At 43.1% G+C, this 144,179-nt stretch overlaps 5 protein-coding genes and 1 long non-coding RNA gene across 8 annotated transcripts in view; 3 read left to right on the top strand and 3 right to left on the bottom strand.

The window, feature by feature from the left end:
* cnpy1 (canopy FGF signaling regulator 1) overlaps positions 1-8,615 on the bottom strand; it is a 12,945-nt gene extending 4,330 nt beyond the window's left edge. Inside the window, exons 1-3 of the mRNA XM_085254610.1 lie at positions 8,252-8,615; positions 7,583-7,685; positions 6,596-6,711 (exon numbers count right to left, since the gene is read on the bottom strand). Of these exons, the coding sequence (XP_085110736.1) occupies positions 6,596-6,711; positions 7,583-7,676 (210 nt within the window). The 5' untranslated portion in view covers positions 7,677-7,685; positions 8,252-8,615. The remainder of the gene's footprint in view (positions 1-6,595; positions 6,712-7,582; positions 7,686-8,251) is intronic.
* Positions 8,616-43,050: 34,435 nt separating this feature from the next.
* LOC146554260 (uncharacterized) lies at positions 43,051-44,972 on the top strand. Its single transcript, XR_014889514.1, has 3 exons — positions 43,051-43,276; positions 43,368-43,546; positions 44,824-44,972. It is a non-coding gene; the product is annotated as an uncharacterized LOC146554260 (long non-coding RNA).
* A 15,085-nt stretch (positions 44,973-60,057) lies between these two features.
* Positions 60,058-66,609, bottom strand: atg10 (ATG10 autophagy related 10 homolog (S. cerevisiae)). 2 transcript variants are annotated; one of them, XM_085253244.1, is made up of 7 exons: positions 66,532-66,609; positions 62,955-63,059; positions 62,732-62,878; positions 62,482-62,656; positions 61,974-62,071; positions 61,803-61,900; positions 60,058-60,627 (listed from the first exon to the last, which is right to left on the bottom strand). In XM_085253244.1, the coding sequence occupies exons 1-7, from the start codon at positions 66,607-66,609 to the stop codon at positions 60,507-60,509; spliced, it is 822 nt and encodes a 273-aa protein (XP_085109370.1). In that variant the 3' UTR covers positions 60,058-60,506. The 2 variants fall into 2 exon arrangements, with proteins under 2 accessions (XP_085109370.1, XP_085109368.1); XM_085253242.1 differs by having other exon boundaries at positions 66,443-66,578.
* Positions 65,841-69,758, top strand: LOC146554258 (THAP domain-containing protein 6-like). Of its 2 annotated transcripts, XM_085253246.1 has the most exons (4): positions 65,865-66,258; positions 68,526-68,718; positions 68,798-68,884; positions 68,966-69,758. In XM_085253246.1, the coding sequence occupies exons 1-4, from the start codon at positions 66,179-66,181 to the stop codon at positions 69,176-69,178; spliced, it is 573 nt and encodes a 190-aa protein (XP_085109372.1). In that variant the 5' UTR covers positions 65,865-66,178; the 3' UTR covers positions 69,179-69,758. The 2 variants fall into 2 exon arrangements, with proteins under 2 accessions (XP_085109371.1, XP_085109372.1); XM_085253245.1 differs by having other exon boundaries at positions 65,841-66,258; positions 68,798-69,758.
* A 1,834-nt stretch (positions 69,759-71,592) lies between these two features.
* Positions 71,593-129,557, bottom strand: fam110b (family with sequence similarity 110 member B). Its single transcript, XM_085253241.1, has 5 exons — positions 129,373-129,557; positions 97,762-97,877; positions 81,358-81,940; positions 78,963-79,366; positions 71,593-76,037 (listed from the first exon to the last, which is right to left on the bottom strand). Exons 3-5 carry the CDS (start codon positions 81,478-81,480, stop codon positions 75,128-75,130), a joined length of 1,437 nt encoding a protein of 478 aa, XP_085109367.1. The 5' UTR covers positions 81,481-81,940; positions 97,762-97,877; positions 129,373-129,557; the 3' UTR covers positions 71,593-75,127.
* On the top strand, positions 98,976-101,933 carry LOC146554257 (E3 SUMO-protein ligase ZBED1-like). Its single transcript, XM_085254663.1, has 3 exons — positions 98,976-99,890; positions 100,359-100,987; positions 101,077-101,933. The coding sequence occupies exons 1-3, from the start codon at positions 99,041-99,043 to the stop codon at positions 101,395-101,397; spliced, it is 1,800 nt and encodes a 599-aa protein (XP_085110789.1). The 5' UTR covers positions 98,976-99,040; the 3' UTR covers positions 101,398-101,933.
* Positions 129,558-144,179: the final 14,622 nt, after the last annotated feature.

The raw sequence follows: 144,179 nt of genomic DNA, 5'->3' as shown, positions 1-144,179 counted from the left end.
TAATACTTTGGAGTTTGACTTAAAAACAGTACATGTTTGACAATGCAACATTCACAGGTTTAATTAACTGATTCATTGCAGAAATAATTGATAATACATGTTCCTGTATTGTCATCATGTCAGTCATATCTTTCTTTTTATATATATGATTATATGAGAATGAAACTGAATATAAAACTAAATCCTCAATCTCATCCAAACAGCATGAAAAAAGAGAAGAAAAGGGCTGCTCTCCCCGGCCCTACAATAAAACCATGTCAATCCATGGGCTTGGGTCTAAGTCATTATCATGCCATGCTACAAAATGGTTTGGAATTAAAGCCCTTCCTTGCCAGTTGCAGCCGTGTGAAAGGGAGCTGTCAGTCACAGTGTTGTTTGAAGAATGGGGTGGGGGGTGGTGGCTGAGGTGGTAGTGGGGTGTGACTGGTTGGCCCAGAGAATAGGCTTCTCAGGGAAGCTATCCTCCATTCAATTCCCATTGGACAGGGAGCCATTATTGCACCACTGTGGACAGGGGCCTTTCAATGTCATTGTTCTGGCCAATGAAGACCCATAAATTAACAATAATAATAATGATAATAAACAATAAAATAACAATAATAATGTCACATTGGCAGCAAGTGGAAGGAGAACCTAAAATGTATTTTTGACCTTTATATATCATTTAAATCCCAAATTTTCTAATAGCAGTCGTTGATAAAGGTCTAACAGTAATAATATTACTTCATTATGATAGAGTAGTAAAGCTAATAGTAACCAGCTGGTCATTCTGAATGGAAATGCTATGCGTCTTTATAGGAGCTCTAAATCATAAACCAGGGCTTCTTGATGTCAGCAGTTTGGAAGATAGTGGCGAGCAGAGTCAGCACAAGGACTGAAACACTGTTTGGCGGTAAAGCTTCTTCACTCTTGTCAGAAGTCAGGTGAGAAGACTTTCTCAACAGTACGCTAAGCTCCACAAGCTCCTTCTTTTTCTGTGGTGTAAAGGACCATATTATAGGCCAAACCGGAGATACTACAAGAGTAAGACATGGCACTGATGAACATAAACAAAACTGGCAAAAGCAAAGAATATGACAGAAGCACCTAGTGAGTGTTTAAATCTGATGGGCGGATTGATACTTAATATCATTGTTCTTGTGCCACAACTTTGCTTAGAGTTTAGCCCGTGGAGAAAAGCTTCATCCCACGGTTCTGCTTACATCCACAAGAGGTCCTTTTTCCTCCTCGTCCCTATCATGTGTTTGTGCACACGCCGGGAAAGCCTTGGTCACATTACTTTAGCATCTAGCTAGCTCTACTGAGGAGTAAGCATAACTAGAGTTATTGTTTTAACAGTTGAAAACTGCAGATTTAAAGCTTCCTTGTATCATTTTACTTCATGCCAGACTGTTTTTAACTGGATGTGTCGCACGATATTTTGCTCAAGTTATCTGGGTACTTCATATTGTATTGAAAATAAGTGGTAAAAAATCTTTTGTCTTTGAAATATTTAAATCCAGAATAAAATAATATTCTATGTATTTTAACAGAGGAGTGGAGGCATTTTACAGGCTGTTGTGTTCATGGTCAGGTAAGTTTAGTCATTCCTTAGTTTGTTACAGTGGTAAATGTGAGTATTTCAAAGCACTCAAATGGTCCTTTCTCACTGTAATTGTGCTCTCATAGTGCTTTTAAATTTAGGCTGATAATGCTGTTTATTCTCATTAGCCAGATTTTAAAAAAACTAGCCAGAGGTTAGAAAACTTGGTTAGAAAGTCTCGTGATGCTCCAGTTTCTGTGATTTATTTCTAAGTGATTCTTAGAAATCAGAAAGAAGTCCAGTGTATTTAACCTTTCAGCATCTGATCAGATCTGGTTTATCATATTTCATCTCTAGTGACAGCTGACTTTTGATATGCCACGATGAAATACATCAAATGCTGGCCTAGTGATGATCTCATAAAATCCACTAAAGCCATCATGAAGACTTGAACTAGGGAAAATCTGGCTGTTCACATGTTGTGTTTTTGACCTTCTACACTGTCCAAACGTCAAACATACATCTACGAGCACCTCTAAACAGGGTCAGCACCTCAGAAGATGGACTAGACAGGCAATCAACTCTGACAGGAGGGAATTAGACTCACTAACTTTACTATTTCATTGTAGATGCTCTAAATTGCTATTGACCAAATTATTAATATGGGCTTGGTTGTTACTACAATAACAATTATTATTGTACAACGATTAATTTTACCTATAGTTGTAAAAGTAAGTCAGTAGAATTCAGCTGAGGGGGCACAGTCATCCTTTTGGATGGGCCTGGGCCCCAAAGGCCGTTCACAATGCTAACGCTGCCTCTGGAGCTCACAGAAGAACATGTCCTGTCCACAGACTGATGAATGTAGCCACCACAGTGTTCCCCACTGGCTTTAGAATTCACGTTAAGGCTTCAACATTCGCCATGTTGTCGCTGTTGTTGTGTTTTTAAGAGCCAAAAGATACCATATTTATATAATAAGCAGGAGCGCCAAGTTAGCTACTAATGTTGCCAAGTTAGAAGGTGTATTATGTGCTGCACAGGTGCAACAGCGGTTGGGGTGAGGGGAGGAAGACAAAAGAGACCTGAGACATGACAAGTTGAATAATGAAATACTAGTCTCATACATCAATAACGGTGTGAAGTGGGAAACTTCAAACATGCTTTTTATGCTGTTTAGCAGGTCAAGTTAACGTGGAATTTTATTGGGACTGACTGACTTTTGGAAGTCCCAAAACTTGGCACTCCAACAATGGGTTCATTTTGTTGCCCTGAGGGTTGTCGCTGTTTTTTTTAATGCCGTGTGCAGTAAGAGTCTCAGACATGAGACTGATATCAACCAAATCAAACAGTAAGCAAAGAAAGGAAATTTGTTTGGAAGTTAGACTATTCCTTTAAGAAACCTCCAAGGAAAAATAAAAGATCCTTGTTGGATTAAAAAAAAAAAATGACTGTCACCTCACTGAGTCACATTTCTAGACCATGATATTATGTGTCATTGTGTCAGCATGCTATTGTGCATCCTCTCATTCTCAATGCATGACTTCCCACCGTTCACTATGAGATCAACCCGCTCCAACTAAGTTCAATGTCTTTGGAAGCCTTAAATGTGGCATTGTTGTGGCAGGCAGGTTTAACTTTTGTGGCACAGAGCAGCCCCATACTCCCAGGAAGTCCTACTGTGACAAGGCCAAAGAGCAGAGACTTAAAACCTGCAAATCCTCCTCACTGATGGCATCTAAGCTGTGACATCCCTCCCTCTCTGATTCACACTAGGTCAAAAGCTGCTGAAAAGAAGGGAGCCGGGAGGGCATGGGATCAAGGTTTGGCTTCTTATGTGGCTCAATAACATCTGATTGACCAGATAATACAACAGGTAGAGGAAAGTGTCAGCTCAGAGTAGAGCAGGAGCTCACTGCTGGAGGAAGCTCATTCTCCCTGCTGGGTGACTGGAATGCTGTTTTCTAACTCTAATCAGGATACATGTAAATGCTTAGAGGATAGTTTGGACTTTGTTTTGAGGAAAATTATGCAGTAAAACTTGATGACTTATGTCGTCACACAGAACATCTAATGGCTACACTGAGCTAGTAATATCAGTGTTGAAAACAGTTGTCATAAGGCAAGATCTGTGATTCTGAATTTGCCTGTAGGTGTCGACGCCTACGTGCACACACTGATCGGTGCAGTTATCGTGATAGTGATAGTCACAACAAACGCTAAAGCTCCAGAAATCAATAGTATAGCTGTAAACCTCATGATTTTCTGGCCTCTGAGCAACAGGAAATGTCATAGTTCCAGGGGGGGGGGGGGGGGGGGTTGACCTCATTACAGCAGGACAATAGCCTGGATCAATCTTCTGCGCTCACACAGTGTCATGCACACAGCCACAGTAACAACAAAGATCAATCGACTCCTCCATGAAAAGACCGCATCTGTTAATCACAGCATCTATGTAGAAATGGCTCCTTGTACCCCGATTGCACCGTTAAAATGTACATGATGTTCAGTCAGTCTTTGAAAAAAATCAAAGGCAAATAAGAGCCTCGGGTCGGATGGGATTACAGGAAGACTGCTGAAGAATGCATAGCAACTTGGTCATGTGTTTTATGACACATTTATCATGTCTTGTGTGCAGAAATGAGTCCCTAAACTGTGGAAGTAGTCTATTGTGTTCCCTATGGCTACATACAGTATACCCAAACTGTTTAATACACTCAAACCAGCAGCTCTGATTTCACTGGCTAAACAGGAAGGACAAATGGACTAGGCGGGGTGATCGAGATGGAAAGGATGTGCAGCAGCTTAGAGTGCTTAACGTGGAGATGTGCTAGCAAGTGCAGAGAGTTTGGTGAGAGTGTGTTGAGAATTAACTGATCTCTCCGAGTTAACTTCAGCAACTACCAAACCATCAACGTGTCTTTAGGACCCATTCCTACAAAACTGTTCAAAGAAGTCCAACTATTTATTTATGCTTCAATTTCTATTTTAATCAACTCTCTCTATTAATGGGCAATGTACCACAGACCTTCTAGCTCGCAGTAATTAAACTGCTACTTGAAAAGCCATCAGTTAAACCAAGGGGTCTTAGTCTAAGGAGCTTGGAAAGAAAAGCGTCTGGACTTACTTAAGTTACTTCTTAACTTAAGAAGTAACTTAAGTTAAGAAGTAACTTAAGTAACTTAAAAAGTCCAGACGCTTTTCTTTCCAAGCTCCTTAAACTACGATGACCTGGATGACCGAGAACCTTCACAGACAAGGGGTCTTAGCTAATTATAGACCAATCCCCAGCCTTCCTTTTATCCCAAGATTTCCCGAGATTTCTTGATGCTTACTCTGAACTAGGGCTGCTCGATTATGGCAAAAATGATGATCACGATTATTTTCACTGAAATTGAGATCTCGATTCTTTGGCGATATTTATTTAACAATAACAATGTATTGAATAATGACTTTAAAGATTGTCAAAAAATAATATAAAATAGTGCAAATACTGATAACAGTGCAAATGTTTGCAATATAAAAAATAAATGAAAAATGTAAACATCTATGTTTAGTGAACTTTGCAGTGTTGCTCTGTGGTGCAGCTACGACACTGTAGCAAAGTTTACACACTGTGTCCACTTGATCCACGTCTGACTGAACCCATAATGTTTCCACACCACTGAAGGTTTTTTACCTCTTTTCAACCAACAGCAGTCACTCTCCTCTCCTCGGGTCCTCTTAATCAGCGGTCCCCAACCCCTGGGCCTCAGACCGGTACCGGTGCGTGAGTCGTTTGGTTCGTTGAGGCTCAGGTGTGAAATGTATAGTTTTCAGGGTTTTTATCGGTTTTCAGCGTTATTTTGTTATCGTTTTTATCGTTTACTCTGTTTTCCTGGGTCTTTCCACGTGTGTTATGAATAAATTTTCTTTTTTCGGTACCGGTACTAGTTTTATTTTGTTGTATTTATCCGCGACACCTTAAAGGCCGGTCCGTGAAAATATTGTCGGGCATAAACCGGTCCGTGGCGCAAAAAAAGGTTGGAGACCGCTGCTCTTAATTGTTGTGACACGTGTTCGAAATGCAGAGAGGTGCGCTCGATTTGCCACACAGAGCAGCGCGAGAGTAAAGCACGAGGGAGGGGCTAATAATCGGCTCAGTCATTTTTAATGATCGTTGAAAGCCCAGATTGTAATCGTGATTAAAATTTGATTAATTGAGCAGCCCTACTCTGAACTGCATTGCCTTGGCCTCCAGTAACACTGTGAGGAACCTTAGAGTTTTTTAAACAAATGTGTAGGAAATTCAAAACATTTTGTCTTAGAGTGACGCTAAAAAACTAGTTTATGCATCTATTCGAGGGTGAACTATTGTAACTCAATGTTATCAGGCTGTCCTAAAAACTCCTTGAAAAGCCTTCAGTTGATCCAAAATGCTCCACTTAGAGCTGGAAAACGTCATTCCTAGAAAAAGAAAGCAAATTTCACCGGTAATGGCTTCCCTTCATTGGCCTGTTAAACCCAGAACTTTAAAATTCTTCTCGCATACAAGGTCTTGAATAATGAAGACGAGAGAGAACACTTCACTCTCAGACATGTGGTTCATAGGATATTTAGAAATAGAATGGAAGGCAGAGCCTTAAGACCCCTTTTTGGTGGATTCGGGAGACAGACACTGATTAAGCTTCAAACTTTAACTTTTTAAGAATATAGTCAGGGATGGATCAGGTGACCCAGAGTCCTCCCTCAGTTATGCTGCAATAGACCCAGGCTGCTGAGGGCCTGCCATGATGCACTGTGATTCACCTGCACTCACTGTGTGTTTACACACCACTCTGTATTTAATCTTTAGTTGTTACTGGTTTCTGCAACTCTTAAAAAGTGTATCTTTGTCCTGTCGTCCCCCATCAACCCCAATCAGTCATGACAGATGGCTGCCCCTCCCTGAGCCTGGTTCTCCTGGAGGTTTCTTCCTGTTAAAACTTTGATCCTCCTTCCCACTTTTTACTCATAGGGGGGTCACCGATGAGGAAGCATCTGTTGGGGCTTTGGCAAGTGAGTGGTGTGTGTGTAAACACTGGCGTAAAGTACCTTTTTGTCTTTCATGGTTCCATCAGGGTTGAGTCTAAAGCTGCCGACATTGATGGTTTTCTTTGGGTCCACCTGACTGATTGAGTGGTTCAGTTCATCCACGATTGCCTTGCATGCTGGGAAACAGAGGTAAACCTCAGTGATGGAAACAATACAAGCAACAGCTCACAGCCTGGAATTTAGTGAACATCAGTACGTAAGTAACATGAAAAATCATCCAGAATTCAGTCTCATACTGATGTTTGTGGAAGTGCTACAAGGTCAAAATGCTATGGATGGGAATTGATTCCCGATTTGATTCCCTTATCGATTATCACTGGCTCCACCAGCATCTCTAAGCAGCATATCAACAACATTACATTCATGCAAATTAATTACATGCTGTGGGTCATATGTTTGTGCATGTTGTAAGTATTTCTCCTCATTTTTGCATTTATTGTGCACAACACACTGTGCAAGATAAGAAAGACGGGACAGGAGAGGAAGAAGAGAGGTTAGATTAAAAGATGAGGATTGATGAGGTTTTTAAATCAGATATTGGGTCTGTACATGTGGAATCGCACCGTCCCTTTTCTTTAGATTCAAGCTGAGTATAATACGAATTTTTAAAAAAGTTTTACAGTTTGTATTCCCATCTACTGATATTATTTTATCATATAAATATTGCATGAGGTTCAGTTAGCTTTGCAGGAAAATAGAAATATCCTCCAAAGAGCTACTTTTCACTTTATTACTTTGAGTACATTTCTGAGCCTGCAGTTTTTATGTTTACTTTAGTAAAGAAGTTGAATCAGCACTTCAACTTTACTGAAGTATTTTTTAACAGTAGTATTTGTACTTGTACTTAAGCACAGAATGTCTGTACTTTTGCCAACTCTGGAGTTACTTGGTGAGATGCTTTTGCATTGCAGTTCAGTTGTGGTTTTCCTTAAAATAGCAGCAATATTCTTTGAGACAGAAAGCTTCTGTCAGATCTGCATGACTTACCAGAACAGTAGAGCACCTTGTCCCTCTTCCCCTGGCTGCTGCCAGTAAAGACAGAGAGCACCATCACCATCATCTGAATAACCCATGCAGTCATCTTGATAGCCTAATAGTACAGAAAGGCATATACAGTAAAAACTAAAATCTAATTTCAGTATACTACACCTAAGTAACAGAGTCTTAAAGTGTGAAGACATTTCAAAAAACACAACATATTGTGTATTAAAAAAAAAACCAAACCACATACAATTTAAATGCAAATCATATTTTCAGTAAGTTTAGTGTGCTTATACATTATTGAAGTGTTATTTTACCTCCACGTGTACACAACTGAAACTGAGACCTGAAACCTTAAAGAGGGGAGCACTTTGGGAACTTTACGGAGGGATCAACAAGTGCTTTTCCTAAAACGTCACCTGTAGTTGTTCAGTATGGTCACTTGCGGAAAAGGCAAGCATAAATCCGATCAAACTGTACTTGAAACGAACTATTTATGGACTTAGCGAATGCCGAATTGTAGGCTCATACAAGTAAAATATTAACAATATTTTCAACGCGTTCTCACCGCTGGGATTTTGATCGCCATACGAGACTTGTCTTAAGATTTCACATTTGTTTACGAGGTACGGTCCACGTCGGGAATAGTGAGGGAGCGCTGGTAGCTTGTCTTACCTTGCGAGGAAAGCGAGCTATAGCAGCTAACAGCGGACGTGGAGCCGACTGGACTCGGTGCAGCAGCGCTGTTACTACAATAATGACATGTCCTCAGCTCATTTGTCTGTACATGCCTATCTCTGCTTCACTTACTGACAGGTAACAGCACTGACACATACAGTACAACAGTTAGCTTTCCGGGTGTGCTTTTCAAAGTAAAAGGGCATTGCCCTAAAAATATTCGATATTTAACTATTGTGCGGGAATTGCGGTAGTAAAGTTCACACACAAAATAATAATAATAAAAAATAAGTCGGAATCTTTGTCTCGAAATAATTATTCAGTATATCTTTATCATAACAAAAATCATGCGTCAATCTTAAAAGCACACTCGGCCTACTTCTCTTAGTACACCTAGTTCCGGCTCGCTTGTCGTCTTGACGTGCTCGGCTCTGGTGTAGCCACGTTCAGTCGGGCATAGAGGTGGACAGCCAATCATATTCCAAACTCAAAGAGCATGGACCAATCAAACTGACGCAGCGTCTACAGGCGCTGACTCCTGGACGCTTTGGTAGAATGTGGAAATCGGACTTCAGTGTGCTGATGACTTTAGACCACAGTGGTGACTTGTGAATTCATACAAAAATAAATAAACAGTACTGCAATAAATTCAACTACATTCATTTACGCCAAACATAAACCATCTCCTGTTACAGTCAGTTAAAACTAAATGTAATTTAAATAGAATATATTCAACTGTTCAGAAGATATTTACGTGCATGTGACTTTCGAGCTTTCGACTGCAGTGCTATAGAAAATATACCACCACAGTGATATGCTGTGGCCGTAAATACTAATGGATCTGACTGAAGAGCTCCTTCTCCTTCTCTAAACATAACAGCTCAGCTCCATGCTGAGGTTAATCAAGCAACGCATTGTAATTCACTTCCCACCTGTGCATGCGTGAGAGAGCGAGACTAAGAGCCAGGTGGTGTCTTTACGGGGGGATCTGACCTGGTTTTCCTGCTGCTAATTGAATCTTATCTTTAACATCAAAGTCTCGATTGGACAGGTAGATGTAAATGTTCACAATACAGTATGGCGTGCAGTGGTGATTAAAAGCTGTCTGCCATTGCTAAAAAGGTCAAATATAGTCAAGATATTTGTCAGTGTGCTGCTTAGTATGCTTGCAGAGGCATCGTGTTCTCAGATTGTACAGCCATACATCCGTCTGCACATCTTAATGTTTTAATTTTTAATGTTTAAATGCCGAAAAGATGCTTCAAATAATGTTTCTGCAAGGTTAAAAGTTTAGCACTGGAGGTGCCAAATGTGTCATTTTGACTCCTTTGGCATTTTAACATTAGCAAGCAGTAACTTTTACATATAGGCAAGGAGAAACAACAGCACTGTTTAAGAGGAAAGGACAAAGATCGCTTTTTAGTACATTTTAATTAATTGGGTTTTTTTTGTGTGTTTTCAAGGCAAGCGCTGCTTGCCTTTCTTGTCCATCATTGCATTTTAAAGTATCTAACTGTGAAATGGAAATGCCATAACTTTAAATTCCATTACTTTTCCTAAAATAAGTTTATCAATAGTGACCTTTGGGGTTTGTGGCATAAAGAGAAAGATATACAAACCTTTACACCTTGAATCTCCAAAGGAGTTATTATGACACCACAGAACGTGTAAAACAACACTCTAGTTACCTGGCAACATGTTATTTACATGTTTTGGCTGCTGCGTGTGTGTGTGTGTTTCAATGATAATTTCTCTATAACTATAACAATAGTTTATAAAATTGTATACAATAAGTGATTTTTCTCATGCAAGCACAGGCTTAGCTGCATTCCATATGAAAAAGTTGAAGTAATCCTCTGGCATGAAGTTCACACTCCCCGTATGTCCTCTTAAAGATGGTCATGCCTTCTCTTCTTCAGTCTCTCTTGAGGTCATTGAGCTTGAGACATAAGGTGTTTTTTCAAATTCAAAATTCAAATTCAAATTTTATTTGTCACGTACACAGTCATACACAGTACGATATGTAGTGAAATGCTTGGACAACTGCTCGTGACCTAAAGAAAACAAAAAAGGAAAAGGCTATGAATAAGATAGGAAATAAATATGAAAAATTAAAAAGGGTAAATTTAACTAGGAAGGAATAAAATATAAATTAAGGTTAAAAATGAAATAACTGTACAACACAAATTAGAATGAAGGGTAAATTTAACTGGGAAGAATAAGATAAAATATATAAATTAAAGTTGAAAATAAAATAACTGTACAACAAAATACACAATATAGAACTATATAAGAATGTATGAAGAAATCTAAATATAAATAAATATATACACAATAACAGCAGCTGTACAAGTATTAACCGGAAATGAAGAATATAGTGACCAGTGTTGTGCAAAACCAAAGTCCAGAAAGTCCAGTGTGTGTGTAAGAACTGTATGTGTGGGTCAGTACTGTGTGGTGGTGTGATTGAGAGACCGTATCGCCTGCGGGAAGAAGCTCCTCCTCAGTCTCTCTGTGTTGGTCTTCAGGGAGCGGAATCGCTTTCCTGACCTCAGCAGAGAGAACAGTCTGTTGTTGGGATGGCTGAGGTCCTTCACGATCTTCCTGGCCTTGGTCCAGCACCGTCTGCTGTAGATTGAGTGCAGGTCAGGGAGCTCGGAGCGGATGGTGCGCTCAGCTGACCGCACAACCCTCTGTAGAGCTCGTCTGTCCTGCATGGTGCTGTTCCCGAACCAGGTTAAGATGTTTCCCGTCAGGATGCTCTCTATGGTGCACGAGTAAAAGTTCCTGAGCACCTTGGAGGGCAGTTGGAAGTCTCTCAAGCGTCTGAGGTGGTAGAGACGCTGACGGGCCTTTTTCACCACGGTGTTGATGTGACAGGACCATGACAGGTCCTGCGTGATGTGAACTCCGAGGTATTTGAAGCTGTCCAACAGGTCTTCAATACACACCATTGAAGTCATGATTCTTGCATCTTATCTGCAACTGCGAGCCTTTAGACACCAGAATGACTGCAGGTGTCCATAAGTTACGTTTGCGTTACTTCCACATCTACCTAGCAGTACAGAAGATGAGCGAGGATAAAGGCAATAACATGTTGTGGCAGGCAATTTTAAATGCAACATACAAACAACATACTCAACAAACATCAGCAAACAAACAAAGTGTTTGTGTGCAGTCGGTCTCACAGTGTGTTGCTGGCTAAAGGTCCAGTTGCTGTATTTCACAGGGAGAGAAAAGAAAGAGAATTAACTTCACTCAGAGATGGAGAAAGATCAGAAAAACAGGACAGGAGACGGACAACAGAGGTTAGATTTAAAGGTAAGAACTGAGGTAGACTTACTGTGTTATTTATTTATTTCATGCAACATTAATTAATTTTAAAGGTTGCATGAAAATACTCTGATAAACAGGATAATTTGCTGTACTGTGTTGGATTTAAAGTGTGTGTGACTGGTTTCAGCAGCTGTGGTTTCATGGTCAGAGTTAGCTTAAATGAAGTGTTGCAGAGATTAATTTAAAGTTAAGCTGATGGTACTGAGATTCATTTACTGAATTCCACCTTCATAACAACTTTATAGAAAAAAAAGGACAACTCATCAAACATCAGCTGACATTTGGTTGAATCCAGTTGTTGACTTCGGTTGTGTATATCCAAAAAGAGCAGCAGGTTAGCTCAAGGTTCAAGGTTCTTTATTCGTCACATGCATAGTTATACAAGTATAACACACAGTGAAATGTAACCTGACACGCTCCTCAACTTGTGCAAAAACTAAAAAGGTGCACAATCGGAACGGAGCGGTCAGGAAGGCGTCTGGATGTGGCCGCGTCATCTTAAAATCGCCATCTTAAAGTAGCTGAATCACAGCCTGTATACTAGGAAAATCTACAATAGAAATTATTGTGAGTTGTGATTCTTTTCTCTACACTGAGCCATTACAGGTGATTTTAGGGATCCTCCACCTGCTGAAACCCACTCTAACCTCTTCCCCACTCATTTTCCTCTTTAGTGCAGTGTAGGCAAAATAGAGCTACTGTTTTGCTTTTGTTTGTTTTTTTAATTTTCCTTCTTTTTCTCTGCTCATGGTCTACTTTACAGATTCAAGTTGAGAGACTGAAATAAAGTTTGTATTTCCATCTACTAACATTATTTTATTATTACCTTAATATAGGAAGAAGTTCAGTTAGCTTTGCTGGTAGAAACATTTTCCAAAGAGTTATTTTTTACTTTTACTCAAGTAAAGAAGTTGAATCAGTACTGTACTTTTTACTGGAGTATTTTTAACACTAGTATCTGTACTTCTACTTAAGTACAGATATGCTGTACATTTGCCACCTCTGGCCATCACTGGAAATGATGGAGCCAAGTATTTGAACACTTATTCAGGGTTAAACCATTGACAACCATTGCCCCATCTGCCTGTGGCTCCCGCTGCATGTCTTTAAATTTAGCTGCATGGCATCACATCCAGCCAATCCTTCCACTAATGTGTGTGATGTTGAAGGCTGGATTTAAAGCCATGGATTTGACCAATTATTAGGAGACCTGGAGAGAGAGACTCAGAGATAAAGAAGAAGGGTCATACTAATGCACAAAACAGCACACAGAAGAAATACTAAACTGTAATGAATATGGCCAGGGCCATAACAGGTATACAGCAGGTTCCAGGGAAGCTAAAAATCGGCTGTTGCTTTGTCTATATAGAGGAAAAAGAGCTTTGGTAGGTTTGATCCCAACACTGACATTGAAAAGCAGCAAAGTTACTGCTGGGCATTGTACAGTCTAGTTACATTCTGGCAGAGCAATTAGACACATTGGACATGTCATGTGTCCCAAAAGCATGCCAGATGAGCCTGGTGAGACTTTTTCATTTACCAGAAATTCTATAAGAACGGGCTTGTTTTTCCTGCCGGGGTCTTTCCAAATGCAGCTGGGCTCTATGGATGCTGTCAGTCATCCTACACCTTTTGCCAAATCGGCATTGATTGGGAGAGATGGTGGCTCATTTGAAGATCATTGTGGGGTAACACAGAAGCTGATTGGCTGATAATTTGTACACTCCAGGTCTTGTAGTCCTGGCCATCCAAACCCAAGATGCATCACTGATAATGTGATTGAACAAGCTGGCAGAGGTGTAAGGGGTCAGCATGGCGGTGTAGTGGTTAACACTGTTGCCTCACAGCAAGGAGGCTCTGGGTTTCACCATTTGGGTGGGGTCTTTCTGTTTGGTTCTCTCTAGCTAGTCCAATTTCCTCCCACATGTCTTGTTTGTGGGGATAGGTTAATTGGTAATTCCAAATTGCCCATAGGTGTGAATGGTTGTCTGTCTGTGTGTGTTAGCCCAGCGACAGACTAGCAACCTGTCCAGGGTGTAAATGGGGAGCCTATCGCTATGGCAGCTGGGATAGGCTCCATCCCACCTGCAACCCTGGACTGGATGAGTAGAAGACAAAGGATGGATGGAGGCTGGCAAAGCTTGAGATACCTCAGCAGCTTAAGAGGTTCCACACTTCTTGTCCTTAAGGCAGTTGGTTTGTATCTAGAGGAAACCCATTCTTACCATCTGATAAAACTACTACTAATCACTGTACCACCTTATTGTGCTCTGTTATTTCCTTGTCATCCTGTTTGAACCCTGTTTTCTTTCTGCCCAACTTTGCTGTGTGGCTGTGCTGAGAGCAATAAACAGATTCAAACACAATGATTTACGGTATAATTGTTTTCTAACCAGCAAAGAAATTTGTGCACAGTGCATCACACTGTGGCTCCACCACAGTTTCAAAGACTAGTGATCATTAGCTTGGCTTGAAGGTGGACACACTTATCTGGGGAAGTGAGTAAAATGCTCCCGTTGGCCTCAGATGTAGTAATGATTATGGTATAACAGGAGCCAGATCTACGGCTGGCGTCAAAATGTAAATTGTTGATGCCTCCATAGTGTTTCTAGTGGCATTTACACCACACCACATATAGCAGCAGATAATAAAATGAAGGAAAAGAAAGAAAGAATACCCCCCCCCCCCCCCCCGCCCAAGGGAAAAAAAACCCAAAACAAAACAAAAAAACAACAACAACCAGGCACGTTATGCCTCTGTAACACCTAAATTACTGAGTTAATTTACACTCAGTCTTCTCTTTTGCATATCTATCAGTTCATGGTGTATGGCTTTGTCCCAGAGGAGGGAATGGTGAGGGGAAGCAGGACCATTACAAGGGACTACCTTCATTATCTCCTACAGGGAGTGCATTTCACTGCATAACAAAGTTTGTACTGTCAATTTGTTCAGCCTCAGTTCATTCACTGCCCCAGCTATGTTTTCTTGTTTTCAGTGCTAAACAAAAAAGTCAGAGGATAGATACATATGTACATCGAATATTTGTTTCTACAAATCAAGTGCACGCAGCTAGTCGAGAGCAACCTTAATTATCAATTATCAGTGCAGTCCAGCTGGATCGAGTGAAAATTTATTTTTCATTATTTTATCAGCGTCATAATTAAGTATTGGGATAGGATTGTTAACATTTGCAGCTATTACTCTGATGATGATTCACTGGGCTTCTGTTAAAAAAACACCCTAGCAAGCGTTATTTCAGCAAGTGCTTTAAAAAAGATTTGCAATCAGTGCAGACAGACCCACAGTTCTCTTTGTCTCTTAGAAAATCACTCTCAGTGGTTCCAGGTTTTCTGCACAGAGAAGAACAAACAGATAAGCTGAGATTCAGAAATGGAGCAAAAGGCGTGGTTAACACACACGCACACATGCGCGCGCACACACACACACACACATGTTTGTACACCTGTATGTAAAATGTGCTCTGGTGTTATCACCTTTCAATCCGGTCGTTAAGTCTGACGTGACTAGCCGTGTCTGGGTCTAAACTCCGCTGCAGGTCCATATATCAAACGATCACTATGGCATTACTGAGAGTTGAAAAACTGTCTAAAGTCTTTCATCTTTAATAAAATGATCAGCGTTCTGCTCTACCAGGTGTAACAATTGAGTTTAACATCCAGGCATCCATGAAAACGGAATTTATGACATTTAACAGAGAAGTTAGCAGGAAGTTAGCTCGCTAGCTTCTATCTAAATACAATATAGCATGTCCTGACTGCAGGGTTTTGGAAACAAATTCAAACGTACAGCTCTGTTATCACTTCCAGCATAAATGAAGACAGAAAACTAAACAGCAGTGACGTTTGTAGGGTTACTGAAGTTTGGCTAGCTGGTATATAATGATGTGCTACGTGACCGCTAGCGACACAGCTATGTTAGCATAATATAAACAAGCTAACTTTTTTCCACTGGATAAAAGTTAACGTGAGTGTTCTCGGTGGTCAGGAACAAATGTAATCGCATGGCAGGATGCTGTAAAAGGACCAAACTTCAGCCAGGAGAACAACTGAGATAATCCATCCACAATACGAGGTTAGTCATTCATATACTGCTGCATGGGCTGGGCTGTAGTTACATCCTAAGGTTTTAAAAACTGAGCTTAAATAAATGATTAGCGGTAATAAAAGCCGAGGGAGGTCAACAGTGATCACTGACTGTTTTCAGGAGCTTTTTGAGATCAAATAGAAGAAAATACAAAACATTAAACATGTTAACAACACAAAAGCCATATTAAACGCAGACTACTTTAGACCCGGAAGTAGGATTCGTCACGTCATCACTTAACGATCGGATTACGGAAATCAAGGATTGTGGGATATCAGATCATTTCCCAGTTATGTTTAATGTTGCAGTGTGTAATGTGGAGTTGGACAGCGAGCGACCTGTGCGTCAGATGCGAACAATTCAGTGACCACTGCTCACTTTCCCCCCACTTTTACTAACTCGCTCCTCTATGATGCCAACCCTAGTGCGGAACTATCAGTTGAACTAGCTAACCTTTTTAACTCAATATGCTCCAACATCCTTGACTCTGTTGCTCCACTAAGGACTAAACGCAGTAGGATTCGTCACGTCATCACTTAACGACCGGATAGAGTGGAGCTCATTACTCTCATATTGCAGAAAATTATTTTTTTCATGTCTGCACCATGCCTTTATAAAGTCAGATATTAAACCTGTTAAATAGTTGGTGTGTGTGTTTTAGTGTAGTTTTATTTTTCTGCAGCATAATTATTTTGGGGTTTGCACTTTGCCACTAAAACAGTTTTATGTGTTGTGAGGTGTTTTGAGAGTGTTTTCGTGCTCTTATGCTAAATAAATTCTTCTTAAAAGAAAAAAAGAATTTAAACACCTGTCATTGTTGTGAACCAACAGAATAATGAACCTACTCGTAAGACAGTGAGGAAAGGTTTAGCAGTTAATTTGGTTTTGTTGTGAATTTTCATATACTGAGGTAATCTGAGATGGAATGACAGAATTATTTATTGACAGAATCAGAATCGTGTTTATTGGCCAAGTATATGTGCAGACACATACAGGATCTCAAACAAGCCACCAAAACTTGGAGATCGGCTTTTGGATTCACTGTAAAGTTGGATATTTTTTGCTGACAACAAGACTTTCTGACTAGGGATGTTTCTATGCGCTGGAAAGCAATGTCAGTCTGCACGCTGTTTATTCTGCGATTCTTTAGCAAAGTGGCCAAGTGGCTCTCCAGACTCTCTGGCAGCAACAGAGGTGATGGTGGATGGATGGGACATTTAACTTGGCCTCCTTAGACGGAAAGAGGAAAGGTTGGTATCCCAAGCTCACCTCAAAGGGAGACAGCTCTGTGGCAGCAGACGTTAGGGTGTTGTGGTCCACACTAGGTGGGAGCTTAGGTGGTTCCCTTGGAGGACGCTACACAATGCAGAGCTGCCTCTAGCTCCTGGTTGAGCCTCCTTGTCTGGTCATTACTATGAGGATGAAAACCTTATGACAGGCTGACCTGAGCGCAGAATTTCTTCCAGACTCTAAACGTGAATTGCAGACCTCAGTCCAAAATATGGAATAGCACGAAGACAGAAAACATGCTCAGTGAGGAGCTGAGCCACTTCCAAGGCAGTGGAAGGCACAATCTAAAGTTTATGGCTTACCCTGATAAACTCTGATTTACTGAAAGGATTATTGACCTCCACATTATGCATAATCAGATGATAGAGTGACATAATAATTGTTTTGCCACTCTTTTGTGATTTGTGATTATAGGCAGGGCAGTGAATCCATTGCAGATGAAAAAGAGCTCTTTTTTTAAATTAAATTAAATCAAATGCAGCTTCAGAGTAACTGTGCATAAGAGATTTGTGATGTTTTTGTCATGAAGGGTAAGTCAAGAGGTGGTGAAGTATAGATTCAGTTCAATTATATATTATATGTGTAAAATAATATAATTACAGTGGGGCAAAAAAGTATTTAGTCAGCCACCGATTGTGCAAGTTCCCCCACCTAAAATGATGACAGAGGTCAGTAATTTGCACCAGAGGTACACTTCAACTGTGAGAGACAGAATGTGAAAAAAAAATCCATGAATCCACATGGTAGGATTTGTAAAGAATTTATTCGTAAACCAGGGTGGAAAATAAGTATTTGGTCAATAACAAAAATACAACTCAATACTTTGTAACATAACCTTTGTTGGCAATAACAGAGGTCAAACGTTTACTATAGGTCTTTACCAGGTTTGCACACACAGTAGCTGGTATTTTGGCCCATTCCTCCATGCAGATCTTCTCGAGAGCAGTGATTTTGGGGGTGTCGCCGAGCAACACGGACTTTCAACTCCCGCCACAGATTTTCTATGGGGTTGAGGTCTGGAGACTGGCTAGGCCACTCCAGGACTTTCAAATGCTTCTTACGGAGCCACTCCTTTGTTGCCCGGGCGGTGTGTTTTGGATCATTGTCATGTTGGAAGACCCAGCCTCGTTTCATCTTCAAAGTTCTCACTGATGGAAGGAGGTTTTGGCTCAAAATCTCACGATACATGGCCCCGTTCATTCTGTCCTTAACACGGATCAGTCGTCCTGTCCCCTTGGCAGAAAAACAGCCCCATAGCATGATGTTTCCACCCCCATGCTTCACAGTAGGTATGGTGTTCTTGGGATGCAACTCAGTATTCTTCTTCCTCCAAACACGACGAGTTGAGTTTATACCAAAAAGTTCTACTTTGGTTTCATCTGACCACATGACATTCTCCCAATCCTCTGCTGTATCATCCATGTGCTCTCTGGCAAACTTCAGACGGGCCTGGACATGCACTGGCTTCAGCAGCGGAACACGTCTGGCACTGCGGGATTTGATTCCCTGCCGTTGTAGTGTGTTACTGATGGTGACCTTTGTTACTTTGGTCCCAGCTCTCTGCAGGTCATTCACCAGGTCCCCCCGTGTGGTTCTGGGATCTTTGCTCACCGTTCTCATGATCATTTTGACCCCACGGGATGAGATCTTGCGTGGAGCCCCAGATCGAGGGAGATTATCAGTGGTCTTGTATGTCTTCCATTTTCTGATGATTGCGCCCACAGTTGATTTTTTCACACCAAGCTGCTTGCCTATTGTAGATTCACTCTTCCCAGTCTGGTGCAGGTCTACAATACTTTTCCTGGTGTCCTTCGAAAGCTCTTTGGTCTTGGCCATGGCGGAGTTTGGAGTCTGACTGTTTGAGGCTGTGGACAGGTGTCTTTTATACAGATGATGAGTTCAAACAGGTGCCATTCATACAGGTAACGAGTGGGGGACAGAAAAGCGTCTTACAGAAGACGTTACAGGTCTGTGAGAGCCAGAGATTTTCCTTGTTTGAGGTGACCAAATACTTATTTTCCACCCTAATTTACGAATAAATTCTTTACAAATCCTACCATGTGAATTCATGGATTTTTTTTTCACATTCTGTCTCTCACAGTTGAAGTGTACCTCTGGTGCAAATTACTGACCTCTGTCATCATTTTAAGTGGGGGAACTTGCACAATCGGTGGCTGACTAAATACTTTTTTACCCCACTGTACATTACACAAGTTACTCTGTGGACATACTCCGACCAGAGTCGTTGAGTAAGTCAGAGTTGTGTCAGCAGGGGTCCAGAATTTGGGTTGTCACATGATACACGGCGACTACAAATAATTAGCTTACCAGCAAATTTAAATCAACTTCCAGGGAGACAGACTGTCAATTTTTGGTAATTAATTATCTATAAATGCACTGATTTACAATATTTACATAAAACATACAATTGTGTATGTGGTTCAATCAATATATATGCATTCTAACAGTAACATCTTCAAGGATTAGTCTGAACAGTTACTGTTACTCACAGGGTTAACAGTTTGGGCTGTTAGCTCAATGGTTTTGGTTGTTGGTTTAAACTGTTTTCAGAATCAGCCTTTCGGCAGTTTTGGCTGCCAGCTAAAGAGTAAGTTAACATTGTTTATTGCACTCATCTTTTTAATACAGTTTCTAAACTTGTATGCCAGTCAAGCTCAGTCACATCTTTTATCATATTTATAGATTATGGAGAAGTGAAAGGGACTGAAAGCTTAAGAATTCATATTTCAGTTACAAGTTTCTTGACGTAATTATAGTTTCATTAAACAGAGTACAACAGCACAGTTATGTTTTTTGTAAATCAAAAACACTTGATTTAAATAACTGTGTGTACGATGACTAACCCCATGATAAAGTATACATAAATACATAATTTGCCCTGATCGCCCGACTGAGGCCACGGAGCCATCCAGCCGAACTTACCCCCAAGCCGGTGTGCAAGACCACACAGCGCACCGGCCTCTGGTGGAAGCAAGGCTGGTCTAGATAGCACGCTGACCTCGGGCTTGGCAGGTCCCTTGCACACCCCGACATCCGCTACATCTGTTTCAAGCTGGTGGGTCATGATTGCGGATGCCGCTCAGGTGCGTCCGCTTCCCCCATTGCCGTACCGCAGACCACGGCCTGCCACAGTAATGTTTCCACCTCCATGTTTGCCGGTGGGCATGATGTTCTTGGCAGCATTCCTCCTCCAAACACTACAAGTTGATGCCAAAGAGCTCGATTTTGGTATCATCTGACTACAACACTTTCACCCCGTCCTCCTCTGAATCATTGAGATGTTCCGTGGCAAACTTCAAATGGACCTGTACATGTGCTTTCTGTGCAGGGGGATCTTGCGGGCAGTGCAGGATTCCAGTCCTTCACGTAATGTGTTACCAACTGTTTTCTTGGTGACTATTGTCCCAGCTGCCTTGAGATCACTGACAAGTTCCTCCTGAGTACTTCTGGGCTGGTTCCACACCGTTCTCATTATCATTGAAACTCCACGAGGTGAGATCTTGTGTGGCGCTCCAGACCGTGGGAGATTAGCAGTTATTTTATGGTTCCTCCATTTGCGAATAATCAGACCAACTCGTCTCGCCTTCTCACCCAGCTGCTTGGAGATGGTCTTGTAGCCCATTCTAGCCTTGTTTAGATCCACACTCTTGTCCCTGATATCCTTGGAAAGTTCTTTGGTCTTGGCCATGGTGCAGAGTTTGGAATCTAGATGGAGTGGTTGCATCTATGGACACCTGTCTTTTATACATGTAATGAGTTGAGAAGGCTCCTGTATAAAATACACCTGGGAGAAAGAAATCTTGGTGATTGCAGGGGAGGAAATACTGATTTCCATCATGAAAATGCAAATTAATTTATAACTTTTTTGAAATGCATTTTTCTGGATTTTTTTTATGTTTCTGTTTGTCCAAATAAACCTACCATAGAAATTATAGACTGATCATTTCTTTGTTAGTGGGCAAACTTACAAAATCAGCAGTAGTTCAACTAATGTTTCCTCTGATCCTTTATATCAGCTATAAAGACTGAGGGAAGAAAAAGTGAGGGTGACAGAGAAGAGGCTAGAGATCAGAGACAGGAAGAGCTTACACCTCCCAGTCAGCCAGCAGTCTGCCAGTATACCAGTGAGGCAGGACACAGACAGTATGCCAGGGACAGTCAATTATCCTGAAAATAAAATAAAATAATTAAGAGACAAGAACAAACTATCCAAAACGCAAAGGCTAAGGAAAACAAGGAAAGAAAATAGAGCTCTAAAGAAAACAAAATTTTCTGTGACCAAAAAATATCTACAAAAACCAATAGCTCAAAAATGCAGCAAGAAAACTGCCCTCTCTGCTATATTACTACTGCATGGTTTGTAGAGTAGATAGATCATTGGTTTGTTCTCATGTCATCTCATCATCCAAATTACAGCCCTGAGAAAGCTCAAAATGTAGTAGTATGAAAAGGCCATCTCCTTCCTCCAGAATATTGTTCATCTATTCCATGGCATGAAGACGGGTCAAAGGGGAGCTAGCGGCAATCTTCGGTCCTTCTTTGCCGCTTCTGTAGGACGTAAAGTCTCTGACTCGTGCTTTTCTTGGATCACTTGTATGCCTTTCGGTAGGAAAAAAATGAGGCAAATGTAAAAAAGGAAAACATTTATTTACTCCGCACAAAACCAAAAACTACAAAACAAATGCCTCCAGTTGGAGCTGAGTTTACATTTCTATGATATTATATCTAAAACAATTATCACAGCGACGGTCAGAAAACTATTGCTCCACATCCTGCTTACTTGCTTAATCTTCCATCACCACATGGCTGCCTTAAAAACACTTTCCGCTGTGTGAGGTCTAAAATTCCTGTCCCAACTCAAGTTGAATTCCAATGTGCACTCAGTAATATATGATAATGATAGTATCTGTTGGGCAGTTCCTTGCCACCTTCAGGTCTGGGAGTTACCAGGAAGATGACAGTAGCTTTCTGCACAGTGGACACAGTGGAGCAACCCCCAGTGCATCTGTCAGAGTGGAACTCATAAAAGCCGAGAAATGTATTCTGTTCCATCTCACGGGAAGCATCATCCACAAAGTTACCAAGTCTGCCAGCATCTGTGAAAAATGGAAAAACTGCAATCTAAAACAGTAATGGCAGTCTTGCTGGAGAAGACTGGACCTTAAAAGACTTCAAGGCAGGTGCTCTATGTCCCATGAAGTGTATAAAGTGAAGTGTTTGGTGCATACACCAAATTGAAAAGTGTTGGTTCTTCCCTCATGGAGCTCCCAAATGCAGTAGGTATCTCAAAGAATGCCCAACAGGCTGCTGTCTTGCTGCAGAGTAAAAGAAATAATCATTAACAGATTCATTAAGTTAAAAATCAGCAAAATAAATTAGAAATTACAACTTGGAAGAAAATGCCAGTCCAAAAAAAAGGTACCAGACTGAACTGAACATAATTTCCCAAACAGGTCCCAAAGTTCGTTCAAGTCTATTAGCTTAAATAAAAAACAAACAACCTTTGTTTGAGCTTCATTTGGGTTAGAAATGACTGGTCAACCAAGGAAATCATATAGACAGTCCAATCAGAATGATATTTGAGCTCAAATTTGGAAAGAAGAGCTTTTAAAAAGGGGACAGTAGCCGGATCAGGCAATATAGTATAGTACTCATCATGTTACGGCTGTGTGCAGGCAGGGATTGGACACAAGCAATAAACTCAAAAAGCCACAGCTGTATTGGCTGGCAGGGCAGAAAGCATACAAAACTAAACTAAACTGGGAAACTCTAATACAGGGGTCTCCAACTCTGGCCTCGAGGGCCGGTGTCCTGCAGGGTTTAGATATAACTGTGGGTCAACACACCTGAGTCACATGATTAGTTCGTTACCAGGCCTCTGGAGAACTTCAGGACATGTTGAGGAGGTCATTTAGCCGTTTGAATCAGCTGTGTTGGACCAAGGACACATCTAAAACCTGCAGGACACCGGCCCTCGAGGCCTGGAGTTGGAGACCCCTGCTCTAATAGATGCACACGAGGAGACACTGGGAAACACACAGCATGAGGGACGATGTGACATGGAACAGAGGGAGACTCGGACATAAATACCCAGAAGGTAACGAGGAAAGTGGAAGCACACAGGGAACACAGGTGAGGATAATTACACGTGACAGGACGGGAAAGACATGGAAACTGAAAATGCTGACACCAGACACAAACTTTCAACGCAACACAAGACATACACAGAGGCAACCTGGAGGGAGAGAGAGAACAAGTAGCAGCACATGACGAGGTGAGGAAAACATGGAATAAAAGGCACCAGAACTAACATCACAATATAAACACAGTTACACAAAGGGAGACGCAGAGGGCAACTACACGAGGGAACCCTATTAAATACACAGGGAACCAAAAAGAATACAAGAAGCTCAAACTAGGACACTAGGCTCTGAATAAACTAGGGCAACAAAGAAAACTTAGAACATAAATTTATAATACAAACACACTGAGGCACAAGAAACTGAAAACACTGGGTCCAGAGACCCAGGACCCTGACAGTACTGGACCATTTCAGGATTGTCAGATATTTGTTGACCCTTAGCTTGCAAACTTCACTTGGAGGAGAGGGAATAATGACATCCGGGACACAGTGATGTCTTCGAGGTGAGAGACCACATTAAAATCCAAAGCCTATGTAAGACTCTAGTAAAAGCCGGTTTGTTTTTTTACTATTGGGTACTCATTGTTCAACGCTAGCTAAACAAGTAAAAAACCATCCATCCATCTTCACCCGCTTTATCCGAGGCCGGGTCGCGGGGGCCTAAGCAGAGAGGCCCAGACCTCCCTCTCCCCAGCCACCTCCTCCAGCTTATCCGGGGGAACACCAAGGCGTTCCCAGGCCAGCCGAGAGATATAATCTCTCCAGCGTGTCCTGGGTCTGCCCCGATGCCTCCTCTCGGTGGGACATGCCCGGAACACCTCACCCAGGAGGCGCCCAGGAGGCATCCTTGTCAGATGCCCGAACCACCTCAGCTGGCTCCTTTCGATGTGGAGCATCAGTGGCTGTACTCTGAGCCCCTCCCAGATGGCCTAACTTCTCACCCTATCTCTAAGAGAGAGTCCAGCCACCCTTGGGAGGAAGCTCATTTCTGCTGCTTGTATCCGCGATCTCGTTCTTTCGGTCACTACCCACAGCTCGTGGCCATAGGTGAGGGTGGGACGTAGATCGACCGGTAAATTGAGAGCTTCGCTTTTACACTCAGCTCCCTCTTCACCACGACGGACCGGTGCAGCGTCCGCATTACTGCAGCTGCAGCCCCAATCCGTCTGTCGATTTCCGGCTCCCTTCTCCCATCACTCACGAACAAGACCCCGAGATACTTGAACTCCTCCACTTGGGGCAGGAACTCATCCCCAACCTGGAGTGGGCACTCCACCCTTTTCCGGCTGAGAACCATGGCCTCAGATTTGGAGGTGCTGATCCTCATTCCCTCTGCTTCACACTCGGCTGCGAATCGTTCCAGTGCGAGCTGGAGGCCCCCACCCGATGAAGCCAACAGAACCACATCATCCGCAAAAAGCAGAGATGAGATTCTGAGGCCACCAAAGTGAAAGCCCTCCGCCACTTGGCTGCGCCTAGAAATCCTGTCCATAAAAATTATGAACAGAACCGGTGACAAAGGGCAGCCCTGGTGGAGCCCATCACCCACCGGGAACGAGTCCGACTTATTGCCGGCAATGCGAACCAAGCTCTTGCAACGGTTGTATAGGGATCGACTGGCCCGTAGCAATGGGCCAGACACCCCATACTCCCGCAACACCTCCCACAGGACACCCCGAGGGACACGGTCGAATGCCTTCTCCAAGTCCAACTCCCATGCACCTTCAAGTATCCTCGAGAGGATAAAGAGCTGGTCCAGTGTTCCGCGACCAGGACGAAAACCGCATTGTTCCAACCGCAGTGTATCCGAGGTTCGACTAGCGGACGAACTCTCCTTTCCAGCACCCTGGCATAGACTTTCCCAGGGAGGCTGAGGAGTGTGATCCCCCTGTAGTTGGAACACACCCTCCGGTCCCCCCTCTTAAAGATGGGGACCACCACCCCGGTCTGCCAGTCCAGGGGTACTGCCCCTGATCTCCATGCAACATTGTAGAGGCGTGTCAACCAGGACAGCCCTACAACATCCAGAGCCTTCAGGAACTCGGGGTGGACCTCATCAACACCAGGGGCTCTGCCACCAAGGAGTTGTTTAACTGCCTCAGTGACCTCGCCCCCAGAAATTGGTGGGTCATTCCCCTCATCCCCAGACTCTGCTTCCTCCTCGGAAGACGTGTCAGTGGGATTAAGGAGGTCCTCGAAGTATTCCTTCCACCGCCTGACAATTTTCTCAGTCGACGTCAGCAGCGCTCCGCCAACACTATACACAGTATTTAGTATTTAGTATTTATTTATTTATTGTCATTGTCAAGAACAATGAAATTGCGTTTGGGGCTTCCATACAACCCAAAAAAAAAAAAAAAAAAAAATACCCCTTAAAACCCAAGTGTACATATTTAACCCAGTGTGACTCCAATGCAATAAGACAATCCTTAGCAATAATGTTCGTAGAAATTCAGACAAAGACCTGAGAAACATGACAAAATACAACAATGCAACCCATTCAATATTATTGTACTGTGAGATATGATATCAGATATGATAGTTATCTATTTAAGAAAGAGGGGGGGGGGCAGGAGGGGGAAGAGAATAAAGATATGATGCACCAATGCAGACCAGTTCATTGCTATTAAGAAGTTGGATATGGTTATTGTCCGTGAGAGGGGGGCAGAGAGTTCAGGAGCCTCACAGCCTGTGGATACAGGCTGTTGGCCAGTCTGGATGTTCTGGCCTGTATAGACCTGTACCTTCTCCCTGAGGGCAGCAGATGGAAAAGGTGGCGCGCAGGGTGATGTTGGTCCCACAGGATACTGTGCACCCTCCTCAGACAGCGAGTGGGGAAGATATTACTGATCTCTGGCAGACTTGTTCCAATAATTCTGCCAGCTTCTTTCACCACCCGCTGGAGTGCTTGCTGATCGGCCTTGGTGCAGCTGGGGAACCACACTAGAAATCCATACGTCAGAACGCTGCTGATGGCACAGTTGTAGAAGTTCAACATCAGAGATCTGAGAATGTGTGCGCTCCGCAGTCTCCTCAGGTAGTAGAGGCGCTGTTGGGCCTTCCGTACAACTGAGGTGATATGGTTGCCCCAGGACAGGTCCTCGGTCACAGTTACCCCCAAGAATTTAAAACTGCTCACCCTCTCCACCGCCTCACTGCCAATGAAGAGAGGCAGATGGTTGTTATGACCCCTCTTCCGGAAATCTACAATGATCTCCTTGGTCTTTTGGTGTTTAAGACCAAGTTATTGTCGTGGCACCATGACTCTAGTTGTTGCACCTTTGTCCTATAGTTTGTCTCATCATTGTTGAGCACCGCTTTCCCCTCCTGAGACGCCTGACGTTTTGCCAGAATCTCTTCGAGGCAGTACGAAAGTCTTTTTCCATGGCCTCTCCGAACTCCTCCCACACCCGAGTTTTTGCTTCAGCCACTGCCCGAGCCGCATTCCGCTTGGCCTGTCGATACCTGTCGGCTGCCTCCAGAGTCCCACAGGCTAACCAAGCCCGATAGGACTCCTTCTTCAGCCTGGTGGCTCCCTTCACCTCTGGTGTCCACCATTTGGTTCGGGGATCACCACCACGGCAGGCACCAACCACCTTGCGGCCGCAGCTCAATGCAGCAGCTTCGGCAATGGAGACGCTGAACATGGTCCATTCGGACTCAATGTCCCCAGTCTCCCTCGGAATGCTGTTGAAGCTCTGCCGGAGGTGTGCGTTGAAGATCTCGCGGACTGGGGCCTCTGCTAGATGTTCCCAGCACACCCTCACTACGCGTTTAGGTGCACCGGGTCTGTCCAGCGTCCTCCCCCGCCACCTGATCCAACTCACCACCAGGTGGTGATCAGTTGACAGCTCAGCCCCTCTCTTTACCCGAGTGTCCAGAACATATGGTCGCAGGTCTGGTGATACGATTACAAAATCAATCATCGACCTACGGCCTAGAGCGTTCTGGTGCCACGTGCACTTATGGACACTCTTATGTTCGAACAAGGTGTTCGTTATGGCCAAACTGTGATTTGCACAGAAGTCCAATAACAAAACGCCCCTCGGGTTCAGATCAGGGAGTCCGTTCCTCCCAATCACGCCCCTCCAGGTCTCGCTGTCGTTACCCACGTGAGCATTGAAGTCTCCCAGGAGGGCAACAGAGTCTCCAGGTGGAGCACCTTCCAGCACACCCCCCCCCCCCCCCCCAGGGACTCTAAGAAGGCTGGGTACTCTGAACTGCCACTTGGTGCATAAGCGCAGATGACAGTCAGGACCCATTCCCCGACCCTAAGGCGCAGGTAACAAACCCTCTCATCCACTGGGAAAAACCCCAACGTACCGGCAGCAAGCCGAGGGGATATTAGAATACCCAACCCAGCCCGCCGCCCACCAAGGGCAACTCCAGACTGAGACAGAGTCCAGCCCCTCTCCAGGAGACTGGTTCCAGAGCCCAAGCCATGCGTAGAGGCAAGCCCGACTATATCTAGCCGGTACCTCTCAACCTCACGCACTAACTCAGGCTCCTTCCCCACCAGAGAGGTGACATTCCATGTCCCTATTGCCAGTCTTGGCAGCTGGGGATCAGTCCGCCAGGGCCTCGGCTCCTGGCCGCCACCCGGCACATAATGCACCCGACCCCTATGGTGCCTCCTGCGGGTGGTGGGCCTGCGGGAGGATGGGCCCATGTCTCCTCTTCGGGCTGTGCCCGGCCGGGCCCCATGGACTAAGGCCCGGCCACCAGACGCTCGCCCTCGGGCACCCTCCCCGGGCCTGGCTCCGCTCCAGGGCGGGGCCCCAGTAACCCTATCCCGGGCAGGGTAAACTGTTCCCTCGATGTTCTCTTCATAAGGGTCTTCTGAATCGCTCTTTGTCTGGTCCCTCACCCAGGACAAATTTGCCATGGGAGACCCTACCAGGGGGCAAAAGCCCCCAGACAACATAGCCCCTGGGATCCCTGGGATACACAAACCCCTCCACCACGATAAGGTAGCGATTCACGGAGAGGAAGTAAAAAATTATGCTAATTTTACATGCCTCTTCAAACACTAGAGAATTGTAATGTAACCTTATCAGATGGAGCCATTTCGTCAAAACAGTAAAATGACTAATTAGTGTGTTTTTAAAAAAAATTCAGATCCCTGTTAAGGCAATGAGGAACACAGCATTGCGGCATATTGAATCAGGAGAGTTTTGACCCAGAAACTGAATTCTACGTCATTACTTCCCCAGATTACACTACTTTGGAATTAATAAAAAGACATTGAAAGCCATGATTGTTTAATTCTGGAGAGATCACTACTGAATAACAGGATTGTGTACTTGTTTAGATCACTAGATTGATGGTAGCCCCAGATTACAGGGAGTGCAGAATTATTAGGCAAATGAGTATTTTGTCCACATCATCCTCTTAATGCATGTTGTCTTACTCCAAGCTGTATAGGCTCGAAAGCCTACTACCAATTACGCATATTAGGTGATGTGCATCTCTGTAATGAGAAGGGGTGTGGTCTAATGACGTCAACACCCTATATCAGGTGTGCATAATTATTAGGCAACGTCCTTTCCCTTGGCAAAAAGGGTCAAAAGAAGGACTTGACAGGCTCAGAAAAGTCAAAAATAGTGAGATATCTTGCAGAGGGATGCAGCAGTCTCAAAATTGCAAAGCTTCTGAAGCGTGATCATTGAACAATCAAGCGTTTCATTCAAAATAGTCAACAGGGTCGCAAGAAGCGTGTGGAAAAACCAAGGCGCAAAATAACTGCCCATGAACTGAGAAAAGTCAAGCGTGCAGCTGCCAAGATGCCACTTGCCAACAGTTTGGCCATATTTCAGAGCTGCAACATCACTGGAGTGCCCAAAAGCACAAGGTGTGCAATACTCAGAGACATGGCCAAGGTAAGAAAAACTGAAAGACGACCACCACTGAACAAGACACACAAGCTGAAACGTCAAGACTGGGCCAAGAAATATCTCAAGACTGGTTTTTCTAAGGTTTTATGGACTGATGAAATGAGAGTGAGTCTTGATGGGCCAGATGGATGGGCCCGTGGCTGGATTGGTAAAGGGCAGAGAGCTCCAGTCCCACTCAGACGCCAGCAAGGTGGAGGTGGAGTACTGGTTTGGGCTGGTATCATCAAAAATGAGCTTGTGGGGCCTTTTCGGGTTGAGGATGGAGTCAAGCTCAACTCCCAGTCCTACTGCCAGTTTCTGGAAGACACCTTCTTCAAGCAGTGGTACAGGAAGAAGTCTGCATCCTTCAAGAAAAACATGATTTTCATGCAGGACAATGCTCCATCACACGCGTCCAAGTACTCCACAGCGTGGCTGGCAAGAAAGGGTATAAAAGAAGAAAAACTAATGACATGGCCTCCTTGTTCACCTGATCTGAATCCCATTGAGAACCTGTGGTCCATCATCAAATGTGAGATTTACAAGGAGGGAAAACAGTACACCTCTCTGAACAGTGTCTGGGAGGCTGTGGTTGCTGCTGCACGCAATGTTGATGGTGAACAGATCAAAACACTGACAGAATCCATGGATGGCAGGCTTTTGAGTGTCCTTGCAAAGAAAGGTGGCTATATTGGTCGCTGATTTGTTTTTGTTTTGTTTTTGAATGTCAGAAATGTATATTTGTGAATGTGGAGATGTTATATTGGTGTCACTGGTAAAAATAAATAATTGAAATGGGTATATATTTGTTTTTTGTTAAGTTGCCTAATAATTATGCACAGTAATAGTCACCTGCACACACAGATATCCCCCTAAAATAGCTAAAACTAAAAACAAACTAAAAACTACTTCCAAAAACATTCAGCTTTGATATTAATGAGTTTTTTGGGTTCATTGAGAACATGGTTGTTGTTCAATAATAAAATTATTCCTCAAAAATACAACTTGCCTAATAATTCTGCACTCCCTGTAGGAAGTAAGGTCACTCTGTGCTTGCTCAGAGTCACTCAGAGTTATTGAATCCACATGATTTTCAGAAAACGTGACCTCTGACCTTGTGGGTCAAGGTCACCAGGAGATTTTTAGTAGATGTACAATGGATGACAATACACCATCAGCTTTTTGCGGCAAAAAAGCCTCAAATGCAAAACAGGAATCAATGTTGCTGAACAGACCAATTACAGGAGTTGTGTGCTGCGTTAACCCGACTCACATTTTCAGGGAGGTGAATAGATGACAGCGTAGGGATCGTAGAGATTCAAAGTTACACCACAGGTTACAATGTAGATTTTCTGCTGAAGCTTAAATCCCCAGTTAAGTTACGTTCAGGCAATGTACACTGATTATGGCATGTGAAACAAACACAAAAGGAGAATTCAACATTTCATTCACATGGGGATGATCCATCCATCCATTCGCTTCCGCTTATCCTTTTCAGGGTCGCGGGGGGCGCTGGAGCCTATCCCAGCTGTCATAGGGCGAAAGGCGGGGTACACCCTGGACAGGTCGCCAGTCTGTCGCAGGGCTAACACATAGGGACAGACAACCATTCACACTCACATTCACTCGCACATTCACACCTAGTGGCAATTTGGATTATCCAATTAACCTATCCCCACAAGCTGCATGTCTTTGGACGGTGGGAGGAGACGGTGGGAGGATGACATGAAAATAATACATACAAAAATCTAAAATAAAAAAAACAATTAATTAATTAATTAATCAGTAATAAATAAATGTATACCCCTGGATTGCCAGGGGTACAAAGTCTGTGAGATCAATTTTGGCAGACAACAGACCATAGACGCCATACTTCCTTGGGTTGACTGTTTATGTATGGCTCAACACAAACTGTTCAGCCAACAAATAAACAAAAAAATATTAATACCTTAATATGCCTAGCAGCAAAAATACTTCTCATACTCTGGGGCTCAACCCCAGGACTAGTGAGATAATAACACCCAACTGGCCTCTTTATAAATATTTCAACCTTTCTACCATATGGCTTTAGCTTGCTCGCGAAAAACTGATTCAAATCAAAGTTATTACCTTCAGCTTTTGTGTGATGTTTTAATATATATAAAACACAAAAAATATGCTGATTAGTGAAAATTACAGAATAATTCTCCCTCAAAGTTTTGTTTGTTTTCCTCAAACTGACAATTGCAAAATGGACAGATTGCTAGGTTAAATGTGTAATTATTGACAGAATTTCACGGTGCCCTCTAATGTGACAGTAACAAGCAATTTTTTAGAAAGAGAAAAAAGTCCATTAGCTGTAGCAATGGAATCATTTGGACTCATTTAAATGTTTCAGCTCCCAGCCAGCTTCAGTCAACACTGCTTCTCCTCCATCAGCCAACATCACTGCTCGTCCAACCACCAGCACCCGGCCTGCACCACGTCTTCCACCTTTCAGCACCCATCCATTATCACTGTTTTCCCAACTATGAGGTCTGAGTCAACAGTGCTAATCTTTTATCTAACATCACTCAAATAACACTGTTGGGTCCAGACTGTTATCTGTGCCAATGTGCTGAACCACAGCACCCAGCTTTCTTGGAGTCTTGGAGTGGCCATATGTTCTGGACACTCTGGAAGTGAAGAGAGGTGCTAAGCTGTCAAATGATCACCACCTGGTGGTGAGTTGGATCAGGTGGCTAGGGAGGATGCTGGACAGACCTGGGGTGCCTAAATGTATAATTGGGGTGTGCTGGGAACATTTGGCAGAGACCCCGGTCCACAAAATTTTCAACTTCTCCTCTGGCAGAGCTTCAGCAGTATCCTGAAGGAGAATGGGGACATTGAGTTCAAATGGACCATGTTCAGCATCTGCATTGCTGAAGCTGCTGAGTTGCAGCCACCAGGTTGGTGCCTGCCATGCCTGATATAGGAAGAACAATGTGGTTTTCGTCCCGGTTGTGGAACACTGGACAAGCTCTTTACCCTCTCAAGGATACTTAGGGGTCATGGGAATTTGACCAACCAGTCTACATGTGTTTTGTGGATTTGGAGAAGGCATTCCACATACTTGGGAGGGAGTATGTGGTTTCTGGCCCATTGCTACTGGCCATTCGATCCTTATGCAACCATTGCAAGAGTCTTTTTCACATAGACAGCAATAAGTCAGACCTGTTCCCGGTGTGCAGTGGACTCCACCAGGGCTGCCCTTTGTCACCGATTCTGTTCATAATTTTTATGAACAGAATTTCTAGCTATAACCAAGTGGTGGAAGGCTTCCAGTTCCAGAATCCTGTCTCTGCTTTTTGTAGATGATGTGGTTCTGTTGGCTTCATCTTCACCGTGGTGCAGAGAGAGCTGAGCATAAGAGCGAAGTTCTCGATTTACCAGTAGATCTATGTACTCACCCTCACCTATGGTCATGAGCTTTGGGGAGTGACCGAAAGAATGAGAGTATAAGTACAAGCAGTGGAAATAAGCCTTCTCCGAAGGGTGGCTGGCTTCTCCCTTAAGGTGAGGTGTTCAGCTATTCAGGAGGGGCTCAGAGTAGAGCCGCTACTCCACAACCTTGAAAGGAGAAGGTTGGGGTAGTTCATCTGACAAGGAATTCTCCTGTGTGAGGTGTTCCGGGCATGTCCCACAGGGAGGAGGCCCTGAGGCAGAACCAGGACAACGCCTTGGTGTTCCCCAAGACAAGCTGGAGGAAGTGGCTGGGGAGAGGGAGGCAAGTGGATTGATTCTTTTATAGCACTTTTCTACTTTCCCAACGCAGGCACTCAAGCACTTACAGTGCATCATACAACATGCCAGATTCAGCCATTCACACAAGAACTGTCATGATCCGGAGTCTGCGACTCCGTGTTTGTTTAGTTTATTAGTATTCTGTGGTTTTGGTTACCTTGGGTGTTTATACTCTTCTGTTTCATGGTTCATGTTCCTATGTTCTGTGTCCCCCAGTCTGTGTTAAGTTGGTGTGTTATGTCATTGCGTGTATGTGTTTCCTGTTTTATTGTGAAGGTCTGCGTCTTATGTGAGTGTTTCAGTTTGTCTCCCTACTCTCGTCACGTGATCACTCCCAGCTGTGTTCCCACCTGTATGTAATCTCCCTGTGTTCTCTGAGTGTATTTAAGTTGTGTCTTCTGTCATAGTAATTGCTGGTTCGTCTGTGTTGTTTCCCCTCGGTCTCCCTGCGTCTTCCCGTATGTATTTCTCCGGACCTCCCTGCATCCTCGTTTCTGGTTTGTCTTATTAGTTTACCCAGTTTAGGTTTCCAGTTTCATGTTTTGTCGCCACCGTTGTTTGTACTTACCCACCTCTGTGAATAAACACTCACCTGCACCAGAGCTGCCGCCTTTTGGTCCCTTTCTACAATTCCACACGGCTTGCCCCGGCAATCCGTGACAGTACGAACCAGCCACCATGGACCCAGCGGCAGTAAATCCGTCCGAGGAGCTCCGGGACGACGTTACATATAACGTGGAGATTCTCCTCGGGCTGTGGCTTGAGGACCCTCCAGAGGAGCTTCGCCGCGCCGTGGAAAGTCGGCTACAACGGCTCTTTTCCGGCCTGCCATGGCTTCTAACTTCGCTTCCTCCGACCGTGCAGGCTTTTCTCCGGCACACACCCCACCTTCTCTCAGCCACTCCTGCCTCGCTGCCCGACTCGCCGGATGTGATCTTGCCCGGCCCGTCGGAGCCGTCTGCGGGGAGGAAACGCAGATCGCGCCGCAAGCGCGCCACCCCACAGCCGGACGTTCGGGCTTCTAAATCGCCGGCTGTGGTGAGTGAGGACTCTTTTTCATTTTCGGACTGCATGACTGTTCATTCAGGGGCTGCGTTTTGTGTGGCGGATGTCAACGCGAGCTGCTTATCGCCTGTGCAGCTACTGGCAGCTCAGTTAGCTCCCCCGCAGCCATTCTCAGCTCAGTTAGCTTCCCCGCAGCCAGTGCTCCTCTCAGCTCAGTCTCCTGTGCCTCCTTCAGTTCAGTCTCCTGTGCCTCCTTCAGTTCAGTCTCCTGTGCCTCCTTCAGTTCAGTCTCCGGTGCCCCCCTCAGTTCAGTCTCCGGTGCCCCCCTCAGTTCAGTCTCCGGTGTCCCCCTCAGTTCAGTCTCCGGTAGCTCCAGTGCCGCCTGTAGCGCAGGCCCCAGTAGCTCCAGTGCCCCCGCTACCCGTAGCTCTGGCTCCAGTATTACCAGTTTCACTCATTCACTCCATGCAGGGAGAAAGTCTAATTTCAACTCAAGGTGCTTTTCATAGTTTAGCCGCCATTGGCACAGTTTGCCGCTCCGGGGCTTCCCCAGAGGCTAGGTCTCAGTCCCCAGCTAATTCTGGACCCCTGAAGTTTAAGCAGCCACCTGAGAACTGCACCATGTCAGTGTTGCCTGGGCAGAGCCAGTGCTCAGTGCATTGCCAGTCGCCGTTGTGTCAGCTAGTGGCCTCCATGACTGCTGGCTTAGTGATGACTTCTGCTGGAGGGTCCGTAGGACCGCTCCGGTCTTCGTCTCTAGTCTCCGCTGGAGGGTCCGAGGGACCGCTCCGGCCTTCGTCTCCTGCCTCCGCTGGAGGGTCCGAGGGGCCCGTTCAGCCCCCTGCCTCCGCTGGAGGGTCCGAGGGGCCCGTTCAGCCTCCTGCCTCCGCTGGAGGGCCCGAGGAGCCCGTCCAGCCTCATGCCTCGTCCGCTGGAGGGCCCGAGGAGCCCGTCCAGCAGCCTTCCTCGTCGGCTGGAGGGTCCGAGGAGCCCGTTCAGCCACCTGCTGCAACATCATCATCATCCTCGCCTGCTGCAGCATCATCATCATCAGCCTCGTCTGGTCCAGCCTCAGAGCCTTCAGCCTCGTCTGGTCCAGCCTCAGAGCCTTCGTCCTCGTCTGGTCCGGCTTCATCCAAGCCTTCGTCCTCGTCTGGTCCGGCTTCATCCGAGTCTTCGTCCTCGTCTGGTCCGGCTTCATCCGAGTCTTCGTCCTCGCCTGGTCCGGCCCCGGCCTGTGCTTCGCCTGGTCCGGCCTCTGCCTGTGCTTCGCCTGGTGCGGCCTCTGCCTGTGCTTCGCCTGGTCCGGCCTCTGCCTGTGCTTCGCCTGGTCCGGATCGCCATCGCCTGAGTCGCCGCCGTTGCCTTCCGCGCGGTCGGCCCCCTGAACTGCTCCGTCGTCTCCCTCGTCGCCGCCGTTGCCTTCCGCGCGGTTGGCCCCCTGAACTGCTCCGTCGTCTCCCTCGTCGCCGCCGTTGCCTTCCGCACGGCCGGCCCCCGGACCCTCTTCGCCTGAGTGGCCGCCGTTGCCTTCCGCACGGCCGGCCCCCGGACCGCCATCGCCTGAGTGGCCGCCGTTGCCGTCCGCACGGCCGGCCCCCCGAACTGTGTCCACGTCACCGCCGTTGCCGTCCGCACGGCCGGCCCCCCGAACTGTGTCCACGTCGCCGCCGTTGCCGTCCGCACGGCCGGCCCCCTGAACTGTTTGGACTCCTGTGCTGTCGGCCCCCTGAACTTTTCTGTTTTGGACTCCGTTTTTCTTGGGCTGTGGTGTGTTTCGTTTCATTGGTTTTCTTGGGTTGGGTCTCGTGTTTTGTTTGGAGCCAGCCTTTGAGGGGGGGGTCCTGTCATGATCCGGAGTCTGCGACTCCATGTTTGTTTAGTTTATTAGTAGGGGAGAGCGGGGTAAGTTGTCACACTCTTCACACTGACTAACTTTTACTGAGCACCATACATCACAACGTAATAAATGTTTCACCAAATGAAAGACGGAAGTCTCGGGCACATATGATGTATTCATTACATTTTCATATCTTATCTCATTACGGAGTTGTAGACTGTTGAATGGAGAATGTGCACTTGTGACAATTTGCCCCATCGGCAGGTAAGTTGTCACACTAGATTATCTTAAAATATGAACACAAATACTTAATTATGATTATTGATTTTAATTGTTAAATTCAAACCAAAACTGGAAATTTGAACAATTATGCCAAGAGAATTTGGAAAAAAACAATTATTTCAATCCAATACACATTTTAATCAAAACATTAAGTAGAAAGAAAACTTTAGTTTGAACTTTAAACTCAAATGTTCTCTGGCTTGCACATAAATCCATCATAACTGAATGGAATGCTGCAAATAACTTGCTTTACTTAACATGTTTATCCTCTGAACAAAACAGACTCAACTTCATAGTCACAATTCTGGCACACATAAATTGCCTGGCCTGAGGTGCAAGCATCATGGGCCCATTTGTTGCATTTCACGCATTTTACCCAGGTCTCTTTTGGACGACTGTTTGAAAATGGCTCCACACAGACAAGGCAGAAGCACTCTTCATCATCTGATGATGACTCTTGAATTATTTTTCTTCTTTTAGCTGCGTTGTTCTTCATAGGTCCAGATGTTTTCCCCCCTCGCGTCCCTCTTTTGAAACAGCTTTTTGCTAGATTCAGCCTTATTCTTTTCTTTTTCTAGTTGCTGCTTCACTGGCGTGTCGGTTAGAATTGCTGATTTGCATCGTTTTCTTCCTTTGCTGGATGGTTTTCGGCGGCCAGCTTTTGGATATGGCTGGATGTCCTCTGGAGTTGGTAGTCCGCTGTCAGTAATTGCAGTGCGGTAATTTATGTCAAAATCCTTTGCTGTACTTGTGATTGATTTGTTCTGCATCTTTACCTGCCTGACTGCCTTTAACATAATGTCAGGTGGTGTTCTGCCACGCTCTGTCTTTCGTTGATAATTTCGAACCATCTTACTTTCTTCCTTCCTTCCTTAATTCCTGCCTCTCCTTCCTTTCTTCAAAAACCTTATTACAAATACAAATGAATTACAATATCACAATTTTTTGGAGCATTTATTTGTACTGGGGCAAGTTGTCACATGTGACGACTTGCCCCAAAGTTAATGAGACAACTTGCCCCAAACTGACATTTATGCTAATTTTGGCTAAATGTCAGGGTTAGCTCAACATAGCACATCAGCTGAAGTATCAAAAGACACGTTAATGTCTCCTCTATTTTGTGTAAAATAATAATCTGTAACATCTATACCTAACAAAGTTGTACTGAAGAAAATTTAAAGTGATTTATTTTTCCTTTTAGGTCAAAAAAATAAAAAAGATGTGCTCACCTCAGATTAGAGCAGTCTTGACCACATGTGAACAGGAGGTTGACTATAGAAGAAGAAGTCACACAAAGTGGCTATTTCATTTTTGAGATAGAGCCTCTAGTGTTGGAGTTATGAACAGTGTGACAACTTACCCGTGTGACAACTTACCCCGCTCTCCCCTATTCTGTGGTTTTGGTTACCTTGGGTGTTTATACTCTTCTGTTTCATGGTTCATGTTCCTATGTTCTGTGTCCCCCAGTCTGTGTTAAGTTGGTGTGTTATGTCATTGCGTGTATGTGTTTCCTGTTTTATTGTGAAGGTCTGCGTCTTATGTGAGTGTTTCAGTTTATCTCCCTACTCTCGTCACGTGATCACTCCCAGCTGTGTTCCCACCTGTGTGTAATCTCCCTGTGTTCTCTGAGTGTATTTAAGTTGTGTCTTCTGTCATAGTAATTGCTGGTTCATCTGTGTTGTTTCCCCTCGGTCTCCCTGCGTCTTCCCGCATGTATTTCTCCGGACCTCCCTGCATCCTCGTTTCTGGTTTGTCTTATTAGTTTACCCAGTTTAGGTTTCCAGTTTCATGTTTTGTTGCCACCGTTGTTTGTACTTACCCACCTCTGTGAATAAACACTCACCTGCACCAGAGCTGCCGCCTTTTGGTCCCTTTCTACAATTCCACACGGCTTGCCCCGGCAATCCGTGACAAGAACTTTCTTCTATGCTTTAAGTGCTTTCTATCTAAGCATTCAAACACATTCATACTCTGATGAATGTGTTTGAGCATGCCGTAGAGCATGCCCAAAGATACTTGGCATGCAGAATGGGGCAGCCAGGGATCAAACCACCAGGTAGAGCAGGTCACCAGCTCTACCTCCTGAGCTACAGGCAGGTCCATGCTTCTCTGCTTAGGTTACTGCCTCAGATAGGTGGAAGAAGATGAATGGATGGACTTTCAACAGGGCTGAGTTACATCATTATGTAAAAATCCATTACACAAAGCAAAGGTCAAAATCAAGGTGTTCATAAAGTGCTGGGTTTCTCCATCTTCTGGGACAGGCCTCAGTGGGTCTCTCTATCCGTGAGTCAGCAGAACATCTGGCACAGGCAGTAGTGATGAAAGCCAGCTTGGTCCTGATTGTTTCCCTCACTTGTTTTCCCCCAGGATTAATGTAGCTGTTGATAATAATCTGGATGTTGGATCATGTTATCAAAGTCAAAGTCAAAGTCAACTTTATTTGTCAATTCTGCCACATGTACAGGACATACAGAGAATAGAAATTTCGTTACTCTCAAACCCTAGATGAAATAGCAAATGAACATTTAAATAAAGAGAGTGATTAAAAAATGCAAATAAAATAATTAAAAAGTAAAAATTTAAATAAATAAATACAATACAAATTAACAAGAAAGCTATGCAATATACAATATACAATATTCAGGTAAGGGTAAATGACATTGAGTGTAAACCAGGCAGAGTAGTGCAAATAGGCAAATAGTGCAAATGGAGATTTAGTAATGTACGGTAAGAGATAGTATAACAACAAAGTCGTATGAGGTAATGGCAGTCCAATGCTCCACAAAGTGACTGGTAACTGGTGCAGGCCAGTGAGTGAGTCAGAGTGTGTGTGTGTGTGTGTGTGTGTGTGTGTGTGTGTGTGTGTGTGTGTGTGTGTGTGTGTGTGTGTGACAGAGTTCAGTGAGACCGTGGAGGAGAGAGGGGAGAGGGGGCAGAATCGGGAGGGAGTTAAGCTTCCTGACAGCCTGATGGATGAAGCTGTCCTTCAGCCTGCTGGTCCTGGCCTGGAGACTCCGCAGTCTCCTCCCTGACGGCAGCAGCTTGAAGAAGCTTTGCATTGGGTGCGTGGGATCAGCCGCTATGCAAAGGGCTTTTTTAGTGAGACGGGTGCTGTAAATGTCCTGGAGGGAGGGGAGAGAGACACCAATGATCCTCTCTGCAGCTCTCACCATGCGTTGGAGGGTTCCATGACAGGACGCATTGCAGGCTCCAAACCACACAGTGATGCAGCTCGACAGGATGCTCTCGATGGTGCCTCTGTAGAAAGTGTACATGATGGGGGCTGGTGCTCCTGCTCTTCTTAGTTTGCGGAGAAAGAAGAGACGCTGCTGTGATTTCTTGGCCAGTGCTGTGGTGTTGTACGTCCAGGAGAGATCCTCTGTGATGTGCACACCCAAGAACTTGGTGCTGCTCACTCTCTCCACAGACGCTCCGTCAATGGTCAGAGGAGCATGTTGGGTGTGCATTCTCCTGAAGTCCACAACAATCTCCTTTGTCTTCTCCACATTCAGAGAGAGATTGTTGTCAACACACCACGTGGCCAGGCGTCTCACCTCACTTCTGTAGTCGGTCTCATCCCTGTTGCTAATGAGACCCACCACCGTTGTGTTGTCCGCAAACTTGATGAAGAGGTTGGAGCTATATGATGGAGTGCAGTCATGGGTCAGCAGAGTGAAGAGGAGGGGGCTCAGCACACATCCCTGCGGGGCCCCCGTGTTTAAAATGATGGTGCTGGATGTATTACTGCCGACCCGTACTGCTTGAGGTCTTCCGGTGAGGAAATCCAACAGCCAGTTGCACAGTGAGGTGTTGAGCCCCAGCTGGACCAGTTTTTGAGTGAGCTGTTGGGGGATTATAGTGTTGAATGCTGAACTGAAATCTATGAACAGCATTCGAACATACGAGTCTTTTTTGTCCAGGTGTGTGAGTGCTGAGTGGAGTGCAGTGGAGATGGCATCATCGGTTGAGCGGTTGGGCCGATACGCAAACTGGAAGGGATCCAGGGAGGGGGGCAGGACAGACTTGATGTGTTGCATGACTAGTCGTTCGAAGCACTTCATCAGGATGGGAGTAAGTGCAACAGGACGGTAGTCATTAAAGCAGGAGGGAGATGACTTTTTTGGAACCGGAATGATTGTGGTGGCTTTAAAACATGTGGGGACGACAGCCTGGATGAGTGATATGTTGAAGATGTCTGTGAAGACATCAGTGAGTTCCACTGCACAGTCTCTCAGAGCACGACCAGGAATGTTGTCAGGACCCGGAGCTTTACGTGCATTGATCCTGCTGAGGGATCTCCTCACGCTGTCCGGTGACAGAGTCATCACCTGGTCACCAGGAGGGGGTGGGGTCTTCTGTGCAGTGGTGCTGTTTTGGACTTCAAAGCGAGCAAAGAAAGTATTCAGCTCGTTCAGCAGGGGGATAGTGCTATCACAGGTCTGTGGTGGGGGCTTGTAATCTGTGATGGTCTGAATGCCCCGCCACAGGCTCTGTGAGTCTCTGCTGTCTTTGAAGTGATGAGATATTTTCCTGGAGTACTGTCTCTTAGCCTCTCTGATGCCACGGGAAAGGTTGGCCCTAGCTGTCCTCAGGCTCGCCTCGTCTCCATCTCTGAAGGCAACATTCCGAGCTTTCAGCAGCCTGTAGACCTCTCCTGTCATCCATGGTTTTTGATTGGCCCGGACAGTTATGGTTTTCGTGACTGTTACATCCTCAATACACTTGTTGATGTAGGCTGTAACAGTCTCTGCGTACTCCTGGAGGTCAGTGGTGTTGTTATAGGTGGCAGCCTGCTTAAACATGTTCCAGTCTGTGGTGTTAAAGCAGTCCTGTAAAGCCTCTGAAGACCCTTCTGGCCACACTTGTATCCGCTTACGAACCGGTTTGGTGGTTTTAACGAGCGGTCTGTAAGCAGGCATTAGCATGACAGTGATATGGTCTGAGGCGCCGAGGTGGGGGAGGGGAAAAGCTTTGTAGGCTCCTCTCTGGGTGGTGTAAACAAAGTCCAGTGTGTTATTTCCCCTTGTTGGAAAGTCTATGTGTTGTTGTATTTTTGGAAACACGCACTTTAAGTCTGCATGATTGAAATCCCCAGCCAGGATGAGAAAAGCATCAGGATGGGCTGTCTGCTGCTCACTGATGTGCTGGTACAGTTCATTCAGTGCCTCACTCCTGTTGTTGACATTGGAGGAGGGAGGGATGTACACATCGCACAGTAGTATGGCTGTATATTCCCTCGGTAGATAGAATGGCCGGCACTTAATAACCATACACTCCAGCACTGGTGAGCAGTGTTTGCAGACCGCAGCAGCATCGCGACACCAGGCATCATTGATGTAAACACAAAGTCCTCCCCCGCGGGTCTTACCTCCCGCGACGATGACTCTGTCAGCACGGTAGCATGTTAGCTGGTCGAGCTGAATGGCGCGGTCCGGGACACTGTCGCTAAGCCATGTTTCCGTGAACACAAAAGCACAGCAGTCCTTTACATTCCTTTGAGATGAACGTAGCAGTCGGATGTCGTCCAGTTTATTTTCTAGCGAGCGTACGTTGGCCAGAACGATAGAGGGGATGGCGGGTTTGTGTGGGCTAGCCGCTAGCCTAGCTCAGATGCCACCGCGCTTACCCCTCTTCTGCTTCCTCTCACACCGCTTGAGGCGCATCCATTGTGGGCGAAGTGCAGGAGTGGGGGTCGGTGATTGAGTAGGCCTTCGGAGCAGACCCAGATCTTTCAGCTTCTCGATGTCCACAGAGTTTAACTTAAAAAGTTTGTCTCTGCCGATGTCGAGAAGAAGTGTTCGGGCATATCCTCGCTTGCACACAGATAGACGCGACAAAGACTTACAAAAACACTGCAACTTACAGGACGAAAAACACGAAAAAGTAGTTTGTTTGGGAGAGAGAGAAGCCGCTGCGTGTGCACGCGCCTTATTAAGATAAGATAAGATAACCTTTATTAGTCCCACACGTGGGAAATTTGTTTTGTCACAGCAGGAAGTGGACAGTGCAAAAGTTATGAGGCAAAAATTAGAATACAATAAGAATAAATACAGTACACAACTGTACAGAATAGAATAAAATACTATATACAGTAGAATAAAATAAAATAAATATACAATAAGATAAAAATAGAATACAAATACAAATACTATATACAACTGAGTAAAAATACAACTAAATAGAACAAATTACACTTCTATGAAACCTTTAAGCTTTATTTTTGTACAATGGAAGGAAGTGGGGCCACATCGTCCATCTTTTATAAAGTCCTTTCTTGAACATAAACAACTTAAACAACTCAAGATTGATGAGGCACAACACAAATGCTATGGCAAGGAGGAGCGTGGTGTGTTGAAGGTGTTGTCTGTGAATGTTCACAGTCATCTAGGTCATCGTCATCTAAGGAGCTTAAACACAATAAAAACGAAAACAAGGCCCTCACATCCCCGAGCAAACACCAAAACATCACCATATTACCAAGGGAAGGTACACTGTTGTTCTAAACACAATGGACTATGACACAAAAATTACTTCACTGCTCAGTGACAACAATACCAATGAAGCCTTAAAACGGGGATGCTATACCCTGTATTTACAGACTTCCAAAGATCCACAAAGAAGGAATCCCACTCAGACCCATTGTTAGCAGTATAAACTCAGCCACCTAGAACATTTCCAAACACCTTGTCACTATCCTAGCACCCCTTGTGGGGAACACCCCCAGTCACATCAAAAACTCCACCGACTTCACAAAAGATGTCCAGAAACCTACACTTTATCCAGGTGAAACCATAGCGTTCTTTGATGTGGTTTCTCTCTTCATTTGCATACCTACAATTGAGGCAGTGGAAACCATCAGAAAATGACTATAAGACAGCTCCTTAGAAAACACAACCAGCTTCACCCCCAGATTTTCACAGTGTAAGACCTCTGCCGTTACAAGAAAGGCTTAGAAAGTGTCATGGCTGATGCTCTATCTAGGTGATGAATCCAGCATTTCGTTAAGGGCGAAATGTTCAATTTTTGGGTGGGGGGGGAAATGTTATGATTCCATGAAATGTTGTGGTTTGTGATCACATGCTGCCTGTTTTGATGTGTGGCTCCTCCCATTGGAGTGTGTGTGGGTGTGTGTATTTTTTATCTCCTCCCTCCAGGCTGGGTGTATGGGTGTGGCTGTGATTGGCTGACTCAAGAAAGCTCTTGAAGTCCGGATTGGATGATTGAATGGACAGCAGCTTCTTAATCTCCAGCTGACAGCCACCTTGCCTCTCTCCTTGTCTCCTCTACAACCAACAAAGCAGCTAGTTGTTTGTAGTTCTGATCATTTCTGTGAGAATCCTGAGCGATGGTCTTTTTCGTAACACGTGAGCCATTTGTAATTAATATATGTTGTTTTGAGCTAAGAGTATTTGTAAATAGTTGTTGTAAATGTTTCTTGTAATTTCTTATTCACAGTATATATTGAGCACTGCAGCAGTTTTGTCACGAGTAATGGGGAAATATGGACTCAGTCGCGGAGCTCTGGATGCAAAGCAGACAGTGCTTTTATTTACAGTGCTCAAAAACAGTCTCAAACATGAAAGAAGTGTAATAGTCCAACAGTGGTTTTCTCCAAGTTCCCAGTAGTGGTGCAGGTGAGTCTCCCCAGTAGTAATCCGAATGTGCTTCTCCTCCCGAGTGATAATCCTAGGGAGCCCTTCTCTCCAACCCTCCGCTCCGTACTTCTTGCTCCTAATGGACGGGTGACAACAATAGATGAGAAGGCTAGCCGGCTAAAGCTACGTCACCAATAACGAGCACACTTTACTACCGAGCTTCGAGTACAATCCAGCGTCGACTGCCGTCTGGACACACCGTTAAATACCTCAGCCCAAACGGGGATGATTAGTGGCAGCTGAGTGGAAGATTAGGTGCAGGTGTGTCAGCAGCTGAGCGGAGACACTTCCGGGTCAGGGGTCGCCACACTCTCACTCTCCCGAAAGCACGGCTCCTAAACATAGACGGACCCGGAGGGAGGGGCGAAGGAAAAAAGGAGACACACACACACACACACAACAAGCAGGTCGTCCAGGGAGGACCGTCCGACCGTGACAAGTTTAGTAAGAGTGAGAAGCCCTTTTTGTTAAAACCCATTTTTTTCTTTTTCCTTCCCTCTGTCGCCAAAGCGCTTACTCATAGGGAGTTCATATGACTGTTGGGGTTTTCTTTGTCTTTACCTTACAATATAAAGCAATTAAAAACAACTTTACACTCAGGTTGCTGTACAACAAAGGGAGTGGGGAAAAGAACCCACCACCATCCAGATTCCACAGCTACTGGCTTATTCTCAGCCAATAAAATAAGCAAAACAACAAGAATGTTAATGTTATACTTGGTACCAGGCTAGTTGCTTACAGTCATACATTAGCAAAAATTACTAAAATCTATTCCAGGCATACATACAATGTTAACAATGTCTCTCTTTCTCAATCTCTCTCTCTCTCTCTCTCTCTCTCACACACACACACACACACACACACACACACACACACACACACACACACACACACTCATACACAATTTGAAAAAAACAAACAAAAACAAAACAATAAAAGAAAATTGCCACGTCATCGTACCCCAGTCCTCCCTGACTTCCTACCAGAGTTTGTTGTTGTCTCTCTCTCTCCCCCTCTGTCTCCTTCTCTCACCTCTTTTGTTTACCTGTGGTCCTCCCTGCTGGTTCCCTGCCCTTGGCCAACTCACCTGCTGACATTCAGACACCTGCAAATCATCATCATCTTCAAAGCCATTGCTTAATTGTCTCTGGATCATTGTGCTTAATCTACTCAGTGTACCCTTGGCTCTCGTACCATCTCTATTTATCTTTCTCATGTTCACGTGTTCTAACGTGTACTTCCTTCTCCTGGCACAGACCTACCTGGATTATTCCCTGTGGCCTTGGACTGTGATGAGCGTGTATTTCTGTAAATGACTGTCAAGTGAAGAGTGTGAAGTCTGGACTTGTGTGCCTTCCTCTGTATTCCCTGGAGCCCTTTCCTCCCACTGTTGTATATAGCACCTGGTGACCACGTTGTAAATAAACACACGTCTGATTGTAAACCTTTGAGTCCTGCATTTGAGTTATGTCTGACTACCATGACAGAATGATCCAGCCATGCCATGGACCTTGTCCACCATGCCCAATTCTAGAGGAGAAAAGGAGATTTTGTGCTACTTGTTTGCCACAAAACATTCAGTGATGGTATGAATTTAAAGTTCATATTCATATTTGGGAGTTAAAAAACCACACCACTCTTGTAGACTTGCTATTGTTGTTTTTTATGTGTTCCAAACATTTGGGCACAGAAACAAAACACACTGGGTAGCAGGAGGGAGGTGAGAGAAGAAAGGGTAGGTAAGAGGAGGGATGGTAGTGTGAGGATGGTGAGTGTTAAGAAGGGCATTTGAACCAGTGGTGCTGATTGGTACTTAATCTTGACAGATGGCTATGTACCAGACTTATTATGTATCTGCAGCAAAAATCATAGCTTGGCTGTGCAAACTCTATACATATTTTCATTGTCTCGATGAAGAATTTTGAATGTTCTGAGAGACAGAAAGAAGAGTTTTATCATTTTTACTTTGTTCAATGTCTATTTCTCAGTCACCACCAAAAAGAATAATTATTAACAAAAGAAGGCAGTGCTGCAGTGAATTATACAAGAATGAAGTCATTTTCATGGTTACTATTGTCATGCCACTTTCGTTTTCCTTTATGTCCTTTATTAAAAGCCTGTGTGACAGGGATCTCCTCTGGTGGGCAGGCCTCCAAAAGCATCAATTGAAGGTGTCATGTGGAATCATTTCATCACACTGGGTGAGGGAATTAACCTTGACGTTCAGTAGCAGGGCTGTAATTTATGATTCGCAGCATTAGAGAAGACTGCCTGTCAATTTTGATCCAGTGCCAGCTTTTTTACTCCATTTGCTCGAGGAGGGAATGGCGTTAGGGTTTGATCTACCATGAAGTGCTTGAGAGTTATTTAAGACAACATTTAATTCATTAACAGTGTTTCTTTGATGTTAAGAAATGTTCTAACATAGAACCAGGCTTTAGCTTTTACTGCTGGTTGAAGCACTGCATTAATCCAGTGCCCTGGAATACTGCACCAAGAAAGGTTCTCAAAGTTCTCTGTTTTTAGATGAATTGTGATCAATGGGCAGAGCGCCTATCCCAACTATCACTGAGCAAGAGGCGGGGTACACTTTGGCAGTTCAGTGTCGTTCTAATGATGTGACAAAGATAATAAAAAAAAGTCAAACATTGTGGCACAATCATTCGTGAAACAGACAAAATGGGCTGTGGGCTTGATAATGCCACGATAACACCAGCTAGTTAGGAAGCATAACTGTGTGTTAACACCAGCAAGGCCTCCTCGCCCTCCTCCTTTGCTAGATTTAAGAACGGTAAAAACTGATGTAGAATAAAGGAAAAATAACTTGAGACCCAGAGAGGACATGTCTGCTGTTTTTCAGTTTAAAAGACTAAAGCTTGGTTTGCTGTTATTTCCATGTGGGAGCTTTGTTTGTAGGTTTATTTGAAATGACTGATAACTTTATAGCTGTGGAAGAAATGAGTAAATGTATGGGCATTATTATTATAGCTAATATTATTAGCTTTATTAGAAAGTGTGAAACCATTGTCTTTGAGCAGTGTCTTTTTATATTTAAATGCTTGTCAATTCACATATATCAGTAAGGATGAAGGCAGTTATCTTTGCATTTTGAGAGATTGGTTCTATTGACTCTCTAATTATAAAACACCTGGCACCTTACTTAAAGCTGCCTTTTAAACAGAGGACAGTTGCTCTTCCACCTCAGCGTATTCACACTAATGCGGCACCCACCGTTCTGTGTTAATTGTTATTCACTGCAGACTATGCATGTAGTAGTTGGGTTTAACAAGAACTTATTCTCCTGTCTACAGTGTGTGCTCAGTGATGCTATAAGTGTTTGTTTTCTGCAAAATACCAATTAACTCTGCGAAATAATCCTATGTGTACTGTGTGTATAGAGGATTACATAGCAGATGACTTGGCCCGGCTGCTGTTGTCAGATTTTACAGCATAACATTTCAAATATGCACCATTGATATGCAGCTGGTTTCATTTCTTCTGATAGGAATGTAACATACTGGACTCCAGCCCTGAATGCAAACATTTAATCAGTATGTTCTTCTCATGAATCATGTTGATGCCACTGTTAGATTCCATTAAGGGGTTAAATGCTGTTTCCAAAGCCTTCACATTTGCGGACTAACTCCCTGCACTATTTTGAAAATGGAAAAATATAAAAATTTCAAGAATTGCCACCAAATTTCATGGATCAGTTCTCAGGTACTGTGCTATATAAAGTCAGTATCCTTGTGAATTCAGAAAGCTGACCTAGCATGACGATGTGTAGACAATACAGCTTGTTTACATTGGTAAATATGTCCTGAATTTAGAGGACACATCTGCTTTACTGTTCACTTTCAAGTCTTACATTCAAAATTCAAAAGTAATCAAATATTAAAAGTTAATTTAAATATTTTTATGGGGTGGTATACTATGACCTGTTACATTTTTAAAGCAGGCTTCACAACACTACTTGTTTATGCAATGTGCTCTACATCTCCAAAAGTTGATTCTGTTCATCTGGACGAAGCGTTTTGTGGGAGAAACGTTTCGTCATCATCAGGTGACGTCTTCAGTCTCAGCTGACTGCAGGTTTCAATCTTATAAACAGGACATTTGCATAATGACTGAAACCAGCCCACTGAAGGAACGATGGGCTGGGAGGTCAGTTCCTTAATCATAATTATGCAAATTCTCATGACCATTGATCAACAACCACTGATCAATGGCCATGAGTCCCATTCACAGAGAGCTGGGGAATGGCTGCAATCACAGCGTTGTAAAAACGTGCTCCACAGTTTCATGCATGTTGGCTTCTCTGTGGCATGTTTTCTCCTTGGCTAATTGCTGGTGTTTCTTATTCTTTTTTTTTCCAAGTCCTGTTATCTTCCCTGTCTTTACCTATGTCCCTCTCTTTGTTGTTACTTCCAGTCTTATTTTATAAGTGGCTTGTGTAACCAGCACAATAGTGCACCTATGTGGAGTTTGCAAGTTCTCCCTGTGGCTCTGTGGATGACCTCTGCATTCTCTGGCTATTTCCCATAGTCCAAAGACAAGTTAGGCCATTCTAAATTGGCTATGGATGTGAGGTAGAAAAAATACCTAGAAAGTATAAAACAAAACACTGTATGTTTGCACGGTTAAATGTGGCCTTGGTGCTCACTTTTCAGTAGGACTAGAAAAGTGCTAAGCAAATCGTTTCTTATGTTTTTTACTCGTCTCCCTGCCTTTATTCTTTCCCATGTCCCATTTCCACTTGTGTTTTTCTTTGGTTCCTGTTTTGTTTGCATAGACTTTTGGACATTTGTGTTCTTGTAAGTTTGAACAAGTTTAGTTAAAACTAACCTTTTATTAGACCATTTGCATTGGGCTTCTCCTTTTGATAATCAACCATGCAGTACATCAACCAGATTATGATGAAATGCTAATATTCTCTGTGCTTTCATTGATCGGGTGAAAAAACAGCCACAACTTCTCTATGATCAACTGATCTGACCACTCAAACAATCACAGTTACTTTCAGCCTTATCTGGCATTAATCTGAGTATGGTTATCACAATACTATTATCCAGTCTTAGACATGTTAAAGAGACATCTGTCTGTTGGCTGGAGATACTGGAGTCGACTGCAAGCACTGTGTTTGAGTCAATAATCACATTTCTGGGTTTCTGTGTTGTTGCTCTGGCATTGGATCCCTGAGAGCACAGCAGGTCATGATAGTCTCACCATCTGCATCTCTGAGCTTCTAACCAACTATATGTGTGTGTGTGTGTGTGTGTGTGTGTGTGTGTGTGTGTGTGTGTGTGTGTGTGTGTGTGTGAAAGTTCACCATGGCTGAACAGCCCAACATCTTCATTCACTGCCTGTCGCAATAATCTGATACACTCCTTCACCTTTCACTGAAGCCTGCACACATGTGTGCGTGTGGATGTGTGTATGAGTGAGTATAGTGTGCGCAGCTTGTGGCATATGGACAGTATCCTGTCACGGTCATCAGCATGCTTTCAATCCTGCAGGTGCTCAAAACTCCTGCTAATCTTTTCATGAACAGCTTTGCCACAGCAAAAATCTGTAGAGATGTGTGTGTGTGTGTGTGTGTGTGTGTGTGTGTGTGTGTGTGTGTGTGTGTGTGTGTGTGTGTATTCATAACTACATCTTTGTGTGAACAGAACAGAACTGAGCTTTAGATGATGAGAGTGAGCACAGAGGCAGGTTTGGGGAGTGAAGTATGCCACTGAGGGTAGAACAAATGTATGTTTCCATTTGCTACATTTGAGGAGACAACGTGGAAACACTGCAGACATCACTGAATAAAACTGTGTGGGCATTGAGTTGGTATGCTTTATTTTTCATAATATGGTTTCTGCTGCTGCTGGGCCGTCTGTTAGACAACAAGGAAAACATAATATTAATATTACATAGGATATTACGTGCTGTGCATTTGTCTAGAACATTGCTCAACAATACATAAATAAAGAAGAAGGACCATAGTTTATAAAAGATAAAGATGTCACTGTGACATCATCACAGGTTTACAAAGGCTTGAGGTGTTCTCGCCATCACCTTTTCAACTCTTTCATAACTCAGGCCTCACCGCTGAACTCAAGGACAACACATGCTTATCAGTCAGCAGGTAGTCCTTCAGTATCCTGTTTTTCCTCTAATGTGGAACATAATTTACTAAGTGGACATCACTTAGTGATGTTAATGAGACATGTCTTAGAATAAGACTATTTTCAGTCTCATTAGTTAATAAGACATAAAACTATGAAAGAAGGGAGATTTAACACGCATCCCCACTGGCTTTATCTTCCGTCATCTCAGGTACATATAAGACAGTACTACAATATTAGCTAGTTGGTTGTGTCACAGTCTGCAGAAGCAGACACAGTCTGGACGGCGCGTTAACGAGCTAACCTCGCGTCAATCCGCGCTAAGACCCGAACTCTTTCACGGCATTTTTAATTTCTCTTTGATATTTGGGCATATTGGGACTCGATGAATTTAAAAACAAAGAATTACCACTTTTTTTTTTTTTTTTTTTTTTAAATTTTACCTAATTTTTGTTTCTAAGAAACATCAGAGCCACATATGAGGATATTCGTTTAAACTTTCGATAGAACAGTAGCAGGATAATGTCCTCGTAAGTAGATATCTGGCCCTTATAGAGCAAAATTGAGTATTTTGGTCTAAATAACCCAAAATGTGATGTCCACATGTGGACGCCAGGTCCTAGGAGTATATGTATATAACTGAAGCTTCCAATGAGACAAAACGGAGGACAAGGCTCCCAGGGGGCGGACCTTCAGGAGACAGCATGACTTTTGAATATCCTAAGAATATGTGAAAAGCACAAGAACAGAATGTGGTTAGGTGAGAAATACAAACTAGAGGATATAAGATATACATGCAGTGATTTTCCAAATGCAGTAACCTTCCAAATGCCATTTGTTTTTCAGAGCAAAGATGTGCATGTATCCATTCATTTTATTTATCCTTTCCTAATGATGTCCATTCATCTATTTCCTTATTAAACCTATTTCTAGTTTCTTTTTATTATCTCTCTCTTAGCTTTTCAGCTCCACCTCAAAGTGCTTTTCAGCGCTTTGAGTGCTCAGAAGAGTAGAAAGGCGCTATATAAGAACCAGTCCATTCCAACCAGTCCACCTTTTTACATTTGCCTGCCCAACTTTATCAACCACTTCTTCCACACACTTTAGGGTGGGTGCACAGTAGCTCATAACCTGTCATATTACCAGTCCAGCTCTGCTTGTAGTGTGGAGTCTGTCTCACAAGAGCTAGTTACCAGTCTCTTCCCACTTTGCTGGGTGACCTTTTTAACATTGAGGTAGTGGGCACTGTCAGCCCCAGTGGCGAGCTTTCTAAGGCTGCCAGTTTCCATCAAGCTCTGTTGCTGTCAGGAGCCTAGCACAGAGTGAGTGGTCCACAGAGTGCTTTTCTTTGGTAGCCATATCTGTAATCTACATATGTGGGGGTGGGGGAGGGGGGCATCTGCAGGTTGCTCATTAAGCCTGTGTACTGAGGGCTTACCATATAAAAATATCAGGCCATATGCAGCTCATCGAGGTTACAGACATACACCGAGCACACACGCACACATTTAAGCTCAGTGTGGTGCTTCAGCCACAGAGTGCCTTAGCTAATGAGATCTAACCAGCAGAAGTGGGAATGAAAAGCACTCTGTGTATTCTGTGATTAGATCATCCATCATCAGGAAAATGTCATTTCCTTTTGTCTATTTTACTGATTTTATGTTTAAGTTTTGTAATACTTGTTTGCCACGCCACTACAGTCACTACAGTCACTTTTAACCTAATGTCTAAGCATTACTCAAGCTCATTTACAGCTTTTTTCTGTTGATCGCTATCACTGGTCCTGAATGCATCATAAATTAATCAGATAAAATATTTGCGGTTTTAAAACTGTTCATAGCTTTGAAACATATGTGTTCAGGGAACAAAAGGAGACCTATATCTGGCCTTGGTTCCAGAGGTCTGTCAGCAGTTCTGCATCTCGTATACATACATGCTTTCTCCCCCAGTCCAAGGACGAGCTTTTCAAATGGTCTGGAGACTAAACAGCTCATGTGATCATGTGAAACCACCTTCCCAGACTATTGCAGCTTATGGGTGCTGTGCTGGGAGAGGTTACAGTGGGAATGAATGACAGTGAGACTTTTATGGAATACCAACAAAAATGAGGCTGTATCCTTCTGCTCATGCCCTGAAAAAGGCCTTTATTGTGGGAGCTGGCTTAATGCACTGTGCCATGATCATAGGGCATAGACTGCTGACCAAAAAAATCATTTCAGTCCAATTAGTGTTATACTGAACACTTGAGTATAATTAGTTGTTTGTTTCTTTTCTCTAGCCGCTAATCTCCTTATTCACCTTATATTCACCTCTGCACTGCTGTTCATGACAGGGAACAGAGCCAAACAGCTGAGGAAGTAGAAGAAGAAAGTCAGCGAAGGTGATGATCTGGGGCCATAAGGGAGAGTGAAGAGTGCTGAGATGGGATCTGGACACTGCGCTATTCCATGTCAGCTGAAGGGCTTTTTCCATCATCTGTCAGTTTCCTGTAGAGAGAAACCTGCTGATGGCTGGAAGATCCTCTCAGCTGGGTCAGTCTCCTCCATATGTTTCTTGCAGGCTGTGTCAGAGTCTGTTAAAGACTGCGAGGAGCCCTGATGGCTGACAATATCCAGAGTTAACACAGGGCTCTTAAGGCTCTCTACTGTAAAGATGGGATCCCACCACCACAATTCAATTCATTTAATTCAGTTTTACTCATACAGCACCAAATCACAACAACAGCTGCCTCAAATCACGTTATATTGTAAGGTAAAAACCCTGCAATAACACAGAAAACACAAACAGTCTATGAGCAAGCACAAAAAAGTTCCCTTTTAACAGGAAAAAGCAGAACCAGGCTCAGGGAGGGGCAGTCATTTGCTGCAACCATTTCGGGGTGAAGTGAGGGAGACAGGACAAAGACTTACTGTGGAACAGAGCCAAAGATTAATAATAACTCGTGATTAAATGCAGGGTGGTGTGTAAACACCTATTAAGTGAAAAAGGTGTGGAAAAGAATCATGAGAGGCCTCCAGCAGTCTACACCAAGGATTCATATAGTCCTAACTATATGTTCTGTCAAAAAGGAAACCACTAATGGCATGAAAGCATGGATAAGTCTAGAAGTGGTATGTAACTGTGTACATTCACTCAGTACATTTATATTTAAGAACTTTACTGAAGCAGAGTTTTAGTGTATTTCTGTTTCTGCATTTTGGTACTTTCTACTTCAACCTCATATTTTGGATGCAATATTTGACTTTGTACTCATACAACGACCAAGGAGGAGAGGAGGCTGCAGTGGAAGCGGGTCACGAGAGCACCCCGACTGTCACAAAACGGCCGGAGGCCGAGCACCAAAAATCAAACCCACGTGCAGAAAACCCAAAGCGGAGGCTGAAGAAAGGGTTTAGCAAAGGTTTATTAACTAGCACAGAAATGACGTTTACGATAGTCCTTGATTTAAAGCTTGACACATGGGGCATGAGGGTCTTGGCCAGGGGAGAGGGATAAGCAAGGGGACAGGTCCAAGAAAGCATCGGGAGCTGCTGGTGATTAGGTACGTACTGGAAGAGAGGAGAGCAGTGTTAGAGCGGTAGCCAATGAGGAGTTCTGGAGAGGGTGGAAGCTATGAAAATCTTCGTCTTACTGTGCAGGTGGGAGATGGAAGTGTCGAAGGAGAGGTGGTGCGGTTCAGGTGGGTTTGGTGGTGTGTGGCAGCTGTCCTGAGCGGTGAAGGTCCAGAGGTGGTGTAAGGGCAGGAGGGCAGGCAGGTGAGGCAAGGAGATGATTCTGAAAGCAGGCGGGTTAACCAGATTTCCAAGACGAGAGGTTCAGTGTGATGGAATTTCCAGGAGTAACTAGAACACAAGATGCAAGCTAAGTAGAGCACTTGAGATTCATAGACATGAAGCATGAGGCCTGGTTACCAACATAGGGTAGTTGACGAACTGGCGAGGAAGCAGCGTCAGCAAGCAGCTTAAATCTCCAACCTGATTGCCTCAATCAGCTTCAGGTGAGGGAGGCAGTAGGCCCTGCCCATGGGTGGATACCAGGGAGGGCCAGACCTTCAGTGGAATTTTACAGCCACACACCCAGACCATGACACCGACCTCCTCGAGCACCGGAGCTGCCTTCAGCTGTTCAGCGCCAACTTTAAAAAGAATGAAGAAATTAAGAGATATTGGAGAGCAACAAGGAACCATTTACACTGAAGAGAATTCTCGGTCTCACTGCCAAGGAGGGTCTCCAAGTTGTTTTCTGCTGTGGTAAAGAATGTTGCGAGTGAAAATATTGAACTCAAGAAGCTGGTGTACGTGTACCTGATGAGGTATGCCGAGGAGAAACAGGACTTGGCATTGCTGTTTATTAGTATATTCCAGCGGACCCTTAAGGACCCAAACCAGTTCATTAATGTCATGTATATGATTCTGAAAAGCATCTTTCTATATTATTATTATTATTATGTGGCCTTGCAGCAAGAAGATCCCCAGTTCAAATCTGCTGGTCAGCAGGACCTTGGTCTGTGAAGTTCGCATGTGGCTTCCCTCTGTTCATCGTGGTCTATGGACCACCATGAACTTAAAAGGCTGCAGAGACAGATATCACCGTGTGATCCAGGTGATGGCATCCTTCATGCATCCTTTCATCAGGTCCAGCATCCCCCACAGCTTTCTGCCAAACACTAATTCAAAGGGAGAAAATCCTGTGGAGGCCTGGGGCACCTCCAGCACTGCAAACAACAAATCCCAGATACTGACCGGTTCTGGGTCCCCAGACCCCCAATAGCGCAAAAAACTGCACATTCCAGGGTGGCCTTTTGTTGTGGGCAGTCTGAGGTACACCTGTGCACTACTCATGATGTCAGATCAGCATCCTGATGTGGCACACCTGTGAGGTGGGATGGATTATCTCAATATAGCAGATGTGCCCACTACCACACATTTGGACTGATTTGTGACCACTGTTTGGGAGGGATGGTTATATTGTGTATCTGGAATGGATTTTAGGTCTCTACGTCCATCCCATGGGGAATGGGAGCAGTAACAAAGGTGTTGCGTTTATATTTTTGTTGAGTGTAGAACCCAATACGTCTCTCTGGGGGAGGGTGTCAGAGGGCCAGCAACGCAGAACACTAGTCCCACCTCCATCAGACACTGATGCGATCGCCAGCCTCAGCTGTGAGCCTTCCAGCCACACTGACAGGTGGTCCTCGGCCAATTTTACAGCAATTTCCAGGATAACCAGCCGATGAAAGTGGACCCACTCCACCGTTCCAGCCCGAAGCCACTCGTTCCACATCCCTGAAGGTCCTCTCCATGACAGGGAGGCTCATGGTGTAGTCGGGCCTCTCCCCACAGGAGCGGCAACAAGCGGTAGGGCCCACTCCTCCTCCGGCCACCAGCACACCTCCACCATGGGCGCAGAGATCGCCTTCTCCTAGGCGTCATCTCCCTCCACCATCCGGTGAAACATCACAGGGAGTTTTCCAATACCTCTGTCTGTCGCTCGGCTTGGCCCTGCACTGCCTTCAGTCATTTAGGATGACTGTTACATTACCGCAACTCAAATCACCATTTGCGCCAGTGACTCAGGCGGCTGCGCGGGACGAGGCTCCGACATGCCGGCCAGGTTTTGGCACCATTTAAAAGGGCCGGCACAACTCAGTACTAAGCCTGTGTTCTTTGTGCTTCTTTCACACATGCCTGCTTTTCCCAAGACCTCGCACCCAGAGGTGGAGTGCCTGCTTGGTGCTCCGTTCCAGTCGTTGCTCCATCAGCTTCTTCGCACTCTCTCCTCTTCCCAGTGGCTACTAAAATGTGGAAGGCATGATTAGATGACGTTCACCATCTGTGACAATCAGCCTCCCCCTGACACCATGCCCTAAACCCACTGCTCCACCCGTCCTCTGCAGTTGAGCCACCAACCACACCCCACGACAAATTCATTCATTTCTCATTACTATGCATTACTCTCATATACTGGATCATGTATAACATGCCTACAGTCTCACACACTTACCTAAATCCCTATCTAATGAGGACACGCTCCCTTTGAGTGTTTATGTTTTTAACACAAGCTAACAGCATAGCTGAAAATGACGATGCGTGCACTTCAGGTGTTCATTGTCAGCCAAGGTTTTTCTGTCTTGTGCGTAGTTTGCACTTTAAAATCACATTCATGTGATTAAAAATAAAATCAGTCCAATGGCTACTCCTCAGATGTTGCAGACCTCTCTTCCATATCCTCCTCCTTCCACATGAAATGAGCTAGGATGACTTTATGTACTTTAAATATTCTTTAAAGATAAAATTTTGTTACTGTGTCAGGTGTGTATGTGAATTACGTGCACATACAGTGTGTTGGTAAACTTAAAAGCATAAAAATGCGGTAATTTTATTTTTCTGTTTTTGTTGGCCATGGCACCTAAACTATGTAGCATTATCTGTCTGCACTGACATGAGAGTCAGAGAAGTATTAGCACACAACTTCTGAGGCCAGTAAACAGCCCCCTCTGCTGGGTATCCTAGCAAACTACATGGAGCCGGTCTCTGGTACCTCTGCAGCCTCTTGATTTTCCAGGTAATTTCCAACCGCCTCAAAAGTTTGAAAAAAAAAATCTCACCTATACAATCTAAAACTATACAATCCATTTTTTTCTATCCATCCATCCATTTTCTTTTCTTTGTCTGTGGCTGGGTCGCAGGGGCAGCAACCTAAACTTATCTGAGGGAGCACGAGGCATATCGAGGCCAGTCGAGAGCTGGGGCCTTCTTCTGGTAGGTAATGCCTGAAACACCTCACTCAGGAGGCATCTTAGTCAGATGCCCAAACCACCTCCTCTCTCAGGTTGCTGAACGCCTCACCCTATTTCTAAGGCAGAGCCCAGCTACCCTTGGAAGAAAGCTTTTTTTCAGCTGCTTGTATCTACAATCTCATTCATTACACTAAACACATAAGTGATTGTGGTGTCGTCCAAATCCAGCATAACATTCTGCCTACTGACAGGTAAATTGAATAACAGTGATTATCTCTTCATCATGGCAGCTGTGAGTGGGTGGAATATATTAGTGAGTAGTGAACATTTAGTCCTCAAATGATGTGTTGGAAGCAAGAAAATGTGCAAGTAGAGGGGTTTAAGAAAACAAAGCCCAGATGACTGGATCAGAGTATCTCCAAAACTGCAACTCTCGTGGGGTTTTCCTGGTCTGCAGTGGTCTGTCTAACAAAAGTAGTCCAAGGATGGAAGGGTGGTGAACCAGAGACGGGGTCATGTAGGGCCAAGCACCACTTAAGCCCACGTGGTCCAATCCAATAGATGAGCTACTGTAGCTCAGACTGGGAAAAAGGTTCATGTTGGTTCTGATAGAAAGATGTTAGAATACACAGTGCATTGCAGTTTCTCAACTTACAACTTAAAGGACTTAAAGGTTACGGTTGTCACTTAATTGTCCAGGCTTTCTTCTAGTTCGTTTTTGTAGTTCATGTGTTAAATCAGCTTGCCTTGTGTTTGATATCATTCACCTACCTGCTTTCACAGACCAGTGGATATGGGCTTTGGACTCATAGTAGACACAGTAGAAGCCTGCCTCCACATCAAGCCTGCACAGCATGTCATACATGCTCTTATTCCGGTCTGAGGTGGTGATATCCACCGCTCAGCCGTGATAGTGCAAAGACTCTTCAGAAAAATAGCCATCCTGATATTTCTTTCCATTAGCTTCAAAAATAATTTTAAGTTAAGCTACACCTCATGATATAATAGTTTTCTGTATTTTTGTATTTCCACTTAGTTTTTTTTAACTAAACAATGACCTGGTTTAATATGTCTTGTTGTTGATCTGACTTTGCATTTAAATCATTTTAGAAACTGTTTCGGACCAGCTGATTCTTTTAAATAGCATCCTCATATGCAAACCATTAAAGGTGGTTGGGTGTCATCAAGGGGTGTAGACTAGATCTCCTGAAAGCTGCACGCTCAGTCCTGTCTAAGTTTACATCCACAGTCACAGTTTGTATTTGTGAACATTGCAGCATCTAACCTTTGGATGAATTAACTGGGATATGTGCATTACCCGTAGATTAAACAGAATATAAAAGAATTTAAAATGAGCTTTAAACCTTCCCCAAAGGTTGATTCGGTTCATCTGGACGCAGCGTTTTGTGGGAGAAACGCTTCGTCACTCATCCAGTGACGTCTTCAGTCTCAGCTGACTGCAGGTTTCAATCTTATAAACAATATATTTGCATAATGACTGAAACCAGCCCACTGAAGGAGCAATGGACTGGGAGGTCATTTCCTTTAACTGACCTCCCAGCCCATAATAATGAAAACACAGATGACATCTGACCAGGATTTTTACATTTAGTCTTCAGTATGAGGTCCATTTTGATTTGTTTGAGTTTAGGTACCAGAACTACATCATTCGGCTTTGGAAAATATTTAGAACTGGGTTCAGACACAGCCATTTAAACCCGTCAATACATTCAAGAAAAGTCCATTCTCTTTGATCCGTGTCGGTTCTTAGCCATCCAAGTCATTGTAGAATAAGAAGCTTGGAAAGAACGCAGCTGGACTTGTTTAAGTTTCGTGGAGAAGTTTCACTTCTCATGCAAGAGGACTCTTCAGTTCTGAGAGTACTCTGAGCAGGTCATCTTGAATACATCTGGATGCCTAAATACACTTCCTGCAATTTAACTATCCAATTAGTATAACCGCACAGTAATAAACGGGTATACCTAATGAAGTGATTGTTGAGTATTAGTACACTGTCTAAAAATACCTTAAGCTCAAGTATAAATCTTAGGGGTTTTTGTTTGTTTTTTAAAATAAGGATTCCAATTCCTTCATGTTCAAATGACATCCACCTATACAGTGTGTAGTGTTACTTTCCTAAACACTTAAGTCACCCTCGCCAAACTCCCGGTGGCGCCATCTTACCTAAGGTGTCCTTCTGTTCAACTTCCCTGTCAGACATGCACCATACACACAATGCAGTTAACTGATAGCATTATTTAAAAGCTTTATTCAACTGAAGCTGGATATCTTAGTTTAATATCTTAAGTGACCTAGCCTACCTACTTCCAGAGGCGCAATATCCACAGACTCAGTCAATACAGGCTGATGGACATCTCAGCCTGCACGCGTGCGATTGTGACTTTATGACGACACTTACCTTTGGTTTCAGACGTGGAGCACCTGAACTGGCTGCTTTCCAAAGCAATGCTGAATGGTCTGTGACAGACAGGGTAAGGCTGTAGCTCAGGAGGCTGAGCATCTACTGATCGGCAGGTTAATGGATCAATCACAGGCTGTTCTGGTGAAGCGCTTTGAGTGCTCAGAGTAGAAAAGCACTATATAAGAACTGTTCTAAATATATTCAAATTTTGATAATTATCAATACAAATTTATATACTATGCCATCCAGAGACCTGAAAGCGGCACTGTTTAGTGCACAATGAGATGGAAATGTCCAGTGAGATCCCATTTGTGGTCGTCTGTCCTTTCACAGTGGCCTGACATCTAATTATGACACCTTATTTATTCATCATTATCTGTTTCTTATGTCATGAACTGGCTCAAAGAAAGCAGGAGATTGCAGGGTTTACTTTAATATCGAGTCAGCAAATCAGTGTATGCTACTCGCTTCAAAGTCCGACACATTTTAAAAATGCTTTTTATGCTTTACACTTCAGTGTACACCATTTTAACCTGCCTGTCACTCAAAGTACTTGAGTTTGCTTTACAGTAAAAAAAAATGCAGCATTATCATTGGCAGTGTTCCAGTCATCCTTCAAGTCAAGACCGTAAGCAGAACTACTGCCTACCACCTACGTCATCAGCAAGATTTACTGTATACGGTCCACGTTGACTGTGCATCTGAGAAAACCGTGATGATGGCTTGATAGTATTCTTACTTTCCGGAACACTAAGCAGCAAACAAAAAACCTTAAATTAAATAGAACTTGAATAGTTACATAATTATCATTAAAATACAAACTATTTATTCAGAAAGGTGTTCTGCACTTGCACCGATGGATTAAACATTTCCCGTGAAACGCTAATTACATCTATAATAAAAATATCTCACAGGCTACACTGATGTGGCTCCGTTGAAAACTCACCACCATCAGCTGACCATATTACTGTATTGACTATATTTAAAAGAATCAAATGTTGAACTGTTTTCCCACTCAGAAAGATTCTGTGGAATACTCGGCCACGCACAGTTGGAGATTTCCCACCAGGTGTTTCTTTCAGCATTATACAACTTCTCTTAACTCTCCTCCAACTTCTTTTGAAATGTTTTGCTGGTATAAAATGTACAAATGCATTTCAAAAAGGTCGTGATTGGTTTCGTTTTGTTTTTGTATCATTTCAATGAGGTCTGCAAATCCCAGGATTATATTTTTATTACATTTTGCACAGTTGAGTCTAAATTCTAGCACAATATGTATTGTATACATTACATCAACACAAATATTAAATGTATTAATAGCACAGGGCATCTCTCCAAAGCACGGAGTTGGTATCTAATCAAAACGCTGATTTTGACAGTGGTCAAATTAAAGGAAAAAGAGCATCTCACTACGAGTTCAAGCCGCCATGTGCCACTGATTCTCCATGTCTATGGATCTGTAGTGGAGAGATGGGCCGCGATTCTTCTGTAAGATATTCCATGTTTTGATGATGAAAGTGGAGAGCGTTATCTAACACTGGTCCAAACTCTCCCCGGACGGGGGAGATGTCACTCATTTGCAAGTCTTCCTTGCAAAATGTCGCACAGGGCCGCCTCCCGTCTCCACGGTGCTGCTCATCAAATCTGAAGCAGAGCGCTGTAGCTCTAGTCAGGCTCACTGCTGCTGGGAGAGGACGGATGGAGCTGGGTGCAGTACTTCAGAGGGACGTCCAGACCCACCACAGGACCCACCACACTGAGCCACAACAACACATAGTTCACTGGCCTGCCCACACACACACAGACACACACACACATATGTATGAATCCAGCTTTTCAAAAAACAGAGGAAGCAACAACTGCATCAAAAAGAAAACTGCAAAGAGTCACGATGTACAGAGTCGACACCCTCTGTCAGCTCAAACTTTTATATACTGGGACAACAAAGGAACCAGATCTTTACCAGGTTTTAAAATGATTTAAATACAGACTCGGATAAACAACAGAACATGAGGTATTATACCACGCTGTTACTTATTGAACAAAAACTAATCCAAAACGCAGAAGCAGAGATGTCGACAGCAGGACTGTATTTCATGTTACTGTTCTCAGACTGGTTTGATGTTTCAACGCACGATCGTAGTGATGTTAAACTCGTGTTGCAAATGACTCTGAAAAGCAACGAGACTGAAAATGTAACGAGTTGAAATCACAGATATTCGTATAAAAATGAAGGAAGATGTTAGAAAAATAAAGAAAAAAGTACCTGAAAATTCTACTTAAGTACAAAATCAAAGTACTTGTGCACACACACACACACACACACACACACACACACACACACACACACACACACACACACCTGTATTTCTGCTTCGTTTTGTTAGTTCCAATATGTCTTGTTGTTGATCTGACTTTGTATTTAAATCATTTTAGAAACTTTTTAGGATCAGCTGATTTTCTTAAACAGCATCTTCATATGTCACCATCAGAGGTGACAGAGGGTGTAGACTAGATCTCCTGAAAGCTGCACCTTCAATCCTGTTTAAGTTTACACCCACAGTCACAGAGTAACAACCAGAGCTACGAGTGGACAGCTGCAGAGTCCTACGGTTCCCGAGTTAATACTTTGAACCAAACTGACATTCAGTTAGTGAAAGCAACAACACGGTGTATGCGTCAGTGTGACACCATGTGTGTTGATGTGATCTGATTTTGCAACAGCAGAGTTGGTCCTGAAAAAGCGTCCAGTTTTCACTAATGTGGACCTAAAAATAAGTTTGTTTTTTGAAATGCAATCCAAATCCAACCAGGCTAAAAATACAAAATCAGAAACATGCCACAAAAGCCTGAGAAATATTTTAATACAGGAGTCAATGTTCCCGAGCTGCCTGATCAACAGAGCAACACTGAGCTACCTCAGAGTTTTACATCAACAGCGCTGTGGTTCGGCGACCCTACCTGGGCTGTTCCTGAGCCTCCTGCAGCACAGGCCTCATGAACTCCTCCGTTCTACAGGGGTGGAGCATAAAGAAAGGCTGACCCAGCAGAGGATGCTCCTGGCACACAGACACAAGAGTAAGTGGACTGTCAGGAGAAAAGTAGAGATAATGATGCCGAGACTTCCTTTACCTGTTGAGTGATTGCAGTCAAAGGACTGTTCTGAAGGCAGTGTCTGAAGTTTGGATGAACAGAGCTCCACACGTCCTCTAACATCAGACTCCGACCCTCTGACAAAGAGCAGTGCAAAACGGGTGAGTTTATACCACAGGGACCTGCTGAGGGACGACCTCCTGCCACAGGTTAGTGCATCATCACCAACATTAAGTCTGAGTCGCCTTCATACTGATGAGTTTAGTTTTCATTCTTCTGCCCTTTGTTCTGCTGTTTATGTTTCGTGGTTGTGTTACTCGAGTTTAACCAAACATCATCACTTCCACCTGTGTACTTGATTTACACAAAATACCGAGTCCCTTGAAAGAGCTACACAGCAGTTGTGGAGAAAGCTGCTGCGGTGAAACACAGCTAACATCATGTTGGTGGCGAGTGGCAGCAAAGGCAAACGCTGCGGTATCCTGCTCAAACAGGAGGACACGGGGGTAGGTGTGTGTGTGCCGTGGCTGCCGTATGTGTGACTAACCCAGGGTGAAAGCTCTGAAATACAGCACAGGAGCGCTGTAGCTGCAAGAGTACAGGATGTGATACTCGTACTGAAGCACGTGGCTGCTGCCTTCAGACAGCACGCAGACTGCATCGTCCTCATCACCGCCGTCGCCTCTGATGCCATCAGAATGAAAACGGGTAGCAACAACAGGCTGTGGAGGAAGAGACACATTTAGTGATATTTACTGGAGAGACAGCTGGAAAATGAAGCGCTGTTCAAGTTTCACCTGCGTCCTTTCCTGCTGCTGCAGTTCTTGGATGGGGTGAGCGAAAATAGGGGAAACTGAAGCAGCTTCCTTCTGTTTCTGTGCATCACAGCAGTCAGCTACGACTGACCTGAGAACAGTCTTCCTGAGGTAGCCCTCTTCTGAACCCTGTACCAAAATCAGACTGCCTTTAAAGCACAGCTCCAGGCTGCTCATCAAGATCAAGATTGAGAGGCCTCCTCACCTGGACTGCCTCCCAGCTCCAGCCATCTCTCAGATGCTCAGACTGCTGCAGGAGGAGCTGACAGCAGGAAAAGAACTCCTTTTCATTCAGCGCACACCCACTCATCTATGCAGAGGACACACAAAAACAAAACAGTATTTCATGTATAGTCAGACTGTGGATGCACGTGTGCCGATATAAGTTGGGTGCATAAATATCAGGACCAAGACAACTCAGATGCAGGTGAAGTGCAGCCTTTCAGCTTTCATTCAGCAAGTTGAACTAAAAGTTTGCATAAAAATATAAGTAACTAAAGCATTTATTTAACACAATCCCATCATTTCAGGGGCTCAAAAGTAATTGGACAAATCAAATAACTGAAAATAAAATGTTCATTTCTAATACTTGGTTGAAAATCCTTTGCCGGCGATGACAGTCTGAAGTCTTGAACTCATGGACATCACTAGATGTCCTCCTGACTCTCCCAGGCCTTTACCGCAGCAGCTTTCAGTTGCTGTTTGTTTGTGGGCCGTCTGTCTTCTACATGTGAAATGCTCAGTTGGGTTAAGATCAGGTGACTGACTTGGTCATTCAAGGATATTCCACTTCTTTGCTTTAATAAACTCTTGCAGTGCAAGCTGTCCAGCGTTCTTCATGGAACACTGGATATGGACACGCCTTACTCATGGAGAGTGTTGTTCACGTGATTGGCTGTTGTGAAGTCTTTTCTCATCACCATGGTAATGATTCTGCAGTCATCTGTAGACGTCCAGGTCTTTTTGTGTTTCTGACTTCACCAGTGCTTGCTTTCTTTCTCAGGATGTACCAAACTGTAGATTTTCCATATTGTGAAGACATTTCTCGGATGGGTTTGTTTTTGCAGCTTCAGGATGGCTTGTTTCCCCTGCATGGACAGCTCCTTTGACCACATGTTGTCTGTTCACAGCAAAATCTCCAAATGCAAGCACCGCACCTCAAATCAGCTCCAGGCACAAGGAAGGAACTGCCCACACCTGCCTGTGAAACAGCCTTTGAGTCAACTGTCCAATTACATTGGTCCCTTTAAAAACAGGGTGGCACAAACTCTTCATCCAATTTGAATGTAGATAGTCTACACATCATGTCCACGTCCATTATAGAACTATAACTGGAATATGTTTCAGTAAACAGGTTAAAAAACTAAACTTGTGTCAGTGTTCAAATATATATGGACCTGATTGTCTTTGAGCTCATTTTACGTACAGATGCACTGACCTCATATTTAGATGGAATATTGCTTAAAGGCAAGATGACTCGTGTATTTCACCCTTGCTGTGACAGCGTTTTTCCTACGTTTGCATAAGTGTTTAAGTTGACTGCTAACTGTGAGTTACCAAACCTAAATGCGCTCACGCTAGAGATGCTCTTCTGCTTCTTCACTCCCTCTTGCTCATTATGGTTGATGTAACAGTTGTTGGGACACTTTTGTTACACTTACAGTAACGTAAAGCATAGTCTTAATTGATATTATCCCTTATTGTCAGGGATTCCACATGGGAGGTGAAGAACCACAAATTGTTCATAGTCAAAGCAAAGTTACGTGCTACATATCTTTATGCATGCTCAAACAACTGGGTAAGTACATCCCAGAAAGTTGATTCTTTTCATCTGGATGCAGCGTTTTTGGTGGGAGAAACGTAATGCAAGCTCTTCAATGCAACCACAGCATTGTAAGAGCTTGAAAGTACCCTTAGTGCACAACCAGCCAAAGCGCCACAAAGACTGCGGGCACGACACGTGATGGGACACAATCAGTCTCCTCAGACCGTGACCTGTCCTGATGATAAGAGGTTAAAAACAGAGCCAAAGGGTCCGACTGTCCAAGGTGGACGGCTGTGCAGGTCTTGGAGGATCCTCTGATGTTGGTGTAAACCTGATCCAGTGGTTTTCCATTCCATGTTCCAATGGGAACGTTTTTGTGGCACTTTGGTAACACAGACTTCAGGTTTGTGTGGTTAAAGTCCCCCGCCATAATAAAGGAACTAGCCGGAAGTCTTGTTGTTTACTGATGGCATTATGCGGTCTACTCACAGCTAATTTTGCACTGGTCCATAGATGACTGTACACAGCAAAGACAAACAGTGTGCTACGTTCAATGCTGAGATGAAAAGGTGTCCATTTTAGCAATGTGAACTCCGAGTCTATGGAAAATGTTTTTCTCCAACAGCAACATCAGTCCAGAAGTTGTCTTTCAACAAATGCACACACCTCTTCCTTTGTTCTTCTCAGCCTCTGGTGTGCAGTCCACTCTGTAGACACTGTGTCCCTGTGTTTCCACAGCTGCATCTGGCATGTTCTTAATACAGCCATGTCTCGGAAATTATTGTTCCACACCTGTCACTGACAAACTAGAGCCTCAAATCATCCGTTTTGTTGAAAAGTGAGCGAGAACTAAACTGTGCCGAGACTAACGTAGCCCGGCTCTAATCAGAGAGTGTGCAGGTCCAGTCGGTTTTGATTCCAGGGCCGAATTTCTAAAAAAGAGATTTAGCTTTGAGGTGGATCAGTGTTCTTTTTGTACTGACGAAAATGAAACCCTAAAACATTTCTTCCATGCCCTATCACACAATGCTTTTGGTGTGACATAAAAAATTGGATTTCTCTAAAAATGAATGATGTGCCACCATTTGAACTATATCATGTTTTTTTATATGGATCATCTAGCTTTGGATGTCTCTGTCAGAGATATTTACCCAACATGGTATTGAGTAAATATCATATCCATTGTGCTAGATGGGGGAACTCTAAGCCTTATTTCCCTGATTTTAAGTTTTTTTTTCTTCGCTTAAAAAGACAAAGAGCAAATATGCCAAACATTTTTACCAGGGTATTGCCCATCTCCTGCTATTCTAAATTTTGACTTATTTTATGTTTTTTGTTTCACTGCTCCCTTTTATGCACAATTTAAATGCCTGCCATGTATCTTTTGTTTTTTTAATTGTACTTTTTTATTCATTTACTTTTTTATTATTCCCCTAATTCTGTATTTCTTGTACTGTTTCTAATTTTCATTTGCATTATTATCCGTGTTCCTCTTTGAGAGTTTGTATTTTGCAATTGCTCAATAAAAAAACAGTTTGTTTTCCGGATCACGTGACCACTGCGTTCATGATTCATACGTGGGTTCCTCATCCGGCTCCTGAGACGTGTTTATACCGCCGCCATATTGCAACGGGGTTCCTCGGGTCAGCCCAAAATAACAGAACATGCCAGACTTCTGTGCCGCTCTCGGGTGCTCTAATCAAAGGAACGCCAACACCAAGCAGCAGGGAATAACTTTCCACAGGTGAGCCGCTACAATACTACTGCTGTACGAGCATAGCATCTAGTTTACGACTATTAGCGTTTCTTCACACAGCAGAGTGTCAACAGCTTTAACACAGTTATTTAACTTTAAGCTGCCAAACCATTAAAGCGTCAGTGAGGCTGAACATGGAAGCTGTGAGTCAGCTGGGTGCTGTAGTACTGACCCACGGCACGCGACGGATGCGTTGTCTGTGGTAATGTTGCTCCTGTGTGCGGGTAGAAAACGGCTCCAGTTTATTTCATCTGCACTCACCAAGCACAGCACTGCGCGACGGGTCCCGTACGAAACTGCCACATCCGTTTTACGACAGTTCCTACCGCTTTCTGTCATGGCACCGAGTGACGTTGCAGCAAACGTATTTATTATTTATGCCACAGTGATGTGCGACACCACTGATTTCCTTTCCGATCCTTTGTACAGAAACTTAATGTGTGATTTAAACTTCTAGCTTCATAACGATCACAGGACATCAGACAACTTGTCCTTGTTGTTTAATTATGAAGGATTATCATGTAGAAATAAAAGCCTGAAGTTGTGCGTTAACTGACGTTATGTGAACACGTATATCGTGTCATTTAACATGTATGTACTTGCCTGGACATTTCAACAAAAATACTCTATTCACACTTTCCCTCATCCACGGTAGTGCAGCGCCACACTACAAATTTTGGTATCAATCCAATACCAAGTAAACACAGGGCCACTATTGCCGATATCCGTACCAATAATTGTAAGTTATTCAGGCAGCTGATTGGGGGAGAGTAGTGTGCCATCACTTACCAGATTAAGTCTCAATTTGCAAATTCTGAGCACATTTTGTTCACCACTATATCACTGTCATTGTTACTTTGCAGAATAATTAGTTAACACAACAAAACACACCTTTCAGCTTGTCATGTGTTTTGAAACTGGGTTTTTGGGGACCTGGAATGTAAATGTTTCTGTCTCTAAAGCACACAAAAAGGTTTGGAAATTTTTTGTAGTGCATGTTTGAGGTTTATTTTTTCAAAGAAATAATTAACACAGTTCAGCGGGCTACATACTGAATTTGAAGGATGAAAGCGAAGTTGGACCGATCCACCCGCCTCTAACGTTTACGTTGTAAAGTGGGACTCCAGTTATTGTTCAGACAACAAGAACAATGAATTGCATGGCCTTCTAAAAGTGATATTGGAAAAAAAATAATAGCTGATTTTTGAATCCAGTAAGTTCAGGTAACAGATGTCTTCATGTACCTGTATGGAGATATTTCCCCATTCAAACAGCAGTGCCCACTTTGTCCCAATGCGCCTAAACAAGAGGAAAATGCTGCTCGTTTGTTTCAGGCAATCCAGCACACCCAGATCTTTGGAGAGTCTCAGCTGCTGGAATAGTTTTTGATCATTTCAGTTTCTTCAGATGTTAACTGTAATTATTAGAGAGATTATTATATTTTTGTCACCACTCTTCCTTGAATACTTGAGATAAAAAAAATCTAACTTTAGTGCTTTGTATGTTAGAACTTTACTCTTCTCATTGACTGAAGCACCAACAACAGCACAAGCAAGCTTGGGCCGGGGGCTAGTTACGTGGTGCAGACGGGGGGGCCTGTGACTGCCCCTGCCATGCTTTGTGTTCCCCTGCTGAAGCATGAAAGAGGCTGGGGGTTTATGAGTCGTGGTTCAGTAGAGCACGCCTGTCCTTGCAGTGGTTTGTAGCCTCTTGGATGTTGATGTGACTCATAGCCACAGGTTCAGATTCAATGGGGGAAAACAAGAGACAGTTCATCACGAGAATGTGCTGAATTTCAGATCTTATCTTTCAGATATCAAAGTGAACATGAAGCTCATTTTCCACATTATGGTCATTCTAGGAGCCAGAAAAGAGAATTCTCCTGGGTATGCCCACTGGGTAATGACTTGCAGCCAATCAGTGCACAGTGTCCTTTGTTTCTCAGTCAGAACCAGCACTTCCACACGGTCAAGGGAAAAACGGCTTAAGGCTCCATAATGGGATATGGTGAACACAAAAACAGGCAGCTGTGTTGAATCAGCAGTGCTAACATGAAATGAGAAAAGCTGAGAATAGTTCATTAAAAGGAGGACAGGGTGCATCAACATGTGGTTGTGTGTATACAGCGTTGACTTTGAAGCTCAGAGGGGGGAAACCTCTGAGTTCTGAGGGACCACAGTAGTGTACTGTGTACCTTGTTGCTACAGACAACAGGACTACATGCTGTTCTCCTCATAAGGCTCTTATCTCTGTAGGTTCCCGAAGGACAAAGTTAAAAGGCAGTTATGGAAAATGGCCCTGAAGAGAAGAGACTTTGAGCCAAATGACCGCTCGGTTGTCTGCAGCTGTCATTTTAAAGCAGAAGACTTTGACAGGACTGGACAGACAACTCGTATAAGAGAAGGAGTGATCCCATCAGTTTTTTTATTTACAAGACATCTTGGCAAGGTGAGTATCACATATCACAGGCTGTGTTGAACCGAGTGATAACTGTGAGGAAAACCTTTTGCACTCTGAACCTTCCCAGGCACATACTGCAACCAGAACAAGCAGGACCTCTCAGAAAGCTGCAGAAGAACCCCCACAGGTGCAGGATGTGGAGCAAACAGCATCTGTGAGTGACAGCTGCCGTTTACACATTCTGGACCGTCATCAGTTAGAAAGCCACTTTTCATTCAGTCGTAATATTTTTCAGGATCATCAGTATGCGCTAGACCCAGTGCAAGTAAAAAAGCGGTTAAATGAGGCCCGGGAGAAGTTGGAAGAATTGCGTCGGGACTTAAGAAATGCTAAGGATCGGGAAAGAAGGCACAAAAAGACAGTAAAAAGCTTGCTGGAGGATTTGAAACACAAACACATGCTCTCAGAAGAACTGCAGCAAAGACTGGATGATATTCTGCTTGGCTAAACTGTGGCCTCTCTTTGTCGCTCCACTGGCCTGCGATGTTCCCAAAAAAACGTTGCTCAGATTTGATATTAAAGTTCTTAAAAAAACAGTGTTTCCGTGACAACATGTGGGTTATATTAGTGTGATCCTTTGTAAATGTTCAAAATAAAATCTATAACACTTTTTTAAAAACCATAACAAGTGAAGTGATAAACAGTGATAGAAGTTTATCAAACATAACATTCATACTGGAAGCAAAGGAACCTCTCACTCATGTCTCATTAAGTGCTCGTCAGCAAGCAGTAGACAAACGTAGCAGCACAGGTCGCTGTGTGCTGCTGTTCCAGGCTTTAGAGCAATTTAATGGAATAATCTGACAAATAATCTGACCTGCTGTGTTGTGGTTTCAAGGCCTGATATTGCACATAACCTAAGTAGTCTTGCAGACACAGCATGCTAACGATGTCTTAGTCAGGAGCGTCTAAGATCCACTCCAGAAGGCTCGGCTTGTATCTCAGGGCAGATCCCGCAGCTTTTTACTTTCACATTAGATTTTATGTGACTATTATCAATTCTTTCCCGTTTTGTTGAACTATTCCATTGTCTGCTACACAAACCCAGATTCTTAAGCATTAACAAGCTGTTCTTTTAAGCTTGGTTCATGCGTGTTATAGAGCTCAACCTTTGTGCAGCTCCTCTGCAGTAACATTAAGCACACCTTTGATCTCACGAGTATCCAATCAGATCTCGAGACATATTTTTGTACTTACAATAAATCATTTCATCTCTTATAGTCACTCCCATTTATATTTATTTAAAAGCCCAGCTCTATCATTTAGAGTTGCTAGTATTGAACCGATCATTGTAATACTTGAAGTTAACAACCTTCACCTTGAACGAGTTCAGTTTATTTCTGTAGCACCAGATCACAGCAGTCGTCTGTGCCAGCCCAGCTTCACGTTTGGACTGAAGAGAGCAGCCGCTGCTCAGGTTCCACCATCTTAGTTTAACAGGTCAACACTTACAAACATGAGCGGCAAGACATGGGAAAAGAAGACATTTATTGAAATAATGCAAAAGAAACTAAACACGAAGACATTTTTGTAATTTTTTTCTCCCAATCAAGCAAAATGTAACAGTTTCCACATCAAAAAACATGATCAACACTGAAACAGTCATGCCCGGCTCAATCCGACAGTTCTGTTTGAGGGCAACAGCAAAACAGCAGAGCTTTGTTCCCGGTCTTTTATAACACAGAAAAAACTGAAACACAACACACCGTCCTTTGAAAATCAAATATACATTTTCTTACAATATTTACACTTTGAATGAAAAGTAAAACAATTACCACTCTACATCCTTCTGTCCCGGAGTCAAAGGAAAAGCACATCATGTCGACAAAAGTGAAAATGGCACACAATGTCGCTGCTGCCGTACCATGCTGTCAGGGAGAAGCAGCAGGGTTTGCTTGATTCCACAAAGGATGCTGGGAAGACGTGAGACAAATGAAGGGTCAGGAACATGCTCAGCCTCAGGACAGGGCCAGTCCTCCAGCTGGCTTCACTTCACATCCACTGTCTTAGGAACATTAAACATCCCGCAACTCATGACAACTGTGTCCACACACTTTAGGATCACTTGGTTGGTGTTTTGTCTAATAACTCTGAGCTAGGGGTGGGGTTGTTGCTATTGTGAATGGGTGTATGTTAACCTAAATCATCAGAAGCCCCTCGGACACTGCACGACTATGGTAACGAGTGTCCTGCTTTACTGTTAATTATCTTTTACACAGGAAGCATCGCATTGTGTTCACTAAAACATCAAACTAGTGACTAAGACCAAAAACATAGTAAAAAAAGGGTTTAGGAGAAGTGGGCTAATTGTGTCACACATTTGCATACATGCAGTTGGAGGGCTCCCCCTGCTTGTCATTAAAAACAATGCTTTGACTTATTAAACATTTTAACCCAAACCACATAACCTGCAGCTGATATTGTCGCTGCATGTTCCTAACCAAACAGAGTAGAAAAGCGCGATATAAGAATCAGAGTTTAACAATGAATTTCATGACTTTTTTTTAATGTTTTCAGAGCACTAGTTTGACATTTTTAGAGGTCATATTTATATTCAGTATGCTGACAGTATCACTGTTCAGCATCATCTAATTATATCCTCTCCAATGTTAAGTGGGTATCTTCAGTTGCTTTCATGTTTACTACCATTTTCACTTGTGCTGGCAGTGTGTGCTCGCTGACTGAAGAATCAAGCGCTGGTTCGGGATCTGACGAGAGCCTTTTATACTGACACTTGGACTCAAGACACAACTCATTGCGTCTCCTCTAAGGTGCAGAGGCTGCTGGGAGAATGATGAGTCCTCAGAGAAAACCACTGCTTTCCTGGTACTTGTTTCCTTGTTTCCTTGCAGCTGAACTGAGTTTTTGTGTTTCACGAGGCACGTGTTATTTTCAAGAATTTGATGTTTGGAGGGTTTTTGAGATTATTACAGCTGTACACTTTGTTCATAATTACTCAGAAGAACAAGCATTATACTGTGACCCTAACTGCTCCAGCTCAGCAAAGACACGTCCCTGTGCATCATTTCAGGAAACAAGAACTTGTTCCTGTACCTGAGAGCACTATGTGAACAGCTAACCAGTGATGTACATTTAGAAATGTTTCATATGTTACATTCACTTATGACTGCATCTACGCTGCACCTGGAGTTCTGCAAGTATGAAACATTCAAAGCTGTAAGACATCTGGCAGCAGCTGTGTCCATTAGGTGAAGCTTTTCCATTCTGACACTGATTGTAAGCACGAAGGTGCTTTGAGCAAGCACCTTGTTTTTGGTTGCATTTGAAAGTGGACGGCTTTATAGGGAGCTTAACTAACATGTGAGTCATCTTACCCCCAACCCAAATTCAGTTTAACGTGGCAGAGCAGACTCCAGCTGTTTCAGACGTTTATGCTTCCACAGCACCAACACTATCTGCAGTGCAGGATGAGGGGCAGTGAAGTGAAGCCAGCAGGGTGCTTGGACCTTTGCAGACCTGTAAGTGAGCTAAAAGGAGGTGGTGGTGGGGTAGATGGAACTGCTGGCTGAGGCACTGCATTCACACCCATATGGCTTCAGGCCTTCAGACATGTCAGCGGCTTGCAGACAGATGTGAAGGGTGGTGTGGAACTCAGTAATCCGGCCACCGTCATTATTAGGAGCAAACAAAGGCAGAACGAAAGACTTTGCTCCTGTGATGGACTGACTGAGGGTTTGGATACAGTAGAGAGATGGAGTCAGCGCAGGGTGGCAGACGCACTGCTGGAGCTGTGTGTGGCTGCAGCGTGCAATCAGCGTGAGCAACACTTCAGTCTGACACCTTCATACACTGTTCTGCACTGCAATACGGTATGCATAATATTGCTTTCAGTGTAGGTGTTTGCACGTGGTGACACATGATGATTTGTACCAACACTGTTTCGACAGGAGAGTCTTGGTGTCCTGCAGCTTCACTCACGTTCTCAATAAAGGTTTGGACCGTCTGTGGATACATCTACAGGTCTGATTGTTTCAGCTTCTTCAACACCGGGCGTTTGGTTTATTTGGCTGCCACCAAAGAAAAGTCCGTAGTTGTGGTCTGTTTAATAGTCCCACTGACATCGGCGGCATGAAGTCAAGGTTTGGTACTTTAGCACTTCTGTTGATGTCACCCTACGTCATGAAAGCAGCCTCACGGAAGAAATCTGTTCATTACCACAGTTAATTTTGACTTGAGTGGTACAATGGCTGTCTGAATGGGGAAAGGCTCCAACCCTCTGTGACCTTAAGATGGAGAAGTAGTTGGGAAATTCCCATTAAAACCACGGCTCTAATATCAAAAGCTTTCAAATTGAAACTAGAGGTCATGGTTTTCTCTAGAATACTGTAGACTCTTCACTTTACAGTGTAAAGTGCTTTGAGGTGACTGCTGTTGTGATCTGGTGCTAAATAAATACACCTGAATTGAATATGTCGTCTACAGATATCCCACCACAGGACACCTAAACTCTCCGCTGAAATGTTCTGTTGGCTGACACGGCAGCGTAATGAGACATTTGGCGATAAAGGCCAAAGAGTGCAATGATTTGATGGTGTAACCACATAAATATGCTCAGAGTTTGTGACATTAGTTTTTGTTTCATGTTCCTTGCTTTCCTTCTTGTCTCACTCACCACCCGCTCCGATGTCTTTATTTCGCAACTCTAACACCGTCTGTATTTCAGAGTTTTTCAACAATTTGCAGCAGCTTCATTGAGGCAAGTGACGAAGTCATCAATCCATCCTTTAACAGTCACTTTACGCAAATATCAAGTGATTTTACCGAGTTTGCTCTGACAGTTCAGTCGTGTTTGCAGCGGCGTCTTTCACAAGGTGTGTTTAGCAGCCTCATCAGCACTGCGTGCGGGCTGTTCTCACAGTGGACATTTGGACTTGTTACTGTAGGAAAGCACAGACGATGACTCCGTTCCACCAACTTATGAACAGTGACAAGTTATGGAAACAGGTGCTACTTGATAAGGATTTTCACTTTTTATTTAAAATTCATGTGCTGTTTAACCGTGGGTTATAGCAACAGGCATTTTATTGGGGCCATTTGTTAACTGCACTGTTACCCAAACCTCACAGTGTTGCTGTCTGGGGTTGCCAATTGCCCCGTTTTAGCTGTATAATGAGCAAACACTGGTTTGCCCCTTAGTCCACTTTAAATGTCCCATTTATTGACCATTACCTGCAATGTCACATACAGTGCATATGTGCACTACACCCAGCTGGTTGTGTATTGTGCTTCTGGCATGCCAGAGTGTCCCGTATTTGTTAGCTAAAAAGTTGGCAACCCTATTACTGTAAGTGAATGATGCTACTGATGTTTCTGATAAGGCAAAAAGCTGGAAACTGGGGAGCTGATCACCTCAAACAATCAGAAAAGTACTGTGAGGAAGAACTTCTGTGAGGTGCTAGACAAACCACAACGAGTGTGACGTCATTCACCAATGGTTTAGCAATAAGCTACATGCGCTGCATTGAGTGCAAATTTAGGCAGATTGTGTGAAAGACAGCTGCCTCCGTCCAAGAAATGTGCTGATTTAACGGGTCTTTGTTGTTTAAGCTTTCAGTTTATCACATGTATACATTTACTATGCAAACTTAGTCACAGGGTCAGAGGTTAGGTTTTTTTTGTTTCTTAGTGTCCCAAAGGGAGAACATATCCAAAGTATCTGTAATGAGCGATAAATGTAAGCAAGACTGAGGCCTGTATAAAATATTTCTGTGCTAGCTAAAGACAGTTAACCTGTAGCTTTATTTTTCTAACAGACAGCATTTGTGAGGTAAGATGATGTTCAACCACTTACAACTGGCCGACTGTTTCCTACTGAGGATGTGACCATGAAAGAGCACAAAAGTGGACTGAGGAACATTTCAAAGACGATGAGTGCAGGTGTCAAAGGCTACATTCAACAGAGTGTCAGTCGTACTGATGTCTGACAAGTCCAAATGTCCTCTGTGAGAAACGTCTTCAATCCTTTCTACTGCGATGGCCACATTATGGATCCTTGGACAAATGTAGTGCATTTCACTTTTGTTCCTGTTGCTTACACAACAGTTCATACAGTGTCCACAGAGAAGCAGTTAACGGCCACTCTAGAGTAAGCACTGAATTTGCTTTTCCTCTTCCTGTTCTTGGTGTTTTTCTTGTTCTAAACTTTGGAGGACTGCAGTCTTTGTCTTTTCTATAATCTTCAGACACTATTTTGTCTCTTTCCTTACCTGGCTTGGGTTATACCTGTGCACTCCTCCCTCTTTCATTCAGCTACACACAGTTGAAAAAGTTTTCGTTCAGCAATAAGACAACAGCCTCTTTATCTGTGAGAAATGCCGCTGCAGTGATTCCTTCAGAGATTAGGACAGTTTGTCTTTAGCCTAAAGAACCTCCACTTCTAAACATGGGACACTTTGTGTGACTCTCTCGCCTGCTTAATGCTATATAGCCATTTAATGACCCTTGCATTTCGCTCCACAGCCGAAATGCCATATGGCACACGCTCCCCAGCCTCCTCCTCTTCGTCCTCACCCTCATCCCCATCTGACAGACCATCATTGGAAGATCGCCGAGAACGGTCGCAGTCAGAGGAAATCATAGAAGCTGATCGGAAATTCAAACTGACGATATCCGAGTTGGCCCGTGCAAAGTTCTCCGGACCAACCGCCTCCAGCTCCTCAGGGTCGAGTCCGCAGTAGTTAAAAAAGCGTTCCACATCAGCTCCGGCCCGGGCGTAACGGTCTGACAGGTCTGATTTAGATCTGTGCAGCGAGGAGCGACGTGCCACTGACGAACCAGGTTCTAGCTCGAGGTTAGGATCAGCTAACATTTTTGAAGGATCTCCAAGATCACAAGGTAGCGACTGAGGGGTGGTGTTGTCACAAGGTGAGGGGGATGGGGCAGGACGAGGGGGAGGCAGTGACAAAGAAAGTGCAGGAGGAGGGAGGGAAGCAGGTTTGGGTTTTGGAGGGAGGGGCGGAGCTGAGGAGCTACTGGATCGTGCAGTACGGAGCGGCTTGCCATTGCACAGTCGCAGGAGGTCGGAGGATGAGTGGGAAGTAAGCAGAGGTGGCAGCGGGGACCGAGAACGATCCATAACGCCTCCTTCGCCGCTTCTCTCATCTTGGACTCGTCTGCTGAGATTCAGGTTTCCTCCCTGTTGCGGACTGCGACGCCCCCCGCTGTTGATCGGGGGAACCTTCAGTGAATGGGAGAAGGATCGGAGGGAGTGTGAGGTGCTGGGACTGGGAGTCGAGTCGGGTGGTTGTTCGTTAAGAGTCATGGTAGACCGATAGGTTAACGGCATCCTAGGAGCAGAAAACAGAAAGCTAAAATCCAAGGAGTCCAGCACAAACTAAATAAAGACACAGACACAAGTATTTGGATGGTAGGTTAGCTTTTGAAAACTTGCCTTTATAAACCACCACCATCAGCAGCCAAGTTAATGAACACCAGCCAACTGAGCGGTTGCTATAAGCACAGAGCTAGATTTACTTTTGATGTGCACCAGAGCAAGCCCCGATTTTGATGTTGGAACCTCCTGGTACTAAAGAGAATCCGTGACCGCACAGCTGAATGTTAGCACCGCCCACAGCTCTTACAGTATTTGGCTACGTTAAATAGGTACCATCTGTGGACAGCCGAGTCAGTCTGGGCTGATGTCACCACGTGGATTAGCATTCACAGCGGAGTATGGAACTATATTTATTTCAAAAGTTCAGAGTGAGAAAAAACATTATCTAAAGTCCTGTCACGTAATTTCAAAGTGCGTGCTGTGTGCATGCTTCTGCCGTTTAGCACACGCATGCCGCTGAACGCGCTCAAAGCCAAATCCTGCTCGCCAAATTACTTTTCACAGTTTGGAGGCCAAAGAAAGAGACGCCCTGATGTGACAATGTAAAGTTTGTGAGTTGCATCATGGCAGCAACACGAGCACCGTTTTACATCGGATTTGTTTACAATTTGGAAAATAAGTTATTATCAGCAACTATTGTTTACTGTGTAGCAGTAGAAATGCTGACGACTGTCACTAGATCACTTAAATACTGAAGAAACACTTCAAACCAGAAGATTTTAAAGTGTTGAAACCATTATTCTGGTGTACAATATAACATACCTTTAAAAAAACAAAACAAACAATCGTCATATCAAGGAGCAATAAAAAGGAAAAATATTTTTTGTAGTCAGTTGAGTAAACTTCCTTTTTCAGCAGCAGTCCTGTGAAAACTAAACTGAACCACCCTGAGCAGCCATAGCTGGAGGAGTCGTTTTCTTTATGGTTTTATCAGACTCTCACATTGCTGTGGAGAACTTCTGTCTCCCTCTTCTTTACAAGTCATCGAGGTTTTTGGATCTTTGTTTGTGCTCGGCTAGCTTAAGGTCTGTCCACAGCTTTTCAGTCAGGTTGAGGAAAAGAATCAAGCCTCTGCAGTGGCCCAGTCATTCTGATAGAGTTGTTTCTGTGATTGGGATAACTGGGCCTTATCACTAATACGTCCCAAGAAATATCAGGATTCTTGAAACGTGCCCACCAACCTATTTTGTTCTTACAACTAAACTAAACCAACAGCCAAAGTGGAGAAAGAGGTAATGATGCTGTAAGACAGAAGCCTGCACCGCTGAGGGAAAAAGAAGGACAAAGTTTGACTGAACCTGAAACTATCAGAGGAGGAAGCCAGAAAGTTGTAGTGATGACTGCAGTGACGAGACAGGAAACAAAAGTAATTCACCAAGAAAGCAGCAAAGCTCGAGCTAATAAAAACAGAAACCAGGTACATTTCTATCAGAACAAAAAAACTCACAAAATTGAGATTCTCCAGCATCTCTGGGAAATGAAACTGTAAGACATTCAGCAACAACGGAAATCATTTCATTCTTATTATCATCAGTAATAGCAAAAGCAGTTTTCAGTGTCAAGGCTTGTCTATGACAGCCTGGTCTAAATCGTACTTCATCGTCTTCATCTGTGGGTCTCAGTGAGTGTGAGGCGCTCAGATCATCATCCCACCGCCGCCATGCTGACAGTTGGTGTGAGAGGTTTGTGCCGTTTGGTTTTTCTCTTAAAGTAGAGATGCTGCTGTCTCCACTTTGGTCTCGTCTGTTCATAGGACATTAAACCTAATTGAATCGCGAGTACACAAAAATCTGTACGTAAATTGTGTATACAAACGTTACACGTACAAATGTTGGTTATTTATCATCTAGCTGACTTTGTTTGTGCTTCATGAACACATATTTAAAGTGCAAACAAACAAGTTATGACGGCCCGGCTGTCTTTTGGTCATTATCTATAGGTTTCGAATACACCAGAAGCCACATTTGTCTTCACTGCAGCTCATCTCAGGCTGACACTTCACTTCCTGCTTTCTTATTTTGCTTGTCATATTTTTGTCTTTTGCATATCAACATTGACCTCCAGACTTTTTGTTTAACTTAGTCACAGTGAGCATCTTAGCAGAAACTATTTTCAGAAGCTTTTCCGAGCTGGAGCTTTGATTTTTCATTATTAATATTTTTTAAAACTGTCCTCACAACAGTGGAAACATTTTGGGAAGCTGTGCCTTTTCAGGCTTCCTCTTTGGACACAACTTTTACTTCTTTCAGTCAGAGCTTCTCCAGTTTTGCTGGAGGCGGTCGTGTCTCAGGTGGTAGAGCACGCCATCTACCAATCAGAAAGATGGTAGATCTGTCCCTATCAGCACTTTCTCTGCTTCACCTGGAGGTAAACACTACACGTCTTTGGAACTTCATGTCAGGGGTTTGATTCCTGACCAGGGCATCTGTATCCAGTAAGGGTCCCTAGGCTAGACCCCCTTTCAGACTCTGCAGGCCTGCTAACTGAGGCCTGCAGAGTCTGGCGTGTAGCTCGTGGGCTTTTTGCAGTTTCTCTGAAGGCTGCATGGTCTGAGCTGGGGGGAATTTGCTGGAACGTGCACTCCTGGGAAGACTGTGGCATTGTGTTAACACACCTGACTGCTGCAGACTAGCAAACTGCCAAAACCTCTGATTTTACAGCTGCGGTCACACTTGATGATCAGTTAATCAAATGCTTTTGATTAACTGGACAGCAGTGAGGTTGTATATAGCTTTTCACAGGACTGTACCAAATATAACATATATTACCAAGTTACACTCAAAGTAACACGTTTAGAGAAACTTTCTGAATGGAGATATTTGAGCGCCACATAATTATTGATTACATATGTACACAAGATAAAAGTATATTATTTTACCCCGATGGTGTCCAACTCCTGGGCATTCCACCTGTTGACCTCATATGCACAGCACTCTTAGCTCCACCTCCAGATCCTGCTGCTGAAGAAGACGATGAGTTTAGCAGATTTTTTAGGATCTCTAGGTTTAAATTCTCCCGTTTGATGCTGCCACAGCTTGTTGCGCACGTGTCTGACTTGGCATTGTTATTGGATGCTTTGAAAGGTAACCCGCCTCCACTGCCTCCTCCACCGATGCCAGGACCTCTCTTGGATAGCAGGGGATGGCCAGCAGGTGGTTTAACGAGCACAGGTGGTTTGATTGGCTCCTGCTTGGCATTGATGACTTCCTGGCTCTTGACATACTTGGCCTTATCAGCTTCTAGTCTTTCAACAGCACTGAGGCGCTTAGGGTTTGGTTCCACCTGAGACACAGGTTAAAAAAGAGAGATGGCATTGAATCAGTCCCTTACCTTATTCTATATGCGTGCAGCAGGGGTAGGAATCGAGTTGTTTTGGGTTATTTCTGTGTGTTTTTTAAAAATCTGTTATTGTGTTCTTCTCACTCCTTGTCTGAAACAAGCGATAGGAGACAAACATGATACAACCCCGTTCATTTGGTGATGCAGCTGCAGATCATCTCGGAAGAGATTCACGAGTTCATAAAGTCAGGAAGTGTTACACTGCCTAATGTTGGGATACAACGAGTGAGCATTGGAAATTTATCCACTCATCTTTTTTCCCTTTTGCATCACATAACGTTTGGACACTATAGAAACAGACACTGATACATCCTGATTTTTACCAAAGTCTTTCTACAAGCACGTCTCACCTATGCAGCACTGATGTACAGAATCAGCAAATGTTATTAAAAATGCTTTAAAATTTGGCAGCTTTGCCTTAGAAAAAGCTTTAAAACGCTTTTTCCCCAGCACGTTATATTTGTACTATACAGGCACAGCTTCGCATCTGTACGAATTCTCTGGCTCGCCTCAGCGTTTTAAAGGAAGAGTGCAGAGGTGATGAGCATTACAGGAACAAGAAAAACGACAGCACGCAGCTCCACCTCTGATGTGCATTTGGAACTGAAACAAGATAATGGCTCTGTGGTGATCGGGGCAGGTTAACTGCCATCTTTGCCATTACACAATTCTATTTTATGCTTATTTATATTTAGGACTTTCTGAGTTTCTCACAGCCCTAAATTTGCAACAAGCTTCCACACTTTAAACATTTACAGCTAAGTGCATATCTACAAGGTCATGTAAAAGTTGTTGCAATTGTGTCTACGAGCAACTTGACGGCAACAGTGACAGCCTACATGATCAGCAACAGACGATGGAGCCCCGTCAGCAGAGCACAGCAATACTTCATACAACTCTAACTGTGACGTGGATTAAGACCAGTCAAAGGAGCTTGCAAAGAAAAGCGTCTGGACTTGTTTAAGTTGCTTGAAGACGTTTCACCTCTCATCCGAGAAGCTTCTTCAGTTCTAAGATCAAATGGTGGAGAGTCCCAGATATAAACCTAGTGGGAGTTTCCCCCCACAGAGGGACAAAAGGACCCCCTGATGATCCTCTAATCGCCTGAGCCAAGGTGGGAAACTGGGCGTGGGTCCCAATCAGCCAGAGTTTCGGGTGTGTTCATTGTGAAACCTGGCCCCACCTTATCATGCGAATTCCTGAGGTCAGATGGCCCAGGATGTGAGTGGGCATTAAGGCGTCTGGGAAGGATCTCAAAACTGGATTATAGATGGCAGAGAGTTGGTGTCGTAAACCCCGCCTCTGTTCAAAGATGGTCGCTCACAGTGGACATAGATGCTTCTTTCACTCCTCTTTCAAACCATCTGTCCTCTCTGTCCAAAATGTGAACATTGGCATCCCCGAAAGAATGACCTTTGACCTTTAGATGCAGATGGACAGCTGAGTCTTGACCTTAGAACTGAAGAAGCTTCTCGGATGAGAGGTGAAACGTCTTCAAGCAACTTAAAGAAGTCCAGACGCTTTTCTCTGCAAGCTCCTTTGACTACAATGACCTGGATGACTGAGAACCTTCACAGACAGATTAAGACCAGTGTTAGTTCCAAATGGATGGACACCTTTTTCTGACAGTGGTACAGTGGGTGTTACTACAACAGGATATTAATTGCATTGTAAAGCGCTAACTAGTTCTTTTTAAGACAAGTTTCACTGTACAATACAGTCACAAATGGTGCAGGCATTTTGATCAGCGCTTATTAAAACACGGTATTATACGACTCACAAATGACCAATTATTATGGAATTATATTGGTTATACAAATGAGCTCGACCCTGGAATTTTGTGGCCAAAACACTTAAAGTTATGACCTCTGATGCTTCAGTTCAATCCCACATTTACCTGAACAGATCTCTGTACATCCTAACACACACAGTACCTGTCTCCTGAAGTACTCGGGGCCCTTGTTGAGGATGCGGAGGGGTACAGTGGAACTGAAGGGCGTTGCAGGGCCAGCAGCCTTGCTATCTGGCAGGGCTGGAGTCAGTGTCTCTGTCGGCATGGCAACAAGGCGATTGGGGTGGTCTGCCGTGGTGGCAACGGGTGTGGGGGGGTCGACACGGGGTGGGGGCACCTGAGGACCCCCAAAGCATGAAGACAGAAGGTGTAGAAGAAAGTGTCTAGAGAAAGATGAAGCTCCTGGCTCGTCTCATCGCCCGTGGGACTGAACCGAACTCTGTGGGTGGGGGCAGTTACATCCACTTGTGTTCTTTCTATTAGCAGTGCTTCTACAGAAACAGCTGAGATGGTCTCCTAGTCTTTGGCGCTTGGATTCTGTTGACCTATTTGTCGAGCAAGATGGGCAGATAGATGATAGGAGAGTGAACGAACAGGAAGAACAGTAGGAGTGTACTGGGCAGTGAGAGAAGTGGAGTTTCCAGCAAAAACACGGGACAGCAGGAGACCAAAGTCCTGCTGCTCTCCACCTTTGCTTCAGCGTTCTTTTCAGTTCACCACACGATCTGAAAGAGGTTAAAAAAACAGAAAGAAAGACAAAAGCCAATCAGATTAGGGTAACACACTGACATGCACCTAGCAACAATAGCAGGAATAGCCAGGACCACAGAGGAAGTCCCTGCAAGGTGTCATGAATGGTTTGTCATCACACCAACAACAAGCTACACAACATTAAAAAGTGACAACAGTTATATAAACATCTTAAAACGTTGTTGCCTTCATCCAATCTGGAAAATACATTTGTTCAAACACAAGACGCTTATTTTGGGCATTTCATCAGTCACACAAACTGATGGCTGCACCAGGGACAGTTTAGGATTCAATATCTTGGTCAAGGACACCTTGTCATGCTGTGAGCCACAGTGGGCCCACTGTCCACGCACAGTTCAAAGCTAGCATTTTGCACAGCACGAGTAGCTTAGAAGATCTTTGGGGGTGTTAAAGCAACACATGTTGGTACCCAGATGTCTTCTTCTGGAAAAGTCTTGATTACTTCAGAAATTCAGTATCAGACCACACTCCTGATGTACAGCAGCATGGCTCCATATCACAGACTGCTGGTTTACCTGTCACCCACTGAAAACACTGGGACCACTGTAACACAACAACAGTCCTGGATGACTGAGCAGCTGAAATCCTCTATCAAGCACCGATGGGAAAACCTTTGCCTTCCAAAGAGCTTTCTGTTTTCAGAATTTCTTCTCTTTTTATTTTCATTGAATTGCTAGTTGTGCCTTTCTGTTTAGCTAATATCCTGAAACCAAACGCTGTTCTTTGACCATGATTATGCAGCAGAGATTATTCAAAACGTAGAGACTGCAACGGGATAAAGAAGGCACTAAAGGAGAAAGGCATTCGTTTACAGACACTAATAAGAGAATCGACTGTGACAACGGAATCCGAACCTACAGCAACGCACACGAAGCAGCGCTGGAACTAAAGAGACGCAGCTTCAGCGTAGTGGTATCCGCTCTGAGAGAGGAGGATGCCTCAGCTGCAACCAGACGGAAGGAGCAACTAAAATGGCAACGCCTGGAAAAGAGCCAGAAGGAAGGCTGATCTACAGCTGCAGGGAGAGCCAAAGAAAAACTCTGGATATTCAAAAGGAGCACCCCGGAATGACTACGATGGTGTGGTGTGGGAACAACAACGGGTCAGATGTAAATTTGCTTCAGATGCTTATAGCTGGGAGCAGCTTTCGAAATTAAGAGCGCTGGACAAATAGGATGGTGCTTGTTTCATCACTAGCCCCCAGCGTAGGGCCTTGTCTTTACGACAGGCCTTTCCCATGACCCACCAGCAGGGTTATGGAGCAGGACAGTTATCTGCCCCACCATTGGAGTTCACAGTATTATTTGGTCTTCTTCCATGTTAGATGTTCCATTACAGTTCTGGACTCTTATAGAGTATCATTTTTGTTTATAGGGCTGACTGTTGGAATGTTAATGGTCTTGGCAATCCTATAAAAAGGAGTAAAGTCACTGCAAAAATGAAAAAGGCAAGAGCAGCTTCTCCCAGAAACACACATGAAAACGAACATGAGAAGATGAAAAGCTAGGCTATATAAACTCTTTCTGCAGTTCATGTAAGAACAGCAGAAGGAGGGGGGTTATTACACTAATATCTAACCGCGTCAATTTTGAAGTGATGAAAGTGGAAGCCAATAAAGATGGTAGAGATGTCATTGTTAAAGGCAGAATCAACAGCACTGTGTCAATATAGACGCACCTCCAGAGAGTGACCTGACATGTCTCAGGCTTTTTTTTGATCAAGTAGTCTCCCTGAGTGAAGGTATTTATAAGAAGAAGGAATATTATATCAAACTACAACGAGCACTGGACAGCATTCACACAACATACTGTGTCTAAAAATGTGGAAATGTTTTAAAAAATTAAGGAAAGTGAACTATTTGAGGTGCTGAGGGATTTCCATCCAGAAGAAAAAGACATTACACATTACTCTGCAACTCACAAGGTCTATTCCAGAACTATTTCCTGATGAACACTACAGAGAGACAGAGGGTCTCAGATTGTACAATTGGGACAGCTGACACATCAGATCATAACACCATTCACCTGACAGTTAACCTGGAAGACTTAAAACGAAGGACCCAACAGAGACTAAACATTGGAATTTTGAACAAAAAAACAATAGTGCAGGAAATAAAGAACGAAACTCGAGATTGTAATAATTTAAACAAAGATAATGAAGTGGAACCCACAACAGTCTGGGATACGGTTAAGGGTGTAATGAGAGTGCTGTGGAAGTTTTAACATAAACTGCAAACACTGATGAGCATCTGGTTTAATCACATTGTCAAACACCAAAGTGGTCTCTAACAATGAAAAACAAAGCGTTTCTTTAAATACAGGGGTGAACAAAAACACACCTCTTACATATTGTCCCATCGCATGAGCCTATACCCTCAGCTCCCTCCTTCAAACCTTTCCTTTAAACAGAGAGATGCACCCTTGTTTTTCACTTAGCCGTCACCCAGAGATTTACCTCTCGAATCCTCCCTGATAAGGGAAGGAGCCTCACCATCTGTTTAATGTCTCCCATGAACTCACAATGCCCCACTGTGTGTGTGTAGAACACATGCGATGCTATCCTACATGTATATAACTACAGTGGCTTGCAAAAGTATTCGGCCCCCTTGAACTTTTCCACATTTTGTCTCATTACAGCCACAAACATGAATCAATTTTATTGGAATTCCACGTGAAAGACCAACACAAAGTGGTGTCTGTGAAGGTTCTCAGTCATCCAGGTCATCATAGCCAAAGGAGCTTGCAAAGAAAAGCGTCTGGACTTCTTTAAGTTGCCTGAAGACGTTTCACCTCTCATCCAAGAAGCTTCTTCAGTTCTGAACTGAAGAAGCTTCGCAAGCTCCTTTGAATACAAAGTGGTGTACACATGAGAAGTGGAACAAAAATCATACATGATTCCAAACATTTTTTACAAATAAATAACTGCAAAGTGGGGTGTGTGTAATTATTCAGCCCCCTGAGTCAATACTTTGTAGAACCACCTTTTGCTGCCAGTCTTTTAGGGTCTGTCTCTACCAGCTTTGCACATCTAGAGACTGAAATCCTTGCTCATTCTTCTTTGGAAAACAGTTTAGATGGACAGCGTTTGTCAACAGCAGTTTTCAGATCTTGCCACAGATTCTGGATTGGATTTAGATCTGGACTTTGACTGGGCCATTCTAACACATGGATATGTTTTGTTTTAAACCTTTCCATTGTTGCCCTGGCTTTATGTTTAGGGTCGTTGTCCTGCTGGAAGGTGAACCTCCGCCCCAGTCTCAAGTCTTTTGCAGACTCCAAGAGGTTTTCTTCCAAGGTTGCCCTGTATTTGGCTCCATCCATCTTTCCATCAACTCTGACCAGCTTCCCTGTCCCTGCTGAAGAGAAGCCCCCCCAGAGCATGATGCTGCCACCACCATATCTGACAGTGGGGATGATGTGTTCAGAGTCATGTGCAGTGTTAATTTTCTGCCACACATAGTGTTTTGCATTTTGGCCAAAAAGTTCCATTTTGGTCTCATCTGACCAGAGCAGCTTCTTCCACATGTTTGCTGTGTCCCCCACATGGCTTGTGGCAAACTGCAAACGGGACTTCTTATGGTTTTCTGTTAACAATGGCTTTCTTCTTGCCGCTCTTCCATAAAGGCCAACTTTGTGCAGTGCACGACTAATAGTCGTCCTATGGACAGATTCCCCCACCTGAGCTGTAGATCTCTGCAGCTCGTCCAGAGTCACCATGGGCCTCTTGGCTGCATTTCTGATCAGAGCTCTCCTTGTTCGGCCTGTGAGTTTAGGTGGACGGCCTTGTCTTGGTAGGTTTACAGTTGTGCCATACTCCTTCCCTTTCTGAATGATGGCTTGAACAGTGCTCCGAGGGATGTTCAAGGCTTGGGAAACCTTTTTGTAGCCTAAGCCTGCTTTAAATGTCTCAATAACTTTATCCCTGACATGTCTGGTGTGCTCTTTGGACTTCATGGTGTTGTTGCTCCCAATATTCTCTTAGACAACCTCTGAGGCCGTCACAGAGCAGCTGTATTTGTACTGACATTAGATTACACACAGGTGCACTCTGTTTAGTCATTAGCACTCATCAGGCAACGTCTATGGGCAACTGACTGCACTCAGACCAAAGGGGGCTGAATAATTACGCACACCCCACTTTGCAGTTATTTATTTGTAACAAATTGTGGAATCATGTATGATTTTCGTTCCACTTCTCACGTGTGCACCACTTTGTGTTGGTCTTTAACCTGGAATTCCAATAACATTGATTCATGTTTGTGGCTGTAATGTGACAAAATGTGGGAAAGTTCAAGGGGGCCCAATACTTTTGCAAGCCACTGTAAGTGAGAAAGTGATATTACTATTACCAAAGTGATCAATACATTAAATAAAGGAATTTCCATTACAAGAGGTAAACTGATTTCTTGAGTTGAATATGACAATTTAAAAAAAGGGAACTAGGAACTAGGCAACACCAAACTGACCGGAGTGAGGAATTATCAAAAGAAATAAGAATAATAAAACACACCCTGGACAAAAAACACATGTGAAGAACGGGGAAAGAAAATGCTAAACAAACATTTTATGAATTGGGATCAAAAGCAACACAAATTCTAGCGAGGCGCCTTAGAACACAAAGAACTAAACACTCAATACCTAAAATTAGAGACCTATCTACTAATGAATTTACATTCGACCCAGAGATGATTCAAACAATCTTTAAAAGTGCCTATGAGATGCTGTGCTCTTGTTCAAATTGGACCTTCCAACAACAGACACAAACCTGAGCGAAGCATTAACATCTATGAAGGAATTAGACAACGTTAGCAAACTGAAGGCAAACAAAAGCCCCGGGAGTGACGGAGCTTTTCCTTTAACTGGACACTTAAGGCTACTATCCAGCCCTCAGGGACGCTGTCATCCCAGTAATCCCAAAAGAAGGCAGAAACAAAGACTACTGTGAGACTACTGTTCTCTGTTATAGAGAGGATGGGTTTTAGTAGGAATATACAAGCCCTTTACATTGAACCAATGGCACCCTTCCAGACAGATTGACACTCTATAGAGCCGCTACACTTGCTGTTTAAGCCCCTCGTTGTTTGTCTTGTTCACTGAACCCTTGGCCCAAGAAATCAGGCAAAACAGTGACATTAGAGCAGTGGTTCACAAGTGTGTGGCGCACCCCACCACACACTTGTGAACCTCGCAGAAAAGTCATGCAGAACTAATGTTGAACATCAGAATCACTTTTATGGCGCAACAAAGAAATTTAATATACTATTTAATAATATGTGCATCCGCTGCAGCCGCTGAAAAGCTGCAGCCGCTGAAAAGCTGCAGCCATGTGTGTGTCGACAGCCGCAATAAGAAGTGTACTGAAAAGTGTGAACATGTGGTCGGGTCTGTCATACATCGTTTACAGTGATGCCGAAACCCAGGATTGGGGCACGAGACACCCAGCCACATGTTCGCACTTTCAACTTACACACGCGGCTGCAGCGGCTGCGCATATTATATATTATATAAATATCAGGCAGGCAGGAGGCCAAGGGTTTAATTCAAAACTTTGCAGTTAGAGAAGGAGCACGGAGGACTCTCTTTACCGAATTTAAGATAACGTTTGTGTCATGGTCCGTGGTCCTGTGTCTGTGGAATGCGTGATGCTCGGGTAGCCACACCCCCGGGCTGGGCCATCACCAGCACACCTGCTCTCCATCCCGGTGGTTACACGGAGATCCACTTAATCCGGCGCTGACGGATGCTCCACGCCAGTTCGTAGTCATCCCCACAGTGGTAACCAGACTTCCACGAAAAGTGTGCATTCTCTTCTGCTTGGAACTTTGTTTAACCTGCCTACTTCTGTCCAGGTTTCTACTCGGCGTCTGCTACCTGCCTGTCCTCCGGCTCAACTGGATCTCGCGGTGCTCACCTGGCCCACTCGCCATTCCACGGACTTCCTGCCCCCACGGACTGCCACACTTCCCTCCCGAGCTCCCACGGTTCCGTTCTATCGTAAGCCCCTACTCTAACTCAGTCCTGATATGTTCTCCCCGCTTCCTGGCTCCCTAGTAATCATCTCCCCTTTCTATTGCAGCCCCCCGCCGTCCCGATCCCGGCTTCCTCGTGTCATTGTTTCCCCGGATTTTTAGTTTCTGTTTTGCTCTCTACTTTCCCCGGGTCGCCTTTCGTTGTTTTATTAAAGTGTCTTTTTGTTAGCTCGGAGTCTGCGCCTGGATCCTTTCGTGCCCGCGCACCACGGCGCATGACAGTTTGTAGTCCACCCAAATGAGATAAATAGTGTGTTGATGCTCTTCAGACTTCCACTTCCAGAGTTCCACCTCAGGCCAGAATATGAGAGAAATATATCAGACCCCAGGAAGAGGATAACATACTTGTAACAGAAACACTGGCAGTATGGACAGAGATAGTAAAGAGATATGAACTGGAGGGAGAGTGCCATCTGCTGCTGTGGCCTTCACACACCAGGAGAGACTGACCAGACTTTTTCAAGTGGACCGACAGAGGCATAACAGCAACAGGCAGCGTGGCTGATGGAAATACCTTTAAGTTATTGGAAAAAGTAAAAGAAACAAATAATTTAAAATAGAGAATAAAGACTTGTTCCAGAATCTGCAGACACTTCTATAGTCGTGTCCAAATTCATGGGCTGCATCCTCCTGAGGACCCGGCCTTCGCGGTCTACGTGGGCCGGGTCCTCAGAAGGTCGGGTTGGCCGGAAGTAAACGGCTGTGAAATTGGACGGTCTAGCCTTCTGATTAGCGTCACCGCTGTCTCAGCGTCTGCTCCTTGATATCTAAAATATAACAGGACACTGGTGTAAATTCTCGACCATCTCACACTTCTGTTTAATCAGTTTTCTGTTTGATGTTTATTCAGCTGTGTAAAAACCACCCGGGGGATTAATAAAGTTTTATTTTATCTAATCGAATCTAATAACTTTAATCTCAGCCAAACCGATTTACTCACGAACAAATAAAACACTGAAAAAAGCCAAACATTAACATTTTTAGATTATCTAAGTGAATTATATATTACGTTTAACCTGAGTAGCGAAAGACCGCGGTGATCTGAAAATGATGTGCCGGGAGTTTGCTGTTCTCGGCGGCTCCAGTGACCCTCGAGCTTCCAGCTATCTATCGAGCTGGTGGGTAGCAGACGTCTCCGAAAACGTCGGAGCACTTTTGAAAATATGTGATAAGATAAGATAACCTTTATTAGTCCCACACGTGGGAAATTTGTTATCTTGATAACAAATAATATAATATCTTGATAAACTGACAACCAACAGCTACATTCTCGCCTGAAAATGTTTATTTATAAAAGTTTATTTTGTGACCCAGAAAGAGTAATAAGAGTAATATTAAAAACTTAGTAGCGTCCGCCATTGTTGAAAACTGGAATTGGCTGAGCTGTGCTATGAATTCTAGGATAAGGTGGGCCACGAAGGACACACCCGACCCATCCTTCAAATTCGGAGAAAAGGAGGACACATTTGTCGGCTGTGTTCAGAGGAGTCTACGAATTTGGACAGCTTTCCGTCGCATCGCTGTGATGTAATCGGCCTACAAATGCCTCAGGAGGATGCAGCCCATGAATTTGGACACGCCCTATGACACTCAGGTGAAACCACAGCTACCAGTTAACTGTAGTATGCTGATGAAGACGATGTGGAATCCTATCAAACAGGTGCCATCTACAGCAGTTTCTAAACTTAACAATTGGTACTTTTAAATACTCTAGGAACAACAAGTAGGCCTGCAGAGCGAGAGCGAAGTGCTCTAATGGGGTGATATGGTACTACAAGGTCATTAAGATAAGATGGGGCCTGATTATTTAAGACCTTGTATGTGAGGAGCAGGATTTTGAATTCAATCCTGGATTTAACAGGAAGCCAATGAAGGGAAGCCAAAACAGGAGAAATCTGCGCTCTCTTTCTAGTCCCTGTCAGGACTCTTGCTGCAGCATTTTGGATCAGCTGAAGGCTTTTCAGGGAGTTTTTAGGACTTCCTGATAATAATGAATTACAGTCGTCCAGCCTGGAAGTAATAAATGCATGAACTAGTTTTTCAGTGTCACTCTGAGACAGGATATTTCTAACTTTAGAGATGTTGCACAAATGGAAGAACGCAGTCTTACATATTTGTTTAATATGTGCATTGAAGGACATGTCCTGGTCAAAAATGACTCAAAGGTTCCTCACCGCGTTACTGGAGGCCAAGGTAATGCCATCCAGAGTAAGAATCTGATTAGATACCATATTTCTAAGCTTTTCAGGGCCGAGTACAATAACCTCAGTTTGATCTGAATTAAGAAGCAGAAAGTTAGCGGCCATCCAGGTCTTTATGTCTTTAAGACATTCCTGCAGTTTAACTCATTGGTGTGTGTTATCTGGCTTCATGGACAGATAGAGCTGGGTGTCATCTGCATAGCAGTGTAAATGTATGCTATGTCTTCTGATGATGCTGCCTAAGGGAAGCACAGAGATGAGTCCACTGTCAGAGGCCATAAGAAGATCATTTGTAACCTTCACTAAAGCTTTTTCTGTGCTGTGATGAGCTCTGAAACCTGACTGAAACTCTTCAAATAAACCTCTGCAGATGATCTGTTAGCTGTTTGACAACTACTCTTTCAAGGATGTTTGATATGAAAGGAAGGTTGGAGATTGGCCTATAATTAGCTAAGACTGCTGGGTCTAGAGATGCTTTTTGAGTAAAGGTTTAACTACAGCCAGCTTGAAGGCCTGTGGTACATAACTGATTATTAGAGATAGGTTGATCATATTTAAGATCGAAGCATTACTTAATGGCAGGACTTCTTTGAGCAGTTTTGTAGGAATGGGGTCTAAAAGACACGTTGATGGTTTGGAGGAAGTAATTATTGTAGTTAATGTGGTTCTCTTATTTAAAACTGAAGTAAAAAAACAAAACAAACAAACCCTGATTTTCTTTTTTTTTTTATTTCAATTTGAATTAAGCTGCAAGCACCAATCAGCAGGCCCTGGCACCTTTGCTCACCTCCGTAGTCATAGCCCTTTATTGTGAGGATGTAGCCCCAAATGTAGTCATGTAGTTCTAACAGTGATCAGTATGAATACATATTGTGCACAGTATCATTTAAGCAATGCTATCAAACCAGATTAGATCAATATTAAATGTGTTCTATATTTGAAAGGTAAGCAGCAGAGCTGCTCTCCATGCTATTCCAAATAGCCTTCTATAATCTCAACTTTGGTCAGACCCCCCCTAACCCTGACCCTTATAGAAGTGCTCTATAAGGGTGACACGGTACTATGAAGTCTTTAAGATTAGATGGGCCCGGTTATTAATGACCTTATCTATGAGGAGAGGGATTCTATGTCCTTTTCTTTTTCAAAGTCCTCCATTTGGAAACAAATGTCTCTTTGTCCAAATTATTAATTATTAATTAACTGTATAAAATTACAGTAAAGTAACAGTAAAATTTGTTTTGTTCCCAAATGATTCTGGAGATCATCACAATGAAAAGTTAGTCGACACGTTTGCATTGCCCTTTTTAAAATTATGCTTTTGTGACATGAATGTGCGTCAGGTGGTGGTCAGGGCTATCCAGACTGACAAGTGGGACATTGAATTCCACCTCTCTGGTGGGGAGGGAGCCTGAGATTGTCTAAATTGGGGTCTGTACAATAGCAAATGCAGAAAAACATGTTTTAAGAAAGCAAATAAGTTGGTGTTCAAAAGAATATGATCGTTTGCTTGCAGAACACCAGGAGAGACGAGTCCTCCGTCACAGATGGTGTGGTCAGTGAGGATGGTCACCTGCAGGTTCAAGGTCATTGCATCTCCAACCCACATCCACTGCCACTGTACCTAAGGGAAGTTCTTCTGCACATACATTTGGATCACCCAAATCCATGACAGTCGTTCAGGCAGTCATGCCTGGACTGGAAACAAACATCTCTAAAATATTACAACATACCAGCTTCTGTGACTGAATGCAAAACAAATGTGTTGTTTGACCTAGAGACTGCACTTGTGACTGAACAATAAATACATTTTATATTGATTATATCAGTAATGTACCTTCCAATACAAAGTTATGGAAAGTCTAACCTTCAGACTAATTTCAGAATAATTAAATCTTTCTTTCATTGTAAGGTTTAAATTGTCCATCAAATAAATGTAAAAAATTCTTTTTAAGGCAACGAGTTTGCAGATTTTTTAAGTTCAAAAAAGTTCAAACTAATTCGATTGAACAGTAAAATTACAACAGGATTTGAAACGGTGCAGCATATTGAACTGAAGGTTTTAAATTCTAAGGGCAATGGAGAAAGCATCATTGGATGGCTGTTCCTGCTCTTAATGTGTTATAGCCCGGTCCTCTCTGGCACAGCTGGCTGCCGGCAGAGCCCGCGAGCACGCCACTGCAACCCCCTCTGGCCTCTGCTCCGTAGCTGCGGGGTGACCTCTCGTTTGGGGCTCTACTCAGCTCTTCCCAGGATCGTGGCACGCCCCCCCCCCCTCTTTGGTGGTCCTCCTCGGGTCCTTGTACTCTGGGGCCTCTGGATATCTGGGGCCTGGATCTCCTCCATACCTGCTTCATGCCCTGGAGGACGGGGCTGTGGCCCCCCCACACCCTAGCAGATCGTTACATGGAGAAACCTTTGGAATTCAAGCATGCTGATCCACACAGGTGTGCACACAGGTGTACACACGGGTATTCACAGACGCGGACTACAGCTTTCTTGGTTGCTGCCTCAAAGCACATTGTGCGCTGTCGATCTTGTGTGCTGCACAATATCGTTTATTATTTAATATCTACTGATATCTACTGCTAGCTAGTTTATTGTGATGGTGCTGTTTTTTTTTTATTATGTTGCTCTTTGTTGTTTGCTTTCTCTTCTGTTTTTTTTCTCCATACAGGTGACCCAGGTGTTTTGTTTGTTTTTCTTTTTTTTCTTTCTTCCCCCCCTTCTCACCGTCTCTTCTCCCCTCTGGTTTTCTTTCTCTCCCTCTCTTTCTTTCATTCTTTCTCCCTGTCCTATCCCCCAGTCATGTCTGTCCCGTTTGTAGCAACTGAAAATAAAATAAATTCATAATTTAAAAAAAAAAGTGTTATTGCTACTGTTTTTTATTTTATTTTTCATTATTTTCCCAGTTATTTGGTTATATTGTAGCGTTGTACGGATATTTAAAACAGGTCACGTGTCTTAGTGACAAGCTGAGCTTGCCATTATTAGATTTTGCCAGCAACAAAGATTTGGAGAGGAGATTGCTACGTTGTCAAGTGGGAAAGGTTCTGTGAGCAGACACAGCTCAATTTATAGATTAGATCCTTATCTTGACGATGAAGGCCTCTTAAGAGTTGGGGGACGACTGACAAAGGGCTCCTTATCAGAAGAAATAAAGCATCCCTTTGTTCTTGCAAAGGATCAACATGTAGCAAGTCTCATCCTAAAGCACATTCATCAACAGCTTGGTCATAGCGGTCGTAACCACACCTTATCCACACTAAGGAGAAAATACTGGATCACAAAGGCCAACTCAGCTGTAAGGAAGGTTATCGCAGAATGTAATTTTTGCAGAAAATATCATGGAAAAGCCTTGGAGCAAAAGATGGCAGATTTACCCAAGGAAAGAATTTTGCCAGATAACCCACCATTCACCAACGTCGGAGTTGATTACTTCGGACCTATTGAAGTGAAAAGAGGACGAGGTACAGCTAAACGCTATGGAGTCATTTTCACCTGTTTAGCCAGCCGAGCAGTGCACTTGGAAGTGGCTAGCTCTCTAAGCACAGATGCCTGCATTAATGCTTTGCGCCGTTTTGTGAGTCGAAGAGGTCAAGTTGCTCACATCCAATCGGACAATGGAACCAACTTTGTCGGAGCAGACAGAGAGTTAAGGGAGGCTCTTGAATTGCTGAAACATACCCAAATAGCGGATGCTTTGCGACACATTGGAATAAGATGGAGTTTTAATCTGCCTGGAGCGTCACATCATGGTGGAATTTGGGAACGGATAATTCGTATGATCAGAAAGATTCTGAGATCCGTTCTTCAGCAACAACAGTTGGACGACGATGGATTAAATACGGTTCTATGTGAAATTGAAGCAATTTTAAATGACAGACCCATCACAAAGCTTTCTGATGATCCAAAAGACCTAGAGCCACTTACACCAAATCACATCCTCCTGATGAAAGGAAAACCATCTTTACCACCCGGACTATTTGACCCTCAGGATATGTATCTGAAGAGAAGATGGAAACAGGCTCAGTACATCTCAGATCTTTTTTGGAAACGATGGATACGCGAATACCTGCCTTTGTTACAGGAGAGACAAAAATGGAACCAAAAGAAGAAGAATCTAAAACCTGGAGATATAGTCATTATAATGGATTCTGCTGCTCCACGTGGTTCCTGGCCACTTGGAAGAGTTCTGGAAGCCATTCGTGACAAAAAGGACTTGTGCGATCTGCACGTTTAAAAACAAAGACTAATATTCTGGAAAGACCTGTAACTAAACTTTGCTTGTTACATGAGACTGTAATCTAAAAGTGTGTTACTTATGTTTATTTATGTGAATGTATAGGTCTAAAGTAGACTGTATTAGTGGCTCCTTATTTTCTTTGTGATTAGAATTGCCATGTCTGATAGCCATTTCAATTAGGGGCCGGGGTGTAGGAGCCATTCTTGGGTTAATACCTTATGTGGTCACTAGAGGTCACCTTTTTCTGTTTTGATTATGTAATGTAAAGGTATTTAAGGTAGACGCACGTAATCGGCGTCAGGTGTGTCATTAAGAAGGCAAACAGTTTGTGACCGTTGCGCTGTTATGCTAAGTCGATACGGAATAAAGACCAAAAAGGACAAGATACATACTGCTGGATTTATTGGACTGTGAACTTAATTCATGCATACCAGTGACATCGCGTCATCCCCATTAACGACCACCTCAGTGGCTTCAAGCGTAGGCTTAGCCTCTACAATCTGTATAAATAAAGGTGAAATAAAAATTAAAAAAAAAAAACCCTCTGCAACAAAAACATAACAACATGGTCAAATACTAAAGCTGTGCTAAAATGATAACAGTCCCCGCTTTAAACATTTCTCAGAGAACCAGTCATATAACAGATAAAAATGTGTTGGTTATTTTGTTGTTTTAGAGCCCGATGGGGAGTTTACAGGGGGACAGGACTGATGGTAAATGGAAATGAACTGGTTCTTATATAGTGCTTTTCTACTCTTCCTGAGCACTCACAAGTTTTATACAACATGCCTCATGATGATGGATGCATCAGAACTTGGGGATAGTATTTTGCAAAAATATATTTGGGCATGCAAACTGGAGCAGCCAGACTGAAAAAACAGCCTTCTGATTAGTACATGAGCTGCTCTACCTCTTGAGCTACAGCCACTCAATCAGGAAGTCAACTGGAATTCACTTTGGAAGATTTATTGGCTTTTTAGTAATCTAAAACTGTATGGGCACAGCCTGGGTCTTCTTTATTTATTTGTTCTTGTCTCCTACATTTAGGCAAAAGTAAAACAGACGCCTGTAGCACTTTGACCATGTTGGGATCTCAGTGTTAGCATGGTTCACACCAGCAGGTTGGGAAATGAAGGGTCTTCTCACTGAGTCGGCATCAAGAAACCGTGTGTGATGACTCAACTCCACCTCCTCTCTTTTTTCTCATTTCTCTCTCTCTCTGTTACTTCTAGGCATAGAGCCAAGGAACACAAGCAAACACACACATGCTCACATAGCCTCTAGCTCTTTCTATTTCCTGAGTTAGCAGCATGGTGAGCAGAGGCAGTACACTCCACATTCCCACCAGTATTCATCATACTTCAGCGTCTCTTTCAGAAATTAGCTTTTGGTTCACAATAACCTGGTTGAGCAGAAATATTGATTTACATGACCTCCAAGCTGTATTTTTACCAACAGACAGGTAGTGAGGAATAAAGCAAGCGGGCACCCATCAGCTATCTCACGTCAACATTCAGATGCAACATTTTCTTTTTATATGATTGTTTCTGAACCTCTGCGCTCTCTCTACACTATACACTGAGAGGGTACCAACCAAGAAAGAAGGCCCTGCTCTAAGATTGACACCTTCAAGTTTGACTGACATTTTCAGCTGCCCACATGAGCAAGCCAAAAGCCTTCAATCCTAAGAACACTGTTCCAGATGTCAAGCATGGTGGTGGCAGCATGATGCTCTGGGGCTGTTTTGCTGACAGTGGTACATCACACAAAGTACACTGAATAATGGAGGACAGCCTCCAAAATCTTCAACTCATCTTCAAACTCAACAGCTAGACATGTGACACTTGGAATATCAGGCACCTCTGGCAGCTTGGAACACATTGAGGTAGTTACACAGCTGATCAGAGAACCCCAGAGAACACAGGTGATCTAGTCGTGCTGTGGTTGGATCTGGCTAATGCCTACGGATCGATACCGCACAAACTGATTGAACTTGCACTTCACCACAACCCTGTTCCCAAGAAGATTAAAGACCTAATCCTGGATTACTATAACAATTTCAGGATGCGAGTCAGAAAAATCAGAATGGCATTGCCTAGAGAAGGAAAAATAACAGGTTGTACCATCTCTATAGCTGCGTCAGCTGAGGTTGTGTGCAGAAGACCCCTGTCCAAGTCTCAAGTATGGCAGCCCCACCTAAGAGCCTACATGGATGTGAAAGAGTGAGCAGCAAGGAGCATGGTCAAGGTGGGTACACTCCAGTTTAGGATTACCAAACTGAATGCAGGCAGACACACGGTTGGGCATTAAAGGAATCGCCAAGGAGAAGCCCATTCAAGCCACACAGACAAGGTGGCTTTAGATTAAGGGGGCTGATCAGTGGACTGCTCCTGGGACATAAGTCGAGGCCTGATCAACCCCAACCGGGTCACTTGGGTGAGTCAGCTAAGACCCAAAACGCCCCATGACCCCAGGCAACGGGACTGTTCATAAATGGGAAATGTACTAGTGCTTATATAGTGCTCTCTACTCTGAGCACTCAAAGTGCTTTACACAACAACACAATATCAATGATGATGCACACCAGCGCATCCTAGGAGATGTTTCTTGCATATGTACATATCCTTGTTTCTTTATGATCACTTCCACCTAGATGAGATTCCCAGTTCCAGACTCACTGAAGCTTCCCCGCAGCATATTACTCCAAACACCATGTTTCACTCACAGTGTGCACTGTGTCTCTGCAAAAGTGGAGGCAGTCCATTCTTGTCCAGGGTTTTGGTGCTTTCCTTCTTTGAGACTACGATGGCCGACTTGACAAACTCATCCATTAGAGTCTTTCTACAGTTACTCTGTAGAAATTTGGAGCTAACCCTCAGTTTGAACTTGATTTTGCAAGCTTTGTGCCTTGGCTCAATAAAATAAAGATAATTTGTGCTTTCTGAAAAAAATAACTAGTATGTTTAAAAATGCACTTTTCATTTTATTTTTATAGGAGGGAAAATAATTTTACCCTCATCTGCACGCGGCCATTTGGTTATAACATCAGTGATACTACAGCCTGGGGAGCTGCTATTCAAATTCCAAAATAGCATTTTATATGATATGACGATATTGCAACTTAATGAATTACAATTTCTACACTAATACAACACAGACCAGGAATTCTGCTCTCTTGGGTTTTGTTTATTCATAAAATAATTTTGGTAAGCTGTTGGATCTTCAAGCTGCATGTCTCAGGTTTTTTTTTAAACTAATAATATCTTTAAAAAAAATGTCATTACATAAACTGAGTTTTTTTACTTGTTTAGAGCAGTCGGCCTCCCTGGACGCTTTAAGCTTTCGCTATTGGCTGTCAGAGCTGGACTCCTCCTCCTTCTCTGCCAGTTGCTCCAGATTATCAGTCGGTGTCACAGTGCCTAAAGAAAAGAAAACACATTAGAAAATAAAAGATTTGATCATGATGAGTGACATTACTGACATCGAAATAGAGCATCTTACATCACTGGTGCTGCTTTTACTCCAAACATAAGCAGCGAGCAATATAAGCAAATCGAGAAGCTCGCTATATTCCAAGATCTAGAAATGAAGCCATTTAAGCACATGTTGCAAAACAATCCAGAGAGATAAATATCAGAGAAAAGGATTCCTTGATGCATGTTAGTATCACAGAAAGTCATTATTATTATTATTATTACTATTATAGCGGTGTCATTATTATAAAACATTATAAAAACAGACAGTAAGAGTGGGAGGCCAGTGCTTAATGGAACCAGTCCTGTTGTTTGTCCCAGGATTTGGACTACTGATATGTTACACATATCCATCCATCCATCGCAGCCAGGTCAGCCAAATGTCCCAGAAACAGAAAACTGTGATCTAAAAGGAGTTTGACCACCACAGCTAGAACAAGCTGCCTCCATTTGAACCAGATGCAGGTACGGCCTTTTCTCCTTGACCTTTCAGTGCTACTGATGCTTCAGCTGATTGATGTGATGATAACTGAACTGTACGCATAATGCGTGCTGCTGGAATGACTTTCAGTAGTTGAATAAATTAACAAAAGCTTATTTATCTTTGCTTCTAATCAGGATGAAATATGAGAATTTAAGGCCCTTTTGAAGTGGTTTTCTTTCTTCAAACATTTCAGACATTTGCTATCAACCTCTCTCCTCAGCTCTCACACACTGTAGTTCAGCGGTCCCTAACCATTTTTTGGGCCACGGACCGGTTTAATGTCAGACAATATTTTCACGGACCGGCCTTTAAGGTGTCGCAGATAAATACAACAAAGTAAAATGATACGACCAAGACAAAAACTGTGGTATTTTGTAGGGCTGAACGATATATCGCATTTGCGATAATATCGCGACATGATCAAGTGCAATTTTCTAACCGCAAAGGCTGCGATTATACGCTGCGATTATACTCCGTTTACGTGACATGCGCGAGTAAAACATGTGATATGATCAAACGAGATTGTCTAACCACAGAGGCTGCACTCTGGTCACGTGACACGGGGAGCAAAGTTTTGAAACAGTCTACCGAGAGTGAACTAGCAAGCAAAGCTGTAGCCTACACAATGGCCTCAGGTTCAACAGAACCAGAGCCTGCGGGGATGCTAGTACCAAAGAGGAATGGAACATCAGCCGTGTGGGAATATTTTGGGTTTAAAACAGATGATGTCGCACAGAGTCAGGTACTGTGTAAAACCTGTCTTGGTAGAGTTTCTACATCTCGCGGAAACACTACGAATTTGTACCAGCACCTTAAGACTCGGCACAAAACAGAGTATGGTAGATGTATGGCTAAAAAATCTAGTAGTGTGCAGAATAAACCTAGTAACGTTACTCGGCAAGGATCACTGACCGAACTGTTTGATGGTGTTACGCCATATGAACGCACTTCAAAACGGCACGTGGAAATCACCAAAGCAGTAACCCACTGCATCGCGAAAGACATGATGCCCGTCAATACGGTGACCAAGCCTGGGTTCAATAATTTGGTAACTACACTGGATAAGAGGTACAGAATGCCCTCCCGCACGTATTTCAGTCAGACTGCAATACCCGAGCTACATATGCAATGTAGGCGGAGGGTCGCAGCGGAGTTAAAGGCTGTTGAGTTTTTTGCGGCGACAACAGACATGTGGTCAAGCCGTACAGCAGAGCCCTATCAAAGTCTGACGGTGCATTACATTACCGAAGACCTCCACCTCGAAGCTCGCAGCCTACAAACGGCCTACTTCCCCGAAGACCACACAGGGGAAAACATTGCTGCTGGCCTGAGAGAGGGGCTTGCGTGTTGGGATCTCCCTGAAGACAACCTTGTCTGCATAACGACGGACAACGCGTCAAATATGGTGAAAGCAGCACAGCTGAACGAATGGACCAGGCTCCAGTGTTTCGGACACAGATTACATCTTGCTATTGGTAAGTTACTGCCGTGAGAGAGAGAGAGAGAGAGAGAGAGAGAGAGAGAGAGAGAGAGGGAGAGAGAGAGAGAGAGAGAGAGAGAGAGAGAGAGAGAGAGAGAGAGAGAGTGTGCGTGTGCATGCATGTATGTGCGAGCCTGTGTATCACTCTCTCCTACAAACACACCACACTATTATTTATCTTGTTCTTTACTGCTGTTAATTCTAGATATGTTATGTCAACCCCACCCTGATGTACCCACCTCTTCTTATGTATTTTCTTTTTTGTTTTTGTCTTATGGTCTTATGTTCTTGTATGTCATGATGTATGTAACAGTAGCTTTGGCAACACTGTTCCCATAGTCATGCTAATAAAGCAACTTTGAATTTGAGAGAGAGAGAGAGAAATGGTGAAACCTTGCATCATAACTGCAATTGTATGTCTAACACTAATTTTACTTTTTACTTTATTTTTTTTTCCCTCCAGAAAATGCAATCAAAGATGGTAGAGTATCAAGAGCAATTGGGCTGTGCAAGAAGTTGGTGGGGCACTTCTCGCACAGTTGGAAGAAAAAGGCAGCTCTCACTGAGGCACAGAAGGAGCTTAAGCTTCCTGAGCACTCTCTCATTACTGAGTGCCCTACAAGATGGGGGTCCAAAGAGAAAATGATTGCCAGAGTGCTGGAACAGATGAAAGCCATATCGCAGGTATTGACAGGTGACCGACATGCACGCTCCCTCATCCCAACCTGGCAGGATGCTGAAGTGTTGGAGTCCATTCATAAGGCACTGCATCCTCTCTCCGAATTTACTGATGCTCTTTCTGGAGAAGAGTATGTGAGCATCTCCTACCTCAAGCCAGTTCTCCATCTTCTGGCAACATCAGTCTTGGCTGAAGATGCTGCGGACACTGATCTGACTAGATCAATTAAAACCAAGGTCCTGGCATACCTCAACGACAAGTATAGTGACCTCAACACCCAGGAGCTTTTGGATGTTGCGTCGTTCATGGACCCTAGGTTCAAAACGCAATACATCAGCGCAGACAACCTTCCTGCCATTAAGGCCCGACTGAAGACAGAAATGGTGGAATCGGCTAGACGTACACATAATCAGGTAAATCCTTGAAAATTATATTTCCACAAACACATAATATTTAAAAATAAGCTAACTGCAAAACTAATGTCTCTCTTCCCATCTGGCAGGAGAAGAGGTCTCGCACTGAAACTGCTCAAAATTCTCCAAGTGCACAGGCCTCTGGGGGAAAGGCAAAGAAGACTATTGGTAGTCTTTTTAAAACCAGTGCGGCCTCTTCAGCTTTGCCTCTGCCACTTGAAGATGTCGTGGAGGCAGAGTTGAATAGTTACCTGTTGACCCCTGTCATTGACGGAGAGGATGATCCCTTAGCCTGGTGGAAGGTGCACAACATTCACTTTCCACGACTGTGCAAGATGGCCCGCAAATATCTGTGTGTGCCAGCCACAAGTGCTCCTCAGAGCGTCTGTTCAGCACTGGAGGGAATATAGTGACCTGCACTCGCTCATCCTTAAAGCCAGCAAAAGTAGATATGCTAGTCTTCCTAGCAAAAAACCTGTGAGCTAGGATGATTATGGCTAGCTGAGCCGTACTCATTGTGCACTTTAGTTTGTGCTGTGTTGCTGTTACTTACTGCAGATAATCAAGATGTTCAGCCAGTTTTAATTTAAAGGCGTGTTTGTGTGTGTGTTTATACAATTGCTATTATGTTTGCACTTTATGTGTAATGTTACTGACTGCAGAGATCAGTAAGATGTGTGTATTTTTTATTTATTAGTTTTATTTATTTAATATTATTTTTTAATTGAATGACTGTCTAGTAGTTCACAGATGTCGAAAAACTGAGTGTGGTAAAGCCACTGATTTTGTTTATGTATATTTCTGCAATCTGCACATTGTACTGACTTTCATTTTAATGTTTACACCAGGGTTCCTTGTCAGCACTTTATGCTCAGATGTTTGTAAGCTAAAAATAAACTATTGTGTATGTTCAAATATACTGTTGTGATTGAAGAAGTTAAATAAAAATGTCAGTCATCAATTCATGCATCACCTCATGTCATCATAACAGAGGTCTGTCTTCCAGGAAAGAACAGTTTAAAATTAATGTAATATAGTATTGGCCATACTATATGATGTATTGCTTGTCTTTGTTTAATAATACAGAAGACAAAGACCTTAAAAAATAATCGCATATCGCATCGCAATCGCAATATTGGGGCAAAAAATCGCAATTAGATTATTTTCCATAATCGTTCAGCCCTAGTATTTTGTAAATGAAGTAATTAAAGCGAAGTCACTGTGCAACTGTGTAACTTTATTAGCAGCATACTCCTGAAATGCGGCAACAACACTGAGAGTAACATCCTCCTCTCTGCCTATAGTCTATGGCTGTATCCCAATTCAGGGTCTGCAGCCTTAAAGGCCGCATTTTAAGGCCGATTACGTCACAGCGACGCGACGAAGGCTGTCCCAATTCAAAGGCTGCTCGAAATGCGGCCCTCAAATGCGTCCTTCATTTCCCTGAATTTTAAGGATGGGTCGGTCTATCCTTCGTGGCCCAACATATCCCAGAATGCATAGCGCAGCGGTGGGTGTGGATAATTTTGCCAAAAAAAACGGCGGAAACGGGGCGGCCAAAGAGTAAACTTTAAAAAGTAAGTACTGAATATTATGTCACTTATTTATGTGCGAATGTTTAATAATGAAGAACATTAAAGCATTACTGTTGGCCACATGTCGGCAAAGTTATGTGACATTAGCGATGTCTGTACTGACTTGGTTTTAAAGCCTTTACTTTTAAATATACCCCGTTCAATAGTCGACCTTAATCTTACAGAGATTGTGATGATTTTGTGGATAATTAAAGTCAGTCATATATCCACAAACACAACAAGATGAAAGTCAGTGATGCTGCTCGGTTTGCAGTCCTGAACATCACGGCACAAGCAGGATCCACTGCACTGTTAATGTTAGCTGTGTTATATTGCTGCCTCTGTTCGGTGGTGTCGAGCCAAACGGACTTTAAAGTGTGTTTGAACGAGCTGACGGTTTTTATAGGCCGATGATTTTTTGTAACGGTATAAACAATGAAAGGTGGTGGATTGGACAGATGCTGGCAGATGTGTAAAAATAACTCAGTTGTTTGGTGGTGACTATGGCTTCCACAGAGGCAGCAGGTGGATGAGAGAAAGGGGAGGCAGGAGGAGGAGAGACCCGAGGTGGCCACCGGTCCGAGTGTCAGGTGAACTGAACTTCAGGTAAGAAGTTATGACCTGCAGTCTATCTGGGTCAGATATAAACCAAGTTTAGGTGGAGTTTATTTTCGTTGTGCTGACTTTTTACAGTCAGTTATAATAACTGGTGCTGCGTGCTAGCTAGCATGACGGAGTTTCTATACAGCTGGGTGGTGCTATGATGTTACTGATGGTGAACTTTATTTAATTCATAAGGTTAGTTAGTAGAGTTGCCAAATGTTCTGTAAAAAGACGTTATCGTCTCGTATTCAGAGAAAATATTACGCGTTTCATGTTGAGCTGAAAAAGAACAGTTTGTCCCGGACTTCAGCTACAATGAAAAAGACACCAAGCTGGAGTTACTCTGTGTTTACGCTGCACAGCTGCCTCTTCTTCTCTCATTCTCTCTCCCTCTCTCTCCTGTTGCTACTTCAATCATGAAACTGATCAATGATCAGCTGATCGGCTTTTCTCTCTTCTTTGTTTATCGCCCACTTTGCGCCAGAAACAGGAAACCAGTGGATGTCGCGCTAAACAACAGCAGCACGTTTAAGCTTGATCAGCTGTTGTTAGAATTTATTTAATATTAATTTCTAGTATCAGCTGATGTTTGCTGGAGCCACAGCTGTAAAGCTGCTGGTCATGATATGGTTTGGTTATCTGGTGAGAGGGAAACATGAAGATGAAACCAGGAGATGTCCTTACTGAACCATCAGAGCTGTGATGGAGAAACAGGTTTACCTTTTAGGTGACATGAATGAGTTGAAGTTATGACCTGTTTCTGAGAGACAAATAACACCAGGATCCTTTTCTAAGCAGCTGACAGCTGGTAACTGTGCAGGGGCGGGTCTAGCAAAGTTTTGCCAGGGGGCCAGGTAGGGCATTAACAGGGAGAGGGGGGCACAAAGAAACACTTTCTTATTCTCATTTAAAATGTCTCGCTTTTATTAATTAATGATCTGAAGCTTACAACCAAAGTTTTTATCTGACGTAAAATGTATAGAAACCAACAAGACTGTACATCACTGTCACAACAGCGTTTGTTTTCATTCAAAGGCTTTATGGTTTTAATACCTGGGGGGCCGGTCTCTCGTCAAAATGCCCGGGCCGATTTTTTGTCCCAGTCCAGCCCTGGACACGACACGCAGTGAGTTAATCCGAGAAGATGCATTAAAAAAATTAATGGCCGGGCCAGCGGTGCACATCGCAAATCAGCTCGCATAGACACATTAGTTGTGCCGCTTCTTAATGACGGTATCTTAGCAACCCCAACTACCAGATTCATCTTATAATTGGCTAAAAATCACTTCGCCTACCGGTGAGAGGGACGTTGCTAGCTGGCAGTTTTTTTTCAGGCAATGTTGAAATTTCTTCATTCCGACACTTCAAATGCTTCAGGAGCTGTCTGCTCAGCGCAGCATCAGCACCGCAGAAATACACGGATACATCCGTAGACTCGAGACAGAATTCACAATGGGTTTTCGGGGCTTTCAGGTGTTTGGACCAATGTTTTCTTTTCTAATCAAATCAAAAAGCTTTAATGAGCAGCTGGATTTGTCTCGCATTAACTGGTTGGACACAGAGGACATCGAAATGCAGCTGATTGAACTGAAAAGCTCGACTCTGTGGGGGTCAAAGTTTGTAGAACTACGGACGCAGCTGGAATCCATAGCTGTGCGTGTTCATGGAGCTGCATGTTCATCACTACCTGACAGGTTTACTGTCTTCAGAACATTGCAGAGGCCTTATTGACAGTGTTTGGCTCTACATGTCTGTGTGAGCAGATTTTCTCTCACACGAGTCCTCAGGTAGCCTCTGAATGCTGGACACTCGGAGACCTGTGTCTCTGAGTGGGAGACCAGAGGTCACATTAACATGTGTGTCTCTGTATTAACAAACATGCCATATTGGCCCAGTTTATTTTTCATATCATTGTTGTGAGGAGACCGTAAATAGCATTTGGATTTTCTGTTGTACAGTTCATTTGCTGTTATGGATAAAAAGTCTTTTTTGTTTCAAAATAGCTGATAACTATTCGCTGATAGCTGCCAACATCTGTGCACAAATATAATTCTATAAAGTTTTTCTATATAGTGTGTAACTGTTAATTTAGAGTATTATTAAATTTATTGCTAATGCAGTCATATGGCACACTGACTTCTGAGGAAATTTTAGATGCACTCATCACCAGAAAGGTTGCCGACCCCTTTCTGTTCCCTGTTTGTGAAGGACTGCTAGAAAAGTTTAACATAACTGTCTGTGCTGAATCAGTCTTATTAGGTAATGTTCAAATCATTTTATCATCCCAGTGTTTTCAGTGTGGGAGAAAGTACTCAGAGTACTCAGGGCCTTCAAGTTACACACTATGAAAGGCAGCAACAAGTTTAATGTTCAGAAACCTAAAGTCTGTATCAGCAGCAGAATGGAGCTAAAAATAAATGTTGGTTTCAGTTCTATGAAGCTTTGAGTATTTTGGATCAGTAGCTGCTGTGTTTGTTGCATCATATTGCTGTAATTGTTTATATGCTTTATATATTCTGAGCTAAGTTGATCTATAGTGTTACATCATATTCTATAAGGATGTTATGTGTTTGTAGACTTTCTGCCCAGTTTGACCCATTTAGCAGACGTCAGCCTGTTTAAGGCTCTGATGTCTATTCTGTGTGACTTACAGCAGTTATGACATGGTCTGATTTTCTCACCCAATAAAGGAACATTTCATATATCAGTCTACTCTTCATTCTATTAGAAACAGTTTTCACAGCTCGTACATTTTCATTTCACACATATATGTAAGCATTGAACCAAATTTAGTAATGCCAACAAATTAAACGAAGAATATTATATATAATACATCTATATACACTGTCAAAGATACTTGAGTGTCTTTGAGTGAAGATTTAAGGTGATAGGAAATATAAATAACTGCAACTTGAATCTTTACTGAAGCTCAGAGTTTGACAGAGTTCAAGTTCACTGCTGTAATAACTAATAATGATTAATATGATAATAACTTCGATATTGGCCATATTATATTTACATTTCCAAAGTGAGATGACTTTAGTCTCATGAGCAACATTAACTAATTGTTATTTACTAACTAATCTTAAATGACTGTTCAGCACAGACATGAAGCCCAACAATCATGTTTACAGTCCCGTGGTCTCAGCCTCAGATACTCAACTAATCAAAGTGATGTCATAAAAAAATGAACAAAAAAAATGTTTTTCTCCATTTCTGTCACACAAAGCTGTATGAAACGTTTCTCGCGGTTAGATCCATGGTTGCTAGGCAACCTGAGCAGCGCGACGAAGGCTAGACCGTCCCATTTAAAAGCCTCTCACTTCTGCACTTCTCGTACTTCCTAGTACGCACCGTACAAAAAATAAAAATAGTTGTTTTTCTGTTTCAATCACTCATCTTAGCAGTAGGATTTACATGAAAGGAGAAACAAATTAAGTTTGCGTGAAAATGTAAATTTTTGTCACTCTCTGGTCAACTGACTCAGTGACTCAAATGACTCCAAGAACCCGATTCACTTTGGTGAGTGACTCATCCAAACTCGATTCAGTAAAAATAATCGAATTTACCATCACTGATGTAAACAAACAATCGCTCTACGCTCTTCAAACATCAAAATATATCATTTGATTTTTTTTATGACAGTAATGGTGAGTGTTCCACCCTCTGCTCTTTTTAACTTAACGTAATCTTTCCGTTTTCGTATTTTGGACATGATTTTTGAGTCCACCTTCGCAGTAGCAATTGACTGCAAAATAAAGCTACCAGAAATGTGCAACCCTACATCCGGTCTTAAAACAGGAAGTTAGCATTTTCTCGTGCACGGGGTCTATTAATGCTCTCTGGTTGCTATGGTAGTGCGTAAATATTTCTTTCAGAATAAGACACACAACTACAACATAGGAAAAAACCCAGGGAAACCGTTTTACTCACCGTCTATACCTAAAAACACAAGCCGACATGTATTTTTACATTTCTGTTTTCTTGCATTTTACTGTGACTGTATGTTGAACTCTGAGGCCAAACTATGGGTGACCTGAAGCTGTAGTTCAAGGCTTTCTGTGTGGACACAGACAGCGCAGTAGAGATGATCCTTCTGCTCTGCAGATGGCGTTAAAGCTCCACACTGCAACAAATACCCACAAAATATGCACAGTAGGTGCCCACCATCCACAGTCTGAGTGAGACCAGATTCATCACGCTTTTCCATTTGAGTCTGTCTCTGCTGGCCATTTTGTATCAGGAATTTTAAATGTTTTCTCCTGGATTAAGACATATTTGTCTCTCCAGTCCACATGGACACTCTCAGGCTCCTCTCAGTGGAAAAGCACAACCTGGTAGACACATGCAGAGTTTTACAGTGACAAAGTTGACAGGAATATTAAAATTAATTCAAAGTGGAGACATAGCTGTGAAGCAGAGACTTGTAGAGAAGCCACTGGCTGAATGTTGGATATCAGTTCAGGTCAACACTGACGCCTGACTGACAACACACTGAAAAAATGTCGCTTCTTCACATCATCACATCTCTGTGAGGCTCTTCAGTGTGAAGAAAAACTGCAAAGCTGCAAAGGAGTACTGCAGCTTTTCCTCAGCCCGACTCAGCTTCGACTGGAACGCATCACTGCCTCCATGCAAGTACGTGAAAGGAGTTCGTGCAGTGCGTCATACTAATGGCTGTGATAGTCTACCCACAGCTCACAATGAGGTCATACTAGGCCAAACAGTCCTTACAGTATGACTTCATATTTGTATTGTTAATTACAACTAGGGCTGCCACGATTACGTCAACTATCAAAATCGTCGACGACTAATTTAATAGTCGACACGTCATTTGAAGCTTTGTAAGATCCCAAAAGATGCAGGAATAAGTAGTAGGATTTAAGAGAGTAATAACGGACTGAAACAGAAGATGGCAGCACTGCATGTACAAGGATGCAGGGGCAGGGATAGCTCAGTAGGTAAAGTGGTCGCCCCATGATCGGAAGGTCGGCGGTTCGAATCCACTTAACGGCTACCCTGAGGTACCCCTGAGCAAGGTACCGTCCCTACACACTGCTCCCCGGGCGCCCAATGGCTGCCCACTGCTTCACTGAGTGAATGGGTTAAATGCAGAGAAAAACAAGTAATTTCCCCATGGGGATCAATAAAGTATCCATTATTATTATTATTATGCCAGCTGCCGTTAAACTCCAAAGAAGAAGAAGCTGTGTCCGGTATCGTGCCAAACTAGGGCTGTATCCCAATTCAGGGTCTGCAGCCTTAAAGTACGCAGCCTCAACGATCCTCAAGGGCCACATACTCGAAGACCGCTAAGGCCGGAAGTGCGAGGCTCGTAAAATGGGACGGTCTAGCCTCCGTTGCGCTGCCCAAGTTGCCTAGCAACCATGATACTAACAGCTGGAAACGTGTCATACAGCTTTGTTTGACAGAAATGAAGGAGACAATCTTTTGTTCATTTGTTTGTTTCTTTCTACATGAGCTTTGATCATTCTCTGTAAGATTAAGCTCAGCTATTGAACGGCGTATATTTTAAAGTAAAGGCTGTAAGTTAGTACAAACGTCACTAATGTCACATAACTTCGCCGACATGTTGCCAACAGTAATGTTTTAATGTCCTTCATTATTAAACATTTGCACATAAATAAGTGACATAATATTCAGTACTTACTTAAAGTTTACTCTTCGGGCGCCCCTCATCCGCCGTTTTTTTTTTTCGGCAAAATTATCCACACCCACCGCCACGCTATGCATTCTGGGATATGTTGGGCCACGAAGTCTACACCGCCACAGCCTTAAAATTCAGGGAAATGAAGGACGCATTTGAGGGCCGCATTTCGAGCAGCCTTTGAATTGGGACAGCCTTCGTCGCGTCGCTGTGACGTAATCGGCCTTAAAATGCGGCCTTTAAGGCTGCAGACCCTGAATTGGGATACAGCCTAGGTATCCCCGACAGAATTTGCTTCCCCTGCGTTGGGACCTTGGCACAACATCGGATGGGATTATTTAAATAAACCAATGACATTTTGACTGATCATTATTTGTATCCTTCTGTAACTGTTCAGAACTGTACTGAGCTAAAGCCTCCAAAATTTCAGGAGCAAGAAGTCTTTGGACAGGGGGAACAAATTGTGGCAGGATCAGCCTGATATTATTTGTATCCCACTGTAACGTTACTGTATAAACAGCTACCATCTCCAAAATTTATGGAGTAGTTAGTCATTATAAGAAGTGTTTATGAACTAATCATTCAAATCACGAATGTGGGATAGTGTTTGTCCATGATTTTGAAAGGCCAGTGCATGACCCCGATGCAGGGGAAACAAAGTCTGTCAGGGATTCCGGCAGCTAGTTAGTTTTAATGTTACTCTTATTATTCTTTCTGGGTCAAAAAATAAACGTTTAACATATTTTCAGGCGAGAATGTAGCTGTGTAAACTTCAAATAAATATCTGCTCAGTTTATCAAGACACCACATATTTTCAAAAGCGCTCCGATGTTTTCGGAGACGTCTGTTACCCACCAGCTCGATAGCTAGCCGGGGTTCAAGGCTCATTAGAGTGTGAGATGCTCGAGAATATACTCCGGTGTCCTGTTATATTTTAGACAGCAAGGAGCAGACGGCTGAGTTTATTAAACTTCACTCAAACAATCTGCAAATTTCTTTAAAATTTAATAAACTATCATCTTGTCTTTATTTTTAGTTAGCACATACCTTAAACACTTCAAGCTGTAAGATAATGATAGTTATATACGAGCAGATGCTGCTGGTGCAATAAGCTGTACGTTTTATGTCCAATGGATGATGATCTGATTAGTCGACTAATCGCAAAAATAATCGGTGACTAGTCGACTATCAAAACAATCATTTGTGGCAGCCCTAATTACAACAAATTAAACATGGCTAAAGGAGGTGACACACAGGTATTGTGTTTGTGTAAAAACGTTACAGTTTACACTTACTGTAAGTATTGACTTCCAGCTGTCATCTTAGTTTAGTTCTTCCTGGTCCCAGCCTACCTCATTTACTAGCTGACATCATCTGGGCCTGTGCTGATTGGTTCTACATCAGTGACTCACAGTGGTGAGTGTGTGAGTGGTATGTGGCGTACATGCACCAGCTCAGAGGTCCAGATGGTCACTCAGTGGGAGCTGGAGTCCCACCAAATAACCTGCTAGCTATACTAAAACTACACAGCAGTAGTGCTTCTGTACATTCAGAAGGAGAAAAAACAACAGAACACCTACACCGTTAAAGTCAGCAACACTCAAAAACGTTTGTCAAAAACATTGTTAACTCTGCAGTGGACTGCAGTAGCAGGTTTTCTGGCAGGTTGTTTGTGCAGCATATTGATATATAAGCATGCTGCATTGCATGCAATGCATGAGGGGCGGTTTGGGGTTTAGGTTCTTACTCAAAGACATGTTGATACACAGGCTGGAGGAACAGGGGATTAAACCGCTGAACTTTTGATACGCATACTATCCACCCAAAGATACCAAGGCTGCTTCAAAGCGATAGATATACACAGAGAAATAAGCTTATAGTTAGGGCTGCATTAGCTGACCATGAACTTCAACAGGTCTAAGCCTGCTGGGGGCTTCCCATGATGCTGTTTCTTTGTGTTTATACACCGCTCTGCATTTAATCATTGGTTATTATTAATATCTGGCTCTCTTCAACAGCTTTGTCCCGTCCCCCTCCCCTTACCCCTAACTGCTCACGGCAGATAATTGTCCCTCCCTTGGTTTTGCTGGAGGTTTCTTCCTGTTAAAAGGGAGTTTTTCCTTCCCACAGTCGTCAAGTGCTTGCTCATAGGGGGTCATCTGGTTGGGGTTTTCTCTTTATTATGGAGTTTTTGCCTTACAATATAAAGTGAATAAAACTTATAACAATATTAAGCCCACACCAACCCCATTTTTTATTTTTTTTTTAAAGACTTATAACACAACAGCAGCAGTAATGATGCTGTGAATGATGTGAACGTCTTAACAATTTATATCATGATTAATTCATCAGCTCTTGGACTTTAAATTCTCCACAACATGCCACAGAGTCTGTTTTCCCCAAAGATGTTTTTCCTCATCTAAGTTACTGAAGCTGACCAAAAGGAAAACAGAGTACTGTAAAATTAGTTAGCAAACTACCAACAAATCTGTTAAAATTCTCAAATCCAAGTTGTGTTTTGAGTCAGCTGCTTGCCCACCCCCCACCCCCAGCCTTATATTTAGCAGCTCCCTCTTGTCCAGTAGGGGGGCCTTAGAGCCCACCCCCACACAGAGGTCATCTGGTGGAAACGCTCCTGAAGATTTAACTGTATGTTGAGAACATAGAATTTGAAAGAGGATCGGGGTCTGTCACATGTGAAGAAGAATGCTGTGGGCTCCTGCTCTGTGGCAGCCTGTCCACCTCAGTGCCTGCTGAGTGTGTGGGAGGAAAAGGAAAAGAGGCTCAAATTAGCAAAGCACACAGTGATGTGAACTGATGGGGGAAAGTGGACCAGGACACACAACAGAAAGGAGAGAAAACAGAGGTAAGCCAACTCCAATTCCAAAAAGGTTTGAATGCTGTTTGCTGTAAATCTGATTTACAAATCTTTCAATCTATTCAACATAGGAAACATATCAAACGTTTAAACTGAGAAAACAAATAATTTCAAGAAAAATATGTAATATTTGAATTTGATGGCAGCAGCACATCTCAGACAGTTGGGGCAGGGTCATGCTTCCCACTCTGTAGCATCTCCTCTTCTTTAACATCACTCCACAAACTTGTGGGAACCGAGGAGAGCAGCTGCTGGACTTTTGGGACAGAGGAATGTTGTCCCATTCGTGTCTGATAGAGGATTATAGCTGCTCAGCAGTCCTGTGTCTTTGTCATATTTTTCACTTTATGATGCTCCAAATGTTCTCAGGTGGTTAAAGGCCTGCACTGCAGACAGGCCAGCTCAGCAAGGTGCTTTCTGAAACACATCTTTCTGGGTGGGAGTATATGCTGCTCTAAAACTGCCAACTCCAGAGGCACTAACGCACCCCCACACCACCAAAGATACAGGTGTTCTTGAAGTGAGTGCTGATGGCAAGCTGGATGGTCCTTCTCCTCTTTAGTCTAGAGGACGTAGTGTCCATGTTTCGATCCATTTTGGTCTGGAGGTCCGGCTTTGGTCCAGAGATGATGGCTTCTGTGTTCACAGACAGTGATTTCTGTCTGTTCCTGAGCCCATGTACTGATTTAATCACAGAATCACATCTGTGTTTAATGCAATACTGCCTGAGGACTTGAAGACCATTCGGGATCTAATGCTGATTTTCAGCCTTGCCCCTCATGCACAGAGATTTCTCCTGAACGTATGACTTTGGAGGATGAGATATTCACACTATTTGCATTCCACTGAAATTGTTCCACAGTTTTGGAGCTCTACTAATACAAAATAACATTTTGCTGCCCCATCCCAACTTTTTTGGCACGTGTTGCTGCTAAATTCCAAACATCCTGTTTACAATTATATATTTTCTCAGCGAAGATTTGATAAAACAAAATAAAGATTTATGAGATTTGCAAATCATTGGATTCTGTTTGTGTTTACATTAACCAGAAACCCAACTTTGCCCAGACTGGAGCCTAAACATAACATGTCTCACTATATGCTCCACTGTGGATGACCCACTCTGTCACCTCCCCGTTTCTCTGTCTCTGTTCCAGTTGCACTTCCAGTTCTCTCTAATCCTATTACGGCTCTTCCAAGCAGAGCGTGAGTATGTGTGTGTTAGCATTCTTACATTTTCATATAACTAAGATCTCTGTCGAGGCAACGTGCAGCAACATCGTCTTTTAATAATAGAGAGAGAGGCTGGAAGGAGAATGTATAGGCTACACTACACGAAAAACAAATCGGAATAATTTATTTCTTCTGGAAATGTGACCACAGTACAAAAATTGTTTAAACGTCATACTGAAACTTCAGACTATTTAGATACTCATTCCCACAACAAGGGCCCAAACTAGGGGCACTGGAAGGGTTGAGGTCAGGCAGCACAAATCCAGCTGTTGTAGTTTCGCCTCTGAACGCCACCACAATGGATCGGAAATCAAATAAACAATACGAGCAGCCTAATTCAAGGGGTTTTACAAAAATGTTAGGTTCATCTTTTAGGTCTTTCAGTGATTTTCTCCACTTGTTAGAGGCTGACAACCAGAGATGTGTAATCTGATTACTTTTTTCAAGTAACGAGTAAAGTAAGGGATTACTATTGCAAAAACGGTAATTAGATTACCGTTACTTTCCCGTAGGAACGCTGCATTACTGCGTTACTAAAACCGTGATTTTTTTGTGAGAATGTCTCATGACAGTGACGTAAGCGAGTGCGACGTTGGTGACAACAGCTGTGTGCAGATCAACAATGGATCATATATCGAGTGCGGGAGAGAGTATGAGCGTGCAGCGTTTAAAGCGTGGAAGTACTGACCTTACTTTGAGTTTGATTCCATAAAAAGTGACAAAAACATTAGTGTCCGCTGTGCGTGGGAAGAAAACTTCTTTTTACACCGAACCCCCCCCCCCCAAACAAGCTCCGAGTGCACAACGACGTAATGGGAAACTCACAGAGAAGCTCGCGGATTCTTCCACTGACCGCGGCGGCACACCTGCACCAGGATAAACCTCCGCCTACCCCACTCCTGCTTTACAGGTGAAAATAGAGCAACAGGACCGCTGAGTCTTTGATTTTATTTATTTTCTGCTGTGTTTTACTTGCATCTATTTGAAAGACTGAGTGTAAACACAAAAAATATTTTATTTTATGTGCTGGAATGTGCAGAAAATAGGTTTAAATGTTAAACTAATTTCTTCCAGTCAGAGAATGTTGCATATAATTAAATGTTTGCTTGATGCATAAAGTTAAAAGATTAAAACCAATAAAACAAGTTTTAAAAAGAGACTTTTCCATTTGATTACATTTTGTATGATGGATTATGCAGAAAAAGTAGAATTGGGCTGAGAGATCTATCACTTTATCACCTATTCAGGTTGTAAATCGTGTTTTTAAAAAGTAACTAAGTAACTAAGTAATCAATTACTTTAGAAAATAAGTAATCAGTAAAGTAACGGGATTACTTTTTTGGAGAAGTAATCAGTAATTAGTTACTGATTACTTTTTTCAAGTAACTTGACCAACACTGCTGACAACTATGTGGACAAACTAGGACCATTTCAAATATAAGGATTGTTTTCCATACTTAGGTGAAAATTGACTGCCTGAAGTCTTGAACCCATGGACATCACCAAATGCTGCTTTCCTTGCGATGTTCTGTCACACTTTTACTGCAGCCATCTTCAGTTGCTGCCCATTTGCGGGTCCTCGTCTTTAGTTTTGTCCTCAGTAGCTGAAGCTGCTCTGTTGGGTTGCTTTTGTAGCATATTTGGGGTCAGTATCCATCTGTTCTGAGAAGCCCTGGAAAGCATCAGTCTGAACCCGAGCAAAGAGTAAAACCCTGTACAAATCACAATTCATGCTTCTGCTTCTATCAGCATTCACATCATGAATCAACACTATGCTGAGTTCCACTGGCAACACTACAACATTACCTCCACTATGTTTGACAGATATTTGGATCATGGACCGTTCCTCTCCTTCTCTGTGCTTTTGTCTTTCCAACATTAGTACAAGTTCATCTTGGATTAATTTGTCCTCTCAGAACTGTGAAGGTTTTACATGATTCCTATGAAGTCTACACACCAGACGTTTTCAGCTTGTTTCACCTAAACTTTGTATTTCCATTCATTCCTGCCTTCTCGAGAGGCTTCTTATCATGGTTAGATATTGTGAAGTTGGTTGTCTTAACCAAGGAAATGAATCTGTGATTGTACGCCTCAGTTTCTGCAGTGCTCTTTCAGGCCTTGTGTTGTAGCTGAACAGTTCATCCATTCTTTTGTAAAATCTAACAGATTTTTTGCTCTCTCTCTCTCACACACACAGTTTTTGTTTCAGACCAATGAGTGCTTTGCTCATTTGCACCAATATCTCTTTAACTTCAGATAATAACAAAGGGCACAGGACATGCTTGCCACTCAACTGTCCAAGTCCCATTGAGGCTCCAAATATGGGGGACCGTGAAAAAAATGGCTGCAATTTATAAACAGTTAAGCCAAATCTTTTGTTGAACATCTCAAATTAAAGCTGTAAGTCTTCACTTTAAAATCCACTGTGGTGGTGGACAGAGGCAACGTGACAAAAACTGTGTTGCTGACCAACAAATTGTGGAACTAACTGTATAGTAAGACTAATATTCTGCAACATTTAATTTGCAGACTTACCATAAGTCTGCTAAATTCCACACATTTGATGACTTGGCGAATTATGAAGCACACGATTACTGTACACATTGTTGCCCGAGTCAGGCAAAAACTGGCATCATCTCTTTGAGCAAACTACAATTTTCAGGCAAATTTAACAAGGTTCATGAAGAAACCTGCAGAAAGTAAGCAAAAAGAGTGGCAATAGAAGGCTGAAGAAGCCCTGGGTCAGATAAGGGAGACAAGATAAGCTGTGTGCTGGAGCTAATGGGTTTACCAAAGACACAGATCACATCTTACAAGCAGACTTACCCTACTGCTTTAATCACAGCACTTCTACAGAACAGCTTTTTCTTCACCACCTCAACTTATTGGACTCGTGTCAACGGAAATTACTGTTCAGAGATTAAGTGGCTCAGTAAACAACTTGGAAACTGCTATAAAAAGATTCCTTCTTCTTTGTTCTTTCTTTCAGGATATTTCTAGGAGGAGACTGAAGAGTAGCAGACTATAGCATCTATTATTCAGAAGGTTGCTGGTTCAATCTCTGGCTGTTCCAGTCTGCATGCTAAAGTATTCTTGGGCAAGACACTGAACCCTGAGTTGGTCCTGATGCATTCATAAGAGTTCAGAGCTCAGCACGGTTCTCCGCTGGCAGACTATAGGGGGCCATGGACAGCCCATCTATGAGAAGAGGGTATCTGTTGCCATTTGTAGGCAGTGTCCAAATGTGGTTCAACCGATCTATGGGACACTGTTGCTTGTGCTGCTGCTGGTCCATCAGCAGCTGTAGAGAACAGTGAGGTTTTAACAAACAAAGAGATAAAGTGAAACTGAGTGTTAAAAACACTTAAAGTACCCACAGCACCCACAGTGTGTACTTTTTATGCTGCCTTTTTTTAAAAACTTGGATATTTTTTAAAATCTCATTTCTTCCTCATTATGACGCTCAGTTTGAACTTCAGCATCATGACCATGTTTGACCATGTCTACAAATTTACATTGCTGCCATGTGATTGGCTGATTAGATATGTGTGTTAATGAGCAGTTAAACAGGCTGGTGAGTGTATACTGGACGTGAAACAAAAGAATCAACTGAAAAGATGGCACATTAAACCAAATGTCTGAATATAACTTGAGTGGGAGCAGGTTATGTTCAACATAAGTTTCTAATCCCGTAATCTCATTTTGTAGCACTTCTTTCTTCTTTAAACTTGTTCTACACACCTGTAAAGTTTTATCACTGTATCTTGCAGGTTATGTCACTATTGTGTTGCACTATTCACCCACAGTCGCCACAACGTTCACAAGAACGTGTTTTGCCACACTTCCAAACATATATGCACACTTTACAGAAAGGGTCAGAGCAGACTACCTACTGAGGAGACTGAGATCTTTTGGAGTGTAAGGGATGCTGCTGAAGACCTTTTCTGACTCTGTGGTAGCGTCAGCCATCTTCTGTGGTGTTGTGTGTTGGAACAGCAGCATATCTACAGCTGAGAGGAAGTGGCTGGATAAGCTAATCAAGAAGGCCAGCTCTGTCCTAGGATGCCCCCTCGTTTTTCCATTGTCTGTAAAAAGTCTCGGTTTTTTAAGCACAAATATACAGCACATTTTGTACATTCTTTTTAAAAACAATTACCCTACTCCGTTGCACATTTCTTTGAATCCAAGTATGCTATTTTTAATAACAGTAAAGTATTTTTTTTTCTTATGTTTTAAATTTCACTTAAGAGACCATACAGTCTCTTATTCCTTATTTTTGCTCCATGCTGGTCACTCTTCTACTGGAACACTTGAATTTCCCCAGTGAGGGACGATAAAGGATATTTCTATTTCTATTCTATTCTGTACATACAGACTGACTGGGATCAGAGACATTAGAGTGCTGAGAGCCAAGTCAAAGCAGCACGTGTTAATCCAGGCAGGGTTTGTGCCACAAATAAACTGACAGCCTTGTGAAAAACTTGTGGTTTTGATGGCCTCAATCCAGCTGCTACACATATACATTGAAACGGACACAGAGAAACCCTAGGGACTGTAATTTGGACACAAAAAAATCCCTTAATCTGCAATAAGTACCAGTCCACTTTACGAGTAAAAATGCAGCCCTACTGCAAACTAAACATAAGACAAGCAAACAAGATTCCTCTAAAAAAGATAAATAGTAATAATCTGCATATCTTCCTCTGCAATTTAGACATTAGCTGGAACAAAACAATCCTCACAATATTCACCAGTGTTAGCACTAGTTTAAGTTTATTAGATAAAGGTATGAGGTAGATAAAGGGTAAACAGTACATTTCAAATCTCCTGCACACATGTGCTAAGATGCAGGCAGTTAGACAGGCCTCTAACTGAGAACACAGATGAACTCTCCAGCCTCAGTTCCCTCACAGTACTGCAGACACTGCTGAAAAAAGCTGTTATGTAATGTTATTAACTCACCAAATGAATGGCACTAACACACCGTGATGAACACATGCATGTCAGATTTCAGGAGTCAGTGTGGGGATGCTCCACCTCCACTATGCCGAGGAATTCTCCCTGCAATGGTCACTATATAAGCATAGAGGCCAATGCAAGGTTCAATAACTTGTACGCTGACTGCTGAATGAGAATATTTTAAAAAAATTAAAAATTCCCCACTTGCCCATGCGGGCGGTCTACTCTTCAAGCTCTGGTCCTCTACCAGAGGCCTGGGAGCTTGAGGGTCCTGCGCAGTATCTTAGCTGTTCCCAGGACTGCGCTCTTCTGGACAGAGATCTCCGATTGTTGTTCCTGGAATCTGCTGGAGCCACTCGCCTAGCTTGGGAGTCACCGCACCGAGTACTCCGATTACCACTGGGATCGCTGTTACACCTCTGTCCACATTTTTTCGAGTTCTTCTCTGAGCCCTTTATTTCTCGTGTTCCTTCTTCCTGATGTTGCTGTCATTGGGAACCGCTACATCGATCACTACGGCTGTCTTCTTCTGTTTGTCTACCACCACTATATCCGGTTGGTTAGCCACCACCATTTTGTCCATCTGTAACTGGAAGTCCCACAGGACCTTAGCTCGGACATTCTCCATCACCCTTGGGGGCGTCTCCCATTTTGACCTCAGGACTTCTTGTTCTTACCGTTCAGCTGACTCCTCAGGACTTGCCTGACCCTCTGCAGGTACTTGGTGGTTGCAGCCTTTCTAGCGGCCTCTTCATCGTTCCCATTTGCCTGCGGGATCCCCAGGTACTTGTAACTGTCCTCTATGTCTGCAATGTTACCTTCTGGTAGTTCGATCCCCTCAGTTCTGACTACCTTCCATCTCTTTATTATCATCCGACTACACTTCTCCAGTCCGAAAGACATTCCGATCTCATTGCTGTATAGCCTGGTAGTGTGGATCAGTGAATCGATGTCTCGTTCACTCTTGGCATACAGCTTGATGTCATCCATGTACAGGAGGTGTCTGACAACTGCTCCGTTCTGTAGTCGGTATCCGTAGCCAGTCTTGTCAATGATCTCACTGAGGGGGTTCAGGCCTATGCAGAACAGCAGTGGGGACAGAGCATCTCCTTGGTAGATCCTGCACGTGATAATGACTGGTGCTATGGGCTTGAAGTTGGCCTCTAGTGTTGTCCGCCACATCCCCATTAAGTTCCTGATGAAGGCTCTTAGGGTCCTGTTGATCTTATATAGTTCTAGGCATTCCAGGATCCAGGTGTGGGGCATTGAGTCATAGGCCTTCTTGCAATCAATCCAGGCAGTGCACAGGCTGGTCAGCCTAGTCTTGCAGTCTAGGCTGACTGCTTGGTCTATCAGTAGCTGGTGTTTTGCGCCTCTGGTATTCTTGCCCATCCCTTTCTGTGCCGTACTCATGTATTGACCCATGTGCCTGTTCATCTTAGCAGCTATGATGCCTGACAGGAGCTTCCACGTGGTGCTGAGGCAGGTTATTGGTCGGTAGTTGGAGGGGACCGGTCCCTTCTGGGGGGTCCTTGAGGATCAGGACCATCCGGCCTTTGGTTAGCCATTCTGGGTGTCTCTCGTCAACCAGCATGGTTACTGGACCCTGTTCAGGGAGGTTGCTGTGGTCTGCTCTTAGATCCACTAGCCACTGAGCATTGCCATTATGAGTTGCGTCCTTCTCCCATATGCTCTTCCAATATTGCGCCGTCTCCTGCCTTGGTGGTGCCGATTTCATATTGTTCCTCTGCCACTGAGAGTACACCTTGGCTGGTATACACACACACACACACGCACATATATACATGTATATGTAGACCCAGTTTCGGTGTCTGGTTGCTGGGTTGGGGTTAACATTCATTCAGCTTTCACTTTGGGTTCTTGGGCGATATGTAAAAAGTTTCCAACTGACAGTCCAATAACCGATGATAGGCGATATATTCATGCAGACTTTTTGATGGGCAGAGCAATGTAATCATGTATGGACTGATTTGCGCGTTTCAAATTTGTACGTTTTGTTTGGAGGGAATATTTCACCTTCTTATCTTGCTTGTTTCAGTATTAACATAGATACTTTTTGGATTACTCATTTATTTATTTGAGATGCACCAAATCGCACAAAAGACTTAACTTTACGTCAGAGATTCTTTTTATGTTCGCTGGCTGAGACATTTTTAACTTACTTTGTGTTTAATTTTGTATTTGTTGTTTGGTCGAGTGTGTAAAACACATAAACACTGGAACGGCCTGTAAACACAGTTATAGTGGAAAAAAGAAGCCATTTCTTCTTTGTTTCCCTCCCCACCATTGTGTTTTGGGTTTTTTTGTAATAATATGTTTTCTGAACTCCTTTCTTTCTTTCTGTTATGAGTCTGAGTAAATGGTAAATGGCCTGTATTTGTATAGTGCTTTACTAGTCCCTAAGGACCCCAAAGCGCTTTACATATCCAGTCATCCACCCATTCACACACACATTCACACACTGGTGATGGCAGCTACATTGTAGCCACAGCCACCAGTAGGCAACGGGTGAAGTGTCTTGCCCAAGGACACAACAACCGAAACTGTCAAAGCCGGGGCTCGAACCGGCAACCTTCCAATTACAAGGCGACCTCCCAACTCTTGAGCCACGATCGCCCCACCCGAGTAAATGAATTGCTGCATTTGTTCGCAGCTGGAAGAGGATGCTGTTAAAACAGCGCTATTATTTTTACGGTTGACTGCTTCTCTTAGCTTCAACCAACATTTTTAGCAAACTTACTCATGGGCAAATAAATAAATCACTCTTGTAAAAACGATCAGCGGAAGGCTCAGCCTATCTTCAATATATTCGTCCAGTCGCCCAACCTTAAATTGAACTACTCGTTCTTGTAGAGAACCAGTTCTCGATTCCCATCCCTAGGAGTGGTACTTGTTGTTGCCCTGAACCAGGGAATACTTGCAGCATCCATTCATGAATTGCAGTCTGAACTGAAGCACAGACTGATGACAGTGCTTGCCATGTTTTCCAAGGATGGCAAAGCAGAAAGATTTAACATCTCTAATCTGATTGGAGTAGACATGTAAAAGCCCCTCCCCCACTTCATCTGCCTGATGCTCACACATCCCTGGATTCACCCAGACGCCCTGATGTGACCCATCAGATTCTAATCTTAAATTACCTGAAAGAGTCCAGCAAGTTCAAGAAGGAAGCTGAGTTAATGTATTCTTCAACTGCAAGTGTGTGTGTGAGACAAAGAGAGAGTGAGGCTGTGTGTGGATCCTACTTCCTAGGTAAAATCAGCTCACACATTTGACAGGTAGTGCGCCTCATGCACATACATAGTCTCTGCAACATGGAGAGCATGTGACAGATGGCTCATGGAGGATTTATTTCCATGGATACACACAAAAATAACTGCAAAGTAAAACGCTGTCTCTAATATTATTACACTGTGACTAAAGGACAAGGTGAAACCATTAAAATAAAGATATAAAAAAACATCATAAACAATAAAAGAAAATCATAAAAAGAAAGAAATGAAAGTCTACAATCGCTGTGTTTTTTTTGTTTGTTTTTTAAATTCTGTTATCCAAATCCCTTCAGAAAGTATTATTCCCAATCGTTGTTTTTTTGTTTTGTTTACACACTGAGGTGGACAACAGCACAACGACAACACCTTTACAACCAAATATGGGTGTAGGGCACAATCAGCCAAGGTTTCGGGTGAGCTCATTGTGAAACCTAGCCCCACCCCACCATGTGATTTTCTGAGGTCAGATGGCCCAGGATGTGAGTGGGCGTTAACCCATTGTGACGACCTACACCCATTTTCACACCTTGGCTCATGTGATTAGGTAGAGGATCATTAGGGGGTCCATTGTCCCTCTCAGTGGGTTGCTCCTACACGGCTTAAATCTGGGACTCTCCAACATGTGACCCTAGAACTGAAGAAGCTTCTCGGATGAGAGGTGAAACGTCTTCAAGCAACTCAAAGAAGTCCAGACGCTTTTCTTTCCAAGCTCCTTAGACTACAATGACCTGGATGACTGAGAACCTTCACAGACATACTTCATCTAAACCTGCAGCATGCATAAAGTCATTAATCAACCACTTTGCCAAGTTGACAGAGGCTGTGTGTGTACATATTTAGACATCTTTGTGAGGACAGAAAATTGACATGCTACTATACTTGTCGGGACTAACAGTCAGTAATGGGGACGAAATGCCGTCCCCACAAGTTTGAAGGCATGTTTGAGGCTCAAAATGTGGTTTTAGTGTCAGGATTACAGTTAGGTTATATATAAATGTCTCACTGTGACGCTAAATGCTAAGCCATCAGGTGTTTTAAAAATTAATCGGCTATGTACCACAGGCCTTCAAGCTGGCTGTAGTTAAACCTTTACTCAAAAAGCATCTCTAGACCCAGCAGTCTTAGCTAATTATAGGCCAATCTCCAACCTTCCTTTATATCAAACATCCTTGAAAGAGTAGTTGTCAAACAGCTAACAGATCATCTGCAGAGGTTTATTTGAAGAGTTTCAGTCAGGTTTCAGAGCTCATCACAGCACAGAAACAGCTTTAGTGAAGGTTACAAATGATCTTCTTATGGCCTCTGACAGTGGACTCATCTCTGTGCTTGTCCTGCTAAAAAGCTGGTGGCCTAAAAACATGCAAAAAAGCCTTATTTTTCCTCTGTACAAATGCTGAATATAAACTTCAGTTTCATTGGATACTGCCTTTACACTGCTATGTTCGTCTTGCTTTCATTTCTAGAAAATAAACGTGCAGATGCTTAAATGTCTTCTTTATCTTATCCGGTCTGTAAGTCAGTGACGTCAGACTTACAGACGAGATTCTGGGTCCAAAGTCAAACGAACACTGTGGGTTTACTGAGAGTTAAAAACTGTCTAAATTCTTTCATCTTTAATAAAAGGATCAGTGTTGCTGCTTTACTATGGAACGCCAGGACTGCCATAATGAATTAATTAAATACACCATTAAATAATTAATTAAATGTGGCAATAATTAAATACAAATGGGAAATAATTAATTAAATAAATATTTTTGACACATTTAATTAATTATTGACACAAATGGCAACTGTTCAGAGACGTGGTTACAAAGAGGATTTCAAACTCCAGGCTGTCAGTCACACAGTAGAAGTTGGGAACAGAGCAGCTGTGAAATCTGTCTTTCATATTATGCTCAGCGTCTTTTAGTTTACATTTTGACTGCACAATTGTGAGCTTTTTGTTATGCACAAAAACAACATTGTTTTATTTTAAAATTAAATATCGCGATAGAATATGGGTAAAACGCGCATGCGCAGTGCCTTTGTTTTCATACGCACATGGCGGAAAAGGCACGGCGGTGACGGAGAATGACAAGGGCGAAAGCGGATCGTTAAATGAAACGGATGAACCAGAACTGGTTTGTAAAAATGCTGCAACTTCAGTGGTGTGGAACTGGTTTGGCTTTCGTCCGTCAGATACACAACAAAACACTATTTTTGGTAGAGCATGCTAGCGGGCCGTCGTTATTACCGTGTTGTTTGATTTTAAGTGTGCCATATTTTCCAATCCTTTGATTTTTCTGAAAATCGGCAGTGCCCCTTATAATCCCGTGTGCCTTATATATTAATCCTGGTTTTGTTTACCGACCTCGAAATGATTTTATGTGGCGCTCGAAAATCTGTCAAATGTTTAGTACGACTTTGCTAAGCTACGAACCCGCACCACTTGATGGCTTGTCGGAGCATTACGGCTATCGTAGGCTTCAACATAATATTACCGTATTGCGTGTGTATAACCTCTTTTTCAGTTTTGAGGATATTATACATGGTTATGCTGAGGATATGTTGGCCAATTTCCACTGGAAATGCCTTTTGGTTAAACTGTCAGCAAAGAATTTACATTTGCACTGTTAAAGTTTATATAACTGTAATGCACATAAAAAAAAACAGCTGCTTGTTTAAGAGAAAATACATTGATGGGTTTTTTTGCACTAATAAAGTTGAGGAGTTGTAAAGTATTTTTTCTAGTGTCAATTATATCGTCAGTTATATCGTTATCGCAAATTTTCAAATCTATATCGTGATAAATATTTTGGGTCATATCGCCCTGCTCTACTACTAACAACTGCGCTGCCAAAAATGTGTCAGTGCAAAGAAAAAGAAGAGACCATGATTAGCTCTTCATTCACTGTCAGACACCTTAATAATGTTCAGTTCAAACTGCAGAACACACACAATGCAGACAGACGCCGAGCTGTAACAGAGGAGAGGCTCAAAGTAGCACACTCTGCTTTTTATTGTTTAATCTGAGAGTCACTGGAAATGGTAAAAACTAGTCCCTAAGGACCCCAAAGCGCTTTACACAACCAGTCATCCACCCATTCACACACTGGTGATGGCAGCTACATTGTAGCCCCAGCCACCCTGGGGCGCACTGACAGAGGCGAGGCTGCCGGACACTGGCGCCACCGGGCCCTCTGACCACCACCAGTAGGCAACGGGTGAAGTCTCTCGCCCAAGGACACAACGACCGCCCCAAATGTAAAAATACTGGACACTGGTGATCATTTACATGGGTGAGTACAAATTCAGAGTCGGTGCTGTTTCACAGTTACTCTGCACAGCTCTCTGTATGTCACCACTGATAGCAGAGCTGGTTGTACAGTAAACTTTATTGGAAATGTCCCTTAGCACAGCAATGCACGCTCCAGTGTTGGGTAGTGTCACATCCTGAGTAAGCCCTGCCTTCACTGCGGTCGCTGCAGTTTGCTTCATTTACCTCCATCATTTGAATGTGCTCCTTCTAAAGGGGTCAAGTCATTGCTGCAGTAGGTTTAGCCTGATTGTCTGAACTGATTCTAAAGAAGAAGAAGCAGCAGCACTGTCTTTGGAAAAAAGAAAACACTTTTCAATAACTGCTAATACATGACGTCTGTAACTTCACAGATACCTGGGAACCCATCATCTCATGCATTTGATTAAATCCCTGTCAGCTGTTCCTGGTAACTGCAATCTAAAGCTCCAGCTAGAGCAGAGAAACAGCCTGACTAAATCATTCACAGCAGAATTCATAAAGGCTACAGACAGAAGCTGTGCACTATGAGCAAGGACACCTGTGGCTCTCAGGTAAAACTTCCTCAATCTACATCTCAGTCGAAGCTGGAAGCACTAAACTCTAGGCTTGTTTCTACAACAAAGCAAAGACTGTGCAACTGACTGCCCAGACAAATTTAAAAGGTTATTGCATCACTTAAGTGAGCACAGGATGAAGAGGGAGCGCAAGGTGAGAGCTCTGCAGTGTTACCAAAGCAAAGGTCAGGTTTTATAAAGGGCTCTTCCATCTTTCTTCTTGCTTCTTTGATGCTGGCTCAATGTAGCAGTGATCTGAATGAAGAGTGGAAGTTACACTACTTGTTAACTGCTGAGCACACAGTGAGAAAACTAACTTAATACTGGTGCAGGACTGTTAATGACAGCACTGTAAAAAACAGCTTCAGTCATGTTGATGTTGACTTTTAAAGCGGAAAAAGCATCGCCTTCACGCAAACACACTTCACACATGTTTTTGCTTTTTTAGGCAGACTTTAGCTCATTGAGAAGAAAAACTAGACTCTGTAAGAAAGCAAGAATTTGATTCAATAACCGCTGGTCAAATTCAACATTGTTCACTTCTGACTCAGACCTCCTGGTTGGGGATAAACAGAGGAGTTAGTGGCTTCCCTGTGGCCATGTTTTCTGCTGCTTGGCCTCCCTCAAGGTTTCCCGTTCACACGGAAGGGCAGAAGGTTTTCCTCGAATAGTTGTCCAGTGGTTTCACTGCTACCTTAAGCCTTCTGTGTATGAAGCTGCTTGTCTCTTATAGCTGTTTTAGGATAGTTGCTCTCCCTTTAACTGGTTTTCTATGTACATACACATGGAAAGTTGGGAAGGTGCAGATGGAAAACGTCTGCCTTTTCTATTGGTTATAGTGGTCCTGACTAAAATACCCAGCAACAGATGACATGAAGATGTACTTCAGCTGCACCACAGTGTTCACTCAAGCCTGATCAGAAATGGACTCAGTGGAAGTGTGGCTTCTTAAAGTGGACATGAAACACTAGATGTATAAAGGCCATTGCTGCTGCTGATTACTGCCACACCTGTTCTCGATCAAGAATAAGGTGATCCAAGAAAATTCAGGAACAAATGAGAAACAACCCTCAGGTCTGAGTCTGAAAAGGCTAAAGCTGTGTAACTTCAGCCAAACACAGTACGAGCCATTTATCCACAAATGGCGAAAACATGGAACTTATATTGTCTTTGTCTAACGTTTACATTTGCTTGATACTCTGAAACACTGAAGTGTGACAAACATACAAAAAACAGGAATTCAGGAAGCTTGCAAACACGTTTTCACACCACTGTAATTTCCTCTGGTGTTAATAACGTACACGACTGAAGAGCTGGCAGTCCTTACAGGAACAGCATCATTTACAAAGGTGAGACACGTGTCCTTCACATTCAGACATTTTGGAAGTAAAGTGTTTCACATTTCATGTAAAGATACTTTGAACCTTCAAAACACGAACAGTTCTGTGATACGCACTCGTGCTGGTTATTGCTGACCCCTGCAGTTTTCACACTTTGGTTACTAAGAGCAGAAAAGTGCTGGAGATTAAAGAGCCTGGGATTTTCACAGATTAAACTTTGTCTAATCTGAATGACAAAAACTCAATCTTCAACATCCTGACCTGGAGTTAGCAGCAACTTTCTTTAGCCTCACTGAACTACAGCTTAGCAATGCATGAACCAGTCTCCCACCTGCAGCTTGTGGACAGTGACCTTCCAAGTACAAGCACTGACTACTGCTGCCAGAATCAGTCCATGGCAGCAGAGTCCATCTGACTGCAAGATGGGAGCCTGTCCAGCAGTGACGGGGCTTAAAAATTTGGCCTATAAGGAAACTGATGGTGCCGTTTTCTCAGAAGGATGAAAAAATGAAATCATAAAGCATACCTGGGGTTCCTGCCCAGTAATGTCTGTGTGGGAAACACTGCACTATGAACTGTACTATTCAGTCTGAAAATACAGAGACATTGTTTTTGGTCTGTATCTTATATACTAAACTGTATTCTGTGTACAGTTTCACACAAAACTCTATGTGATCAAGACTTATTTGCTGCCCTAAATGACTATAAGATGCAGGAATGATGCCCAGAGAGCAGACGGTGAGCTGCTGCTCTGTGACAAGCTTAATGAATGTAAACTTACCCATAATGTAAAAAGCACTGTTGTACTGTTGGCTGTGATTTTTAAGCTGAGCACATGTACTAGACCAGCGGTCTCCAACCTTTTTTGCGCTACGGACCGACTTTTTTTTCATGGACCGGCCTTTAATGTGTCACGGATAAATACAACAAAATAAAACTAGTACCGGTACCAAAAAACAGAAAATTTATTCATAACACAGTGAAAAGACCCAGGAAAACCGAGTTAACGATAAAAACGATAACAAAATAACGCTGAAAACCGATAAAAACCCTGAAAACCAGACATTTCACACCTGAGCCTCAACTCTCGCGGCCCGGTACCAAACGACTCACGGACCGGTACCGGTCCGAGGCCCGGGGGTTGGGGACCGCTGTTCTAGAGTATATATTGTAACAGTAGTGATTTCATTTCTGTTCAAACCTCTTCAGCCCTTCCTCATTTCTTTATATTTCACTAGGTAAATGTGTAACAGTGATTTACTGAATCGATTCCATGATGTAAATATTTGTTCTGTAAAAATTGTGTGTTTCTGTTTGTATAAGTGCTTTTCTTCTGTTGCTGTTACAACCAAATTTCCCCTTGTGGGACAATTAAAGGATTATTCTGTTCTATATACGCTGCATAACAGAGTTTGTACAATGTTAACAAGCTTGAAAGCTAACACTTGGTATTACTACTAATAACACCATGACTGATGTTCCACTGAGTTTCTTGTGTTTGATTTTGTTTTTAAATCCATGAATGCTTTTACTGCAGTGGCAGCGTGTTTGGGATCATTGGGGTCACAGGCTGAAAAATGAAGCTGTAACAAATCAGTTTTCAGACGGTAGCTAAAATCTGATGGTACTTTGCAGTTTTCGTAATTCCATGAATTTTAACACTACTGGGTTAAATACAACCCTAAACCATGGCAGAACCTCCAACGTGTTTGCCACTCACTTTCCTGACCTCCTCCATACTTACTGATGATGAAGCACACATTGTAAATTTGGATTCAACACTAAAACTGGTCAATGGACTGGTTCTTATATAGCACTTTTCTACCCCGTTGAACTGGACTGATACTGACAGCGACTTGTTGCCACAGCAGCCTTTTCTCCCCGTTTCCTTTCAGTAAAGTGGACACGAAGCACTAAATGTATAAAGGCTCATTTACACCATGCTCCCAAACGCTGACATAGATGTAACACTGGCTGTTTGGCTGAATTTAAGAACAAGTGCTTAAAGTTTAGGGCCATCTACTGTCAGTATGATCCCTGGGTTACATTGATTACACTGGTCCGGCTTTTTGGTCTGGTGATTCAAACGGACTCTGCTCCACACTGTTGTCATTTAGAGAGTCCTTCACGACATTACAGCTAACAGGTGGAATTTCCCGTGTAACTGCAGCTAGCCAAAGAACCAGCTACTGCTAAAGACAGCGTGAAAGTGGACAGTGTTTCTTATGGTTAAAGGGTGGAACAAGCACAAAATGGTCAGGCATAATCAACAGCCTACAAGTAAGTGAAAAGGTGTGTGTGTGTGTGTGTGTGTGTGTGTGTGTGTGTGTGAGAGAGAGAGAGGGGGGGGGGGGGGGGGAGAGAGAGAGAGAGAGAGAGAGAGAGAGAAGTGAGTGTGCGCACACCAAAAGACAATATTTTCCTCCCTCAAAGCTAGCATGAGCATCATATACTGCAGATATATCTACAGCCACTGTGACATGGAGGAGGAAGACAAACGTCCCCAAAGCATTCAGAGGTGTCCCTATCTGTGATACCATGTGTCACGAGCTGTTTACAACACCAACTACACCTGCATGCGCGCGCGTCCCCGCGTTGCTACTGCTGCTGCTGGTGGTGGGGGTGGTGCAGTGCAATGCAATGCAATGCGACCCCCCCCCCCCCGTCACAGCAGCACAGCCATGGATGTTACACCTCGGAATGCCTGTGTGCTCCTGCGCTGGAAGCTAGCTCTGCACCACCACCCCTAACCTCACACGAAATCACATCAGCACCTCTCATAGGGCTTCGTCAGAACAACGGATAAGTGCTACGTTATATGATTTGTCCTCAGCGCCTGACTGGATCGCATTATCCCGAACAATAGCCTTAGTTACGACAAGACTGCTAATGAAGAAAAAAAGACAGGTCCTGCGTTTCATCAGAAGTGTCAGTGCCGTTTCAGCCATTGCAGCTATGAAATGCAGACAGGTTAACATCACAACTAAGCTAGTTAGTTGTCCTTACCTGGATATCCAGCTCCAGAAAACAAAGGATGATGCTGCGGTTTCTCTCCGTTAGGTCAGAGCGTCTCTTCGGCCTGACAGCATCCTGTTTCCAGTCAGCAGCACCGCTGTGAGGCTGCGCGGCAGCACGAAGGCCGCTTCCGGTCACAACTTCAAGCATTATGGTCGACTTTGACCCTCGTTAACGTTTATATAGTTGTCTATTTATAAAGGACAAAGAAGATATTCATTATACCCTAACAGATTTTAGTGAACCTCTGATAACTTGTTTATGTTGGCGTACTGGCATTTTATAAAGTCCAATCATAAGATGCATCATAAGATGCATCCAATCGTAAAAACAACAGTTAAAATGAACTACAATGAATGTAAAAGCATAAAAAAACCAAAAAGACTAGTCGTAATAAATATTGTAGCATAATATAATTGAGTGATGAGTGAATGAATTAATATACAGATACCTTTGATGTACTGTAGCTGGGCCTACTTTTACTTTTATTTTGAAAGGAAAAACCCTTGTTTTCCGCTTAGTGATCCACTACTGCGGCTACCTTGACGGGGGCTCAGCCCCTGCAATAAAGTAGATAGATGCGGCTGAACGGGAAAGCAGCCTTGGACTGTCGGCTTCTTTACTTAATTTTAAATCCACTCTTAGCATAGACAGTCTTTTATCTCGATTTTCTACGTGGTGTCCTTCACTTTCCCCCCGTGACTCTTTGTATTTATGTTAGACGTTGGCATATCTAGTTCTTTGTTGGTGAGTTCTCCCCTGTGGAATGAATGGAGCGGTCCAGTCATTAAAGGGCCAGTGCGAATCTTATTTTTGACAGCTGGGTGGCCCACATGCATGTGCTAACAGCTAGAATAAGAAGCGGGTTTAGCATTTCTTGCAGCAGCACCCCAAAACTGGCTGAACAATTTCATTGTAAACTGTCCCATTAAACACATGAACACTGATTTAAGTTTTGATCAGGAATGGAGTGTTGCAAGGTTTTTTATTAGAGCCTGCCGATAGAGGAATTTTCAGGCAACCTTGGTATCCTGGGTGGGTAACATGAAGCCAGAACAGCATCTGGTTTTGATACTGAAAACAAAATGTAATTGAAAGATAAAAAAAAAACGTGAACTGAAAAAGCAAACACTGACACTGAATTTTTACATTTACAGTGTTTTTCCTTTTATGCTTGCAATTTCTTTTTTGCTTTTTTCTGTTTCAATCCATTGTCACCGCTTTACATAACAGCAGTTAATGCATGCAATAATGTATTCAATAATCGTGCTGTCTGTCCAGACGGCACAAGTGTACTTCACAGAATAGGTGCACAAGTGAAAGTCCATTACACTAGAGATGTACCGATCTGATATTAAGTATCGGTCTGATATTGACCTAAATTACTGGATCAGATATCGGAGAGAAATAAAAAAATGTAATCCGATCCATTAAATATCAAAAAAGCACCTCACAAAACTTGCGACATGGCGTAACTCGGCTCATGACCGTAGCGCGGCGGAGCAGTATGCATCACGTGCAAAACGGCATGCACCTGAACATCAAGAAGACTGAGTACCTTGAATGCGGCCCCCAGATCAACAGTACCATCACTATCGACGGCGAGCCGCTGACTAAAGTTGCCCAATTCAAGTACCTCGGGTCCCTTGTCACCTCGGACTGCAAAACTCTACCAGACGCCAGACTCCGTGTCAACACATTGTGGAGGAAGTGGCATCAGGTGAGTGGAGTCTTATGTGACAAGAGAATGCCAATCTATCTTAAGGCAAAAGTCTATAAGTCAATTGTGCGCCCAGTGGCACTCTACGGGTCAGAGTGCTGGCCAGCGACGACCAAACACGAACAAGCTCTTCACACCATGGAGGTGAAGATGCTGAGGTGGCCTCTGGGTCTCACACGACTTGACCGAGCGAGGAACGAAGATGTCAGGAAACAATGGGGAGTGACACCGATCACAGACAAGATGCGAGAGGCGAGACTCCGATGGTACGGCCATGTTGTCCGTAGCGATAAAAATTCCATCGCAAAGACACCCCAGCAATTAGATCTGGATGGAAACAGGCCACAAGGAAGACCAAAAAAACTCTGGATGGACCGAATCAAGGATGATATGAAGGCTGTGAATGTTACACCAGAAGACGCCCTTGATAGGAAGAAGTGGAGGAAGGCATGCAAGATAGCGGACCCTGCGTCGCGGGATATTAACTGCTAGGAAGAAGAAGAAGAAGATTAAGTCTAATATACCCTAGTAAGCTATAGAACTTTTTCCTTTGGGAAGGTACCATCTGTGCAGTCTGCAGTTCTGTTGAAGAAAGATGTTGACTATATTTAATTATTCTTGAAAAATAATGGATTTCTTTGCATTTTTTTTCACACTGCATCAAATTAAAGTTGATTACTTCGATTAAGCATCATGAGGTGGAGGGTGGTTCCCTATTTATTTATTTTTTTTTGCTGGGAGCTTGCAACCCTATTAATTAGGTTGCTTACTGTCAATGGAAAATTGTATTTAGTAGTCAGTATAATCTTTTAGTGATATAAGTTTGCATATGGTAGAATACTGCATGTAGTTATTTGTATTAGAAAATATTCAACCATGTATACTTAGAGGCATATAATTAATTGTGTGTGATCTCTAACAGGCTGCAGGCTTGGGGTGCATCCCAGGAATGCACCCCCACGTCTGGGAGCATGAGAGCTCATACCTTGTTTTATTGTTTTACGGCAGGATTAACGTAGCTATGTCTGTTTTAGTTTAAGTGCTTCTTTACATATAGATGAACTGCTGGACTTCCTCACCATGTTATCTAGGGTGGGGGAGACTACCCCCTTTCCTGACCAAGGATGTACCTTTTGTGCTCTCATGACCCTTTGATCAGCAGGACACACACACACACACACACACACACACACACATACACACACACACACACACACACACACACACACACACACACACACACACACACCTACTGAAGTATAAATAAAGATTGGGGCAGTTTCTTAGTGCGAGTCTCAGTCTGGAGGCTGCCCTTGCTAGCAAGAAGTTCTGTGTGTTTCTCTTCTCTGAGTCTTTACTGAAGAAGTGTTTTAGAATATTTTCCCTAACACTTACTCTTTAAAATACCAGAATAGGGAGGATGGAGTAGGTTTAACCCTTTAAAGCCGGTCGGAGCGGCACGCTCTGTTTTGCATAACTATTTTTAAATCCCAGTAGCACTGCAACCACGTAAGCTAGCGCGATAATTTTTTTTGCATATGAAACCGGAGGAGTTGTACTTACATCTTATGCCATCAGGAATACACGTCAGCGCGAACTTTCGCATGTCCACCATTACCTGCCCGAAACCGGAAGTGACATTTTCGCGAAAATGTAGTTTTTTACCATCAGGGCTTCATGAGCCTATACTGGTGTTTTTATAAGTTATCTTTGACTTTATGACTTTATGTGTCGTTTCTGGGATGCTTAGGACTCATATTGCATTGCTGGATATAGTTTATTTTGATGCATATGCTGCTTTTTTGCAAATTTGCATTAGTGATGCGCAAATCATGAACGAATCGTTCAATACTCGAGAATCACTTTACTGACTCATGAATCATGATTCACAAACCCAACTGACTCACTGACTCATCCCTGTTGCTGTTAGCAGCAATGTATCTAGCTTATAATTAAAATTGTGGAGAAAAACACAACATCCAGTATCTTAACAAAAAAAATTCTGCTCTGAACTGGAAGAAAAAACCCTGAGTAGAAGCTCACATCAAGACAATAGCTCCTCGGTTCACAGTAGCATCCCTCTGCTAACATGCTAACAGCACATTTGAGCTACTCACCCCCTCCCTCCTGTGCTGAATCATAGAGCAAACTAATCACTCACTCACTCACTCACTCTCTCACTCACTCACCCCCTCCCTCCTGGCTCACAGCTTCTTCTTCTTGGTTGGCAGCCAATGTTAAGGCGCATTACCGCCCCCTGGCTCACAGCTCAGTGGACATTTAGATGAGAAAATATATACACTCAACAAAAATATAAACGCAACACCTTTGTTACTGCTCCCATTCCCCATGGGATGGACGCAGAGACCTAAAATTCATTCCAGATACACAATATAACCATCCCTCCCAAACAGTGGTCACAAATCAGTCCAAATGTGTGGTAGTGGGCACATCTGCTATATTGAGATAATCCATCCCACCTCACAGGTGTGCCACATCAGGATGCTGATCTGACATCATGAGTAGTGCACAGGTGTACCTCAGACTGCCCACAACAAAAGGCCACCCTGGAATGTGCAGTTTTGTCTCACAGCAAAATGCCACAGATGCCACAAGCAATGAGGGCGCGTGCAATTGGCATGCTGACAGCAGGAATGTCAACCAGATCTGTCGCCCGTGCATTGAATGTTCATTTCTCAACCATAAGCCGTCTCCACAGGCGTTTCAGAGAATATGGCAGCACATCCAACCGGCCTCACAACCGCAGACCTCGTGTAACCACACCAGCCCAGGACCTCCACATCCAGCAGGTTCACCTCCAAGATCGTCTGAGACCAGCCACCCAGACAGCTGCTGGAACAATTGGTTTGCACAACCAAACAATTTCTGCACAAACTGTCAGAAACCGTCTCAGGGACGCTCAACTGCATGCCCGTCGTCCTCATCGGGGTCTTGACCTGACTCCAGCTCGTCGGCGTAACAGACTTGTGTGGGCAAATGCTCACATTCGATGGCGTCTGGCACGTTGGAGAGGTGTGCGCTTCACGGATGAATCATGGTTCACATTGTTCAGGGCAGATGGCAGCTGAGAATGTCCCAGTTCTTGCATGGCCAGCATACTCACCGGACATGTCACCCATTGAGCATGTTCGGGATGTGCTTGACCGGCGTATACGACAGCGTGTACCAGTTCCCACGAATATCCAACAACCTCGCACAGCCATTGAAGTGGAGTGGACCAACATTCCACAGGCCACAATTGACAATCTGATAGACTCCATGCGACGATGTGTTGCACTGCATGAGGCAAATGGTGGTCACACCAGATACTGACCGGTTCTGGGTCCTCAGACCCCCAATAGTGCAAAAAACTGCACATTCTAGGGTGGCCTTTTGTTGTGGGCAGTCTGAGGTACACCTGTGCACTACTCATGATGTCAGATCAGCATCCTGATGTGGCACACCTGTGAGGTGGGATGGATTATCTCAATATAGCAGATGTGCCCACTACCACACATTTGGACTGATTTGTGACCACTATTTGGGAGGGATGGTTATATTGTGTATCTGGAATGAATTTTAGGTCTCTACGTCCATCCCATGGGGAATGGGAGCAGTAACAAAGGTGTTGCGTTTATATTTTTGTTGAGTGTATTTAACACATTTAAGGAAAATACTAATAAAATAAAAATAAACAAAATAAATGTTTATTAAGCAATTTTGATAGGAAATTGCTTAATTTTAGAAATGTTTTTGCTCTTTTTTGCTCTATAAAATAGTTGTTTTTCTTTTAGAATCATTCACCTTAGCAGTAGGATTTACATGAAAAGAGAAACAAATTAAGTTCGAGTGAAAATGTACATTTTTTGCACTCTCTGGTCCACTGACTCAGTGAATCAAATGACTCAAAAAAACAGATTCACTTTGGTGAATGACTCATTAAAAATCGATTCAGTAAAAAGAATCAAATTTACCATCACTAATTTGTATTATAATGTTTATTTTCGTTTTTCCTGCAGTGAATAAAAATTGGTGTATTTCAAAACTAAAACTATGAAGACACTCAAAATAAATTTCCTGTGGTGGGAAACTATTTTGTGCAACTGTTTTGTATTTACAGTTTTGAGGGATAAGCCTCTTAAATTTCTCTAACTAGAAATATATGTTAAAAAAACAAAAACGATTTTCAATTTTTTTGTAGTTTATTGCACTTTTTTGCAATTTATGTAATTACTATGCACTTAATGCATACATATTATTAAAATTTGGGCTATAATGGTTGTATTGATGTATATCAACTTGAAATGCTCCCAGAAATGGCACCACAGTGTCATGGTCCCCGTGCCTGCTCGGCTGGCCCTGTGTGGCTACATGTTATGTTTTGTCTTTTCTCTCTCTCCTCTCTCTCTGCTCGCTGCCTGGGCGGAGCTCATTGTGAGCTCCCGGCCTCCACCACCTGTAGGCAATCAGCTGTGGCTCCTCACCTTGTTTGCTCCCGCTACTTAAGGCAGTGACTGAGAGCACCTCGCCGCTGGACTATTGAGTAACGCTCGTCAGTGCTACTTTAGCCTCAGCCAGTTTTGAGCTCTGTCCGTGAAAGTTCCGTGCTAACTCTTGTTCTCTGTATGCAGATTTCTCGTGCTTGGTTTGGTGACTCTGGACGCTTTTCCCGACCCCTCTCCGCACCCCTGGGAACCCTGGCCCCCCTCTCCTTCACCTGTATATAGTGCACCTGGAGTGTGTAAATAAACCTGTTTTTCTGAGATTTCAGTCTGCGCCGAGTCCTCCCTGCTCCTCCGTGACACACAGCATGTAAAAATATAATATAAGCTCTGACGGACTTGGTTCTATGGTAGGTCTTAAAGGGTTAAGTTTATTAGATTGATCAGTGTTGCTGAACTATGAAATATTTTGGCTGCAGTGTATTTTTTGCATACAGGTATAACAGAAAAGCTTTAGTGTTTGTTTGTTTTTTTTAAAGTTGAACTTATACAAAATGCAGCAAGATATTAAAAAAACAGTCTTAATTAAAAAACACACTATATCGGATTCATATCGGTATCGGCCGATATCCAAATTTATGATATCGGTATTGGACATAAAAAAGTGGTATCGTGCCATCTTTACATTACACTAAACATTATTTTGGTGTATTGCATTCAACTGTGTCATAAAATGTAAATAGAACCCAAGTGAATGTAATAATGTCATAATACTTTTATAACCGTTTTATAAAATTTAATGCTGGAAAATTGTATGTTAAAAACAAAACAAGGAAATTACTGCCATGCGATATTTTCTTAAAAGAATGACTAGCAGAGAAAATGCTTGTCACATACATGCACGTAAAGATGAACAAACAAATATTTTTTGAATTAAAGTAAATATACCTGGTGAAACATTTATTTTTACACTTTAGCATCATGCTTACATTTTACAACATTTAGCTGCTACTTGATAATAAATGTTTATAAGTCTGCTTTATGCTACATTTCTGAAAGGAAAACAATATAAACATGCTGAGAGAGGTGCTATTTTAGTAAGACATCCTTATAAATACAAAATTCATTAACATATGTAACTATTGATTTTTGTATTATTTTTATGGCATACAGGTGGAAAAGATTCTGACTGTAAACAGCTTTTACAGGTTGGATATTCTTTGACATAGATATTAGGTTTCTATGTCCCAATGAGCCATTTGCACTAACCAGCGACAGGTTAACTGTAACGTGTTTGCAATACAGATCCCAAGTTTCTACGAGACTGAATTTAAAATATAGCAGACTTCAAGCCAGATTGAATTGATATGCATGCATTATGAAATGTACCCTAGATAATTGTTTTTCATATTGTCATGGGAGACCACACCTACCTCCCAAGTTAACTGCAACCAAAGATAACCAGTGGGGGTAATAGTGATGGGATTTCCAGCTCTTTTTAGAGATCCGGCTCTTTCGGTTCGGCTCACTAAAAAGAGCCGGTTCTTTCGGCTCCGAACCGGCTCTTCAGGTTGTTTTGTTGCTTTAATTAATTTATTATTAACAATAATATAAAATATAATAATATAATAAAATATATAAATATAATATATAAATATAAATATAATATATAATATAAAATATAAATATAAACGTAAAAAAAAGTGGTTTTATTTATATATGTTTATATATAAATATATGCGGTGGCCCCTAGAGACAAAACACGTACAAACTCCAAAACACATTTCTAGCATTAACTGAACTTCCAAAGCAGAGCTACTAGATCACTTAAATTACACAATTGAAAGCATGTGTGTATTGTTTGTGTATTTATACACAAGCATTCATATAAATTCAAATAATTAAAAAAAAAAAGTTCATTTACCTGTTACTACCACACACCAAATCTGGTCGTTGGTACTTGCTGGCTTGTGTAGCCACGAGGTAACAAAAGCTCAACACTGCGCCCAGCATCCTGGAGCACTTCTGTTGTGTTTTATACGTGTTTTGAGCTTTTATATGCTTCTGAGTTTTTACGTGCTTCGGAGTTCGTACGTGTTTTTACGTGTTTTGGAGTTTGTACATGCTTCAGAGTTCGTACGTGATTTGAAGTTTGTGTGTGCTCTGTCTCTAGGGGCCACCGTAAATATACTTTTATTTATTCACTCCACATAAAATGTAATAAATAAATCATATAATACAAAAATCAACTATTCACATTTCAACTTTTAACTATTTAAATTTTAAGCTTTTTCCTTTTACAAATTTAAAGTGAAACAACACAAAACACTGCAAACCACAACACAATTAAATATAAATTAAAATATAAAAACAAAAAGAACATGCATATTCTCTGTCATATGGACCTGCATGAATAAACTTTCTGAATCCTTTATTATCTGCAACCGAAAATAGTTGTGGATGATTACTATACCTTTCTAATGTGACGTTGTTGTCCCTGGCTCTCTTTCTCTCTCTCTGGCTCTGTTCCTGTGCTACTGAGTGTAACTACCGCCCCTCCCCCCCTCTGCCCAGCGTAAAGCACAAGGCTCGCGTGCGGAGTGAATCGGGAAAAAAGTGCGAGAGAGAGAGAGAGAGAAAAAACAAACAAACCACGTCACGAGCCGGCTCGCGTCGTTCACGTCAAAGAGTCGGCTCTAAGAGCCATTTCGTTCGCGAACGACCCATCACTAGGGGGTAAGCCACTGATGTGCTTCCAAGCTAGAAGCCCTGCTCACATTCACTGCCAGTTAAACACCTTGGAGAAACTCACTAACCCTAACAGCAAAGTGACATGATGTGACTGGTTTCAACTCAGATATTCTGCTTTTTCCTTTTGGTGGATGAAAGCAACTCTTTGCTGTTTATGCTTCCATGCTGATGCCAAGAAGAAGGAGAATCCTTCAAAGAAGTGACGTTCATAGTCTCAATCCACAGTGTGCCAATCATGGTAACACACTGCATGTGGTCATACAACAATCAATACACTGATCAAAAACTGTGAAATATTTATTTTTGTTTGGAGATGTGTTATATCCGTGCATGCAAGTGTTTGTTATTGAACATTGTCCTGTTCTGTTTTCTACTTTGATGCCCACCTACACCCCACAATACTGTTTTAAAACATGTTGTTTTCAGTGTCTGATCATTGTCATATAAATTAGTTTTACATGAATGTTGCTGTTTCATTTGTGATCTTTTAATGCTTACTGCGGTACACGTCTACATTCGAGACATCGATGCCTATTTATGAGACCGTGTATGCAAACAGTACATGCAGCATGCTGTAGTTTCTTTTTTAATTTGACAGACTGAACTCAGAATGTATCTGCTTTTGACTAAGCAAAAATCTGACCCAGTTTCTACCTGTCACGGTCTGGCTGGCAGACCGTGGGGATGTGGGGAAAAGGAGGACCCAGGCGCGGTACTCTGTGTATAAACAGTGCGTTTATTTACAGTGATGGAAAGTAACAATAAACCCCAGTGTATTCCCCAGACTCCCGTGTCGTGTCTCCCTCGTGCCCTCTGCTCCCGTGTCAGCAACCCCCGGTGCTCGCTGCTCTCCCAAGCCTTCCACGCTCCACCTGTGGGAAACAATAGCGGCAGCTGTCAGGACACTTAGGAATGGCAGGCATACACTTTAAGACAAAACCTAGACAGGGTGACTAACGTGGAGTCTCATGCAATGATCCCGCGTCGGTGGGAGCTCCAAGACTCTCCTAAGTAGCTCCCCCGACGAGCCCTGATCAGCGGCAGGTGTGTTGCTTCGGGTGTGGCCAGTCCCTCCGCAGGGCCACACCCCTCAGGCCTGCAGGTGGCCGAGCTCCATCCTCCAGACATACACACCCATACCTCGCCTAAACATATGAGTGGGACACAGACTAACACAGCACAGAGAAACACACATATGTACACGCACAGAGAAGGGGAAACGACACCAAAAATACATAATAATACACAGGTCCATGACTGCCCAGGGATCCTAGGTCGCCCAGTCCCAGGACCCTGACACTACCTGTATCTACTGTTTCATGATTTAACTGAAGTTTGCTAAACTATAATTGTCAGTGTTTCTCCTGCTCTCAGAGGGCAAAGGAATGAAATAGACTATTCAAACTCTCTGTCATTAGATACACAGTGTGAAATTCATAATTCTCTCAACAAATAAAACTATAATGGCAAACATGAACAGCTCTGCTTATTTCTGAGACAAAACTTTATTCTTCGACTGTTTTAATGTTTAGACAGTGCACATTTGTAGGCTGAAACTGTCAAAGAAAGCAAATATATATCCATTTACTTTCTGTTCACCATAACCTCAAAACTATATTCAAAAAATGTCTTTATCCTGTGCTGTGTGTGGAGGCTGTGCTCGATCACCTCAGTCAGTGCTAGCTAACATGACTGAGTTATGGTCTCCATGGTTACATCACATTTTACATTATTACATGTTAGCAGCTTCCAAAGATATAGCTCTCTACAGCTGTAACACTTTCACTGTTTGCAAATTATTTCATATGTTTGATAGTTATGAAGACTGGATATGTTGTAAGCTCATGCTAGGCGGTTGCTATGGTGTTTGCTGTTTTTGGGTGGAAGGCGCATCCGATTCCTGTTGTTGGCTGTCCACCGTAGGAGGGCTGCGTTCCATTTCAAAGTGCTGACAGTCTGCTGTAACTCGGATTCAAACCCCACTTTCTCCTTTAAGAAAAAGCCTTTTATAGCTGTTGGTGACACACACACTAACACACATATATACTGTCACTTCACCATAACAATGCAACTTTACTAAAACCTTTAGAGTATCTGATATAAAATAGAAACATGAAGCAACAACAGGTTTAATGATAAAGACCAGGCTCTTTAGTTAATGTTTTACAGTCCTGAATGACTCTTTGGACATTCATATAATTCACCGAAGTGGAGTTTAGAATGCACTTTATATTCAGACTGTGTAATTTTTTACATTGTTACCTTTAATAATGTCATGACTAAGGTTTACTGGCTGGAGGTTTGATGGATCAGGCGGACGATAGAGTCAAAGACAGACTTGAATACAAACAGCCATGTTCTCATTTGCAAGAATCCTACTTTGATTTTAGTTTACATTCATATTCTTTTAACCAAACAGTATATAATTTTCCTTTGAGTTTTATCCTTATTTTTATTTGTATTTTATCATATACATCTGTATTTATGTAAATACGTACACTATAGCTCTTAACTATTACAGCGTAATATTTTGCACGATATTATACATTTTTATACTTTTATATAGATATTTTTTATTATAAGTTTAGTAAGATGCACAGTCGGGGGGGGGGGGAGTACTTTTTAGCCGGAAAAAACATTTCACTGTGTGTTGTACTAGTTATAACTACATGTGACAAATAAATAAAGAATTGAATTGAATTGGATGTACACTGCCTTTTACTCAGGGATCCCAGGACACATCCCTGCCCCACCATGAGCCTGGGAGCATATGTGGTTATCAAATGAAAGGACTGATATTGAATATGAATATTACATGCAAATTGAATTATATTACAAATTCCTAGATATTTGTTAAATCCAGCAAGAGTAATATCGATTACATATGTCTGAATTGCTAACCCAAGCTTAATAAACATCAGTGTTACATGGGTAACTTTGATTAAAGTTTCAAGTATAAAAGAAAAGCAGCAAAAAAAAAAGCAAAATAAAAAAGAAAGTCTAACATTTTGAGGTCATTTTCTTCCCAACTGACAAGAAAAATGCTTGTCAGACTCTCATAGCGAACGATCACTATTTATGATGACTTAGAGTAGTAAGGCATGTTAGATTGCGAGTTGTGTACTTGTTTTAGTATCCTTCTGTAAAGTTAGAGTCACCATCTCTAATTTACACATGACTAACAGCATTATTAATAGCATATATCCCACAACTTAGACATTCACATTACTCACACTCTCATTACACATACATATAGGATCTTGGGGGTGGGCACGATACACGGAGTCCAAATTACGGTACCATCAGGGTGTACACCCCACCCCTGGCGTCGTTGCCCACCTCTCAATTTTAAATACACGTAGTCATTGAGGGCTAGCAGGAGGGACTATGCGCTTACCTGCTGCTCTCTGGCAGGTAGCTCCAAGCCCTCCTGGGTTTTAATTGCACCTTAGAACACACATGCATCAACACTACATATGAGCGGGTGGAGGGAGGTTTGGAGTCTTCTCTCACCCCCGTTCTCTGCGACCTGCTGGAGCGGGGGGGCTAGGAGGAGGAGTTGGCCGTCCGACTGCGGTCTGGAGTGTGGGGCCTCCCTGCTGCTGCGGAGTCGGGGCGGTCTGCCTCCCCCCACCGCAGGGAAAAGGGTAACACCACCTGGGTCTGGGTGCAGTTCCCCCCTCCAGGGGCAAGGGTACCTAGACCCGGTTCGTAGAGTACGCTTGGGGAGTGTGATCGTGTGTACAGCGTCTCTTTATGTCTGTCTCCACGTTGGTTGAGTGTGGAGTGAGTGCATATGAGAGCATGAGGGGGGGAATGGATGTTTGTGTCTGTGTGTGCCTGTATTTCTGTGTCTATATGTCAGGCTGGGTACCTGCTTCATGCCCTGGAGGACGGGGCTGTGGCCCCCCCACACTCCCTAGCAGATCGTTACATGGAGAAACCTTTGGAATGCAAGCATGTTGATCCACACAGGTATGCACACAGGTGTACACATGGGTGTTCACAGACGCGGACTACAGCTTTCTTGGCTGCTGCCTCAAAGCACATTGTACGCTGTCTATCTTGCGTGCTACACAATATCGTTTATTATTTAGTATCTACTGATATCTACTGCCAGCTAGTTTATTGTGATGGTGCCGTTTTTTTTCTCCATACAGGTGACCCAGGTGTTTTGTCTTTTTTGTTGGTTTTTTTTTTTTTCTTTCTTCCCCCCCTTCTCACCGTCTCTTCTCCCCTTTGGTTTTCTCTCTCTCCCTCTCTTTCTTTCATTCTTTCTCCCTGTCCTATCCCCCAGTCATGTCTGTCCCGTTTGTAGCAACTGAAAATAAAATAAATTCATAATTATAATAAAGGTCAATCAAATGGACCAATATGGCAAGGCCATGATGATCCACTTGGTAAAATAAATCTGCTTGGCATCTTTCTTGGCCTTAAGACAACAATTCTGACGGCTAAAGATCCAAACGGGACACAAAAAAAAGAAAAAAAAGAAAAAAAAGAGCATATTTCTTAACATAATTAGAAAAACGACACTTTGTAAATAAGTGAAAGTATTGTTCCTAATCCCATCTGCTTTGAAATACTGGACTTTCAAATTTACCTCATGAAAGATAATAACTCACTGTGGCTCACAGTCATTATCTCCTTTCTCTGTGATACTGTGAATAAATGCTGCTGGTAACTCACTGTGGGAAAGCTGTGTTATTAAAATGAAAACATCTGTGTCATGTGTAACACATTCACAGAGGAAGAGGACACGCAGAGGCTGTATTAAAATCAAAAATCCAAATCTTTAGTCAAAAACAGGCTTAACAGAAAGATAAGCAATCCATTAAACAGTCTACAGGGTCAAACATACAGAGAATTCAAACAGCAGTAAAAAATAACCAGACACTGAAAAACTTAACACAAGAGACACAGCTGTTTACAAGCTCAGTTACAAAGGAGAAAAACTGTTAAAGGCAGCACGCAAACAGAGCAGAACACAGAAAGAGTAGAGATTACAAAATAAATATGGAATTTACTTCAAACTTACTGAGAGCAAGGGTTACCTGGACTACTTGAATATTTGATAAAGTCACTGAGTCAACAATTGAGTGTGGCTGGTAAAGATGAAAACACATACAGAATGTAAACTGTCTGAGTTTGGTGAACTTTGTTAGTAACAACGCCAAAAAACAAGACAAAACACACAAACATACTAATGATTCATAAATAATTAAAAAGCATTTAAACATTCTGTTCATGAATTTTTACAGTCTTAGTTCTGCTCATTTTCATCTTCATAATCATACTTGACACAGGGAGGTCCTGAGGTGGGCGGGGCTGTCTCTGGTGGTGTAACTATGAATGGCAAGAACAGCATCTGGCACATGCTGGTGAAACATCACAGCACACTGGCATGGTTTCCTTTCCAGCTGACACTTCAAGATTGAAGGGAACAAGAAGAAATAGTGATATGGCATGTGTCTAGAGTGACCGCATGATGGTTACTGTAGGTCACTATAAATCAGATGCTGAATGTTGCAGGAACACACTCATCTGTGGTGATCACTGAGGCCTGCCATGTTCTTTTGTTGAAGTTGGCTGGTTGGACGGCCTGACAGCGATATCCTGCCCATCTGTGGAAGTTTGAACACACACATGCAATGGCTTGTCTGAATTATGGTCAAAGTTGGATGTTAAGTTTTGTCCTTTAAAAACTTTTGTGTATTTGAAAGTACTAGAATTTAAGGCTAAAATGGCTCAGATCGTCTGTCTCTAAGAGTATCTCATTTGAAAGTGGAGACAAGTTTATCCACTGATCCGCGTCGCTTTACCTGGATGTTTTCTTTGACGCTGGATGAAGACTGCTCTCTCTCTCAGTCCTGTTCTAGCTTTGC

The sequence above is a fragment of the Mchenga conophoros genome, linkage group LG18, assembly GCF_057382185.1.
Source record: "Mchenga conophoros isolate Kocher_MC1m ecotype Shallow Benthic linkage group LG18, M_conophoros_male_GT1.1, whole genome shotgun sequence".
Classification (NCBI taxonomy): Eukaryota; Metazoa; Chordata; class Actinopteri; order Cichliformes; family Cichlidae; genus Mchenga; species Mchenga conophoros.
The sequence above is the reverse complement of the archived record's forward strand: the minus strand, read 5'-3'. Positions and strand labels throughout refer to the sequence as shown.

Excerpts from the sequence above, each read along its gene's own strand:
- LOC146554258 (XM_085253245.1), top strand. The coding sequence starts at position 66,179 with ATGCCAGACTTCTGTGCCGCTCTCGGGTGCTCTAATCAAAGGAACGCC. Across the intron at positions 66,259-68,525 it reads CAGGGAATAACTTTCCACAG|GTTCCCGAAGGACAAAGTTA; the intron begins GTGAGCCGCTAC and ends TTATCTCTGTAG. Across the intron at positions 68,719-68,797 it reads TTACAAGACATCTTGGCAAG|GCACATACTGCAACCAGAAC; the intron begins GTGAGTATCACA and ends GAACCTTCCCAG.
- atg10 (XM_085253244.1), bottom strand. The coding sequence starts at position 66,609 with ATGACAGAAAGCGGTAGGAACTGTCGTAAAACGGATGTGGCAGTTTCG. Across the intron at positions 62,879-62,954 it reads GGAGCTGGGAGGCAGTCCAG|GGTTCAGAAGAGGGCTACCT; the intron begins GTGAGGAGGCCT and ends ATTTTGGTACAG. Across the intron at positions 60,628-61,802 it reads GAGGCTCAGGAACAGCCCAG|GCCAGTGAACTATGTGTTGT; the intron begins GTAGGGTCGCCG and ends GTGTGTGGGCAG.
- fam110b (XM_085253241.1), bottom strand. The coding sequence starts at position 81,480 with ATGCCGACAGAGACACTGACTCCAGCCCTGCCAGATAGCAAGGCTGCT. Across the intron at positions 79,367-81,357 it reads CCGAGTACTTCAGGAGACAG|GTGGAACCAAACCCTAAGCG; the intron begins GTACTGTGTGTG and ends CCTGTGTCTCAG. Across the intron at positions 76,038-78,962 it reads AGGAGTTGGACACCATCGGG|GATGCCGTTAACCTATCGGT; the intron begins GTAAAATAATAT and ends TTCTGCTCCTAG.
- LOC146554257 (XM_085254663.1), top strand. The coding sequence starts at position 99,041 with ATGGCCTCAGGTTCAACAGAACCAGAGCCTGCGGGGATGCTAGTACCA. Across the intron at positions 99,891-100,358 it reads CAGATTACATCTTGCTATTG|AAAATGCAATCAAAGATGGT; the intron begins GTAAGTTACTGC and ends TTTTCCCTCCAG. Across the intron at positions 100,988-101,076 it reads CTAGACGTACACATAATCAG|GAGAAGAGGTCTCGCACTGA; the intron begins GTAAATCCTTGA and ends CCCATCTGGCAG.